The sequence below is a fragment of the Camelus dromedarius genome, chromosome 31 (genome assembly GCF_036321535.1).
Source record: "Camelus dromedarius isolate mCamDro1 chromosome 31, mCamDro1.pat, whole genome shotgun sequence".
Taxonomy (NCBI): domain Eukaryota; kingdom Metazoa; phylum Chordata; class Mammalia; order Artiodactyla; family Camelidae; genus Camelus; species Camelus dromedarius.
In genome coordinates, this window is record NC_087466.1 from 15689762 (window position 1) to 15814929 (window position 125168).

Consider the following 125168-nt stretch of genomic DNA (forward strand, 5'->3'; position numbering starts at 1 on the left):
TGCCCATTCCCTTCCAGCCAGATGATGCTCCCCTTCAGGGCTCTTGTACTAGCTACTCCCTCTTTTCGGAAGGCTTTTTGCCGATATCCACAATTCCATCAAGTCTTGACTCAAATATCACCTGCTCGAAGCCTACCCTGCTTGCCCCATTCAAAATTACCCCCAAAACCACTCCACTTCCCCCCTTACTGTTCTGTCTTTTCCGTAGCACTTACACCTTATTACACACTGTGTAATATGTTGCATTATCTCTCTCTGCAGAATTTTTTGCCTTGTGCCTGACACATTGTAGGCATATAATAAATATTTACTGAATGAATAGATGCAGGGTTTGCAGTCAGAGAACCTGGATCCATGTTCTTGTTCTGCCCCTTGCCATATCTGTCATCTTAGGAAATGATTTCACCCTGCTGACCCTCTGTTTCCCTTTCCTTATCTGTAAAGTGCAGATAATAGTATTCACATTCTCAAGTTATGAGGATTACATGAGAAATGTGCTAAGACAACACAGTTCCTGGGATCACTAGATGTCAGCTTATTTTATATACCTTTTTTCAACACTCAGACAACTGTGCTCTATCAGTAAATAAGGTTTTAATGAATGAGCTTAGATTCTAGGGCAGATTGGGGGTTTCTCCCTATCTCCACCCGTTTCGCTTGACCAAGTTAGAAATCTCAGCATTGTGCTTTCAAGCCTTCTAGTGCCTCCAGTGATGAGCCTGTTTAGAGACCTGCTGGAGTCCATTACTGCTAAGATCTCTTTTTAGTGACAATCTGTTACTGCATGCTCAGCATTGTGCTAAGTACTTTGTGCACATTACCGCTGTTAATCTTTACAACAGTCCCCTGAGGAGGTACAGTATTAGTATTTTGGTTTCATCGATAAAAAAAAATTCACAGAGGTTAAATAATTCACGTGAGTCTCTCAGCCAGTAAGTGATAGCTTCAGAACTGAAATCTAGGAGCAGGTTCAAAGCCCATGGGCATCACTCTGCTCTACAGTCCCTTCTAAACCCTGACGATGTCTCCCGCCAAATGCACTTTTCTGAGTATGTACATACTCATGTAGTAACTTCCCAAGGACATCCTGGCTCTGATGATATAAATATTGTCTGTAATTGTAGTACATCAATATAATGGAATACCATGAAGCCAGTAGAAAATGCTGCAGGTCTATATTTATTGACATGGGAGAATATTCACAAAGTGCAGTTGAGCTAAAAACAAAAAGACAAATGTACCACATTCATTTATATAAATAAATCAACATGGCTGGAAAAATTATCTCTGGATGAGGGGGTAAAGCTAATTTTCACTTCTGAGCTCACTGGGATACGGTCAGGGTTTAGACTTAAAAGTCAACATGCAGCCTTTGGAGGATCATCCCAGTAACAGGGAAACTGAAGCTACAAAGCTGTCCATGAAGTTCTTGAGGGCCCAGGACTGGAGTTCTGGCTGACATGAGTGAGGAAGCATGCAAATATGGACATGAACACCAGGGGGCAGCTGAGACTCATCCTCAACTGTAAGGACAACCACCTTGAACTGGGAAGGTTCTACGTCCAAGGTGTGGTGCACACGTGGCAGTGGTAGTGTCTGGTCAACCTAGGAACACAGGAAGAGACAAGCCCTGTGTTCACATCCTGTCTCTGCGCTCACTCAGAGGATTGCCTTGTGCGCATCAGCTTCCTTTTTGAAATTTGCCCCATCGGTGAGCGTAAGGCCATCCACAGGTCCCTATGAGGATGCACTCAGCACACCCACGGGAAAGTGCAAAGGGCCGGGCCTGACCCACACAGGGAGCCAGGAGGACCTGTGACCACAGACATCCCTGTGGGGCAGGGATCCCATTCCCAGGGCTTTTTGCTTCAAGTAAGAGAACTTCAATGATTTACCCTCAAACTGTGGTCCTTGTGAGTCTGGGGAGGGTTTAGTCTCTCTTCTAGAACTAAGCTGTTATCTTAGACCAGAAAGAAAAGGCACTACTAGCACAGGTGAAAATAATGGCAAACTTTATTGGCATAAATCACAGGAATTGAAATGGGGGGAAAGCCAGGTTATAAGTTTAAAGAGGAAAAAAAAAAAAAGAAAAAAAATCAAATCATCAAATAACCACTGACCCAGAGGGTGGACCTCTGAAACCCCACGCCCTCTAGGGGAGGGGTCTGGGGCGGGTCACTGTAAACAGAGCGGTAAGGCCTGTGGGTGGAAGTGGAGACATCAGACCTGGGGGGGGGGGTGCTGGCTGACCTTCCCAGACCCTGGCTGCTCCCCAGCCCGCACCAAGGAGGGACCCTCTTCGGGACCACAGCACACTCAGCCTCTGCTGTATCTGGAACCCGAGCCCTGCCTGTTTCATCCTCGGGGGAGAGCACTCTGGGGCTTTCCTGCTGTCTCAGCAGGATCCTGTCTCTCTGCCCAGAGTCCTATCAGGCCCCCTTGCAACAACCTGGGCTCTTTCCCCCAGGCCTCCAGTCTCCAGGGAGGGCAGGAAATTTGGGGACATGATGCACCCAGTGGAATCAACAAGGCTAATGGTCAAAATCAGATACCAGCTTCCTGAGAAGGCAGAAGAAAGAGCTCCAGAGAAGCAGTGAGGAGGCTGAGAATATTCTCTTTGTTGCCAGAAAGTTCACAAGGGAGTGGACACTCCTAATGGCTTACTTGGGAAGCAGTGCCCCGAAAGTATACTTCCCCCTTCTCCTCTCTCAGGAACAAGATGGATGAGGTTCAGAATTTTGGGCCCCAAAGGGCAAGACACCCTTAAGGCCAGTTTCAGTGAAGAGTTTGCTGGCCTGGGCAGTAAGGAAGGGTTTTTTTTTTCCCGGAATACAGCAGTTTATAAAAACAGTCCTGGTGAGCTGTGAAGTTAAGGAAGGGGAGTCACAGAACTGCTCCCAGTTCACCTGCTCGTGCTAAGAAAAAATAAAATACAAATTGCTTCCCCGCCCCAAGCCCTCAGTACAAGGCAAACCCCATATACCACAGCCACCATCACCCACAGGACCAGTGGCGGTGCACACTGGGGAAGAGTACAAAAGGGAACGTCTTTAAAATCTTCAAAATCATTTCTGTAGAGAGAAGTAAAAGCAACACAGACGATATGAATTCAAACCTCAGTGTAGAAATCTATCAAAGTCGGTACAGTGTCCAGGCACTGGGTGAAAGGCCCCGCCGCACGCCGTCCCCGGGGACGGAGGGAGTGACTATAAAACATTATTGCTGGAGAGAGGCCTTTCTCAGTAGAACCAGAGCAGGTATGGGGGGTGGGGGCAGTCGCCCAGGCCTGGAGAGGCTGGAAGGGCAGGAGCACAAGGTACCCTCCGTGGCCCCTGGGCCCTCCCACCCTTGGATGGATGGATGGATGGATGGATGGATGCTGGCATTGTTTGGAGGGAGCTTAGTCCCCCAGTATTCTCAGAACAAGGAGAATTAGGTTGAGCGGGGAGGATACGGATGAAAAGGGGCCCCCATCTGACCCTGCCTGCCCTCCCTGCTGGCTTCACTGCCAAAACATGAGGAAGGGATGGCTCCAGTGTGGGGTGCTGGCCTGGCCAGGTGGGTTGGTGGGGACACACGCAGGGTGGGGTGGGGCCCTCCAGCCTCTGCCTCTAGGGAGGGTGAAGAGCTGGCAGCCTGGGGAGAGCTGCAGGAGGAGGAGGGAGGCCCAGAGGCTCTGGCAGCGGGTGAGAAAAACAGGCAGGACCCCTCAGGGTCCTCGTGCCATCCTGCACCAGCCAAGGATGTGGTTCCAGTTTCGGTCGCATTTGCCCCTCCACCCCCGGGCCTCTGGGTCCCAGTAGCAGTTGGGAGGCTGGGCCGGGGAGGGGAGGGCAGGGCAGAGGAAGGGAGGGGGGCGCCTAGCAGAAGAGCTTGAGGAAGCAGTTCTGACAGTAAGGCTTGTCGTTCTGCTCCTTGAAGGTGCCCTTATTGAGCTGCTTGAGGCAGAAGGCACAGACGAAGTGCTCCGGGTGGAACTTCTTGGCCATGGCGGTGATGCAGCGGCCTGTGATGGGCTTCTGGCAGCCGGAGCACAGCGAGCCCCGCCGCTCGTGGTAGTGCACCTCGCAGTAGGGCTGCCCGTCGTGCTCGAAGAAGCTGCCGTTGACGAAAGGCGTGAAGCACTCCTGGAGGCAGAAGACGGGTGGGATTGGGGGGCAGGGGGCTCGGGCTGGGGCAGCTCCGGGTCATGGGCAGGAGACAGCCAGGGTCATCCCACTTGAAACGACTCCCACTCGCTAAGCATTCCCCACGCGCCAAGCGCTATGCCCAGCGCTTACTGAGTTCTCCCAGGAATGATCCTGACTCGCCACTGCTAACTTGCACGGCCTGGATTCAAACACAGGTAGGACTCCTGAGCACTTCAGCAGATGGCTGTAATGGTGTGCCCAGAAACCCTAAACCTGTGCTAAAAAAAGGGTTCCTCAGTCAAACTCTGCATCCTACATTCCCATTTGGAGATCTCCATGCACTCTTAGGTATAAAAGGCTCTGAGGAAGGAGGGGAGGGTATAGTTCAGTGGTAGAGTGCAGGCTTAGCATGCACAAGGTCCTGGGTTTAATCCCCAGTACATCCACTTAAAAAAAAAACACGGCTCTGAGAAGTTTTGCAATGAACACTGTTTCCCAAACTCATTGGATCAGAGGATCCTTGCTGGATCTTTAATAACATCTGTGGGCCATTACCTGCCAGAATGCAGCCTGGTAACCAGTGCCTATTCCCGCTGAGCTGCTAAATGCTCGCGTTGCCTCACTTCACCCTCAAACTCCCTTCTCCCGAACACGACCCGTCTCGGGGCGGCTGCACAGTACTACCTGCTCTTGGTTTCTTGCAGCCCCAGTATGAGCCCACACAGGACTTGAGGAAGTGGACCCCCTGCCTTCCCACCCCCTTAATAACCCCAAATGGGGCCCCCGAGTCGGATCCAGAAAGCACAGCAAGCTAGGCCCTCCTCTCCCTCCTGCCCGCTCCTGGCCCCCTCCAGAGGAGGGCGTGGGGGCCCCTTACCCGGCACACGAAGCACTCAGGATGCCAGAGGGTGTTGAGGGCCGAGATGTAGTTCTCCAGGATGGCCCGGGCGCAGCCGCCACACTTGGGCGCGAACATGTCAAAGTAATCCTTGCGGCAGTAGGCCTTGCCGTCCTTCTCATGGAACCCTGAGGAGCGAGGGGGAGTGAGGGCCTGCAAGGTGAGGCCACCCTGACTCCAACCTCCACCCCTGTCCCCACCTCCCTGATGCTCCCAGGGATAGCGAGTACCTTCAGGCCCGAAGAAGGCTCCACACTGGGCACAGAAGAAGTGCTCGGGGTGCCACGTCCGGTCAAGGGCTGTCACCACTTTCTGTGAGAGCAAAGGGTGGGATCAGCGCTGAGCTGCTGCCCCGTGGACATCCCACAGCTGAGACCTACAGGCAAGGCTGGCCTTCCCACCCCCACTCCCAAAGAGCAAAACACCCCAAGATGGGGACCTCTCCACATTGTGCTCTGAGTATCACTGAGAATTCCGACTGACTGAAGGATGTGACGTGCCAGACACACTCTGTCTCCTTTAATCCTCACATGTGCAATTGAGATCACAGGTTCTACTATGACTCCCATATTATAAGTGAAGAAACTTAGTCTCAGAGAGGCTAGACACTCCCTTAACACCACACAGCAGGAGAGCGAGGGAGCCGGCACTCCATTCTGTTTATCTGGGCAGGGCTCCTCATCTCTTGGAGTTCTGGCAGAAGAGAATCTGAGATGGGAGGTGGGTGGGAGGTGACGCTGCTTTATGTGCCTTAGGATGGGTCGGGGATCAGGCCTGAGTATGAAGCCGGGTTTCGTAGCTGTGTGGGATCCAGCATGTCACACGACCTCTCTGAGCCTCAGACGGCACCCCCTGCACCTGGGAACTCACATCCAGGATGGGCCCATTGCAGTAGTAGCAGCGCGGAGAGAAGAGGTTGTGATAGTCCTTTTCACAGTAGGGCTGGCCATCCCGCTCGAAGAAGTTCCGGGACCCGATCTCCTCCTGGCAGTGGGTGCAGACGAAGTGCTCTGGGTGCCACGTTTTCCCCATGGCAGTCACGACCTGAGGAGGGAGGCGGGATGTGGTTCAGGACCTGGGCCTGCCATGGAGCACCTGCCCCAGAGGAGCAACGGTCCTGTGCCCCTCTGCCGCTCCCTCCCTGCCCAACCCCAACCCTCATCATCACCTGCCCCGCAATGGGTTTCTTGCAGGCCCCGCAGACTCCCTTGGCAACTGTGGCGACTCCCAGTTTGTTCAGGTCAGACTGCAGGCTCCCCAGCATGCTGTCGAGCTGGCTCCCGGGCTTTGGGGGCCCCCCTGGGGGAGAGCTGCTCCCCGTCTTCCCCTGGGCCATGAACTGTGGAGGCAGGGAGAGAGGGCTGGTCAGGACATCCAGGGGGAGGGGGTCTCCCAGCACCAGGGGCTTTTCTCCCTCCCGGAGAGATGGGCTGATCAAAGCAGGGTGTGCAACCTCCTCCAGGGGCCTCGGGAGCCCTCAAGGTGGGAGTGGCATCTGTAAGACATCCTGGTGGTCAGAGGGCAGGGCACCCTGCAGGCCTGACAGAGCCCCGGAACACACGGCTAGCAGGACCCTAAGCCCCAGCCTCGGCACTGACCCCTCCCTCGTCCTGCCCTTCCGGGCTGCTCTGCCTGCCGTTTGGAGGCCAGCCAGCCGCCCAGCACAGCTCTCCATCCGCTCTTTGCTCCAGGCTCTGGATCTTAGATGGGGGAGGAAACAAGAATAAGAATTTCTTTTTTTTTAATTAAGGAAAAAAGAATATGAGAACTTGTCACTAAACCATTTTAAAAAAAGGAATTTAGGATGAGATAAAGGATGGATTTTTCTCCCTCCACTGGCAGGACCAAAATCAGGAGGAAAAGTCTAGAGAAAACCAACCAGGAGAGAGAGGCCCAGGGACAGATGAAGAGGGAGAGAGAGGCATGGGACTTAGGGAGGGGAGATGACTGGGGCCGGAGAGCAAGGAGAACCTGCAGGTACTGCACCGGGGGCCGGGGGGGGGAGCACGTTTTGGTTTCCCTTCTGGGAACGGCTTGCTCAGAGCCTGGGGCAGGGCTGAGGGGAAGCCCCACTGGGAAGAAAGAAGGCAACTGACATCTCCAGGGTGGGACCAGGGACATCAAGTTAAGGCCAGGTCTAAGGAAAGGCTGTGGTACCAGGCAAGGGCTTGTGGATGGAGGAACAGAGTGTGTGTGTGGTGTGTGTGTGCGGCGCGTGTGTGTGCACGTGTGTGTGCATGTGTGTGTGCGCACACGTGCACACAGAGTGAGGACACAGCTCAGGCATAAGGACAGGGACAGGGAGGGCCGGTGCCAGGGCCCCGAGGCCTGCCTGCATTGAGGGGAAGAGCGGGTCCTCGTCGGTCTGGCAGCCCACGGACCTCACAGAGTGGGGTGCAGGAGTGGGAGGGGTGAGGTCCTGCGCATCATCCTCCCGAGGCCCTGCCCCAGCACTCCGGACCCCGGGGGAGCCGCGGGGGAGAGCTGAGGGCCCCAGGGTGGAGGAGGCGGGCAGGCTGGGCGGGGGAGAAGAGCTCCTGGCAGAGGCGTCTTTGCGATGGTGAAGCAAAGGGCCGGTAGGAGAAGGAGAAGGCAGAACAGAGAAGGTTCTTCTCAGGGGAATGGGAGAGCCGGGAGGGAAGACAACCTGAGAGGAAGAAAGGAGGGAGAGAGATGAAGACAACAGAGGAAACACCAGCTCAACAAGCAGGGACATGAGAGGGGACGTCCCCCGGCTCCCCAGGGCCTTCCCACTCTGGCACCAAGAGTGAGGCCAGCCTCACAAGGTCACAGGATGCAGGACCCCCCACGCGCCAAACCTCCCCTCCAGCCAGGGCCAAGGAAGAACAAGAGAACCTCGCTGGCCCAGCTCTGGGCCGGCTACCTTCTCTACCAGTTGCCCCCCAGCCCGCCTCCCACGCGGCTGCACGGTGATGATGATGCCCTCAGCCAGCCAGTCCTCGGCAGAGGTCCCCAAGTCCCCCACATCCGCCTCCGCCTCCGGCTGGATGCCCAGCCGGCCCTGCAGCTCTGCGATGAGCCGCTCCTGGGACGGGGTCCTGCTCAGGGCGGCGGGGTCCAGCCGGCGGCGAGGGGAGGGCTCCCGGGACATGGGGTGCGCGTGGCCCGTCTCCCGGCTCCTCCTGATCACGGAGCGGATCTGAGGAGGGAGGGAGGCTGTCACAGGCCACTCTGGGCTCAGCCGCTGCTGCTCAGTCCACACTCAGGGGCCCCCAGGTCGGGAGGGCAGAACCAGAACCACCAGAGAAGGGCCAAGCTGAGCTGAGAGGCGGGGGGATGGGGGTGGGCAGAGCAGACTCCCTTCAAGTCAGCCCTGACCTTGGGCAAGACACGTCATATCCAGGGCCTCAGCTTCTCCATCCTTGAAATGGGATAATGGTATTTTCTCAGCTGCCTTAAAGGATTATTACAAGAATTATGCTTGTAAATGGACATTCTTATGAGAGCACAAGACTGCCCTTCCTTCCTTTTTTGATTTTTAATAGAAAAGTATGATCTTTCCTCCCAGTAAATCTTTCAGCCAGTTTTTTGTTGTTGTTGTTGTTATTATAACCTACTTGTTTCTAGCAGTTTGGGTTTTTTGTTTGTTTGCTTGTTTGTTTTTGTTTTTAACTTTTTTTTATTGAGTAATAGTCATTTTACAATGTTGTGTCAAGCAATTTGGTTTTTTGTTGTTGTTTTATTTTGTTTTGAAAAGGGCCTAAAATTTCAACCAAGCAAGAAGCAAATAATGACACTATCACCAGCCATGGCTTATTGGGGACCATGTGCTGTGTTCTTTTTAATCACTTTCCAGGCATTACTTCATTCAATCCTCTGGAGAACCTTGGGGGAAAATGCTCTATTACTCTCATTTTAAAGATGAGAAAACTGAGGCTGGTGCGGGGTTGCCCAGGGTCTCACAGGGAGCAAGGGCTGGAGGTGAGGCTTGTACTCAGTTCTGTCCGGTTCCAAAGCCCATGCTTTTAATATTCCACACACATCCCATCAGGATGTCAGGGGAAGCTCATCTAAAGGAAAAAGCCTCCATAAAGCAAGGGGCGGGGTGTCACTGAGAGAAACGCCAGGGCCCAGGGAGCCCCGCTGGCCCCACGGAGCCTGCTGCCCAGTGCTGGTCGCCCGGGTCTCAGGCCACAGCATCTGGGGATGGGCTGCCCAAGCAGACATGCGCAGAGGGGGAGGCCACATGCAGTCAGCCAGGGATGGCTGACGTGAGGATGGCCGGGGCCATGCCGAGCAGCCACAAGAGCTCACGCCTGCCTGGCCAGAGGTGGAAATCTTCTCAGTGGTGCTGGGCGTGTCCACGACCACGGCCTGTGGAAGCTCCGGCTGTTCCCTCCCGGCCTTGGCAGCAGCTTCGGCGGTGCCCTCTGGCCTCCTGGGGGTCTCAGGTCCCTGGGTTGGCCTGATCGGGCTGCCCACCGTGGGCGTCTCTCCACCTAACTGTTCCTTGTCAACTAGGGCCGGGCAGCCGCTCTCCGGCTCCCCTGGCTCTGGCCCTGCCCTCTCCTTCTGCCGTCCACGTTCCTTCGTGAGACTCCAGGTATCTGGGAAGATAGCCTGACGGTCTGTGGCCACGATGGCTGGCTCAGCTACTTCCTGGAAGCTGGGCAGAGCTCCCAGCGGGGTCTCAGGCCTGAGTGTCCCCAGGGCCCTGGGCTGCTCCCATGAGGCAGCCACAGCCTCCTCTGGGCACAAAGGGTTGGCCGATGGCACTCGGGGGTCCCCAGCCTCCTGGGGACCTGCACACCCAGCACTAAGTAGAGTATGGCTAGGGGGTGCCCTGGAGAGCTCAACCACCAGGTTTGGGTCCCCCAAGACACAAGCCTGGCTCTTTGCAGCCAATGGCCCCAGAGAACCCTCTGAAGGGGAAAAACTTGAGTTGGGGATGTCAGGCGTCACCCCGAGGCCAGCCGAATCAAGCCAGCTGGGGGCCACAGGAGGTAGTAGGCCCCGTGTGCTATCACTGTCCTCAGTGCCGAGGGCCTCCAGGGTGTGGCCAGGGCCTGCAGGGGAAGGTTTCTTAATGGGTGGCAGGAACACAGAGGGGCCAGCAGGAGGAGGAGGAGGGAACATTTGGTGTGGGGATGGAGCTGAGCCGTGCAGCCCCAGGGAGCTCAAGGCCACAGCAGAGGAGCTGGTCTGGAGGAGGAGAAAGACAAAAGGCAGAGGAGAAGGAGAGAGAGACAGAAGAGGTGAGGAAGGAAGCTCACTGCAAGGGACCAGCTCGGCCTCAGGACTCCGAGAGCCACCATCTACCCTGGCCAGACGTCTCATCCAGGTGGCAGGGAAGCCGAAGCATGAGGACTGGCCCTGGAAAAAGACCCAGGCCTCCTAGAGAAGCTTTCCTGGGCTCTACATCCTAGACCCCCGTCAAACCTCGGCAGCAGAATGCAGCCTCTGAGCCAGGCCTGTCAGAGTAGAGGGGAGGGAGGTGGACCACAGGGAGGTCAGCCCAGGCACCGACCAAGGGAGGGCCAGCAGCAGGCAGGACCCTGCCCGCTCCAGCCTTGGCCCAGCGCTTGGCTCTGTCTTGCCCAGACAACCCCAGCTCCCTGCACCCCGAGTCCTTGCTCAAGAGGCTACAACCTCTACAGCTAGAACGAGCGGAGCTTCTCCAGGGGCAGCGAGACACCGCAGTCTCAGAAAGCAGCACAGCCTAACGGGCACCGGGGCTAACACCCGAGCCTGACGGACTCGCTGCTGACCTGCCTTCTGACCCTGGCGCTCAGAGCCGCTGGGACACGGGGGTCACCAGCTCGGTCACTCCCATCCCTCCACCTCGCCTCCCCGAGCTCCACCCCACCGCTGAAAGCCCCGCTGAAGGGAGGCCAGAGGGGCCATCAGGGCCAAGAGCTGGCTTCCCTTCTCAGCTTCTCTAAGTCATGCCCCAAGGTCTGGCCGATCCATGTGGAAGGGCAGAGTCAGCAACCGTTGGAGAGCTCAGTCAATATCAGCCCCCGTGGACGCAATGCATCCTCTAAATAACACATCTTGGGCCTGGCAGGCCTGGGGAGGCCCAGGGGGAGGGGGGCGCCTCACACAGGACTGGCCCAGAAGCCTGATGGGTGAGGTCTCCCAGGCAACTTGGGGGACTCAGAGGACCACAGAGGATGGAAGGAGTCTGGCGAAGGAGGCCTGTGGATTCAGGAGCCAGAGGCAGAAAGGAAGAGGACGTGTTGAGGACAGCCAGTGTGGGAGACGAGGCTCAAGGGCTAAAGACCTCTCGGCACAGGATCCCAAGTCTCACATGCCCAGCAGGGAACACCCTCCCCCAAGAGCAGCATCAACACAGGGCCCTTTGTCCCAGCCTCCGATCCCTTGCTTGGGTGGCTGGGAGCTGGGAGCACCCAGGGAGGAAGGAATGTCCCTCCGAGCACTTTCTTGCCTTCACAGGCTGTGAGACAGCTCAGTCTCGGAGCAGCCCAGCTGGGCCCTCCCTTCCCCCTATCCTGATAAGGCCGGGGCACTGCCTGCGGGGTCCCGGGCTCAGGGAGAGGCACCCACACACTGAGGGGCTGAGTTCCAGTGGGAGGAGAAGAAGGGAGAGGAGCCTGAGGGAGCAGGGCAGGGAAGAGGAGGGGCCTCAGGGCACCTTAAAATCCGACAGTGAGGCCATCAGCTCGTCCAGCTCCCTGGTGGCAGAGGAGGCCGAGATGCGTGTCTGCTGCTGGCTGGAGGTGACGCGCTGGGGGCTGCCCATCTCGCCCTGGTTCACAGTGATGGCGGGGCTGCAGGCAGGCGTGGCATCAGCAGGGGCCCCAGCGTCCAGCCTGCCCTCCCCCAGCGTGGCCCTCCCCTCACAGGGGATCACCATCTCAGCTCTGACACTGAGGTCCCACCACCCCCAACACTGGAGAAGTCCATCAGCCCCCAGTCTCTCCTGGGGACTCATCCTTGGGAGGCAGCTGCTGTCAGCCAAGGGGCCAGAGTGCTGAGGTGAGCTGACAGGGGAGAAGAGAGGGCAGCTCAGGCGGCCCCTTTCCCAGAAAGACCAAGTTCAAGCCCGCCTGTTCAACAAGCCCAAGCGTCCTGCGCATCCCCCACCACACCGTATGTACGGGTGAGGCTATTTCAACAAGGTGGTAACACCGAGAAGAGCCGACGCCTGGTAGGCACTTGCCATGCGTATCATGTGCAGGCGCTTTACGTGTGTCCCATCATATCCCATATCCCTTCTCCCATTCTACAGATGGGAAAACAAAGGCTCAAGAGACGACATTCAGTAAGGGCAGAGCCAAGCTATGAACCCTATTGTGCTGCTCCAAAGCCCACACTGGCAGCCGCTGGCCACCGGTGCCCTCAGCCTGTACAGCGGCTGTCCTTTCTGAGGGCCATGGCTCGCTGAAGGCAGGCATGGTTTCTGTGTGATTCACCACCATCCCTCGGGGCCCGGCAAACAACGGGCACTTTCAGAGGGAACAGGTGATACCGGGGATGAGGACAGACACCGGAGCAGGGGATGGGCTGGGCGAGGCCTCCCTCTGCCTGGGAGGGCTCCGCAGACACTCACACGGGGCTGGGCACGGAGCTCTCCAGCTCGTCCAGCAGACTCTCCACGCTGGGCCGCACGTCCTCCAGGCCTCGGCCCCCGTTCCGCTTGGGCTTCTCTTTGGTCAGCGGCCCGGCTTTGCCCCCCAGCGGGCTGTTATTCTCTGGGATGCCATAGTGGGAGCTCAGAGCGCCGGGCAGGGGAGGGCTTGAGTTGGCCTCATCTTGGGAGGAGAGAGAAAAGCCGCTCATCCCTAATCCCTGGGGGAGCCCAGAGGCCGGCAGGCGGGCCTGGGGCGGGGTCTCACCTCGTCCTACCTGTGGGGAAGCCCGGGGGGTTATGCTGCACTGCATTCAGCTCCAGTAGCAGGCGGTCGAGTTCTGAAAGGTTGCTGCCCAAGGAGGAGCTCATGACAGTAGGTGATGGCTCGGCTGACTTCTGCTTGTTGGGAAAGCTTTGAGAGGCAGAGGGGAGACTGCGGTGAGCAATGCTCTGGTGGCCCCCAAGTCCTCAAGGAGAATAGGTGGGGGGCGGGGTGCAAGGTCTCTGCCAGCCAGAAGACGGAGAGTGGACAAGGGATGTGGTAAAGAGAGGGTAGGAAGGAAGTCTTGCTTCAGTTCCTGAACCTTCCTCAGTGCAGGGTGATGTGACAGCCACCCTGGCCACTGCAGGAGATGGCAGTGATAAGGCCACCGAGCCAATGGAGAGGCCTCAGGAGCTGGCCAGGCACCTCAGGCCTTCTGTAGTCTAACCCAATGACCCTGGAGGCAGAACGCCCACCTCCCCCCAACGCCGAGGGCCGTGGCCATGCCTGGTCCCTGGCCTCAGCTGCCCCCAGCCAGGCCGATGCGCTGGATTTCCAAATGGGGGGTAGGGGGTGGGGACTGGGCAATACCTGTACACGTGCTCTTCCTCACCGGCTCGGGAACACGGAGGGCCCACGCCGTCCTGGGGGATGGAGGCACTGGAAGTTTTGGCGCTGGAGCCGTACACTGGGGACGGAGACTGAGGCTGCAGGAAGGAATGTGTTCAGAGATTCCCCGAGGAGGAAAAGGAACCACCCAAGTCATCCCCGGGAGGCTCCTGCTCACAGCCAGTCTCACCAGGGAATTTCCACACTCGGCTGGGAGACAGGTGATTAACACTTGGTCACTGCCCTCACATGGTGGTGCAGGGTGGGGAGAGCCGGACATCCCCTGCCTCTTCTCCCCACTCCCCTGATCCCCGGCTCCCTGAGCCACTGCCAGACAAGTTCCTTTTGCCCCGAAGCTGACTTTCGAGCCCTGGTCCCCACTTTACCTGCTGGTGGACAAATCGGGAGGTGCCACTGGGCTGCCACTGGTCTAAGGGGTCAAGAATCGTGCCATTGAGGGCCTCGCTGGATGGGGGAGGCGGGACAGGGGGTGGCACAGCAATCTCCTGGTACGTGTGGTTTCCAGTTGGGTACGAGTAGGGGGTCTCCTCAGACAAAAACACGGGCCGTTTGGAGATGTGGGAGGTGGTGGATTCCAAGTCCGCCAGCAGGGCGTCTGCAGAGAGAAGGCTCAGGTAAGAAAAGGGATCCTGGGCACTAAGTCTCCAAAGGCAGCACCCTCCCTGCCTGTACTGAAAAGTTAATGACCTCTGAGTACTTGCCCCGCCCATGGGAGACACGGCCAGCCCCAGGTCAGGAAGGGACCAGCGCAGACCAGCCTGGCTAAGAGCATCTCCCACAGCTCTTCTCTGCAGCCCAGAAAGGCGCTCTGGATGCTCCTGGGGCCGCCCTGGGGGCTCTCCTACCTCTGGGAGTCGGGCACCTGTGTTCCCTCCAGACAGGGCTGCGCGGCTGGCTGGCTTGGCAGTCAGAAATGCCTGCCTGGAACCGGGCACTCCGACTCCCCGCAGGGCCAGGCGGAGAGGAGGGGCGGGAAGGAGGGGCCCCACGCCACAGGGAGGGGCCCGGGCACTGCCAGGTCCCACTTAATTTCCAAGAGCTTAAGCCTTCTCAGCCCCTAAACTGGAGGGGTCCTTGGGGTGGTACCTGCCCTTTCTGACCTGGTAGAAGCCAAACCTCAGGCTCCAGACTCCTCTGGAGTCTCTGGGCTCCGGAGGAGGTGTATGGAGAGGTGGGGGCTGGGACGAGGCTGGTGCAGCATTCCCCCCTCTTCGGCAGAGGGGGCCAGACTGCTCCGTAGGCTGTTTCTGCAGAAGCCTGGCAAGCAGCCTGGCCCCAGAAGCTCCAGGGCCCCACCATTCTGCTTTTAACAGCAGCAAGGGAGCCGAATCCGCCCTCTAGTGCAAGCTTCCATCACCCCAGCAATGGGCGGCCAACAGGAGGCCCTGCGTCTCCTCAGCCCCCAGACAAGAAGGGTACAGCCGAGGGCGGCACAGGAACTGCTGATCCTCCCCTCCTGGGACCCTCAACAGCCCCACAGCCTACAGAGCCCGGCCCCACATGCCATGCCCTCATTCCTGCCATGCTCTGAGCTAGCTCTCACCTGCCTGCTGTTCTGCTGGGGTGGGGGGGTGCCTGGTCCCTGGCCCCCCTGATAATAATCACCAGAGTGCAATGGCTGGCTAGGGTCGGGACGGTATAGCTCAGTGGTAGAGTGAGTGCTTAACATGCACGAGGTCCTGGGTTCTATCTAAAAATCTAATAACACCCTACCCACAAAAAAATAAATAAAACAAATTTAAAAAAAATAATAAAAATATAATTTATTAAATAAATAAATAAACCTAATTACCTCTCCCTTCAAAAAGAAAAAAAAGCGATAGCTGGCTCTACGGTCATTTGTTTACCCGTAACAGGCACTGTGCTGGGCACATTTCATATATGGTCTCAGTTAACCCTCCCAACGTCCCATGACGTTGGAACTCTCACCCTCCCTTTACAGATGGGAAACAAGCTTCGAGAGGTGGTGGGACTAGCCCCAGATAACACAGATGGAAAGTGACAGGACTGCCTGACTCCTCAGAGGCCCCAAACCCCAATAATCTGCCCTGAAGGGGGCTGCTGGGATCACAAGATGACACCAGATTTAAACGGCACAACTTCCTGAGTGATGGGGCCCCAGCTTTGAGGGCTGCCAGTCTGATCCTTCCTGGTGGCCCTGTCCCCAACCCCACCCCTGCTCAGAGGAAGGAAGAAGGAAGCAAGGGCCCCCACCCCACCCCGGGGCCTGGGCCTGCGGGCCCACACCTCCTCAGCTGCCTGCCCTGATCTTCTACCCCTGAGGCTGGTGACTCCCGCCCCAGGCTCCTACCCAGCTGATCAGAAGCTTGTTCCCAGGCCCAGGATGCCTCCCGACTTCCAAGGAAGGTCAGTTCTTACAGCCCCTCCTGCTCCGGGGCCTTTGGAAGAGGTCTGACTTCCTGTCTCCAGCAAACCGGAACTAGAGGGAGTCAGCGTGTGTCTAGGTAACAGGAGAAAAGGAACTAGCGTCCGGAGCCAATCCCAGTGGCCTCTCCACGGCCAGACCTGCTGCCTTGGCTTCACACGGTGTCACTGTCTCCTCTGGGCCCAGGACAGCAGGGGCGGGTCCCTCCTCCGCCATAGGCAGAGCCAGCCCCCCAGAGCAGGCAACAAGCGCAAGCCTGGTGGGTACCGGGGGCAGCTGCCATGCTGGCTCTTCCCCCACGAGCCAGGAGCTTCACCTGTGTCACCTGCCTCCCCCTCGCACCACCACCAGCACAGGGGGCAGGACTGAGGCTCAGAGAGGCAGAAGCACGTCCCCACACTGCCTGAGCCAGCTAAAGTGACAGCTGGGACCCGGGCTCCAAACATGCAGCAGAAGACAGACGGTTAACCTTCCCCATCAAACCTTCTGAGCCAGGGCATCAAACACCTTGGCCCACTCCACTCACGGCCTGACTCTAAGCCTTGCTTATTGGTTTAAGGACTAGACTCTGATTTATGACTTCAACAGACTCTTTTCACCAGGGGTACATCTGTTGGTCAGAAGGAGCAGTCCCGGGGACGGAGACAAAAGATCGCAGGCCGTGGAGCCGAGCCAAACCTGAGCTTGGTCCCAGCTCCACTGTCCGCCCCTCCAACGGCCACAAAGCAAACCATGCAGCTCCCTCGAGCCTCAGTCTCCTCCTGAAGCTGGGGTTCCTACTCCCCCACTCACAAGCACTTGTGTGAGGTGTCTATGGGACTGCAGATGCCACAACACAGAAAGCTGCAAACACATCTTATTTGCTTTATGAAATTCAGAAAAAGATTTTCCTCCAGGGAGGTCAGGTTGGGGTACAAGGTGCTGACTTCTCAGTCCTCTGTGGGTAGGACCCAGGCAGGACAAGAGAAGGGCAACCTTGAAGAGAAAAGCAAAGTAATAAAGTAACGTTCAAAGGGAAACACGTGCGGATGTGAGGGAGAGAAGGGGTACCATTGTCCAAACTCTCATCCGAGTGAGAAGGGGTGTGCACAGCTGCGGGGTCTGTGGTGTAGCTCCTCCTCCCTCTCTGTCCTCAGTCTTTGCTCAGTGATGGACAGGACTTGGTGCCACCATCCCCCAAAACCTCCCACAAGCACCGCAGAGGAGAGCCAGGAACCCAGGAGGCACGGAGGGGTACCACTGGCCTCAACTTTGGGTTCTGTGGGCACAGAAGCCTGCAGTGTCCCGCAGGCTGCAAAGTGGTGACAGGCCAAAGTCTCCTTGCAATCTCAGCAAACGCCTCCCCTGCCTGAGTACACAGAGGTGCCAGACGGAGGACTGGAAAGGAAGTCCACTTACAGGCAGCGCCCCACGCTGGGTGGGGGTGGGGGGCTAGTTTTCAGCTACAGCTACTTCCTGGCTCCAGCTCTGAATACCCTAGGGACAGGCTCAGAGATTCATTCTACATAGACCTCAAAGAAGGTCTCAAAGACAATAGTAGCACTGGAACACACCCTCCCTCCCACACGTGGGGAGAGCGCCTTCCATACACACAGAAGCAGTATCTGAAGCAGCAGGGCTCACTTGTTCAGGATAAGGAAGGCCTCAAACTTCCTCAGCGTCGTTCCATCAAGCTTCTGGGTGCAGGCCTGAGGCCTTGGAGACAATTCAGAGCCACTGGGACTCTGGAGAAGGAGCTCTCTCTCTGGGGCTTTTCAGCCCCTTTCTGGAGGAAACCACCCTAGATTCTGCAGGCTTTTTGCCTCTGCCGTCCAAGTGATGCAGGCTCTGGCACTTCCATCCGGGAAGAGGGAAAGCCCCGGTCTCTGGGTGAATCCATTCAACGTATGTGTGGAGGGGAAGGGCTCTCTTCTTGGAGCTGGGTGCCGGGGAGTTAATGCGAAGTCTCCAGCCCAGCGGGGGCAAAGGCCACCCAGCTGCGCCCTGGTGGCGAAGGGGTGCGGACCGTCCGCCGCTGTCCGCCAGAGGGCGCAATCGGCCCATCGCTCCCGGCCTGGGTAGTAACCGAAGGTAACCTCGCGCAATCACGGAATTTTCGAGCCAGGGAAGACCGGGAGCCCCCGGCCATGGGCGCACCGGGGAAGTTTCAGTACCTGGAATGCCTGACTGAGCTAGAGGGACGGAACAGATTGAGGAGGAGCGCAAGGAGGTCTGGATGTCAAGCCTCTGGACCATGTCTGAAGGACACTATCATTTGAAGGTGTGACCCAAGAGTGACGCAGCCCATCGGGCTCCAGAGACCCAGAGACAGATGTACGCCCTCGCTTTCACTGCCCCCTCTGCAGACACTGCGGCGCGGGTGGTGCCCCTGTCCCCACCTCGTGTCCACATCTGAGCAGGCGCTCAAGAGCCTCTGTGGCTTTGGATCCAAAGGCTGCCCTGGGACTGGCAGCTGGGTGGGCACAGTGCACCGCGGCCAGGCAAAGCAAAAGGCCCTTTCCTGGGCCCCAGGAGCCACCAGCTGAGCATAATCCTGAGGGCCAGGTGGGAGCCGCTGGGTCCGCAGCCCAGAGGCGGTTAAGACTCAGGTGTCCTGGCTCTCTGCCCGTGGAGGGAGGGGACCTAGGGGCCAATCTGCCTGCATTCCAGGGCAAATGCCACAGCTGCGCCTCTCACATTCCCAAAACAGCCCAGGAGCACAGAACAGAGGGAGCCCCTGGCCCCCTAGTGTAGGGGATCTCTCCCAGACTGCAGCTCCCAGACCTGGGCTAACCCAGAGACACATGACACCCAATAATAAGTAAAAGGAAATCAATGAACCCCTTCCACCTCCACCCTCAACTGGATAATAAAAACAGGCCAGGCTTCTCTCACAAGCCTGGCTTTCCCTACCCAAGCCAGGCTACTTCTAGTATGGGATAAAGACTTAAGATCAGAGGCTGGAGCTGGACGGATGCCAAAGAGAATGAGATAAAGGGCCATCCAAGATCCCTCAAAGGCGTGGCAGGGAGGGGGGCACAAACCAGAGCTATTCCGTTCTCTCCCCCAGGCTCGGAGGACACTAGCTGTTAGAACTCGCACGGGGGGATTCTGAGTCCCACAGAAAGGGGTTGAGTTGCTTCACCAGGCTGCTAATCTGCTCTTGTGTCTTGGTTTTCTTGTGTGTCCGATGGGAATTCCACCATCTTACAGGAGGAAGGATTGCATGAGCAAATATAAAGTGGTTTTTTAGCACAGTCCCTGGAGTTAGCACAACTCTGTAAAGGGAAGTTGCTAAGCACACGGGAGTTCCCTCCCAGAGAGATGGTTAGCCCTGGATGGGAAGGAGGAAAGTGCCTCCCCATCCCACCCCAGTCCTGAAGGCAGAGGATGCCGAAATCCTGGATCAGCAGTTGGGGGCACCATTCTGGGGAAGACAAAGTCGCCCCGGAGAAGCCTCCCCACTGGGTCTTCATGATGGAGTGTCATCCCATCCCAGGGTTTACAGGCTCCTCTGCCACACCAGCCCCAGGCTACGCTAGAAGAGGTGGGGTCCTGTGGCCATCAGGAAGCTCCCAACTCAACATGCCCTGTATGCTCGAGGCCTGGCCTAGGCGAGGTCCACAATAAGAATAAGATCTTACTGCAGGCCACTTTAATTCAGCTTTCATTCCCCCATGCAGGTGCTGGCGTGGTTTCCTCAGGAGCTAAGGAGCAGAAGGAAAGTGTGGCAAACACCACCCAGAGTTTGAGCACAGGCCTTAAGGGGCTGCCCCTGCACAAGGGCCCTCCCAACAGCCCAGGGCCAACCGTCCATCCCCGACATTTAATATGAGACTCAGGCTCTCATAGAAATAGCACCGGGTCGGCAAGTCCCCTGCCCTCAGGTCCTGAAGAGGCCCACCTTCTGGCCTGCCTATCCTGCTGGACTCGGAACTCTGGGCAAGGGAGTTCGGCCCTGCTGCTGACCACCTGTGCAGCCTTGGCCTCAAGGGTCAGAGGAGAAGCTGCCCGGCCTCCTTAAGGCTGCACGCACTCAGGGACATAAGCAGTGAGTGGGGCTCGGCCCTTCCTAAGGAAGGAGCTATGTAAACAGCAGAACCAGCTCCTCTCCGCAAGGATGGTCTCTTCTGGGCCCCTTTGCTGAGACTCTTCCAGATTAGGAAGGAGAGCAGGAGGAGGAGGCGGGTCTCCCCTCCCCCAGCCCTGAGCACAGGAGCAGAGGTAATCTAATCCACGGCGGGGCACTTTTACTCTGTGAGTAACTCCCCAGGAATGGGGAGCTGGGTATATTTATCCTGATAACTGTCCTGGGGGGAAAGGCAGATCTGTGACCAGAAAGGGCCGATCTACAATCAGGCCAGATCTGCTCGGCACCAGCCAGCCCTCAGACCCAGGGCCTGGACACTGACTAGGAACTCAACCTCCCGGAGGGGCTTCCCTGCCAATGTGGGTGCTTGTCAGTTGCCTGCCTCCTCTCCAAGAATTAAGTTCTCGAGAGTAGAGGTTTTGTCTATCTTGCTCGATGCCACATCCCCAGCAGCTAGAATGAATGGCTGAATGACAGAGGGAGGGAAAGATGGGGAAGGAACCGGAAGCAGAGAACACAGCCAGGTCGGGATGCCAGAGCCCATCATCGGGTCAAACCGCCTCTCTGGGTGGTCTTCTGTCTGTAAAACAGGCAGACCCCAATCTGTTCCTATGCCCGGGAGCAAGCTCTGAGGAGGAGATTATACAATTTCGAGTGAGATTTATACACAACCTTTTGGAGCTCTTAGGAGTTTGTCTAAATTCAAGATACTGCTATTATCTGAATCCCAGACAGGAACTGCTCTCCCTAAGGTGATGGATGAGAAACAACCAATACTGTACTGTCATTTAAATATTTAATAACCGTGCCTGGAGGTTATGAAGACTCAGCCAGTGTCTCCTTCGCTGACTCATGCCTCACTCAGCAGGAACTGCCATTTTACTCTCAGCCCTGAAGGAAGTGTGAGCAGGGGCTGACACACAGGAAATCAGGGAGAAGGCCGGAGTCTTCCAATCTTCTGTTGGGAGAGGTGGGAGGTGGCCCTTCGGAGAAGGCTTTTCTTCCCGGGCTTCCCACATGCCTTACGAGGGCGGTTTCCTGTCTGCCAAGCCCTTCCCTGCAAGGCAGACAATGTGCGTTTGCCGGCAGGTTGGCTCTTTGTTGGGTGCCTGGCTGGCATCCAAGGTCACAGAGCACAGGTAACCAGAGACTCAAGAGAATAAAGGCGGAAAGGTAACTCCGGAGGTCACCCTGAGCTCCAGGCAGAAGCCCAACTGTACCAGGCCTGTCTGCACTGGACACCCCCTCTGATCAAACCCCGCCGGCCGCACCTTCCCCGTCTGATGGGGCTCCGGCAGGCAAGGCAGCAACAGGTGGGAGACGCCGCCGGGTGTGCTCAGCACACCTCCACCCCCCACAACACGCACAGCAGCAGGTCCAGGCTGGCAGGACAGTGCAGTCTCCTTTCTGTTGTAAATAATTCACCTCTCAGTGCAGGCTCGGGGCCCCGCCCTCAGCCAGAGGGCCCAGAACACTGTGGACACATTTCATTGGTCAGATTTCATCCACCTCTTCAGGTCACCCAGAGACTTTGGACTTTTTAAGGTCACGTCTCAGGTCCAACTCCAGGCCCACCTCACGGTTCCTTCAATGGGTAAATGTGAATTTACATACCAAAAAAACCCTACAGCCTCGAACCCAGGAGGCTTCGGGGGCTGGAGTTTTTCTCAGCCGTTCCAAGGCCACTCCTGCAGTCTGGGCTCTTTGAGGCAAGTGTCTGTTAAAGAGCAGGGCGCCCCGGGGGCCTCTCACCCCCGCTAACCATCAACAGAGGTTAGGAGGGGCTCAGAAGTGAGTCATCCGCCCCCTAGAGAACCGAACAGAAGGTTCAAAAGTTTGCCTGTTCCAAGAATGAGCTGTATTCTTTTCCCAATGTTTGGGAATTTCATAGCACTAGTTACCCACTCTGGGCCAGTCAAGTTCTGACTACTGAACACAGCTCAAGACGGCCATGGAACAGGCCAGCACGTCCCTGCCCCAGGCAGCTGGGCCGTTTCCCCACTTGGCTCTCTTTTGCCACCTTCCTGGGTTCTACAGTACCTGTGACACGAGACCCTCTCCCAGCTCCCCAAATTTCACTGTCACCGAGGATCATCAGTTCTTCCTTCACAGGCCCCTCCCCCTTTACCTGCCTCCCTTTCTTTTCATCAAAGGTAGCCGACAATTTAGACTGGCATCCAAATCCACGCTCACCCCTTCTCCAACTCGCCGGCAGCCCCCTGCCCTGGGTTCCCCCACTCAAACCCTTGCAACAGACACCAGCAGCTCGAACTTCTCGAAACCTCACTGCTTCTGTGTGTGTGCACATCATTCTTGCCTCGCCCACTGGACTGCTTAGCCTCTGAGGGCAGGGACCCCTTCCCCCTCCCTAGATCCACAGCACGAGCACGTGTGCCGAGCACGGGGGGCATCACAGTACTCAGCCACTGACAGCCCTCCCTGCTCACAGGACGAGATCAGAACCCCTGGGGTTGGCATCCTAGTCTGGAGCCTCTCACAAGACTCACTGCAACTCACCTCTCTGGCCAAACTGGGCCCCCTCTTCCTTTACCCCAGCAGCGTGGCTTCATTCACAATAACTGAACGTGCCCTGCCCCCACCACCTCCACCAGCTACAGGGACAGCCACACCCCCAGGGGGCAGATGGGGGCCGGGGGGCATGGGAAACACCTCAGAGTAAACCAGAACACCTTCTAAGGATCAGACTGACTCAGGAGCAAGAAACTGAAACCACTGCTTCTTAAATTAAAAGGAGCAAGGCTACTTCATGGACTCAAATGCAAAATGCAGGCGAATTGTAAGACAAGAAGTGAGGCTTCAAAGAGCTTTCTGCACACGGAGGGGGCTCAGGTGACGTGCAGGCAGCACCACAGAGCCACTTCACCCACACCAGAGACTTGGCTGCTATGGTGGCCGTGGGAGCTGGGACGGTCACATGGCTCTCTGTATATATATATACTCTTCTGGCATCCCAGCCCGCATGGCTGTGTGGCCGAGCAGAAAGCATGGGTTCAAATCCACCACTCACCAGCTGGGGTGGCAATTTACCAGACATTCTGGGCTTGAGTTGCTCAGACACCTCAGAGAGCACAGGATGAGTAATCAATCAAAAAGTATGTGAAAGCCACCACGATGGCTGATGGCTGATAGCTGGGGAGAGCCTCCTCCCCTCCCACTGTGACACAATCACCCGGCGGAGGAGGCAGAGCCAGGGACTGCAGCCAGGAATCTTGGGAGCTGTGACAGGTCTGTCACTAACTCGGGCCTCCTTGCTGGGCAAATCACTGACCTCATCCCTCTGTTCCTGGGGTTTATTCCAAGTCCTCCTCGGAGAACATCAACTGAGCCCAGAAGCCTCTGACTCGCTCCCTAGCAGGGACAGAGGCCAGAGAGAAGCTGCAGGGCGCCTCCCACCCCCATGCCAGCTCCACCGCCTGCCTGCCTGCCGGAAGGTCTCCACCAGGAAATCACCGCCTCTGAGAGCCCTGCGGCTTTGAACCTGGAACTGCGACAACAGAGGAGCTACCCAAGCTCCCTGGGAGCTCTCAGCCCGACCTCCCAGAGAAGCAAGGCCAGGGGAGAGCAGCTCCTGCTGCCGAGACTCCGAGCCCTGCAGAGTGCCACAAAGGAACCCACAGACAGAACTGAGTGGCCAGAAAGAAGCTCAGACACCAGGACACGGGGAGAGATGTAAAATAAGCCTTACTGAGCATCTACTTGGGGGCTGGCCTCGCAACCCCACTTCACAGATCAGGACAAAGAAGTTCAGGGGTGTCCGACGAGCGCACTCTGCAGGCCGGTGCAGTCCCCACCCTTGCGAGGACAGCTCTGCCTGACCACAGAGCCCACCCCACGGGGAGAGAACATGACTGCCAGCAGCTGTCCCTCGTTCGGCCTGTCACCACTCTCCACACTCTCCGCTTCCAAAGCACCAGTCTCCGGAGCCCCTGAGCAACCCAAGAAGGCTGGTCATCGGGGTGCTGCTCCACCCCCGCCTCACCCCCCCACCTCTGCCAGGGCCCTTGCTCTGGGCCTCCCTTCTTCTTGGTCCCCCTCACGCAGTGTCCTGAGCTACAGGAGAGCCCCTAGTGGTGGCACAGGGAGCTCCATGTTCGAGGCTAACTCCCTGCCTGGTGGGTCACCTCGCAAGAGTGTTTCCCCACAGCGCCACCCTGCAGGGGCCCCAGCATGGTGCTCAAGGAGCTGCCCCAGGCGCTGACTTCTGCCCTGGCTTACTGCCCCGTAGATTTCTTATCTGGACAGAGAAAAGGGCGTGGGCCACTGTTCCACAGCACAGACGTATCAGTGGCCTCCCCGCCCCCACCAGAATCAGGCAGAGGGGGCATGAAAATCATCATGAGAAAGGCAGTCAGGACTCCACTAAGGGCATCAAACAGCCAACTGAAGGAGGGACAAGGAATCTCCTGCCTGATAGGCTACTGATCAGCCTGAGGTGTGCCACCAACTATCCTTAGCTAAGGATCACGACATCTGCGATTTATTTGCTTTTTACTTTTCAAAAATAAACTGAAGTGGGTTCAAGATGACTCCATGACCCTCGACCCCACCTATAGGTGTTCCAATCTGCTTTCTTGAGAAAGAGCTGGGAGGTGCTCAGAACCCCAGGCAGCAACTCCGGAAGAGAGATGGGGAGCTCATGATCCTTATCTGCCTCGAGTGTCAGCAGGAGGGTATGACACTGCAGAACACAGCTGGAACCACTCTCTGAGACAGTCAAGAGCAGAGAAAGGGCAGATGGGGCAGGAAAGAGCCAGGCAGCGGCCCCAGGTGACCCTCAACGACACTTTTGCTTCCCTACAAGTATCTACGCCATCCATCCAGTCTCACAAGTTGGGAAGCCATCTGCTTCGTTCTGAGAAAGACAAAAATTCTCAGGCCACTTGAATGACTGTCAGCACCTCCTGGTAAGGGAGTGCCCATCGCACACACAGGAGCCCCAGGTCTTGTCCCAGTCCATCCCGAGCGCCCTACACTGGCCCTGGTGGGATGGTGTCGCTGATCCACAATGGAAAGATGCCTCCAGCCATCGTCCAGAGGAGGGCCAGACAGCTTTCTCTGGAAGTGCAGATCCTAACCAACTACGCACTGGGAAACTGGCTTCTCCCTGGACAGGGAGGGAGCAGATGGAGGCCACAGTCCTCACAGCTTTGGCTAACCAGAGTCACACTCAGAAACCACAACAGAAAAAAAAGGAAGGAAAGAGAACTTCCTGAAACAAAAAGCATCCAGGGAGACCTCTGGGCTGTCAGGGCTCACATGTGGGGACATCAAGGTGCAGAGGAGGAGGATAGGGTGGGAACAGAAGCAAAACAAGACCCTGTAGTCCACCTGCAAGAAGCCCACCAGCCCCAGAGCTGAGGCATTAGGCCCAGCAGATACCAAGCACCATGGGAGAACTAACCAGGATGGTCTGTGCCCTGGCGCTGATGTGGCAGAGAGGGTCCCAGGGCTCAGCTTGGCTTGGTAGAGCTGGCCTTCCTCCACCATGCCCAGCTGGTTACACGAGAAGATTGATGGCAGGGCGGGGAGGGTATCCATCTCAGCCCTGATTTGAATTTTATCAGACGAGACATCTGGGGCTCTGGGAATCCAACCCAGCGCAGCCAGGACGGATGGCAAGAGCACTACCCGAGCGTAACGCCCCACAACATCAGGCAGGAAGTCCCCAAGGCCCACACACAGAGCATCCACAGGTTTCTTTGGAAGTTGGAGTTTTGAACTGGAGGGGCTGTCTTCTTTCGGGTGATGGTTCAGGGAGACCATTTCTATCACTCATGCCACTGGAAGCTAGACTCTGCAGCCTGCAGAGAATGCTTTCTCACTCTGAGGGGCCAAGGAGAAGGGCCGCCTATGGCGGGGGGCAGGCCAGCAGAAGTCAGGAGCACTGAATCCCCTCGTTCTGCACTCACAGCACCTGCTCTGTGCCCGGCGGTGTGCTATGCACCAGAGGATACAGCTGCCCTGGCCACTCCTGGTCTAAACTTCCCAAGGACACACAGGACAAGAAATCCTGTACTTCTGCCCCTGAAGAACTGTATGGAAAATCAGGGAACCTTGTGGTTAACGAGACAACCTCTGATCTGAACAAAACTGCCAGCTGGGGCTGCTGCCTCGCCTCCTGTCTTTCTCTACATCCAGAAAGGAAGTGGTCACCAAGGAGGTCAGCGAGCTGATCAAGCACCACCTGCTACTGCCCTCTCCAAGCGCCACCCGCTACCACTTGTTCCTCCTTTTGAAAAGTGCTGAGTCTCTCATAAATGAATTTACTTACAGAACAGAAACAGGCTCACAAACATAGAAAACAAACATGCTTACCAAAGGGGAAAGGGGCAGAAGAGATAAATTAGGAGTTTGGGATTAGCAGAAACCAACTACTATGTACAAAACAGACAAACAACAAGGTCCTACTGTATGGCACAAGGAACTATATTCACTATCTTGTAGCGGGGAGGGTGTAGCTCAGTGGTAGAGCACGTGCGTAACATGCATGAGGTCCTGGGTTCAATCCCCAGTACCGCCATTAAAATAAATAAATAAACCTAGTTATCACCTCCCCCCAAAAATAATGGCCTTTAATGAAAAAGAATATGTATATATATGTATAACTGAATCACTATGCTCTACTGTACACCAGAAACTAACACAACATTATAAATCAACTACATTTCAATTAAAAAAAGGAAAGAAAAGAGTGCAAGTCTCTGTCTCCATCCACCCCTCCCTGTTGTGCCCCGAGCTGTGATGTCTTCCTCCATGGGCACCGTCCCTTGCAGGGAGTAGGGGGGCTTGCCTGCAAGCAAAAGGGGTGGGTACCTGGCCCCACCCACGGTCCTGGCCCACATCTCGCTGAGGGAGGAGCTGGGGTGAGAGGGTTAGGTGTCACTGGCTAAGAACAAGGATTCCTGTTTCCACAGGAGAGGGAAAAACTTCACAACCCAGGCACAAACAGCAAACACGGTGCTCTCAACAGGCATCCGGGTCCCCTGAGGGAAGGTCAGGGAGCTGTGTCAACTTGAGAGGCGAGGGCAGTTCACGTGTGGGGGCTGACAGCAGGAAGTGCCCAGAGTCTCGGGGGCAGCATTACAGGGCCAAGCTGGATGCTCAGGCCCAGAAGCACAGATTCCTGAGTGTAGATTTTACAGTTCCTTGCTTGGCCACACCTACCTATCCTTTTGGTGAAACAAGAATCATAAGTGGCTATGGGTTGGCCCAGATAATCTTCCAAGATCTCTTTCAAGCAATGAACTCTGACTCTTTGCCTTCCAGAGGGGATTCTAGGGGCAGCAGGACCAGGGGGAAGAGGTAGGGGAAGGGAGGCAACAGAGAATATGGCAGAGGCTACCAGCCCGAGGCCTGCTGGCCACATCCCACCACACAACAGCCCCTCACATTGTGTTTGTGCTTTTTAAAGAAATCTGAATTAGTCTTAAGAAATCAAGAGACTCCACATGAAAGCCAGAATGTCTGGCTTCCCAGGAGAAGTCAGAAGAGCTAGCAATCCTGGTCTACTCTTCTGCAGGGCCACCACTGGCTGGAGCAGGAAATCTGCTCCATTCCATCCATTCACAACACCTGCCCTGCGTACCTAAACATGAGTTTGCAACATAGTGTAGCGTGGGTTTTACAGCTGAACAACTTAGGTCTAAGCCCCAGCTCTGCCATTTGCTAGCACTGCATGTTTTTGAGCCCAGTTGCCACATCTGTAGGATGCGTGTGACGACAGCCTCTTACATCATGAGGGTAAAGGAACCCCAGCCCTGCCTCCTCCGGTCCCTCCATCCTTGTCCCTTGGATGCTGCCTTACCTTTACCCGTGGTGGTCCTGCAGTGTCCACAAACACCACGCTGGGCACAGGGGAGACAAAAATCCAGTGTGCGTCTCCAGGGAGTGCTAACTAATGGGAAATGGTCATAACTGGGGCCAGTGGGAAAGAGCAGGAGGGGTCTTCCACTCACAGGAAGGCACAGCCTCGTGGGCAGAGGGGGCTGGAGCTCAGAATGCAAGTCCCAGCTTGGGGGAAGAGGAGCAGAGAAGAGGAGTCTGGACTTACAAGGGCAAGCCACGGAAGGCTGCCGGCAGGGAACGGCAGGACCAGGCTTGTGTTTTACATCAGTGTGTGCAGGAGAGTTGGGAGGGGGGCGGGGCTCGACTGGAGGCAGACCAAGAGTCTCAGTGCTCTAAATAAAACTCGGTGAAATCAAGGAGACCTGGTAATTGAGTGGCTATGGAGAAGGAGGAGTACAGGATGCCTCCCACGTTTGTTTCCTGCGGGAGGACACATCCACCAGATGAGACAGGGAAGGCAGGCAGAGGAGCAGGGCCAAAGGGGAGAAGGCTTACGGGAGGGTCAGGGCGGCGAGGGCAGTGAGCCATGATGGGCAGAGCCACGGGGCTGCCTAAGCCCGAGGGCCTTTCTTTTCCCCTGGCCAAGCCACCCATGAATCTCTCAGAGGCCCAGAAAGCAGAGGTCTAGGGAATGACACAGTCTTGCCACTCCTGTTTGCTCCGGCCCGGGTGTGGGGAAGCTGTAAGCTGCATGCAGCCAGCTCCGGGAACTCTGAGTGCCCAGCCCTCCCACAGCCCACTCCCGCGAAGTCCGGCCCTGAAATCCAAACACAGAGCAGGCTCCGCCCCCTGACAGCACCACTCCGGAAGAGGGGCAAGGTCAAGCTCGTTATCACAGGAACCAGGTTCTTCCTGCCACACAAGCATACGGGGTCACCAGTGGGGCCAGCAGGCCCAGGACACAATCTCAGGCCCCAAACTCTTGTGGAAATGCCCTTCAGAACTGTCCTGGGCTCCACCCCAACTGCGCCTGCGAAGAATTTGCATCCACCGAGCTCAACATCTGACCAGAGGATAAGAAACGCCCCAGAGGGTGGCCCCACAACTGCTACAGCAAGACAACCCCAAAAGGAAGCAAAGGCTAGCTACTGTCCTTGGCCTCATGGCTCAGGCTTAGTTTGGTGAGTTTACCAAATTCAATTGGGACAACAGACGGTGCCAAATCACAGCCAGTGAACTTAGCACATACACACAAAAGTCTCCACCCTCCAGGCCTTTGCACGTGCCTAGACCACCTTCCTGCCCTCTTTACAAGCTAAACTCTTTCTTATCCCTTGAGACTCACCACAGTTCAGTTTACTCTTCTGCAACCCCAGGATTAAAAGGATCTGCCCTGTCTACCTAAAGAAAAAGGAATGTGCACTTTTTATGCTGGAACCCTCTTCTATAAGAGATTCCCAAATCTTACTATGGAAAAATCTTATTTTGGGAGGCAGGGTATTCTGTATGTTTTATTTTTCCCCTTTTACACAAAACAAAGTAGAAGAAATAATACAGGATTAGAATTGCAAAGGTAGTTAATTCATAGAACCCATATACACACAAAAAAAAATTCAGATAGGAAGACAAGCCTATTTATAATGAGGAACCACATATAAATTAAGGTAGTTTGTAGTTTTCATATAAAACATTAAAAAAAAGTCAAACCTATGCTACATGGGTGCCACTATTTACAGCAATACTTAAAGGGAGAAAAAAACACTTATTTAGGGATAGACATACCATAAGGTGCACATTTTACAGCATCTTCTATAAATCTTATTATGGAAATCCTTATAATTTATATAAAGGATGAAGGTTTGAGGCCTTCCTAAATGTCAAGACTCCAATTAAAATAAGCACACATCAAAGAGTCATCTTAGTACCACTTCCTCCAGGAAGCCCTCTGTGACCACATTCCCTGCACAGGGTTCGAAACCCCTTCCTTTTGAGTTTCCAAAGCATCCTGCACATCCCCTAGGAGAGCACATATCAAACCAGAAGGAACTATGCCTGAGTGCCTATGTCCCAGCCTGTGACAGTTAATCAAGGGCAGGGAGCTGTCTTCATCCATCTTTACCTCCCTGCATCGAGCACAGCCTGGCCCCACCAAGCCCATCTGTCTCAGAGACCTGTCTCACCACTGCAGTCCACGCCACGCTGGGCATCTGTGAGCACTCAGTGGACGCAACGCACGACGGGGTCGAGCAACACATAATCACTATCCTGGGAAACTTCCCTCTACTGTGATCTAGTTACCACCACCCCTCCCCAACCAGCACCACTCCTACCCTTAAAGGAGGAAAAAAAAAATCAAAGGAACACCGCACAAGACTCTGTGGCCTGAGGATAGCAGCCCCTTGTGGGTACTTAAGGTTTTAACTCACTGTGTGGCCTGTCTGGCTTCCTCTGTGGGTGGGGAGGGCAAGTCAGGGATGGGGGCGGGCTCACAGGAGTGAGGTAGCTGGCAGGAATCTGGTACTCGGGCAGCCAGGCCCTGGGACTGGTGGCACTTTCCCTTGGTGCTGGAGGGAGAGGCCAGAAGGAACAGGCAGAAACACAGCCCCAGTGTCCTGCTGATGGGTCGTGTCACACCTCGCCCGCTGGGGCACAGGAGGCAGGGGACAGGAGCTGGAATGTGCGGATTTTCTGAAACGTGGGCCACTGGAATGTGTTAGCAACACCAGCCATGAGGCTCTGTAGCGGCGAGGCTGATAGCATCACTGATTATCACGACGGAGCTGCAGATGAGACAGCCAAAAAGCACGCAAAGATTAGGGACGCTGAGGGAAGTTGCATGGGCAGGGAAAACTAGCCAGAGGAAGGAAGAGGATGACGAGGTTTTGGAAGAGAAACTGAAAGAGAGAGGAAGGGGAAAAAATGTTTCGCAAACACTCTTGTTAATTTCTTTAGATGTTAAAAGGCCCTTTTTACAAAGGAACAAAGAGTATCAGAAATAGTAAATTTGTGGATCAATATAATGGGCTAACAACATAGTGTGGGTTTTATAAGTAGAAGTACAATTTATGACAACAATGACACAGAGGACAAGAAGCGAAATTGGAAATACCTGTATTGTTGCAAGGTTCTTACACTGCAAGTGAAGTGGTTGTAACATGACGTGGAGGTAGACTGTGTTAAGTTAATCCCACAAACCATTCAGCAACCACTAAAAAAAGTAAACCAATGAAGTACAGCCAAATAAGTGGAGATAAAACAGAATCTTAAAATGTATTCAATGAATCCAAAAGAAGGCAGGAAAAGAAGAATAAAGGACCAACGGCAGGAACAGAAAAAAAATAGCAAGACAGCAGACTTAAAGCCAGTCGTGTTGATAACTACTTTAAACGTTAGATGGTCTACACACTCCAATTAAAAGGTAGAGATTGTCAGACACGAGAAAAATGCAAGATTCAAAATATGCTGTCTATAAGAAACACTTTAAATATAAAGACACAGATAAAGAGTTGCTACCAGTTTGATAGGTATAAAACGATGGAGAAAAATATACCACACTCACACTAATATCAAGAAAGTTGGAGTGGTTTCCATTAACATCAGATGAGGTAGACTTCCAGACAGAAATATTACTAGAGATAAAGAGGGACATATCATAATGACAAAAAAGTCAATTCGTCATGAACAGGTAACAGTCCCAAATGTACATACATCCAATAAGAGAGCTTCAAACTAGATGAACCAAAAATCGACAGAAATGAAAGGGAAAAGAGACAAATCCATAATTGCAGCTGGAGAGTTCAACTCTCTAATTGAGAAAGCTCAGTAATTGAGAGAAAAACCTTTCAAAAGGAAGCCAGAGGAAGATATAAGCAAATGAGCAGAGGGTTGGGGAGCAGCAGGACCGAGGGCCAAACAGAGGGCTGAAGTAGAGGTGGGGACCCCCCACCCCCACAGGGCAGGACAGGCTCCCTTCCTGTTGCTGCCCCCCCCCGCCCCCCGCAGACCTCCGGAGAGGCAAGGGAGGCCTGTCAGCTCACACTGCACTTCACGGTGGTTTTCACCCCCTGACAGATCTGGGAGGGCAGTGTTTAACATCCCCACCACCACCACCTGGCATCTGGTTGGCCATTTCCTCAGTCACTGCACCCCCAAGCACACTGTGATCCACACACAAAATGCACACACACCAGCCCCGTCACCTCCTCCCTCCGCAGTGGCATCTCTGAGTGGGAGTCAGTCAGCACAGGGTCCACAGGGTCAAAGGGGGCTGAATGGGACAGCGGGCTAAAGCAGTCGCTGGGCTCCAATCCCCGCTCAGTCGCTCACCAGCAGTCACGCCAGGCAAGCCAGGTACCCTCTCTTCCATGTCTGCATCTAGAAGAATACCTACTCCCCAGGGCTGTTGTGAGGGAAAAATACGGCAACGCAAGTCGGGCACTTAGATCAGTGTCCGGCACAGAGTAAATGTTATATTGATGCTGGCAATTATTATTCCAATTATGTAAATAGACATGCACTGAAGAGATGACACAAACATGCATAAAAATAGTAATGGTGGTTATCTCTGGACGATTATCTCCCTCAGTTTTCAATATTTCCTTCTTTGTGCATCCCATACTTTTCAAATTTATCTACAGTGAATGTGTATAACACTGGTAATCAGTTAAAACCAGTTAAATTATTTTTTTGAAATTTCCTGTACTTTCTCCTCAAGTTTTATGTAAAACTGAACCCACTCTTTACCAAAAAAAGAAATCTAATTAAAAAAAATCTTTAAAAACTCTACCACTTTTACCCAGCCCTTTCACCTGGCCAATTCCTACCCATTTTTCAGAATATTGGTTTAAACATAGAGCCTTTTTCTCTGTTCCTTTAATGAAAACCAGTTAAATATTAAAGGAACATGACTAGTCCCTTAAATAGACATTTACAACAATATAGAAAAATAAACTTTAAAAACAATGAGGAGAACTACTATACATAAAATAGATAAGTAACAAGGATTTACTGTGTAGCACAGGGAATTATATCAAGTATCTTGTAATAACCTGTAACGGAATGTAATCTGCAAAACAAAACAAAAAAATGAATCATAATGCTGTATACCTAAAACCAACACAACATTGTAAATAAACTATACTTCAACTTAGAAAAAAAAGGGGAGAGAGAGATAAAAACAACAAAGTATAAACACAAAAGACTTGAAAATGGGTATTCAAATAAGTACTGGAATGAGTTATGTTCATAGCAGTGCTATTCACAATAACCAAAAGGTGGAAATAACTGAAACGTTCATCAACATATGAATGGATAAACAAAATGTGGTCTATCCACACAATGGAATATTATTCAGCCATAAAAAAGAAATGCAATACTGATACACGTTAGGACATGGATGAACCTCAAAAACATTTATGCTAAGAAGCCAATCACAGAAGACCATGCATTGTTATGATTTCACTTATATGAAACGTCCAGAACAGGCAAATCCATAGTGTCTCTAAAGCAGATCAGTAGTTGCCAGGGGGCTGCAGGGAGGGAGTAAAGGGAAGAGACTGCTTAATGGGTATGGGGACTCCTTTGGTGGTGATGAAAATGTTCCAGAACTAGAAAGAGGTGATGGTTGCACAAATTGTCAATGTACTAAATGTCACTGAATTCTATACTTTATTTCTTTACGTACTTTAAAGTGGTTAATTTTATGTTATGTGAATTCATCTTAGTTTTTTTTTTTAAAATGATGGGTGTATATATCACATGCATGCTTATATATTTATAAATGTATAGAAGATGGTTGGGTAAGATACACATTCAACTATTAGCAAGTTACCCCTGGTGGGGGAAGGATGGAGGACTTTCATTTTGGTACTTCTTTCTTTTTTCTTCTTACAGTAAGCATGTATCTTCTTTGACTTAAAAAACTTTACAAAGTAACAATATTAGATACAAAAATGATCTGAGAAGGGTCTCTAGAAGAAAACAAGGCTTGAGATCACACTGTAGCAAGTGTGTGGTTCTAGAAATGAAGAACACTAGGACCCTAGATATTCCCCAAAAAGGGCTAGAAAGAGGGAAAAAAGCAGAGGCTTGCTCTGCCACTAAGTGTCCTGGGCATGTGCTTTCTCCTCAGAGGGCCTCAGCTTGTCCCTCTGTAAAACAGGTGGGTTGAACCTCAAAAATGATTTTCCAGTGTTGTTATATTTTTATTTTCAAATTTTTTAAAAGCCACAAAACCCCTTTTGCAATTGCAGTCTTCGATGGGAGCCCAATAGATCAACAGATAAAAAGTGAGCAGCTCTGACAAAGGAAGTGATGGGCAGAGATCCCGACCACAGGAGTGGGTGGTACCCTAAGGCTCCCTCCACTCTGGCAGTACAGGAGTCTGAGAAAGGCTGAATTGGCCCAGAACCACCGAGATGGGAGCGTCGGCCACACTCAATAGAACATTCGGAGGAAAAACCTCACAGGCGGTAGAAGGCAGCGAGGAGAGAAAGGGCAGGGCCGGGATGAAGCCCAAGCCAGCGGCGAAGAGGCGAAGACGGGAGCTGCTACCAGCAATGCTATCGACAGCCAGTGACCAGCAAGCCAAGGGCCTCCTGCGAGCAGATGGGCTGTGACACCCCCAGCCCCCGTGCCTCTGTCCGAGGTCAGGCAGATCAGATGACAGCTGTCTCCAGGTCAGAATTCCTGCCGCTGTAAGGGTGCAAACAGGATGTTTGGGAACAGATGACCACAAGCAACCACGGGAAGCATGACAACCACCTCCAGGTGACACCCCTCTTCTTCCCCAGCTGGTTTCTGGCATGGCTGCCTCAGGACAGGCAAAAAGACTTCCAGTGCGCCTCTCCAAAGACAGAGAAGGGGCGGGAACTCTTGGAAAGCTGAGGACACAGCAGAAGAGGCCATTTGCGGGGTGGAGACAGAGAGGAAACAGGGCCACGGAGCTCTCCCATCTCCCTCGCCCCAGAGATGCAGCTGGGCAGACACTCCTAAGGAAACGGCACAACCACTCGTGGGGACACAGGACTCCCCATGACAGGAAAGTGACCACACGAGCCCAGGAGGGCACCGGGTCAGGGCTCCAAGGCATGAGGGCAGTGTTCCCGGTGCCACGGCCACTCCTTCATGCCCACCCCTGAGGAGCATCCTGACGCAGCCGTCTTGCAGCTCACCAGTGATCAGAACCCACCCCAGCTGGCCAGCCAAGCCACACAGCAAGTGGTAAACCCGCAGGAAACCAAGTGCAGGCTGTGGGACACTCCTATTTCCACCTAAGAGGAATACTCCTGGAAACAGAGAGCAAGGGAAAGCCTGGCCAGGACGCTGAGCCACTTAAACCCCCAAACGGGGCTCAGGGCTGACCCAACGGATTGGCTGCCCCTAAACCAGTGCAGAGGCAGGCAGGGCACAGCCCAATCACTGGGCCGCTTTCTAGCAATGTCTGTGCCCGTGCAATGCACACAAATCACAGTTCATGGCCCAGAAAAATCAAGCTCTCCCTTCTTCTACTGCTACCAGGACTGGCCTAGATCCACCCCAGAGGCTTTATAGATGTCACAGAGCATCCTTGATGGGCTACTTTGACCAGAGGAAGGCCCACGAAGCCTGGGAGGAGCCCAGTGCAGAACGGGACGCAGATCCCAGAGCCGCTCTCTGGCTGCTCTTAAATGTGGACATTAAGATGAGTGACTGGCATAAACCAAGCCACCAAAGAATCTCCTTCCCACACCGCTTTCTCCTCAAAGGAACCAAAGAGGCTCAGGGGAAATGGGATGTCATATAACCAAACCCCAGCTCTACACCACCAGCACTAGGGTCTGACCGTTTCACCTGCAGAGCCGAGCCCCTCTCTACCCTGCAGGGCCAAGAAGGGTCCCAAGTCACACTCTTGAGGGAGATAACGGAAGTCAAGATTCCTTGAACGGCCATCCAGGTACACTTGCCCTAAATGCCCACCACCAAGGCCACAGCAAACACAGGCAGCAGACGGGTGAGGTGAGGAGGTGACAGAGAAAGCCGAACCCTCTGAGCAATGTCTAGACCATGCCAGTGATGAATAATAAGGATCATCGTGACCGTTTCTTGAGCATTTCAAAGCATTTCAGGAAATGCACCTGTTTCACAGATGACGGGACCGAGGCTCAGGGTGTAAGGTGACCTGCCGAGATCACCCAGTTGGCGAGTGGCAGCCTGGATACAGACCCAGGAGAGGAGGGGCTGAGGGGGCAGCCTGTGTTCTGCCTCTGGCACTCTGCTGCCTCCTCGCCTGCCTGGAGCCCAGAGCTTCTCGCTCAGATTCTCCTATGGAGGAAGTGGTGGCTGGAAGTTCAGCACCACGGTGGGTGTCCACAGTTCATACTCATTTAATCATCAACCAACATCAAATATTTAACAAGCAACCACAGAGTGAATTGAGCCCTGCTTAGTGGTTAGAGACGTTTGAAAGGCAGGTGAGATCCCTGTCTTCAAGGGGCTTACAGGGCAGAGGGACAGACAGAAGGGAAGCAGCCCACGTGCGCAGATCTGTGAAGTTGTAGTGAAGTGGGCGGGTCGAGAGGTTGGCTGGTTTTAACCAGGAAAAAGCCTTCTCAAGAAGGGGGCTGCGGCTGAGATCTCAAAGGTGGAGAGTGAGGGCAGGTGACATGTCTGGAGGCTGTTCTCTGCAACGTGGACAAAGGTCCAGACTCCAGGCAGAGCTAAATGCTTGGAGGGGACAAAAGTCAGATCTAACTCAGAGAATGCAGCTCAAGAAACCCCCCAGACTTGGCAACTGTGTGTTTGCCATAAATAGAAGGCAGAAAGGGAGCATTCTTGGAACCTTCCAAAGAGGGCCCACTGCAGGCAGCAGAGAGGGCCACTGGGAGGGCTGGCGCTGTTGAGTTCAACCAACTGGTGCCACAGAGGATGGGCATCCGGTGTAGCCAACTCTGATTTTTCAAAAGAAACGACGCATGGATTTTTAGGTGCAATCTCCTGATACTTTAAATGTCGGCAACCAATCTGGAATATTTTTCAATACCACGAAGTCCAAGTAACACGGCTCTGAGGCCAAATCCAACCTGTGAGCTCCCATCTCTGCCTGAAGGTTCCCAGTACGAAGAACCAAAAAGGGAAACGGTTGGACATCCGAGGACCTAAGATCAAGATCTTGCAACATTATCTGTGGTGACACTGGGTGTGTCCCCTTCCTCTAACTCTCCCCAGCTGCAGTTTAGCTTCCTCAACTGTAAAACGGGGGAGACTACCACCGACCCCACAGAGCTGTGGTCAGAATGATCAGAAATGATGCAGTCCATGAACATGTCTCCTAACCCTTAAGGTGTTGCAGAAAGGATTTAAGACGGGCCAAGAGAAGGGAGAGGGGATAACAGAGCAGACAAGAGACGAGGCCTCGAAGAGAGAATGAGAAGGAAACGGGGTGGGTCTTTGCTGGCGTGCAGACCGGAAGAATCTGGACAATAGAATCCACGTCAGGGTGGAAACATAAATTTAGGAGTTACCAAGAGACGAGTGATAAAAAGAGGTCACGCAAGTAGATAAACTGACCTGGACACCTAGGAGAGAAGCAGGGAGCCCAGGAAAAGCCTTTGGGAAAACACAATGGTGTGCACCCCACAAAGGGATCAGAGAAGGAGGTGGGGGAGGGAGTGGGGGGGGGTTCTGCGGAGGAGATCTTGAGGAAGGGAGGGGAAATACGGCCACTACAGAGTGAGATGCATTCTTAGCAAAAGAGAAAACACGGAAGAATGGCCCAGGCTGCATAAAAAACAGAAAAAGGAAAGAAGTAGAGATGTTAGGAAGAGCAGACAGGAAAAAGGGAACCAGAAGGGAAGGGGGTCCAGGTATATCTGCAGATGGAGAATGAGCGGTCACTCTAAGCCTCAGATGTTGGCACCGATGGGAGATGCTGCGGGAGGTACAGGAGGTGCTGAGGTGGAAAGAAGGGGACATGGCAAATAACAAACAGGCCATGGTGGAGGGTCTGTCTGCTATGTCCCGAGCACCCCCTCATCCCTCGACTCAGGCAGCTTCAGGCTCAGTGTACAGCCTGCTTGCAATAGGGCTTTTCTGTTGTTGCAGGAGGCCCGAGGGTCCATGGCTCACTGAAAAAGACTCCCAGACTGGCATCCAGAGGACCCACCCGAGGATCCTCATGCTAAACTGGGAGGAGGTCCCTGGGGGCCTCTGCCCACCTTGCTCGTGCTCCCCGCGGGCTCTACTCTTCCCAAATGCTGGAAGTGTGTGACTTGCTCTCCCCAAAAAGAAAACAGAACAGAACATGGCTGTTTCTGCCAAGCAAGTTCTGAATAAGCTGCATTCCATTTCATTAAAACAATTACCTGAGTCCCAGCCAAGAATTACATAAAGCTTCCTCCCGGCACCACCCCTCCCCCCCAATAAAACACACATCATCCTGCTCCTCAGACAGGCAGAGTCAGGCCGGACACGCGGCTCTGAGCCCTCGCTAGGACGACCCCATGATCACGACCAAGGACGACCCCATGATCACGACCAAGTGGCCAGCCTCCGCGTCCTTGCACACAAACAGACGGGAGGCTCCAAGACCTTTACACGAAAAGCTCCCCTTACGAGGGAGGGCTGGCTGCCCAAAGTGCTTCCAGTAGGCACCAGGGCCCTCAAAGCCAAGGGGGCCACTGGGGCCAGAATCCAGCTATTTATCCCGAACAGATGAGAGGCCAGGCTTTGAGTCAGCACAAACCAAGACAAGAGGGACCTGGGCATGGAGATTCTGAGAGGGAGCCTCAAGTCTGGGGAACTGGACAGCCAGATCAGAGCTGCAGGCAAGAGCCTGGGGGCTACTCCGGCCTCCCCTGCCACAGGCTAATGGTGTTCCTTTGGCCACAGATAAGAGGCTCATGATGTGAAGCGAAAGGCATTTCATCCCCTCCCCCAAGCTCCAGCTGCCCAGAGGCTGCTCTCTGCCTCTAGTAAAGCCTTGTTCTGCATCCCACCCAGGCAACCCCTTCCAAACTCCAACCAGAGCCCAGTATCACCCTTGCCCTGACCCTGGTTAATGTTACCACACCCACGATAACCCCAGAGGCCCCTGCCACACTTGAGCAGCTCACTCTCTGCCAGGCCCTGTCCTTTTTTTCTGCACAGGTCACGATGTGCCCCCATGCCCAGCTAAGAGTCACCAGCCACTATCACTGTGGGCCCGTGTGGGTGTGGCTCTGCCACACAGTCTTTCCACCACCCGCACAGTCACAGGAGGTGTAGACACTTGGGGCTCCCCTGGTCGAATAACTCTGAGCGAAAGCAAGATTTTCTTACTTTGTTCCAATTTTTTATCATGAAAACATCTAAACATACAGAAAGGTTGAAAGACCATTGCAATGAGCCCCCATATGCCCTCTACTTAGATTCAGCCACAGTTAACATTTTGCCATTTTGTCTAAACACATGCACGAATTTTCTCTCTCCCTCCCTCTCTCTAGATATGTGCACAGCATATACACATCTCCCTTTTTTTAATCACTTAAAACTAAGCTGCAGATGTCATGACATTTCACTCCCAAATATTTTTGCATGCACCTAACAATAACAATGTTCTCCCATAAAACCACAATACCACAATCACACAAGAAATAAGCATTAAAAGGCCATCTTTAAGGGAAAACTTGGCCACCAGGGGTCTGCTGGGCCTGGCCAACCACACGTTTCGCCTGCCACTGGCCCAGCATCTAAGGCCTCCCTGGAGAGGCCAGCCCTGAACCCCACTGGTTAAGCAATCAATTCTGTTAGCTGGAAGACTATTCTGGACGTGAATGGTCGCTTAAGGCCAGATGTGAGACTCCCAACAAGACTCCAACGGAAAAGGCAAAGCAGGACTGCGGAGGTTCCAAGCCCACCCTAGGCCAGAAGACAACCTCTGGACACCCCTTTTAATCCGCTGGTTTGTCAAAGAGTTCTGGGAAAACTCAGCTTCCCAACGCTTTCTCTCCCTCAGTTCAGGACATCCTCAATTCTCCATGTTAAACGTTTTCAAGGACTCCCTCCTCTGGAAATGGGCTGGCTCCAGATGGCAGCAACAAGCAAACACCTGAACAAAGACAGGAGAGTGTACGGGGTAGGGGCACAGAGCCCGCCCCAGGTTTTCCTCGGCAGCCGTACTATAAGCTCACAGCTCTGTCTTGAAGGTTAACAGGTAAGGGAGGACTGAGGTCCTTCACTGAGCAGGAGACACTGCCACAAGCACCCAGGGTCCCATCCTGAGCATGGCATCCCCAAGGAAGAACAAAGGAGAGGGAAAAAGCCGTAGAGAACCAGAAAAGGAGAGATGCGAGAGCCTGAACAGGGAACTGGGGGGTGAAGGAAGGGGCCAGAAAAGACTTGTTGCATCCTAACAGTGGAAAGCAATCAAACCAACAGGCAACCCAGATCCAATCCAGTATCATGAACAGATGTGTAAAAATGGTTACAAGCCTAAACTGCGTTTAAATCCCAGCCCCACCACTCACTGGTTATAGAACTTGGGCAAGTGGGCTCACCCTCTCGGTCCCTCTCCATTTCATCATCTATAAAATGGGTAGCAGTAAAAGTGTTCTACAGATGGCTATCATCACTAATGAAGGCAATGAGACCAGGACAACCCAGGGGAGGCTGGAATGAGAGTGAGGCTGGGAGGAAGTTTTTTTTGGACATCTCTGGCCTTGGAACGAGGTAAGAGCCCAAGGGACGCTTTGGAAGGTCAGCATAAATGGGGGAGGAGGGCTGGTCAGCCTTCCACTGGCCAGTGCACAGCCATCACTGGGGAAACTAGAAAGGAATACCGGGATGGTCCCTTGGGGGACCTCAAACCCACAGTGGCAGGGCTCTGGCCCCTGAACCTCTCCACACTAAGCAGTGGATGCCCAGTAGAAAGGGTACCTGCTTAGGAATCAAACACACCAGGGTGTGGATCCCAGCTCTGCACCCCACCAGTGCACGGCCCAGGGGGAGACGTAGCACTGACGCAGTGCCCCACAAGGAGCACACCAACACTCCAAGGGCCAGCAGCTGGGTGCCCTGACCCTGGCTGAACACACAGAGGCACCACAGACTGGCAAGCCCAAAGTCCAGACTTTCCATGGAAACAGAGCGACTCCGTAGCCTGGAATGCCCCCAGGCAACTCCCCTGCCACCCAGCACTCCCCCCAAGGACAATGAGGCACTGTTTTCCAGAGGGTCAAGACTGCTCAGAAGCTGAAAGAAGACAGGTCCAGATTCCAGTCGCAACAGGGCACTGCTAACAGCTGGCTGTTCCCCTGAGAGAGATGAGAAAAGCGAAGCTCTCCGGGCCTGCACTCGACCACCCTTTGCCACACAGGCCATATGGGATGGCCCCTAGGCCAGAAATTTTAAAAGGTACCTAGCTAGCAATTACTCAGCAGGCCCCATGGCTCATCCCCCTGGTTAATTACTGAGCACTTACTAACATATTATGATGTTGCACGGATCAATCTGGGTTCCAATCCCAGCTCCCCCGCTGAACTTTTCCTGACTCAGATTTCCGCGTCTGTAAAACAGAGATGAAACACCTCCCTCTCGGAACGGCTGTGATGATACCACGGAGTGCTGAGTAGGCTGCCTGGCTCCCATCAAGAACGCACGATCACTATTAGCTCCCAGCTGTGGTCACTGCCCCCACCCCCACCCCAAATCACACGAGGAATTTAGGGGAGAGTCAGGTCAGAAAACGTAATCAGAGTGCATCTCAGTGTTGTGGGAACTCTGTCCAGGAAACTCCAGCCAGAACTCGAACAGGGAGAACTCCCGGCCAAACCAGCATCTAAACAGTAATGAGAAAAGCCACCAGCAGCCACCCTGCAGCACAAAGCAGAGAGAACACACAGGCAAGGGCAGGACACGCTGTGTTTATGTTTTTCTGCCCAAAGAGCTATAAATTTGTAACTTATTAAACAGCACATGGTGCGTTTGTCACTAACAGCTATAGGGAGGGGAAGAGTTCTCCCTTTTTTTTTTTTCAGACCTAAAAAACAAAGTCACAGCAGCGACTGACCCCTCCAGACTTGCCATGGGACAGACCGTGAACTCCCCTGTTTCAGGGGCTGAGAGGCTCACAGCTGAGAGTACTCTCAGGAGAAAAATAAAAACGAGAGGCCTGGCCTTTGTGTCCACCCTAACTAAGGAAAACAGCTGACGAGCAGGGTGCTGAGCAGCCACCCAGACAGCTGATGGAGCCTGAGCGCAGAGGCAAATTCCTCTCCCCTCCTGCACGCCCCATTCCTCCCACCCCAGGCTCCAGTCAGACAGGCGTGGCTGGCCCCTGGGAGCTTAGGCCAAGGAAGCCGGGCAGCTCAGATCCAGACAACTGGGGGGCCTAAGGTGGAAGGCAGCATTAGTTACAGGTGGCAGGCATCGCCCCACTGCAATCCCTCCTCAGGAAGAAAGGCCTCATGGTCCCCAGAGCTGCAGATATGAGCGCTAGAGATTGGGCTTCTAGCTATGATATTGTCATTCTGTGGCTGTGCAGCCTTGGGCAAGTGAATCAACCTCTCTTAGCCTCACTTTTCTCAATTTGTAAAAGGCACGTAGTAATGTTAACAGTGGCCCTGAGGGGCTCTTATAAAGGGCTGCTGTGAGGATGGGGTGAGTTGGGGAAGTACTCCAGGAACAGCAAATGTAAATTCCTACAATACGCTCGGCCAGGGCACTCTCTTTCCTTTCAGAGATGAACTCAGCTTCCTGGCCCTAAATGGAAGACTGTCAGAGGACAGGAATTCCAGGCTTCAACTGCAAACTCTACAAAGACTTTCTCAGTCCTTCAAACAGCATGGGGACTGTCTAGAAGCAAGGGAACCCACATCAGCTTTCAGAAACTGTAACTCTGCTCCCGAGTTCCCCACTGGGAAAGCACTGAGACTTTCAGATACTGATTCAAAAAATATCCCTCAGCCTCCTTTCAGCTCAGTTATTTTTACATGAAAAAAATACCTGCCCGGAAGCCATGCCAACCTTGAGTGTGTTAGAAAAATGGGTGCCAAGCCTGACCCAAAGGCAGAACTATGCTTGGCAGCTGCTGCGCTCTGCAAGACACACAGGGCTGTACATCTTCTCCAGCTCCAGGATCCCGGGGGTCAGGGGAGTGGGGAGGCACCCTGATCCCAAAAGGAAGATTCTGGGGAGCAGTCAAGTCCCAGTCCTCCTCCCTGTCCCCTTGAAAGTCCAGTGCCTACAAATAGCCAGTCTTAATTTAGTGCCCTGTGCGCTTGGGGGGGCCCCATCAGTCCTGTCTGATGAATCCACTCCTCAGAGCCTGAGGCAGAGAAAGCATGAGTGGACACACAAGCCACCCACAGTCCATAGAGGGAAGACAAGGCTCCTACAGAGAAAGAACTTTCCCCCCCTCCTCAACTGCCCGGCTCAGAGGCCCTTCAGCTACAGGCGTGAAGGGGAGGTTGGGAGGGAGAGTGAATCCTCCCACCCCAGGGTTCACACCACTCAAGGCATTCCTAGAACCCTGGCACCAACCCGCCTGGGTTTAGTGTCTGGTTCCAGGAGATAATTTCCCCTGCCCTAACACCAGATCGGGACTGGACTGAAAAGAGCATTTTGGGAGCTCCGGTAACATGAAAACAGTAAAACTCTGTTCTGGGCATCCTGTTCTCCTTACCTGTGTGGCCTCCAGTAAGGTTTGATGGGGTGGGGGGAACTCTACCAGCCTGGACACGTTCAGAGATAGCCGCACCGTGGGGCCCACTTCCCACCTCATTCCCCTGGCATTTCACCAGAGTCTGGGGTAAGAGTCCTGTCTCCCCAGCTTACTCTTTCAGGATTAGGCTGGTCTGTGATATGAAAGGGGAGGGGTTGGTCCATGGAATGGCCAGAGCAGTCAGGGAAATGGGAGAGGGGGATCAGTGGGGTGGCTGGGAAATTTGTCTGTGGGGACGTGGTTCCTGGAGGCTCATCTCTAACTTGTGAAATGAAAGGGGTCGGCCCGGAGGGGTATCCCTGAAGTGGGGGTGTCAGTCTGTGAGCTGGGGGCGTTCCTAGAGGGGGGGGAGCAGGTCCTGGAATGGAGGACCCAGCCTGTGAGATTAGGCAGCTGGGTGTTTCATCTGTGCGATGGGGGTGGGGGAGCGGTCTGTAAAGTGAGGGGGTCTCATGGCTGGGGAGGTGGTCAGGTCCAGGTAGTAGGGGGCCTGTCCTTGAGGCAGACGGGGCGAGTCCTTGACGAGCAAGCTGGTCCCTGGAGCTGCTCTGGGAGATGGGGGTCCCCGAGGTTGGGGGTCCGGAGGTGGGGCTGTCCTCAAGACGGGGGGGGGGGGGGGCGGTGACTGCCGTGAGGACGGCGGCGGGGCTGGTCTGGCCTGGGACTCAGGCCCAGCCCAGGATCCTGGCCCCGCGGAGCCGGAACCAGAGCCGGGACCCGGGCCGCCGGGGGTGGGATTCCGCCCGCCGCTTGCTCGCTCCCGCCCGGCCCAGGGCCGCGCGCCCCTAGCTGCCTCCTTCCTCGGCCTCCTGCTCACTCACCCAGGTCGTCCATGGCCGTGCCGGGGTCGCGGGGAACCGGCTCGGCGTCGCGCTCGCTGCCCGTCCCGGGGCCGCTCCTCTCCGCCGCGCAACTTTTCCGCCGCGAGCTTCGGCCCGGAACGGTACGCGCCGCCGCCGCGCGCGCCCGCGCCCGCCGCGCGCCCCGCCCCCGGCTGCCCCCTCGAGCACGCGCGCTCCGCCCCGGCCGCGGCAGACCCTCCGCGCGCTCCTCCCGTGGTCGCCCCGCCAGCAAGCTGGCCCCGCCCCATGCGCACGCTAGCCCCGCCCCCGCCGCCAGCCCGCGAGCGCGCGCCCAGCGCGGACGGTGGGCACCTCTGGGCGGGGCGGCAGCGCCCCCTCGCGGCCGAGCCGGCAGGTGGGAGGCTCCCAGGCCTTCAAGCCCTCCGTCAGTCTGTCTCAGAGTTACATGCCTCACTGTCTGGCCTTCGGACCCATCCTCCTGTCTTGACATCTCACAATCTGACCTGTGTCTGTCCATCCATCGTCACTCGCTCACCACATGTCTGTCCACTGGAGAGTCAGATTTGTCCACCTTTGTATCTCCCAGTAATTCACCTCCCAAGAGGATCCTCAATCAGTACCAAGCGAGGCTGTGAACCTTTGGAATAGCTTTTCTGGGGCCGCCAGTGGAGCTCGCAGCCCAGCCTGTGGGGCCAGATTCAATACTTTCTAGGTGATATATCCCTTAATCTTCCACATGTGCACCCTCCCTAGAGGAAGACTTTTCCAAAACTGCAAGAAGCAGAAGAGATCCCACCTAGACATTAAAGGAAAAACTACAGGGAGGTTACACCCAGTACTGGGCACAATTTCCTGAAACAACCCACTGCCAACCCAGACCCCAGAGAGGCTCTGCTCAGACAGACAGAAATTAGGTAACAGCAACAACCGCCATTTATCGAGTGCCTGATACTATATAGCTATTGTTTAAATTAATTCTCATAGAGGTGATCATTACTATCCACACTTCTGCACACTTTGGAATGTGCAATAGTAGTTTGTTGATTTTACATGAAAATGCTCTGTATGCACAGTTTCAAGCTCCCCTTCCCACAAGAATCCAGCCCCCAAGACCCTCTTTGTTAAGTCAGGTCTTCCAGAAAGCAGATGTTGAAATTGATTTAGAGGAACATCTGTGAAAGAGGAAGAAGCAGAACTGGCAAGGAAAGACTCAGATCTGACAAAAGATAAGCCATCACAACTGGGAGTCCCGGACAAAAATTCATTAGTGGGCAGAAATGTCCGGGCCCCAATTCCCCCAACGTATTCAGCTGTCAGCTGGTAATGCCCAGAGAGCATGTGGCCTTGCTCTGAAGGCCCTGTATCTTTTACATTATTATCGCATTTAATCTTTACAAAGGTCCAGTGGGGGTTTTATGCCTATTTTCCAAGCCGGGAAACTGAGGCCCATAAGTGAAGTCACCTGCCCAAGGCCACGCAGGTACAAAGTGGCCAAGACGGGATTCAAACCCAGGACTGTCTGATTTTAGCATCTAGGGTATGGTTCCTGAAGGAGAGCTTGGGGATTGGGTCACATCCCTTGGCAAGTTCAAGCTCTCAAGCTAGCTTGGACAAAAGTGACTTGAGGAGGTCCTGCTGTTTCTGAATTTGGGGGGAGGCCACCATCTGGGTCACTTAATGTCCTGCTTAAAACCCTCCTGATATCAGAATAAAGCCCAGTGATTTTCCAAGAGGCCACATCCTCCTGGCTCCAGACCGTTGTGGGTACTGATATCCCAACTGCAATGCATCCTGTCCTCTTCCTCCTGATTAACTTCTCTCCTCCTTCACTTGACAGCTCAACTACCCTCTCCTCCAGGAAGCCTTCCCTGACCCCAACCAAAGCATATAACTCTGTGTCAGGCATCACAGGGAGCACTTTTCCTATAGTATCTCATTTAATACCACAAAATCTCTACAGCAGTGGCACATCGGAATAACATGGAAAGCTTTAAAATATATTTTTTTTGCCCAGAACTAATGCTCAGAAATTCAGATTTAATTGGCCCGGAATGCAGCCTGGGCATCAGGGTTTTTAAAAAGCTTCCCAGATGATTGCAGTACACAGCCAGGGTAGAGACTCACTGATCTCAGAGATAGATGTGATCCTGATACTCCTTTAACAGCCAGAGATACTGAGGCACAGAGAAGTTAAGTAAGTGGCCTAGGCTCACACAGCTAGTGAACTGTGGATCGAGAATGTGAATCTAGAAAGTCTGGCTTCAAAGCTTCATGGAAGAAAAATCAATTGGTCTCAGTTAATTTCCCCAGCGATATGGAGCTGTGAGCCAGCTCTCTTCTGAGACAGACACTAGGACCCTTCAGGCATGGAATATTTTTAACCTAGAGAAGCCAGTGATTCTTGCAGACAGCCTGCAGTGACTTGAACACTGGGGAGATTGTTTGGAGGCTGGTGAATCCTTTCCTTGCTGAGTTAGTCCTCGGAGCCCAGCTTTCCCGTCCCCCATAGCCGGCAGGTCCAGGCTGGCTCAGGCGACAGGGTGGGAGGGGAACGGGTGGTGGTTGGCTCCATCAGGAACTGATATTTCCAAGGATATTTCCTTACATGGTGGAAGGGGAGAAGGTCAGGATTACCTCACCCAACCCAGCCCCTACTCCCTGCTCTCTGCCTGGAAAGGAGCTAGAGAACAAACAAGTGTTGGAACTGGAGATGAATTCACCTTCTTCCCCTCCCTGCCCCAGACAGTGCTGTGAAAGTTATAGAGCAAGTCCATACATACATATCAAACACTCTCCAGATGCTCTCTTGTGTGGCTTTGGGGGAGAAAACACTGGTAAGTCTTGGGGGACCCAACTGGGAGGCATTTCTGGTTTTTGTTGAAGTAGACTTAGCATGCTATGTTAATTTCTGGTGTACAGCAGAGTCATATATATGTATATATTCCTTTTCATATTCTTTTTCATCATAGGCTATTACAAGCTATCGAATATAGTTCCCTGTGCTATAGAGTAAGATCTTGTTGTTTGGGGGGCACCTCTTAAAATAGAAAATATGAGTGGCTTTTGTGCAAGCCATCTCACCTATAGACATCTCCCACAGGGGACTGGTTAGCTGAAGTGGGATGTACCCATATGGGAAGAGGGGAGACATGCGCTGACGTCATGTATTAGTTTAGCAGAAAGAAAAAGGAAATAGTAGAACTCTGTAGAGTATAATCCAATGTTTGTTCATAACTGTATTGACATATAAATAGAATAATCTGGAGGCAAAATCTCACCTCCCTGTGGCCATCTCTTCTAGCTGTGGAGGTAGGGTTATGGTTGGGATCTTTGACTGTCACTGCTGCATATATATAAAATTATAGATTTTATATACAAACATGCAGTAATTTTAGAACTGGAAAAAAATTAGGCTGTGGAACAGAAAAGAATAATAGGTAAAAATCACATGGATCCACTTGAAAATGGTTAATTTTACATTCTGTGATTTTACTTCAGTTAAAAAAAAGAAAAGTCACTGTAACTCAAAGTTCCCAGACAAAGTGTTCAGGAGAGCTGAGAGTGAAATATCACATGTATGTTCTATAAATTTCCTTTTTTTTTTTAAGCATTGTTTTGCTTTCCTTAAGCTTTTTGTTCAATTTTTGGTGGTTTCCCCATGTTTTCCTTTCTTGTATTTGCTTACAAATGAGTCATTATTTTTACTTACCTGATTTTAGAATTTCTAAGTAAATCACACCCACCCACACACAATCACATGGGTGTTTGCCAGAGCATCACCAGACTTTCTGATCAATATGAAATTTGCCATGGAAGGGAGCATTCATTTTCTATTTCCTCCAGGACTGTTTTGACATCCCGATTAGCCATCTTGGCAAGTGGCTAAGGCAAAAAGAAATGGTTGGGGTGCATTTTCAGACTACACTGTCAAGGATATTTTTAGCTCCTTGAAATTTCAGCCTCTGGGTGACACACATTAGCTCCTCTTGTAGTTCCCATAATCATTGTGGGATCCTCAGGATGTCCCTTTGGGTAGTTACCACTGACCCCCTCTTTCGATCACATTTACTCAATTCTGATACATTGGCTCTTCAGGGAACTCTTTATCCCTTTCCTGGGACCACAAGTCTTGAATAAAAGGTATTCCCTGGACCTAGCAAACTTACTCTGGGTTCCAGAGAAGTGACATTAATTTATCTTAATTAGCCATATTTTGATGACTGATCTGGAAGTGGTTTAAGGGAGTGGTTGTGGGAAACAAATGGCTTTTACTACCAAATCCTTTGTCAAGGACTGTTCATTCCACAGATAACTGATTACGTAAGGGGAAATACACTTTCACGGTAGAGATAGAGAGCAGTTACTACTCTAATTTGGCATGGATTATAGTGGCAGACGCAGTACAAAGTTCACAATGACATCTCTGAAGTTCTCTTGACTCCAAGGAAGCCACAGTCTTGGTTACAGGAGATAAAGGGGACAGAAGAACATGTTAACCAACACTGGGGGAACACAGCCAGTGAAGTCAGAACAGGAGATTTCTACAAGATACCTGCCTGGGACTCCTCAAAAAATCAATGTCAGGAAGGAAAGAAAACAGGCAGAGGAACTTGCCTAAATTTTAAAAACTGTGGATGGAAAGTAAAATGGTACAGCCACTGTGGAAGATAATTTGGCTGCTTCTTATAAAACTTAACAGGCAACTTAACTATAGAGTCCAAAGAATTAAAAACTTGTGCTCACACAAAAACTTGTACAGGAATGTTCCTAGCAGCTTTATTTGTGATAGCAAAATACTGGGAATTACCCAAATGTCCTTCAATGGGTGAATGGTTGAACAAACCCTGGTACTTCCATATAATGGGATACCACTCAGCAAGGAAAAAGAATGAGCTATTGATACAGGCAACAACCTGGATGGACCTCAAGGATATATTTTTTGATTAAAAAAAAAAAACAAAAAAAATCACATATCGTATGATTCTATTTATATAAAATTCTAGAAAATGCAAACTAATCTATAGTGACAGTAGTGGGGGTAGCAGGAGAGATGGGAGGGATGGATGGCTGCAAAGGAACACTAGGACACTGGGGAGTGATGGGTATGTTCACCATCTGGATTGCAGTAATGGTTTCATGAATATATGCTTTCAAAACTTACCAAATTACATGCTTTAAATATGTGCAGTTTATCAAATGTCAATTATGCTTCAATAGAGTTGCTTGTTAAAAAATAAAGGAATGGGGAGAGGGGAATAGGGAGAATAGTTTCTGTGAGAATTGAATGAAGTAAAGCATACTAAGCACTTTGCATGGAATCTGGCACACAGTGAGTGCTCAATAATTGTTAGAATTTGGCTGGTCTCCTGGATGGCTCCATCACATCCTCCTGTTTATGTATTTATTTTTATAACATTACAACAATCTGTAATTATCTAGTTTACCTGTTTACTTGTGGTCTATCTCAAGACTGTGAGCTCCCTGAAGCATGAACTGGGTGTCATTTGCCGCAGGGGCGGTTTTCTCCAGCGTGCTGCTGTAACTGAGCAGGACCCTATGGGGTCTTCCTGGGACAGACCCCTCCACTATATATATCCTCAGCTGTAGGTCCTCCTTGATAATAGTAACTTGTGTATATTTCCTGAGTTTTTCATATGCTTAAAACCACCACCAAAGGGAAGAAATTAACTACTTGACGATGGAAAGCAAGTAGTCCCCTGTTCCCTCAGCATCAACCAGAGAATTGTGCAGGAGCTGATCAAGTACCTGCAACGCCCCCTACCCTCCTTACCTGGTCTTTAAATATGCTTTGCTGAAACCCTTCCAGAAGTTCAGGGTTTTCTTGGGGATGAGCCACTATGTCCTTCTTGCTCAGCCCTGCAGTAACTTTCTCTGCTCTAAACTTCGATGTTTGTTCTCATGTTGGGCACACAAACTTGCCTTCCAAAACACTACTTTTAACCAGTAGATGCCCTCTTGCCTTCTTTGCCCTTAGAAGCCAGCCCACATCCTTTTGCTAGAGATGATAAAGAAGACGGATCTGCCATGCCCCAGGGACACTCCTGGCCTTCCTGACAGGACAAGTCTAGGGGCAGCTGGCCCAGTGGAAACCAACACACCATTAGGAATAAAGGAACTCGGTTCCAAACATAGCCACGCCCCGCGCTCTACAATGAGACCTGTATGAATTTGTCGTGCCTACCTCCCTTCCCGGCCGTTTTAAGAGAAAGTATTTGGGTGAATTGCTTTCAGGTTCTTTCCCATTCCTGCTAAGCTGCGAGATGCTTCACTCACGTCAATCAGTAAAAAAGGATGACCACAATGATAAAGTAACTACGCTACAGGATGAAGAAAGACTGGTACTTCAACAATCGTTGTTGTTTTTACGAGTTAAATAATTACCATAACTTACTTAAAAACAATTGTTGGTTTACTCCACAAAAACCAAGAACCATAAGAACCCTCTCTTAATCTCCTTTTTTAAAACCACTAAAATTCAGTCTCCGTAGAGACTGTCAAAAATTGCCAATGCCGACTATATTTCAAGTCGTCATGGCGGGGTATTGGGAAAAGTTTTCAATTAGCAATAATCGCGCCTCGGATAAACCTCATTGGCTACGATACTGCCACTGCGCAAAGCTGAAGAAAATAGCTACGCACCCCGCTCCACCATGGACGACAACTGTCTTTTTAGTGAGGGTGAGCGACCGCCAGCAAGTTCGTGAATACCACGTGTTTCCCGGCGAGCGGTTAGATTTAAGGCCGGTCTGCATAAGGGGCTTCTTGCTGTTGGGTCATCTCGAGTTGAACATTTAGATTTTGGAAACAAGAGCGCTTTCGCTGAGGATGCTGGGAAGTTTTATGCAAATTATGACGTCACAGAGGCCATCGGGTTGACTTGAACTCTTAAGCAAGAAACCGAGCGGCGGGCAGACCGGGAAATGAAGGTAAGAGGAAGAGAGACGAGAAGCTGGAGGCGGGTGTGCCTGGGACCGGAGAGATATTTTTCAGAAAGAGTTAAATCTCCAACGTAACCGTGGAGAAAACGCTCGGAAGACAGGAATCAACAAGCAACATTCATAAAAAAAAAATTTTTTTAATTGATGCGGTGCTGTAGTTGGCCACGCTCAAGTTTCTGATGAACACGCCCACAGCCTCAACACGCCTGTGATCATCCGCGATCTGATGCTATCAGAGATTACCAACTCTATTTCAAAGCTTCAAACGAACTGTTAAGTACTGGGGAAAACCCACAGCATTTTTGGAATACCTGCCTGTGCTTGGCTTTTAAAAAAAAAAAAAAAAAAAAAAAAAAAAAGCCTTGTAACACAACTTAAAACATCTCAATAGCACTAACCAGAAAAAGCTTAATACCACGAGTTATTAAATTACACCACTAGCAACCATGTTTCTGACTTTTATCAAAACAAAATATTCAGTCTCCGTAGAGACTGTCAAAAATTGCCAATGCCGACTATATTTCAAGTCGTCACGGCGGGGTATTGGGAAAAGTTTTCAATTAGCAATAATCGCGCCTCGGATAAACCTCATTGGCTACGATACTGCCACTGCGCAAAGCTAACTAGCACCACCCCCTACTCATCACTCCCAATAAGCAAGGTTCCTATTTCAGAAAGGTGAGTTGGCGTCTCATGGAAAAACCTTCAATTTTTGATTGGCTGAAAATTGTACAACTATATGGAGATCTCTCTGAAATGGATAGGCTGTTTCTGAAGATTAGTTGCTTGATATAACTCAGTTTTTGGTGTAGAATGAAGCAAAGCATCATGGGAGGGAATATGCTAACAAACAATTTAGAGTAGAAACTGGGGAGGATGAGAAATGTGATCTGTGTTAAGGGTACTTGGCTCCTGATTCACGGTATAACTATCCTCTCCGAAAGAGGTTTGCTTTTTAAAAAAATTGTGTTAAAATATACATAACAAAATTTACCATTTGAGCCATTTTAAAGTATATAGTTCAGGAGTGTCAAGTATATTTACATTGTTTGCAACCATCACCACTGCACATCTCCAGAACTTTTTCATCATCCCAAACTGAAACTGTACCCATTAAACAATAACTCTCTATTCCTCCCTCCCCCAACCCCTGGCAACCTCTATTTCACAATTCTATTACTTTGATCCCTCTAAATACCTCATACAAGCAGAATCATGCAATTACTTGAACTTTTGTGTCTGGCTTATTTTACAGCATAAAGTTTTTAAGGTCCTTGTATGTTTTAGTATATGTCAGAATTTCATTCCTTTTTATGGCTGATTCTATTGTATGGAATTTTGTTATCCATTTAGTCTTTGATTGACAGGAGGACAGGAGGTTGCTTCCACCTTTTGGCTATTGTGAATATTGCTTTCATGAACATTGGCATACAGTATCAGTTTGAGTCCTTATTTTCAATTATTTTAAGTGTATATACCTAGAAGACTTTCCAGATCATATCAAACCGTAATTCTCCATTTAATATGAAAGGGTTTTCTGTGCACATCTTTATTCAGAGGTGAGAGGCTGAGAGAAAAAGGCTATTTCCACAGAAATGTCCACAGTTCATGAAGTCTGAAGTAACTTTCACTCTCATTGCCTGTTTTTCCTCAGCAGATGGAAAGCGGTTAGAAACCTGTATCTGGACCTGTTTCCTCTTTGATCTGTTTTCTCCAAAAGCCTTTTGGTTTCTGCTACACATTAAAATGCAAATAGTAGTCTCTGAGATGACATTTCCCCCAACATTTTATTATGAAAAATTTCAAACATGAAATGTTCAAAGTACTGCTCAGTGAACAATTTATGTCATCATCAAGGACTTCATCATTAATTTCTGGTGTGGTGTAGTTGTGAGAAATAAAGACTAGGGTTATCCAAAGAACTCAGCTCTTGAGAATGTCTTGGTTGGGTGGCTCATTACACCCTGTCAGTAGCTATCAAGGGAAATTTGTGTGTTTCACCAGCTTTTGTGGATGACTTCATCCTCCAGGGATTACTTCAAGCACTAAGAAAAATGGAAAACTCAGCTAACTTCTCCACAAAATATAAGATTTTGGGGGGCTTAAAAGCACAATAGTCCTGTGTTCCTGGCCAGTCTCTTAATGATGCTTATTCCACTTGGAGAACTGAAAAAATACTGTGGGTTTAAAGTTTTTCATTAGTAGTTTGTCAAGGGGAGTGGTGGTGTCATTGTTTTGGCATTTCTGTAGGTTTTGATCTTATTCCATAGGTGTCATTGTTTTGGCATACCATAGGTGCAGAAAATATTCTGGATTACAATTGTTTGATTTATTGAAAGTTTCCAGTATGCATTTCGATCCTTTTTTTTTTTTTTTTCCAGCCAATATGGTCATGTTAACGAAGGCACAAAAGACCTCAGGTAATTCGACTAGCCCAGTGACCTATTTGAGGTGTGGCTGGAGATACTGCTCCCAAACTATTAAACCGAGTTCCTTTGCCAATATTTCCCTCCATGCCTCCAACGAGAGGACCAGGAGTCAAACTCCAGCTTACATACTACTACTTTAGTCTTCAGTTCATTTGAAAATGGGGGAAGTGATTCCTTAGAGTGGTCTTCAAGGTCAATGCTAGCTACCCTTTGATATGTTTTAAAACCCTTACAAAATGATGTCTTATTTAGGAGATGCTGTAGATCATTGGTCCTCATTGGCTACACATTAGAAATAACAGGGAAGTTTATAAACTGATTGGTGCCCATGCACCTCTCCAGACCAATTAAATCAGAATTTCCGGGAGTAAGATCTAGACATTGTGTTGGTTAATTTAATAAAAACACAAGCTGAGAAATAAAACTGCAGAAGCCACGTGGGTACACACATTAGTCCCCGTATATTAGATTTGCAGTTTTTCAGATATTTGTGAATGTATTTCTTCACAACTCACTGCAAGGTGGGTACCTGATTCCGTTTTGGTGAGTGGAAAGGATCATACACACTGAAGTTCAGGATGAATTAAATGTAGATCCACTATTAAAGCTTCTATTTTATAGACAATGAATTTCTAAGTTAGCGCTGTTTGGATGTCCATTCAGAACGTTGGCACTCTAACCACTTCTCTGGTACAGAGACCACGATAGAGGCACATGGCAAATCAAGGTTGGAAACCTCTGACCAGGAAATGCCGACAGGGGGCGCTACCGGACAAACTGGGTCCTTCAACTGTGAAAGCCAGGGGATTGTGGGGCTTGTAGTTTTCTTGCATTATTTCGGTTTCATGAACTACACTTCCCAAAATGCAAAAATAGACAGTCAGTCCTAACGTCGGGCGTGAAGTGTCTCTTAAGCTGTGAAAGGTATGTTCTTTGCGGGCTGCAGGTTTCTAGAAATTGTGGATTTCTTGTAAGGGATTCCATTTCTCCTCTTTGCTCTTTGGTGGGACCTGGGAGAGAGCAGCTGTTCCAATAGTGTTTTCAGCGGGGTTCCCCGAGCCCTTTGGTCTCAGGAATCCGGATTATGTATTTGTTTAGCTGTTCACGTGTTGCTGTGGAATGTCAGGGCGCAGTCAGGGTCCTGATCTCAGATCGAGAAAGCCCAGCATAAAATAATATTTACATATGGGATGAGTGTCACTGGAGAATTTCCGCATTTTATCAAATAATATGTCAAAGCCTTGTTTTTACAGCTAGAAAAGCTGAGGTAGAAAACCTTGTCAGGTCTCACTACTCTTTACTGTGTCCAAGCAGTTGAGGGTAAACTAACAGAATATAGAAAAAAATAGAATAAAAGGTGGGCATGTGCTTAATTACGTTAATAAAATTAAAATCCTGAAAAATCAGAGCAACAACTTAATCAACTAAACTGGAACTCAAATGTGCTTCTTTAGTTTATGAAGAAATAAGGTAATTTTAATTTATAAAATGGGAAGTAGGTTTCTGGGACTGTGTAGTCCCCTAAGGGATGGCATTAACTAAAAATATAAATGGATTCCTCTGATAGAGACATCTTTAATTATAGTCATAGATAAACAATGAGCTGGTAAGGGACTTAAAAGATACTGGGATAAACCGTTAACATTTTGAAGTTTCCAAGAAATTCAGTTCTGACCAGCCAGCTATTACTGGGAGAGACAGAATAAGCCTTAGTAGTGCTAGAATTCTGCTTTATCCTCCCTCCTTTTGAAAATAGACTTTATTTTTTAGATTCCCCCCCCCCTTTTTTTAAAGAAACCAAAATATACCACTTCCCTTGGATGCAGAAAGCCTTGTCAGATTTACTAGCCATTTTAAGGTAATCTCCATGTGATGTCCAGAGCATAGGAGAGCTCTGGCTATAGGTTCTTAAGAGATTCGGGAAGATAGGATTGGCTTGGGCTGTTATGAAACAGTCTAGCTTGGAGACAAGGTTTTATTTTGTGGAGGGTATTAGAAATTCTTGACCAAAACAATTATTAAAAAGATAATAAACAGGTAGACTTGTTGTTTCAGATTGGACTTCACAGGACCCAGGAGGGTGTGCTGGAATCAGTTTGTACCAGTGAGAGCCAGTTGTTAAATATTCAGCAATTTACCAGCCAATTGTTAAATAAACCATTTGTAGCCTCAAAATAGCCATGATTGGATCATTTTCTTTTATCCTTTTCTGAGGGGGAGGGGAGGGAGGAAGCCAGCTTACCAGCACATCCTTGGCAAAGGCAATGTTTTCTCTAAGCCTGGACCCCCAGTGTTTAATACATCCTTGAGTTATTAGCTCCTGAGTTAGCTCACACCCTTCCACATTTTACCAAAGATGGATTTGGATTACAAAGCAAGAGTATAAATACACTCTAGGTGTATGTGTGTGAAGGGGAAGGCGGCTGTGCCTTTCCAGTTAAACATACTCTTGTTAATCTTGGGGCCATCCTTCAAGGAACTGAAGTCATGGATTAATGCATTATTAGTAGATTGTTCTGATAAGCATGGAATCTGCCACTGGAAGTAGTATGGTTTGGATGGATAACTTTCTTGTTAGATCAAAACCTGTACTCCTCTCCAAGACATTTTTCTAAAACCTAGATATTATCTTCCAGAGGACAGTATTGAATGCAATGCCAGCAAATTCCTACTCCCCAGCCATTTCTTAGTTTCACAGTTTTGGCTCTCATCACCCTTCTCATAAAATATTTCAATGTACCAGTTTGCTGATTATTAGATACCTTTTGGGTTGGCAGCTTCCAGATATAAGTTGAAATCTCATCAGTAACCTGATCCCTAATACAATTTAGGGTGGGCTGATTTGGAAAAATAAGGATGCTACCCAAGTATGCTGCTTTTAGGTTACCTGTCCTAGTTCACTTTGTACATTTGATTTCAAATACGTTTTCTCCAAATACTATATGACTGCTGATGTGGTCTAGATACTGGAGTTTTGTCTACCTTTAAAGTAAAACATTTCACATTTTAGCTTCTCTTCAAACTTCTCTATTCTTTTTTTCTTCTCATTTTTCTGAGCGTATCTCTTAAGCTTACAGAATATTCAAAAGATAGAAGCATTTTCCTTCACCTCATGGCTTTGGGCATTTCTGCACTGCCACTGTCCTGGGTACACTAGGGCATCTGCCATCCAAACATTCCTCTAAGGAATTACTTTTTAAAATTTTTTATTGCGGACATAGAATAATACAATGAACCGCCATCCATGGACCCATCATCCAGCTTCAACAATGACACCCGTTGGCTAATCTTGTTCCATCTATTTACTCCTGCCTACTTCCACCCCGACCCCAGTATTATTTTGACACAAATCCTCCGAGATATATCATTTCATCCAAATATTTCTGTGTATAGCTCTGCAGCATGAAAACTTAAAAAAAATCACAATACCATTTTTCATACATTAGAAAATTAACAGTAACTTTTAAATATCAAACATCCAATTAATGTTCAACTTTCCAATTGTTTTATAAATGTCATATTTTTAAAGTTTACTTGAATCAGGATCCAAATAAGACCCACAGTATTACAATTGGTTGGTATGTCTTGAAACCTCTTTTAGTGTAGAATCCCCCTTTTGTGGCTCTCTATCTCTGGTTTGTCTAGCCTGTTGACTTTCCCTTAGTCTGGACTTTGCTATTGGCAAATAGTATCATCTAACACATTGCTTTGGCCTCTGTATTTCCTATAAATTGTTTTTTAAATCCATTTTTTAAACTTTACTTTTATTGTTTTTTTGTTTATTGTTGTTTCAGGGGGAGGTAATTAGGTTTATTTGCTTATTCTTTGTTTTTAATGGAGGTACTGGGGATAGAATCCAGGACCTCTTGCCTACTAAGCATGCGCTCTACCGCTGAGCTATTACTCAACCCCACTCCTATAAATCGTTAATTACCTCTAGAGACTTGATCAGAATCCAGTTCAGTTTTTGTGTGTGTGTGTGTGTTTTTTTTGCCAAGACCACATCTTGTGTGGTGGGTATACTCTTCCATTGAAACCCTCACAGTTCTGGTTTTCTCTCTTTTTGTAATGTTAGTAGCTGTTGATGCTCAGAGCCGAGATCCTACCTTTGTTTTTCAGTTATAAAAATGAATGAAGTTCTGATATATTCTCCCTTCCCGCCCCTGGCAACCTAGTAATCTACTTTCTATCTCTATAGATTTGCCTGGTCTGGACGTTTCATGTAAGTGGAATCATATTTGTCCTTTTGTGACTGGCATCTTACACCCAGCATAATGTTTTCAATATTTATCTATGTTGTAGCATATATTAGAACTTCCTTCGTTTTTATGGCTGAATAATATGCCACTGTATGAACAGAACACATTTTATTTATCCATTCATCAGTTGATGGTTACTTTTGTTGTTTTGTTTTTATTAAATTTATTTGTACTGAGGTATAGTTGATGTACAATATTGTATAAGTTATAGGTGTATGACATAGTGATTAACAATTTTTAAAGGTTATATCCCATTTATAGTTATTTTAAGACATTGGCTATATTCCCTGTGTTATATTGTATATCCTTGTAGTTTATGTGTTTTATGCATAGCAGTTTGTACTTCTTCGTCCCCTCCGTTGCCCCTCCCCCCTTCCCTTGGTTACCTCCGTTTTTAAACCTAGTTTCTCACTTGCTGTTCTTTTCTCTCTAGAATGAGGATGAGCTTTGGGTTAACATTCAGGACGGCGAAAGGCCGCTGGATGGCGAACCTCAGCCGGCAGAGCTCAGGTGGATCAATTGGATTATTTGTGCCACCGAGTCCTCCTCTGGACCCTGAGAAGGTCAAAGAGTTACAGCGCTTCATCACCCTTTCCAGGAGACTCCTAGTGATGACCGGGGCGGGAGTCTCCACCGAGTCGGGGATCCCAGACTACAGGTCAGAAAAGGTGGGGCTGTACGCCCGCACGAACCGGAAGCCCATCCAGCATGGGGATTTTGTGCGGAGTGCTCCAGTCCGCCAGCGGTACTGGGCGAGAAACTTTGTGGGCTGGCCTTGGTTCTCCTCCCACCAGCCCAACCCTGCACACTGGGCTTTGAGCAACTGGGAGAGACTGGGAAAGCTGTACTGGTTGGTGACCCAAAATGTGGATGCCTTGCACACCAAGGCGGGGAGTCGGCGCCTGACAGAACTCCACGGATGCATGCACAGGTGCCCGAAAGTCTGAACAGTGTGAATGCGGAAATGGGGGCTCCATCAGAGCAGGGACCTCGGCCGCCCTGATCACTGTTATCTTTGTTAGACCACTAGAAAATGAACTGGGAGGAAGTTGTTTCCTTTGGAGTGGATCCCAGCAAACTCTGTGAGGGAGTGGGGAAGGTAGGAAAGCCACGGAAAGGTTATGTTAATAAGTGGCTTACTGTTTTGGACAACTGGGGTTCAGCCCCGTCAGAGGCCCTCCGACTGTCTAGAGCTGCTTCAGAATTGTCTCACTGAAAATCAAGGGAGCTGGGGCGTTTATTGACCATCACCCATCCCTCACTGGTCGAGGGTCACTCTTGGGGGAATTAACTCCCTAACACTGACTCCTCCAGAGAAAGCTTCCGTGGCCAGAGAACTCCTGAAGCAGGAGAGACACAGGAGGATGCTTATAAGAGAACCGTGGCAGGTGGCCTTTGCGTGTCTTGAGTGAACTCAGCAGAGCACCAACAGTATATGTTACAAACTGCCAGGTCTGCAGGGCTTAAACACACAGAACACAGGATATGCTGGACCAGTTAATAGCTATCTAGCCAGAACCCAATAAATATTGATGAAAGGAACACATGTAGCCCTGGAAGTAACTTGTAGTTCATTGGAATCCACTTCCTTATCGTTAAGCCCCGGAGATCCTCCTCTGAGGACTGAAATCACTCTGCCACTGGTAAAATATTTATTGGGTGCCAGTGAAATATTTACTGGTGTGCAACTTGCTGGTGTGGAGGGGTCCGAACCAAAGCCTAAAACATGATCTGCTTTATAGGCAAGAACTTTGTAATCTTTGGTGGGGGGACCCAAAAATAACAGGTTTAATGACCAAAAAAAAAAAAAAAAAAAAACCAAACTCCATGTGTGATTGTTAAATTGTATGGTCTCTGATAAACGTATTTCACAGGTTCATAGAAACAGTGTTAGTAAAGGTTGGAGTAATCAGGAAAGCTTTTATGGGTAAATTGGGGTTGAGCACAGTTCAGGTTTGACTAGGCGAAGGGGAGGGGATGGAGGGCTTTCTAAATGAAGGGAACTTGTAGAGTCTGGGCTGGCCTCCTTGGAGACTAGTATGAAATCAGATTGTCTGGGAAGGCTAGACTCCAATCCTGGATGCATTTGAAAATCATGCAGTGCAATTTGGGTCTGTTGTGACCGACCAAAGGGGACTGTTAGTGGTTTCTGAGCAAGAAAGCAATATGACAAAAATAGCATTTGAGGAAGGCTAGACAGGATTAGAGAGAGTGGCTCAGAGAGGTCAGCCAGGACTCAGACTAAGGTGGTGTCAGGGAATGAGGGATGGCTATGAGCCCATTAAAAAAAAAATTTTTTTCATGATGGAAATTTCAAACATCCACAAAAGTAAAGAAAGTAGTATAATGAACTCCCACATACCATCACCCAGATTCAGAGTTGTCTCAAGATTTTATCATGTCTACTTTATGCTTTTTCATCCTGTCTCTTTTTAAGTATTTTAAAACAAATCCAAGGCTTCTTACCATTTCATTAGGAGCCCTTTTAAGTCAAAAAAAAAAAAGTCAACACAGTCTGATTGTAGAACAGATAAAGAGTAAAAGGAGACAGGGTGCGTACAGCTCAGTGGTAGAGTGTGTGCTTAGCATGCACAAGGTCCTGGGTTCAATCCCCAGTACCTCCATTAAGAAAATAAATAAATTTTAAAATTAATAATAAATAAATAATTTTAAATATTTATTAAAAAGATAAATACATAAAAACCTAGTCCCCCCCCCCCCAAAGAGTAAAATAAAATGAATAACAAGTTTTTTTCCTGAGGGTTTCAGCCCAGGTAACTGGAGGACTGACAGTGATGGAGAACTTGGGGAGGGCTGGTTGAAGATGGAAGTTAAGTTTGGCAGGACTGTCACAGAGACTTGGACTAGAGTTTGAGGAGACTTGAGGAGCAGAGGAGGAATCAACTTCCATTCTTTCTTCCAGCAGCTACTGAGTGCCTGCTGTGTGCAGGCACTGTTCTGGGTGGTGGGCACAGAGCAGTGGGCAAAGGACTCCAAGGTCTTGCCCTGACAGAGCCTGTGTTCTGGTGGCGAGGGAGGTGACAAGAGAAGCAGAAGACACTGTCACAGACACCAAGGGAGCGAAAGCGTTTTAAAGAGAAGATGGTGGTGAACAGTGATAATTTACAGCAGATGAATGGAGAGCAAGGGATGGAAGGGAAAAAACCCTGGTCTCAGCAGGAAGGAAATTGGTAAAGCCTTTGCAGTTGTGTTAAGGATAAAAGTGAGCAAGCAGATCTGAGCAGGGAGTGTGTAGTAAGGAAACAGATGTTTGTTGTTCTAGTAGATTGTCAGTGGAAGGAAGGTGGCAGCTAAAGAGGTCACAGGAAGGTATTTTGAACATGGGGAAGACACAGGTGTCAGGAAAAGAAAGTGATGGTGGAGGGGCTGGAAGTGGTTGGGGATGAAATGTCTTCGGCAGCCTGGTGCCTCCCCAGGACAGACTGTTCAGTCGGCCTCTTCTTGGGTTTCAGGGTCCTCTGCTTGGACTGTGGTGAGCAGACGCCCCGCACGGCGCTGCAGGAGCGTTTTGAAGTCCTGAACCCCACCTGGAGTGCCGAGGCCCACGGCCTGGCTCCCGACGGGGATGTCTTCCTCACCGACGAGCAGGTACAGAGCTTCCAGGTCCCGTGCTGCTCTCGCTGTGGAGGCCCCCTGAAACCAGACGTCGTCTTCTTCGGGGGCACGGTGAACCCTGACAAGGTTGATTTTGTGCACAAGCGTGTAAAAGAAGCCGACTCCCTCCTGGTGGTGGGATCCTCCTTGCAGGTAACTTGGGGAGGGGGAGTGGGGAAATGCCCGTTTGGGGAGCCCTGGAGAGCCTCCCCATTTGCTTTCTCTCTTCCTGTGCCTAGAGAGTTCTTACCGGCGCCTTCCTCTCGGACAGGTGTACTCTGGTTACAGGTTTATCCTCACTGCCTGGGAGAAGAAGCTACCGATCGCAATCCTGAACATCGGGCCCACGCGGTCGGATGACTTGGCGTGTTTGAAACTGGATTCTCCATGCGGAGAGTTGCTGCCTTTAATAGACCCGCACTGACCACAGCCGGATATTCTCGAGCAAGAACCTGGGATGTTCCCTTGAATTCCGCTGCTAATGGTAAAATGCCTTCTCAGGTATCAGACTCCAGTTCCCACTCAACTGGGAGCACCGACGAGAGAGGTTCTAGGCTTCTTAACATATGGGCATTCTTAATCAAAACTAATTTTTTAATGTACATTAAGTTATATTGTTCGAAAGACTGTGATTTTCCAGATTCTAGGCACATAGCTATTTAAGACAATGTTCCAAAATCTGCCATTGTCTTTTTTTCCCCATTTTTAAAAAAACAGCTTTATTGAGAGATAATTCACAGACCATAAAGTTCATCCTTTAAAAGCATACAATCAACATGTTTTAGTACACTCAGGAAGGCACAGGTTAATCACCACTGTCTAATTCCACAACGTTTTCATCATCCCAAGAAGAAACCTTGGACCCATTAGCAATTCCCCATTCCCCACTCCCCTAGTCCCAGGCAACAACTAATCTTTCTGTTTTTGCCTATTCTGGACATTTCATACAATATATAGCCTTTTATGTCTGGCTTCTCCACTTAGCATAATGTTTTCCAGGTTCATCCATAGTGTAGCATGTCAGTACTTTGTATCTGTTTTAACCTATGAATACAACTACTTTAAAAAAAAATAACAGCTTTGAGATATAGTTCACATATCATATAGTTCACTCACTTATTACGTACAATTCAACAGTCTTTAATATATTCCCAGAGGCGTACAGCCACTTTTTTTAAATTAGACTTTATTTTTTTAGAGCAGTCTGAGGTTCACAGCAGAACTGTGAGCAGAAAGTGCAGAGAATTCCCAAATACAGTTGCTGCATACACTCACTCAGTATTTATCATTTATCTACTAAAGGACATCGTGGTTGCTTCCAACTTTTTGGCAGTTACGAATAAAGCCGCTATAAACATCCATGTGTAGGTTTTTGTGTGGATGTAAGTTTTCAACTCATCTGGGTCAGTATCAAGGAGTGAGACTGCTGGATCATATGTCTAAAGTATGTTTAGTTTTGTAAGAAACAGCCAAAGTGCCTTCCAAAGTGGCTGTACCATTCTGCATTCCCACCAGCAATGAATGAGAGTTCCCAGAAAACCACTGTTTGAAAACCATTTTAACTGAAGTACACTATACATACAGAGAATTGCTCGTATCATGAGTGGACAACTTCTAGATCAAGGAACAGAATGTGGCCAGCCCCCAAGAAGTCCCCTTGGTACAATCACTTTTTATGTAGCTTCTTATTACTAGAATAATACATATTTATTGTAGAGAGTTTAGATGATACAGATAAGAAGGATTTGAATACAAATTACCCATGATCCCACCACTGAGATAACCAAAATTTAATATTCTGGTATAACTAAATCTGTTCTTACAAAAGTTGAATCAGGGTTGGGGTACAGCTCAGTGGTAGAGCGCACGCTTAGCATGCATAAGATGCTGGGTACATTCCCCATGACCTCCATTCAAACAAAAAAACCCCCCACAAAAGTAGAATCAAGCTGTGTTTTATTACATCCTGTAATAACAATACATAATGGCCACCTTTACGTATCCTAAAAGCAGTGGTTTTTTAATTGGTAGGCTGACATAGGCAATCATTCCCCTATCCCACTGTCAGCTTATTTTGGCATTAATTTGTTTTATTTCTTTTCAGATCGCTAAGGATTCATCCCTGCCTCCTCTAACTGATCCAGGCTCACCGAGTGTAGCCCGCAGAAGGCAGCGAACTCTGCCAGCCCATCTCTGAACCCGGCAGGCTCAGAGCTAAGGAGTTAAGATCTTTAGGCTGATAAGATTTGCTGCTCCCTCCCCAGGAAGGACTTTTTCAAAGCTGCAGCTTTTCTTGATAGGAAAACTGCTTTCACTCCCTTTTTTAACTCACCAGGCAGAAGAAATAGCACGGGATATATGTAGGCCAGAATGCTGTCTGGAGTGCTAACCTAGGGATCTCAGTAATGGGGAGTGGGGAGGGGAGGGGAGAAGGCGGGTGGCTGGGAAGTGAGGGAAGGAAATGACTTCATTTATAATTTCGAATGGTTAAATGTCTTTAACTGAACTACTTCGATATATTTTTTGAAAAGATGAGCAATGGTATGAATGAATTTTTTTTTAATTAACCAAGGAATAAAGGAATCTTTTTTTAAAATAGCATACTAGGTATGTGGGCTCTGTTTTTACATTTTCAATCAGCTAAAAGTGAATGGGGCTTTATGACACGGTTCTCCAAGGATTTCTGCTTGATTTCAGCTGCTAGAATGAGATGGCCTTGAACCTGGTCTGTACAGAGGAAACAGTAAATTCCCATGTGGGTTTCTAAATTGATTTGTTTCTGCTGAGGAGAGCAGCAAGACTTGTTTGATTACTGCATTAGCCAGAAAGAATCACTGTCCCAGGCTAAAGCTTTCTGCACAATCTCATCAAAAAATGAAGCAAATGAAAGAATCATAGTCTATTCTTGGTAGCCTTTTGTCTAAAGTTAGGGTAAGCAATACATGCTCACCCTGCACCCGCCTAGGAAGCAAATTTCAGTTAACAGATAACCCAAGGTCTTGAACACACACAGAGTTCTTTTCATCTGCACAACTGTAGGTTCACTCATAGCGATTCATTCATTCCGGAGAGGTGTAAGGTTGTTATAAATCTCACTCCAGCTTTTTTGCAGACAGGGATGCTAAGGTGCTCTGAACCAGATTTGCTCAGTCACCCAAAGTCAGTACCACCAATATGTGCATTCAAATCTGGGGTTTTTGAATCTCAAGGCATTCTCATCCACAAGTCTCCTGAACGGTTACTGACCCCCACTGTATTAAGGTGCTAAGGCTACAAAGATACAACCTCTTGCTCTCAAGTGGCTCACAGAGGCTGCGTTACCTCCCCCACCCTCATTCTTTACCAGAAAATGTCAGAGAGTCATGCATGGAATGACAAGAAAGAAAATTCAGTCCATTCTCCCTTTATTTTATTTCTGAGGAAACTAAGATCCAGACTTACCTAAGAGCCAGGACTAGAATCCAAGTAGATCTTCCTCCAAGTTCTTTTAGACAGCAATTCTTATTTGTCTGAAGATTCGAATTAGAAGGAAGTCAACCTGAAGCAGAAGGAGAAGCCAACAGTATACCTGCCTGGAAACAGTTAAAACATGGGCAGTGGGAGCAGGTGAGGCTGCCAGGGAGGGAAGGCAGGCTAATGCTGGCATGATTCTTGAGGACCGAGCTCGAGGGCCTTAGGAATGTTCACTTTATTCATATTTCCTCCTGAGATGGAATTCTTTGCAAAAAATTTGTCTCAAGAGGAACCTGGTATTTCCGGAAGCTGATACCTCTCACATCTCCTTACTTGACATCTTTTGCTTTCTACCAGCATGGCAGTTCCTAACTCACTTTAAGTACTCTCGGTTGGAATGACATCCAGTAGTGGGGGCTACTGGTTTGTCACTGCCCTAGTTACATGGTTCTGACTGCGTAAGCCCAGCTTTGGCCATGACTTTTCGGTCATATCCTTCCTAGTTGTTTCCGTAACTACCCTGCTATCACAGTTTTAGTACATAGAGTCATAAAGGCAAACACGAACAGAGAACGCGGAATCTCCTTCCCACTAACTCATATTCCTTCTTTTATGCTGGCATAAATGGAATATCCTCTCACCTGTCCCTTAAATGACAGCATCTGTTGAACACTCTCTGTCCCAAGCATTCTGCAAGGTATTTTACAATATGTCAGCTCACTTAATAAGAGTTAATCCCACACGAGATGCTTGGGCATGCATAAAGGTTGGTCTTCAGTGAATGTCAAACTTTTCCTAAGAGGATCAAAGGCAAGATGGATAGGAGATTCAACACTTGTAGGTAGGGTGACCAGCTGTCCCAGATTGCCCATTTCTGAGGGGGTTTCTTGACGCAGGACTTACAGTGTTAAAATCAAGGTAAGCTGGTCACCCTGCTCTTAGGAATAGCAAAAGTTGCCACCAGATATGATAATTAATTCCAGATATATTATTCTCGTTGAGATTTAAGATAATGCTCTGAGATTCAGACTGTTTCCTTAATTCTTAAGTCACAAAACAGATAAATTCTACTTTGCGGGGGGGGACTTTTTTTTTTTACTTTCTTTTTGCAGGGAGGTAATTAGGCTTATTCGTTTAATTTTTAGAGGAGGTACTGGGGATTGAACCCAGGACCTAGTGCATGCTAAGCATACACACTGCTACTTGAGCTATACCCTCCCCCTGATAAATTCTACTTCATGAAGAAAAAAAAATTAAATTCATCCAAGAAAGCAGTGTTGTTTTTTTCCCCCCTCTATTCATTAGAAAAGGAATATAGCATGGCATTGAAACTGGATAGTTAGGTGAATGTGGGCAAGTCGCTTTATCTAAATCTTCAGTCTCTTTATAAATGAGGATAGTAGTAGCTACCTCATAGGGTGGTCATGAAGATTAAACAAGATAATGATGTATGTGTAGCTCATAGCACAGACCCTGACACATAGGAAGCAGATGTCTGTCATTATCACTAGGATATGGGAGGAGGGCACTATGGTAGGAGGGGAAGTCAACATTCCTGCCAAACCTTTGTCTCCTATAGAGTACTCTCTTGAGTAGACTCACTTCCCCAGTGCCACTTTCTTTTTACGTACCTGTTTGTCTTTTAAAAAAAAAAATCACAAAAGCCAAGTCTTGCTTGCTGTAATAAAGCCCTTCTAAAGAAAATAATATTCTTCCTTCTTCTTGGGCAGTATTCACAGAACATTTACTGTACAATAAGCACTGTAGAAAGCATTTTACAACGCATCGACTCACCTAACTCCCACAACCCTGTAATCTGCGCACTATTATTTCTTTTGAAAGATGAGGCTCCTGAAGCTTGGAGTCCTTATGTAACTTGCCCAAGGTCACCTAGGCCAGCAATCAAACCCAGTCTGTCCAGTTCTAAATTTGCTCTCTTTTTTGAATGTTTACGAAATCCGGTGGGGTAACTGAGCAACTGTACTTCGGGAAGAAGGGCAAGGCTCAAGAAACTTCCAGAAGTAACCCCAGCTAGGTCCCAAAAGATGAAGAAGCAATCAGCAAGCGGGAAAAGGGAGATCACTCCAAACGGAGGCAACAAAACATGCAAAAGCATGTTAATCAGAACTGCAAATCCCTTCACTTTCTTTTTCTCTCTTGTAGGTGGGGGTAGGGATTCAAGTGAGGACTTCCGACGCCCCAGGAGCCCTTGGCTTGTCCAAAATTCATTCGCCCCTCTCCTTGGCCATTCCGGCCATTCCTCTTTCTCGCCTCATTCTGATTGCCTGCACCCCACTTTCCTGGCTCCCTCAGTTCCTCCCCAAGATACATGCACTGGAGGAGTTACCAACAAGAAACAGGCAGAAGAGCTGGGGGAGAAGGGACTGGGGTGGGGGTAGTGAGAGACCCAGAAAGGGACACGAATGGCCGTAAAGATGGCCCCAACGTCACGCGGACATAAGTTCACCCTCTTTCCACACTCGGCTCGCCCACTCCGTTCTTCCTGCTGGATTCCGGAGAAGGGCGCACAGGAACCCACCTTCGGAGGACACCAACTAACTGCGCCTGCGCTGGCTCTCCTCCAATCCTAGCGAGAGAAGGGCGGGGCCTGCACCTGGGAGGTGTAGAGGTAGGCTGGGGCGCTGGCTACCAATAGGAAAGAGGAACCCTGAGCCACGTGCCCAAAAGATACCCAATCACATCTCGCCCTCTTAAATCCTCCATTTCTGGAGTGTGGCCAGCGGACTGACAGGTTTGGGAGCGCAGGCCCACGTGATCCGGAAAGGTAAATATGGCCACGTGGTTTTTCCTCGACTGCAGCAAATCCGTGCGCCATGCCGTACCTTCGTTGAACAATTATTTAATGAGTGTATGTATGATGTGCTAAGCACTATGAAGATACTGAAGCTGCTAGGATATATGTAATCCCACCATCACATTACTCTCGGTCCAGTTTATTTACTTATTCATTTAAATCATCCCAGCCACTGTATTTATCAGTGTTTCCTGTATTCTGAGTCCTGTAATGAGCACCCTGCAGATGTTCATTAAAAGATTGTTAGAGGAATTTTTTTCTCTCTCCCTCAACCCTTGGGATAACGAAAAGAGGTAGGTTTTTATGTCAGAGGATATTTCTAGATCCAGCTTGAGTACTCTGGTGACTCTCTCTTGTTTATCATCTGAAAAAAATGGTAGTAAGCAACAGTCCCCTAAAATCTTAGCTTTCTTCCATCCGAACAGGGGCTTTAAGTTTCTTTCCATTGAAGAAAGAAGTTTATGATCTTTACAGTTCCTTAAAGGCTGAGGCTAGGTCTAACTTGATTTTGTATCCCTTGCAATCCTACCGTAGCACAGTATAAATGGCCAATCTAAGTCTGATGAATTTGAATTTGAAAATAGCCACGTTCTTGCCTGCCAAAAGATCCCCAGCACTAATGACCAACACTTCATTCAGCTTTCAGCAATTATTTATTGAGTACCCCGTGGGTCAAGAACAGTGCCAGGCAGATAGGGATACAAAAGTGATTAAGACTCCTTGCTCTGCCTTCAGCAAGTTCATGGTATGATGGCACTTTTCCTCTAAATTATCCAAATTTGCGTTCCAATCTCAGCTATGCCACCTATGAGTGGGTGACCTTTGACAAATCACTTGCCTCTTTGAGCCAGTTTCCTCATCTGTAAAATGGGAGGTAATAATACCTTCACTATAGAGCTGTTGTGAGGATCATGAGATATCTATGCAAAATGTTTGGCACAGTCTGGAGCGCAGAGCAAAGCATGGCATATACTAATTTGGAGAGCAAGAAAAAAAAAAGTCTCAGAGAAGACAAACTGAAGGCAGCTACTTACAATAAATCATTGTCTTCAGTCCAGTTCCAAATACATTGTATTCTCAGCATTTTGAATGGTGTTTAGCCCAGAGTGAGTATTCAATAAATATTCATTGAATGGATGAATAAAATGAAGGAGAAATTGGGCCAAAAGACAAATCCACACATACCCCTTTGCTTCCTAACATACACCCAGCATGAGTGTCAGCCTCCAGTGGTTTAAAACCATGCAGTGATGGCTTCTCATAGTCCTCATTGTCCTTTCTCATCTTTGCTTTTCCAATTCAGTTCCATTCTGTGCTCCTCCCCACTCTCTCTGGTGAATTTCAGTGTTAGCGTAGTCATAAACTCTTGCAGAGAAATTTGGCTGAGTGACTTAATAAGAGCTCAGGCATTGCCAATCAGACAGATCTGGTCAAATCCTGACTCTGCCATTTGAGTGATTTCAGGCAAGTGACTTAACTTCTCTGAATTTTTAGTTCCTCATCCATAAAATGGGGACAGTAATAGTGATCTCATAACACTGGTTTGAACACTTAATGAGCTGCAGAAAGCCCTTAGCACAGTGATATGTGGTTAAGTGCCAAAGAAGTAGAAGTTGTTATTGTTAATTATTTTTGATGGTTACAGTGTACAAATCAGCTTGCAGAGTATGGTGAAAGCTTTGAAGGGTTTAGAAAAAAGTTACAGAAAAAATGATTTCACACAGTTGGAAATGGAGGCAGAGAAATAAGGGGGCAAAATCTGGTTCAAATTGAAGAGCACACCGCTTCAGACAGGGCAGGGTTCTGGTTAAGTGTGTTCTATTGGACTCACTGGGTTCACATCCCTTCTTTGGTACTTACCAGATGCATCGCAGTGGGCAAGTGACCTCTCCAATTGAGGCTCAGCTTAGAAAAATAGGATTTGCTAATAGTGTCTAAATCCTATAGGGCTGCCCAGAGAATTTAGAGACACAGAGTTCTGGCACAGAGTAAATCATCAGTGGTACTCACTTCCTGGAAATATCCCTCTAATTCAGCTCCCAGGGCTGGAAGGAATGATGCTCACAATGAACTAGGAAGAGATTTCATCACGTTCAGTAGGCAGAGAATAAAACAATCTCCAAATGTGAGGCCTTTCAACAAAGTGCTTTATTGGAAGACACAGTGTAAGGTTAAGGCCATGAAGCAGGTAGGGATGACACTTTCCAGGGGCAATACTCAGCTCTAACAGTACTTAGCATCCAGATCCTTGTGCTGCTCGTTGTATGGGGCCTTTGAGAAGCAGATGGCAGCATTGCGGTCACAGTTGCAGATGAAGGCCTCACAGGCATTGTTTTTGCCTGGAAAAGAGGAAGAGCAGAGAACTGAGCCAGGGTGGATCATGCTTTGTACAGTCTAGAGGCAGGAAGAATTAACTGAAATGATCTGGTGGCCATTCCACTGGTGCAAATTTAGGGTTGACAGATAAAGCAAATAAAAATAATGGCATTTCAGATAAACAATATTTGGGACACAGACTAAACAATCACTCCTTGCCTATCTGAAAATCAAATTTAACTGGACAGCCTGTTTTAATCTGATGATCCTAGGTGTGACAGCTGCTTTTTGAAAAGTCCTGTCTATTTCACACCTCTCAGTGAACTCACTGCTTTTAAAACTTGTATAGCCACAGAGCTCTGATAACATTGGCAAGCAGTTGCAAATCATATGGAAAACACTAAAACATATACTCGAGGCAGCAAAGTGTTGTACATTTCAACTTAGCGAAGTTTCATAAGCCAATCTCTCTACTTAAAAGCACATATTTTTAAAATTACAGACCATCCTTACAATAGAATATTATACAGACATTTCAAACAATTAAGTATGTCTATATGTGGAAATGTTTCTAAGCTATTTTATTAAAGGAAAAAATAGGTTATATATACCTAAAAATTTGAAGGGTGATACATCTAACTGGTTATCTTGGCTATTAGGATTATAAGTGCTTTCTACTTTTCCATGGCATATATTTCTGTAGAATTTGAAATTACATTACTTTGGCCTTGTTTATTTTTAGAGCCAAAAGAAGCAACAAAGATAACATTTAAAATGCATTTCAGCTTTTAATTATGTATATCTGCTTACCTTCAATAGTCTCATTGAAGTTTTATCTCTCTCGGATCCCTTCTTTTAAAAATCACAAACGTTTTCCTTGCTTACTCCATTAAAGCATAAATTAGCACTTAACTAGATTACGAAGTATGCACAATGAGATAATTAGTTAGCAAGTTGTTGTTAATCATGTGAATAAACACCTTCTGATGCAGGCTCCTTGACCTGCTTTTGAGGGGAGAAGCCAGCTGCATTAAAAAGAAATTATTTGCAAAAATGTGTGGGTGGGTGTGTGTTTTTCCCCTCGGGAGAGGGTCTATAGCTTTTATCAGATTTGTAAAGGAGCCTAGAATTCATAGAGGGGAGCTCTTGCTGATCAAGTTGTAGTGAAAAAAAAATCTGATTTCCCACACATTTGGCTTTCTAAAACGGAGCACAACTGAAATCCCTGTTACCAGGGGACCAGGTAAGCAAATTAAGCCATCTGATGCAGCGATTAAAGAAGTAACAATGAAGACTATGAGGCAGTATAGAAACATGGTCATAAGAGGGTGATGAGTGAGAGAAAGCAGAATGCAAGATTGTATCTAGACTGTGCATTCATCAAACATTTACTGAACATCTACTGGATGCCAGGTACTGCTCTGGATTCTGGGGATACAGCAGTGAATTAAACAATGACCCCCGTTTCTGTAGATCCTACTTTCTATTGGAGAGATAACAAGTGAAGAAATAACATAAATATATCAGCTGTTGAGAAATTCTGTGGAGAAAATAAAGCCAAGAAAAAAGAATGCTGGAAAGATGGAGGGAGTATGTATGTGATTTAAATGAACGTGTTGAGGGAAGACATCTCTGAAAAAGAGACATCTGAAGAAAGACCTGGAAGAGGGAGTGACTCAAGCAGACATCTGGTGGGAAGGGTTTCAGGCAGAAGGAGCAAAGGGCTGGAAATGGGCATGTGCCTAGCCACGATTAAAATGATATAAGCCTTATTCCAAAAATCAGGGCAGAAAGGAGCAGAGAGGCATGAAACAGTTTATTTGTTAGGGTGATGGGGTGCCAGGTAGTTTTTTTTCTTAGCACTTTGGGAGTTGGATTATGGTCATTCCACTGTTGTTTGTACAGTTTTTAAAAAGTGGGACCTGTCTGTGAGTGCAAAAGGAAGGGCAATGAAAATCCTGAATGCTGGTCTCACACGACCGTACCCTGCACCTCTCCAAATTGTCTGCTCTTCAGAACCACCTCCATGGAGGGACACATTTCACTCTGAGTGCTGCATAAGCTAGTGGTTAAGACTGGAGCCTTTAAAATCAAAAGCGACTGAGTTCAAAATGCCAGCCCCTACTCATAAGTTGTGTGATCTGGGGGCAAGTGACTTTTCTTTTTTGCAAGTGACTATTTTTGAGCCTCAGCTTCCTAACCTGTAAAATGGGTTTAATAAAACCCATCTCATATACCCACCTAGCCTAGTCCCTGGCATATAATGAGAGCCTAGTACATGCTAGTTCTAAGATCTTTCGATGAAATAACAAAGCAGTATGGCATGCAGAAGCAGAAGCTCTGGAGTCGTATAGACCTGTGTTCAAAAATCAGATACCACCATTTGTGAGCTGTGTGTCCTTGGAGAATTGGAAAGGGGACAATAATAGTACCTATCCCATAGGGTTGTTGTGAGGATTAAAGGAGGCACTGTGGGGCACCAAGGGAAAGATTGAACAATGATGGCCATCATTACTGTTATTTCCCCCCATGCCTGCTGAGGGCCTTTGAGCCAACAAGGTGGGTAAACCTACTGTTGCAGGTGATCTCAGTGTTAGAACATGAGAATGAGTAGCTGTTGGTGTACGGGTTGTCCACGATTACTGCACAGCTGTCCAGTTTCTTGGCTTCTGTGTAGCAGTTGTCATGTGTCTGGCAGCACCTGGAGAAGAAGATGGACAGAGCTGAGGCAGGAGCAGGAGTAGGGCAGCTGGTCAGCCTGTATCCGCTCCTTCAGGAACAGGTGGGGATGTTTTAGCTGACATGCTCTGAGACGTGCTGGTCCTGTGGCTTGAAAAAAATTAAGTCATTTTCTCATGTTTACTGAAGGTGATTTACAAAATGGTTGCAGGAATACAGTACAAGCTTGTATTCTGAAGATGCTGTGATCGGTTTGACCACTGGTAGGAGATTGAATCCTAGCAGCGATGTTTTGTGTTGTAAAGTTCTGCCACTAGAGGGCAGCAGCATCCACTACTTTACATCTCTGACCTGCTTTCTGTCGCTAATAGGGAGCACACGATTCGGGTTCTTCTTGGAATATATTTGTTTATATGACAGGGTGTGATAGTGTGTTATCCTTAGCAAATAGGCAAATCTTCTTTCTGTGCCTCGAGAGATCCTTGGCTGGTGCCTTTCCCCCATCCCAGGGACATTTTGCTCCCCTGGCAGATCCATCACTCACCTGTCCAGTTCATCCACTGGGGTGCCTGATCCACCCAGGCCACAGTAGCAGCCGTAGTTGTTGAAATCCAACAAGGGGCTACTGTCGGGTATTTTGCACTTGATCATGTCGCGGAACTGCCACAATGCCCGCGGGCTGACACCGCTCCCGGCAGCGCCCACTGCAAGAGGACACAGCCAGAGTTCCAATCCGTCCTAGTTGGCTACAGCGCCCCAGGTGCCCCACTGCCTGCCTGCTCTCTCAGGCCCACGCTGGTCCCCTGACCCCAGCCAGCTGCCTCCCCTGAAAAGAGCTGGACACAGGAATCTGGTAAAGTGAGTATGGATTTTTTAAAACCAAGACCTTAAAATACATATATACATTAAAAAAAGTATACATATAAAATATATATTTGAGATAAAATTCACATAACATAAAACTCATTATTAACCAAAGCGTACAACTCAGTGGTTTTTAGCATATTCATGGGATTGTGCAACCATCACTACTAATTCCAGAACATTTACATCACCCCCAAAAGAACACCCCATTAACAATTCCTCCCCTTGCCCCACTCTCCTCTGACAAACACTAATCTGCTTTGTGTTTCTATGTATTTGCCTATTCTGAACACTTCATATAGATGGAATTGTACAGTACGTGGCCTATTGTGACTGGCTTCTTTCACTTAGCTTCATGTTTCTGAGGTGCATCCTTGTTATAAAATGTATCAGTACCTTATCCTTTTTATGGCTGCATAATATTCCACTGTACAGAGAGACCACATTTTGTTTATCCCTTCATCACGTGATGGACATTTGCATTGTGTCTACTTTTTACCTATTTTAAATAGTGCTGTTATGAACATCTGTTTACTAGATTTTGTGTGAACACACGCTCGTTTAAAACTATCCCCATTATTTATCCAGCAACTATGTATTGAGCACCTACTATGTGCCAGTCACTGCCCTGAGAGCTGGAGCTACATCCATGAGCAAATAAAAAAATCTGTCACCTCAATGAGCTTACATCCTTGTAGGGGAGAAAACCAATAAGCAGTAAATGTAATAAATAAGGAAATCAGACATTAGAAGGGAGAAAAATTGAAGCAGGGTAAGGGAATCTCAATGAGGGTTTGGCTGGCAAATGGTAGGGGTGAGGGGGCAGGAGTGTAAGGAATAGTGAGGAGGCCTGTGTGACCTCTGTCCTCAACAGGACAACCTCTTTTCTGCCTCAAAGCCCACGTGCCTTACCTTCCCTCTGCCCCACACGTTGGTCAGCTTACTTTTCAAAAGGCTGGAACATCTTGGTTTCAAAGCTGCTTCTTTAAAAAGGCTCTTCCTGACCTGCCCCCCACCCCGCCAAGCTAAGTGGCTCCTCTGTTACCACTTTCCTTAGGTTTTTTGCTTCATCATATCCCTAACAACCTGTGTCCGTCTAGGTATTTAATGTGTCCCTCTCACAGGACCATAAAGTCCTCAAGGACAGGCCTCATGGATTTTGTAACCTAGGGCTTGACCTTCAGTCTGACACAAAGAGAGCCCTCAATAAATATATGATGAATTAAATAAATAAAATCATCAATACATGAATTAAAGAAAGTGCCTGGCGGGGGAGGGTATAGCTCAAGTGGTAAAGCACATGCCTAGCATGCACGAGGTCCTGGGTTCAATCCCCAGTACCTCCACTGAAAAAGAATTTCTCTATGAAATAAGTTTTAAAAGTCTGCCTCTAGTTAAGTGCCCAAATCAAGCACAAGGCTTGGCACAGCAGACTCGGGGAAGCAAGCCCCTTTTACCCCATGTGCAGAGCCCTACCCTGTGAGATTTGGTGCCCTAAAGAGAGGACGGCATTAAGTGATTTTAGGATCCTGTCCAATCAGCCGTGAGTGTCGTCTCTTCGCCCCATGCCTGGCCCTTCCTTTCCTTGATCTGCTGTGGACACTGGAGCTGCTCCACGTGCTTAAGCTTCAGGGTGAAGGAAGGGTGGCAGCTAGTTGCTCTCCCCAATGCAGCCTCCCCGGTGGCAGCCGACAGAGGCTGTGTCCAGGAGCCTGCTCAGACAGGAGTGGCCTGGCTACCTTGGCCCCCCTCCAGGACCCCCTCCTGTTTCCCTCCGTGTTCTTTCTCTCTGATCCAGCCAGCTGTGCTCTTTGCAGAGGCCAGACCTGCACAAGTCCCTGCTCATGCGTGTGTGCATGTGTGTGCTCCTCAGAAGGGGAGCAGGGCTCGTTCCTCTCTGAGTCCCCAGTCTCAACCCAGAACCTTGGAGGCTCTGATACCATCAATGTTGAATGAACAAATGAACCATGGATCAACGAGGTAGGATTTGAATTCTGGGGAATTCTGATTCCATTAATTCATTCAATAAATGGTGCAAACAATACTCTCCCTGCTCTCACGGAGCCCATGCTTTGGTGTGGGTGGAGGGTAAAAGGGGAAATGAATCAATAAGATGCAAATTGCTGGCAAAGGCAGGGACAGAGAAGACCTTGTACCCAGGCCAGATGGTAGAGAAAAAGGAGGGGGGCTGTCTTAGCTTGGGTGGACGGGGTAAGCCTTTCTGAGAGGAGGGTCACCTGAGTTCGAACTTGAGGTTGAAAAGGTCAGCTTTGGGGGGATTTGAAGAAACCCCAATATGGGAGCTCTTAAGCCCCATAGTGAGCCCTGAAAAAGACCCCAAATCTGGCCAGCCCAGGGGCCTGTGGCCCCCATTGCAGAGGAGAGAGGTCTCAGCCCAGGAAGGGGTGGAGCTGGGGGCACTCGCCTACCCGTGAGCAGAGCAGCCAACACGAGGAGTCTCATCTTGCTGTCAGGCTGGCGAGTGAGGAAAAAGACTGATGTCACCGAAGGCTTCCCTGCTTATAGCTGCCCCACCGCCCAAGATAAGGCTGCAGTGTTTGCTTTGCTCCCTGCTGACTCTGGGTTGGCCTTGAGCCTGCCTGTCATGTAAACAATCCTGAACAACAAGCAAGCCCTGCCAGCCGGGGGGCCCTTGGAAGCAGTGTATGTATTTGACATCAGTGCTTTTGAATGAAAGGGATTATTTCTGGAGTCACATGTCTTGGAATCTTGACCCTCACACCCATCCCTCTGCACTCAGCACAGCTTCATCATTGCCTCTGTGTGTGTGTGTGTCGGGGGGGTGTATGGGGGGGGTGGCAAACTGTCAACCCTGTTGAACAGCTGGCAGCAGGGGGTCGGGAAGGAACTGACTGCTGCCTCTATGTCTTTTCATGTGCCTGAGTCGTGGGTCTCATTGAATGGTCCTATCACTCATGCACTTTGCAGGTGAGAAAACAGGTTCAGAGAGGTGAAGCAACTTGCCTCAGGCCACACAGCTAACAAATGACAAAGCAGGGGCTCAAACTTAATGTAAGCATGTCTGATTCTAAGGCACACATTTTATTTTTTTTCCCACTCCATCAATACCACTTTCCCCTCCCTATTTCCCACTGTGGGTTGGTAAGAAAACCCTGGGCTTTGGAGTTCCAAAGGCTTGGATGTAACTTGTAGAATAAAAAAGGTTTTTGAAGGGGAGGGTATACCTCAAGTGGTAGAGTGCATGCTTAGCATGCATGAGGTCCTGGGTTCAATCCCCAGTACCTCCTTTAAAAATAAAGAAATAAGTAAATCTAATTACCCCCCCCCCAAATTTTATCGATCTCTATAGATTTACCTAGTTTAGATATTTCACATTATATATAATATTTTATAATTGGTTTGCGTGGTGCTTTCCCATTTGGTTCTGATCTCTGCAATAACCCTGTGAGTTAGGGAGGCTGTATTGTTTTTATTTACCTATTCAGTTATTTTTTTTCTTGAGCAGAGGGTCCCCGCATACCCTCCTGCTACCCCCCCAACCTCTCCTATCATTTCACCTATGACTAATATCTTCTGTTAGTATCGTGCACTTATTATGATTAGTGAACCAATATTGAGATCTTTTTCTTATCAAAAATAATATTAATAAACTCAGGCCCATAGTTTATTCAGACTTGCTTAGTTTTTATCAAACATCCTTTTTCTGTTCCAGGATCCAATCATATTAACTTCTTGTGTGTGTGTGTGTGTCCATATTAACTTCTCATGTCTCTTTTGGCCCCTCCCAGCTGTGGCGATTTCTCTGCGTCCCTGTTGTTGGGGCCCTGTTTTGAGGGATACTGATCAGGTGTGTCATAGGATGCCCCTCCACTGCAATTTGTATGATGTTTTTCTCACGTGTAGACTGGGGATTGGTTATGGACTTGGGGGAGGAAGATCACAGAGGTAAAGTGTCATTTTCATCCCATGGCCATGGTAGGTTTCATCATCTCTTGTCTTGGGAGGCATATCGCACAGTGCTCTTTTCAGATAAGAACTTCCAGGTGAGGCTCAGCCTGAAGTAGAGCTGGAAATGGCTGTGCCAAGACTTGAACCCACACCTGCCTCTTCCCATTAAACCCTCCCCTCGCCTTGGGCGAGGCTGTGGTGTGTGTGAGTCAGAGCAGAATCGACTGGCCTAAGTCTGTGACCTCTGCTCATGCACTCCAGGATTTTAGCTCTCTGGACTTTTCCCTTGAGCATCTGCTGGGGCCAAGAAAGAAGAAATCAACTTGGAAGGGCTTCCCTGTTTCACCCCAAATCCAGGAGTCCCAGGAAAGCTCCTTCAGCTAAGGAGATAACACCGAAACAGCGTTTAGAAAGCAGATGGGGAAACCGAGGCCCAGAGAGGGGAAGTGATTTATTTGCTTTGGCCTGACTCTGCCCCTGTCTGACCTGGGGTTCAGGCCACCCGTGTCTCCATAATTGCCTGTAGACGTTCTGTATCTGTGCAATATGTTAGCCATTAGTCACATGTGGCTATTTAAATTCATTACAGTTAAATACTATTGAAAATCAGTTTCTCAGTCCCACTAGCCACATTTCAACTGTTCTATAGCTACATGCGGCTAAGGGCTGTTGTACTGGGCAGTGCAGATACAGAACATTTCCGTCATCACAGAAGGTTCTATAGGGCAGCAGTGCTCAGGGTGTCATGGCAGTGCTGGTCTCAGTGCTGGCCCAGAGGTGAGGGAGGCCTGCGGGAGCTACTGGACGGAGAATAGGGTTAGCTCAGGACCCCGCACCAACCCGATGAATGGTTCTGCCTTTGCATCCCTCAGAATGAGTGAAGGCTGCCCAAGGAAAGGGGAGACGTGGCCAGAAAAATGCTACGTCCCTCTTACCTCTGTTCTTTGGGGTGAGAAAACAGAAGAACAGACACTGCTCCTGTTGGGGGTGGTCTGAGGAAGGAGAGATAGCTGGTACTTCAGCATCTCCTAAGGCTAATGGTATTAACTACCATTTACTGGCTGCTAACTAGTCCAAATTTCACGTTAAGAACCTGGCACAGACTCTGAAGCAGGTCCAGTTACAAACTCCACTTTACAGAGGAGATGATTGAGGCTCAGAGAGGTTAAGGGACTGCCCCAAGGTCACACAGCAGGACCAAGATGTTAGTTGGATCTGCTGCTTATGATACCACAGTATCACCTCGTGACAGGGAACTGTAGCAGCAGGTGGGAGTGCCGAAAGCCCTTTGAAGCCAGGAGGAAGTTTAGTGCTGCCGGATTCCCTCCTTGCCCCGCCCTTCCCCAGCCAGCTGGAGGCCTTCCCCAAGGGCGGGCTGGACAAATTCCCACATGTAATTCATTCTAGGACTCAGGCAGAGCACCTGGTAGGAGGGGGGTCAGGCTGTTCCTGGAACCCTCTCCCCCTGGGAAGAGACATGCTCAATGTGACAATCCAAACCTCTGCAGGGGACACAGAGGTGGCAGAGGAATGGACCTGGTGAGTCCCTTGGCAGCCCACCAGGCCCCTACGCTTTGTACCGTGGCCAGGTGCTGCTGCCCCACGCGCAGGTGTGCACAGCACAGCTTCTCCCAGCCTGAGAAAAATACACTCTCCAGTGGAAAGAACAGCTAAGTATAGCTTCTCGGCTCCTTCAGGTGATGACATACCCACACTCCAGCAAGGTCACATCTGCCGGGCCCCTGGAGGACAAGGCTCCACCTTCCAGGAAATGCTTAAAAGCAGCTACCAGCTACCATTTGCTGAGTGCTTCTACATGCTCGGCCCTGTGCTAAGAGTGCTTCGTTTTATTTTAGCCTAACAACCATGTTCTGACATAGTTATGATTGTTGTCATCAGCTGGAAAGTAGTGGAGAGAGGATTTGAACCTGTGTACCTGCCTTAGTCCAGCACTGAGCCCAGTATGTGGCTGTTGGGAGACTGGGTTTAATTTGGCTAGTGTCACCCTAAGGTGCTGATTCCCATCCCTCCTCTTATCACTCTCCAGTTGCATCGAGCTCCGCTGAGAATATTTCTCAAACTGAGCACAACCACCAAGGAAGCTGACCTTCCTCAGAGCCCAGGTCTTCAGAAACCCAGGAACTCGCCCCAGCTCTCCGCTCCCTCTCCTTCCCCCACCCCCCACCCCCACCGCCGTCCCCATCCAGTCCCAGCCTATGTCTAGCTCTCCAGCCACACCCTTCTTTTAACCTCCAGTACCTTGGTCCACACCCCAGCATCTCTTGCCCGGATGGTTGCAGCAGCCTCCTCAGTGTCTCTCTGCTCCCCTCCACGATGGCAGCCCTCAAGGCTGTTCCCCACTGTGGAGAATCACGACCTTTTCAAATGCAAACCTGATTACATTACATCATCACTCTCCCACCCCACTGCCTCAAACCCTCCACATCTTCCCAGTGGCTCTTATATAAGCAACAAAACCAGCCTAGAGGCCCGGTCTAATCTGCCCCTCCCTCCCTTTCAACCTGGAGCTGGGTGGAATACCCTCTCCTCCAGCCACAACGAGCCCTCTCTCAGCTCCTTGATTAAAGGCCTCAAGCTTCCTCCCATTTCAAAGCCTTTGCACCTGCTGGTCTCTTCTCCTGGTACGCTCCTCCCCTCCAGCCTTACCTAGTTAATTCTTACCCTCTTTCATATCTTAGTTGAAATGACCCCCCCCCCCCGCATTTCCAGGCACCTGAGGAAGCCTGGTATTAATAGCAGTTACTATTTTTTTTAAATTTATTTTATTCTTTCTTGGGTGGGGAGATCATTAGGTCCATTTATTTGTTAATAGTTTTTATTTTTAATGGAGGTACCGGGGATTGAACCCAGGACCTAGTGCATGCTAAGCACATGCTCTGCCACTTGAGCTATACCCTCCCTCCAATAGCAGCTCCTGTTTAGCAAGCACTTAGTTTGTGCCTTGCCTGGTGGCGTGTCCTCCGTACCTGCCTTCCCATGTAACTAACAACCACCTGAGTTACTGCCAGCATTTTCTTTTCAGATTTTCCTGTAACATAAAGCTGATACTCCCGTAACATTAAAATTAACCACTTAAAAGTGAGCAATTCAGTGGCATTTAGTACATTTACAATGTGTCACCACCAGCCTCTAATTTCAAAACATTTTCATCACCCCAGAGGAAACCCCTTAACCATTAAACATTTACTCCCCATCACCGCCCCCAACTCCAGCCCCTGTCTCTATGGATTTACCTCTTCTGGATTTTTCATGTAAGTGGAATCTTACCATATGTGGCTTTTTACGTGTGGCTTCTTAATAATTCCTGTTAATAGATGAGAAAATTGAGGCTTAGAAAGGTTGAGGAACCTCTTCAACGTCCCTCATCTAGGAAGGGGAGGAGCTGGGTGTTGGAACCCACACATCTAACCATTTGGTGATACCCACCCCAACCTGAGCTGAATTTCCCGTCTTACCCTCTCAGGATTCTCTTTGAGTTAAAGGCAAACCAGAGCAAGAGGTCCAATGCTGAGCTTAAAAAAAAGGGAGGGGGTAGAATATACATAACAAAATTTACCATTTTTAAGTGTACAATTCAGCAGCATTAATTATATTCACAATGTTGTACAATTATCACCACTATCTATTTCTGAAATGTTTTCATTACCCCAAACAGAAATTCTGAAAACACGAAAAAGTTAACTCCCCATTTCCTCTTCCCAGCCCCTGGGAACCTCTAGTCTACATTGTTTCTGAGTTCACTTATTCTAGGTACCTCTAATGTGTGGAATCACACACTATTTGTCCTTTTACGTTTGGCTTCTTTCATTTAGCATCATGTCTTCAAGGTTCATCCACATTGTAGCAAGTCTCAGTACTTCATTCCTTTTTCTGGCTGAATAATAGTCCACTGTATGGGTACACTATACTTATCCATTCATCTGTTGATGGATACTTGGATTGTTTCCACCTTTTGGCTATCGTGAATAATGCTGCTATTAACATTGGTGTACAAGTGTCTGTTTGAGTCTCTACTTTCAATTTCTTTGGGTATATACCTAGGAGTGGAATTGTTGGACCACGTGATAATTCAATATTTAGCTTTCTGAAGAACTACCAAACTCTCTTCCACAGTAGCTGCACCATTTTACACTCCTACCAGCAATGCACAGGGGTTCCAGTTTCCCTACGTCCTCACCAGCACTTGTTGGCTTCCGGCTTTTTGATGATGGCCATTCTAATGGGTGTCAAGTGGTATCTCACCGTCAACTTGAAGCTTTGAGGCTGGTTACGGAGTTGGAGACGGAAGCTGGGCCAAGTGCAAACCGAGGACTGTTCCAGGAGGAAAACAGAGTACTGTCGGGGTACCTAGACCCGAACGCACAGAGATGCAAGACACGAACTCAGCCCCATTTTCAAATAATTTATTAGGAATTTAAAACTGAAAATAAAACCTGGAAAAAGAAGTTACAGATGTGGAGAGAAGAGACACCGGAGGGTGGTAACTTGCTGGCTTCGAAACACCATGTAACATCTTTTTAAAAAAATTCCCCAAACAAATCAGAAAACGGAATTCCAGGGCCCTGAGCCCATGGGTGGGCCCAGTGGGGTGGGGGGGATCACAGGAAGTGGGGAGAGGGAAGCTAAGTCTCTTGTGACTCAGCTCAAACATGTAGAAAATTAATTAAAAATAAAAACCAATAAAATGCAGCTTCTCTTTTATTAGGAAACATTAAAAAAAAAAAAAACCCACGAACAGCCGCGCATCTCAGTAACAAAGATTATTGCTTTGTGATCTCGGGGCTGATAGGTTAAGCACCTCACACAGACAATTAACTCTCCAAAGGGGGTTTTAAAGTGGGGGGATTATGATGGGGAAGGAAGCTTAGGTCCCCAGCCTCAGACCTGGGGGAGAAGGACACAGAGGGGGACAATGACAGGTGGGCCTCAGCCCTGCCACACTGGCCTGGTCACTTACTGTTCATGAACAGGCAGGACCTGAGCCTTGTTTTCCTTTGAAGGGGACTCGGGGGCTCGGGGCTGCCAAGGGGCTCTGGTCACGGGACCATCCTGGTGCGGAACTTCAGTGAGAGAAATGTGGGGGTTCCCTGAGAAGCCCTTTGCTTTCCCCTGGGGTCTGCCCCTTCCCAAAGTGCCCCCTGATGCCCACTCACTGGGGGCTCAGGGCAGAAACCATGAAGGCCCGACTAGGTAGGGGGCGGGGGGAGACCTTTGGAGAGTTAATTCCTTTCCAGCAGTGGCTCCGGGCGAGCCCTTCTCTTCCCTTGCCCCAACACTGGGTTTTCGGGGTGAGTGGGCCCAAGGCCTTGACCCCTAGGGCCTGAGAGAGAGGGCCTGCCTCGGCCACAGTTGAGGCCTGCAAGCTTACAGTAACGGTGTCTGAGGAAGGGACAGAAACACAGGGGAGACCTTTGCTGGGTAGGGCGAGGCAATGCCCTCACACCCAAGGGGTCTGAGAGAGGGGTGGGGGCCTCATCTCACAGTATTTACATATGATACAGGACGGGGTGGTCCAGGGGCTCGGCCTGGCCTGCGCAGCCCTGTCCTCTCCAGGGCTGGAGGGAGGTGGCCAGGGGCCCACACCCACATAGACATTTTGTTCTCAGCTGGTGGGGGGGCACCTGGCCCCTTGCCCCCTGTGGCCTGGGGCTTCACATTCACAAACCTAGAAATAGTTTTTAAAAAAACAGTTTCTTTAAAAAAAAAAAAAAGGAAGAGAGAAAAGGAGGGAAAATCAAAATAAAAAAAACCAGGGTTGTGGCTGCGGCCTGCAGCAGGCCCCCTCTGCCCTCACTCTAGCTATGCACAAATACAAAAGCCTTCTTGGGGATGTCCTATGGGGCGCGGCAGGGAGACCGGGGGCGCAGAGCCGAGAGGAGAGGGGAGAACCGGGGGAGGGTGGGGGCAACCGGCTAATCCAAAATAAATAAAAGCGGGCAGGACAGGGGGGGTGGGGAAAGTGGGCCAGGGGCGGCAGAGAGGGAGGTTAGTAGGGGAGCCAGACGACGGGACATCCACACATCCATCGAGGGCAGCAGGGCAGGGGCCGGGGCCCAGGGAGTGGGGGGCAGGCAGTAGCGGTCCGAGTCGCTGCGGGGGAGGGGGCGGCGGCGGCGGCTGCGGCTGAGGTGTCCCCGCCCCCTCGCTGGCTCACTCGTGGTCCTCAGTCAGCTGCAGGCTGGGGTGCTGGAACACAGGGGGAGATCATGGGCGTCCTACCGCCGCCCCTCTGCGACCCCCAGAAACCTATCCTCGGGCGTAAGGCCTCTTCCCTTACTCCCCTCCTAGACAGGCGTTGTTCCTACGCCTCGCATTTTCTGTTCCCTGTTTGGAACTCTCACTCGATTTTGAACGGCTGGATTTGTTCAAACCTCACCTTCTCAGAGAAGCCCCCTGAACCCCTAAAGCAGGTAGACCCCTCATACTCAGTTTGGAATGATCTCACTTGATTTTTGTCTGTAGGGTGAGGCAGGGACCTTGTTTGTCTCACGCATCCCTCTTGCCTGGAATAGTGCCCTAGTTGTCTGGACCAATGAAGGAATGAACAAAGGCAACGGCCAGTTCACGCAGAACCCCACCAGGTCACCATCGGCTGCATGATGACCCTGTGTGTGGGGTTCTCCCTGCCCCTTGATCTTGGTATATAAGTTGACAGGATCCTGTTTCACCAGTTGGGTAATACTCCGTTGTAGGCATAGGCTGTTTAACCACTCTCCTGTTAATGGGCATTTCAGTTATTTGCAGTTTTAAAAATAAATGCCTAGAAGTAGAATCATTATTTTAAGGGCATGAATGTTTAGTTGGAATAAACCCTGCCCTTTGGGGGGGGGCAGATTAGGTTTATTTACTTATTTACTTTAAAAAAAAGTTGTTTAATGGAGGTACTGGGGATTGAACGCAGGACCTCGTGCATACTAAGTACATGCTCTGCCACTGAGCTGTACCCTCCCCCAGAACCCTACCCTTTGGAAAACCTGAGCCAGTTTACACAGATTGCCTTCCCCCCTCATCAATGCTGGATATCATCAATCTCAAACAATCTTCTCCTGAGAGGCAGCATGTGCTGCCTTACTGTTTTGTTGTTTGTTTGTTTTTATTTACAATCTTTATGTAGCAGTTTGAGCAGCTTTTCCCACCTTTCAACTATTGCTGGGATGAAAGTCTGTCTCCCCACTGGACTGTGGGTTCCGTGAAGGCAGGGACGAGGTCAGTGTCCCAGACTGGGCTGCCCAGGACCAGTCTCTCCAGTGCCACCCCCACCCCCAAGGCCCCTGTCCATCTCCTCACCTCCTGCCACCTGTCTCCTGCTTCAGTGGTACCCATTGGTGAAAGCTGTGGCAATCAAGGGGCCCTAGAAAGAAAAGCATTTGATGCCTAGATTCGTGAGAGAAGCAAAGAAAGCCCAGGGGTTCCTTCTCTCTCCCGCAGGAGCCCCAGGGGAGGCAAAGACCTTCTCTAGCCCTGCCCATATCACCCCTGCTAGAAGATTCTCCAGGGCAGGATCAGGGAATCTGTATATAACCAGCACCCTGGAAAAGCAGGGCACCCCTGAGCTTGAATCTAGCTCCCATGCAGGCAGAGGTGGTGAGTCTTACTTGCACAGTATCCCCAGAGCCCACCTAATGCCTGGCAAACAGAGGGTGCTTATTAAATGCCCACTCAATGACTGAATGATAACCCTCACTGATCCCCCACAGGTGACACTTTCTCCACCCATCATCCCTCACCTCCCTTCTGCACCCACAGTCAAGGACTCTCCCGCCTTCAACTTCAGGGTTCTCCAGGTCTGGCCACTCACCCCAAGACTGTGGCCGAAGCCAGTGCTGGGGGCGGGGCTGGCAGCACTGATGTAACTGCTGACCCCTGAGTCCTGGTTGGCTGCCCCATAGAGCTCGGCCATGGGGCCAGGGCTGGTGGTTCCCAGGAAGCCCCCCGTGCGGCTGGGAGTCGAACCTGGAGGGGGAGCCATCGTCCAGGGGTGAGAGCCTGGCAACCCAGAAAGAAGACGGTGATAGCCCCGGCGACCACTGTCACCCCACAGCACCCCTCCGACCCGTTCCACCCGCTCTGACCTTGACCCCTCCCTCTCTGCCTCACCCCCACACCCCAGCGGGGCATGTGGGTCCACCGGCCGAGATCGCTCCAAGTCCATCCACCCCCGGCTGCCCTAGCCCAGGCCCCCATCACCTCTTGTCTGGCCACTCAGCAGCCTCCTCGCTGACCTCCCCTCCCCTTTGCAGCCCCTTCACACCTGTTCCCACCCTGCGGCTGTGCTCATTTCCTACAGTGGACATCACTCCACTGCTTAAAATGTTCAGTGTCTCCCCAGGACCTGGTTCCTCTTGCCTCCTCCCCAAGCTCCACTCCTGCGCACCACTCATGCTAACTGGCCTCCAAGCCTCTGCACCTGCTATTCCCTCTGCTGGGAATACTCTTCCCTTTTCTTTGCCTTCAAATGGGAAGTTAAGAGGTCCATCCTCCTGAAAGCCTTCCAGAGAGGCCTGTGAGCTCCTCTGCCCTGACCTCCCCCAGCAGGGCGGCAGCGTCCTTCAGGATGAATGCCTTTTTAGTACCTGACGCCCCCACTAGTCTGTAAGCTCTGAGGGCAGAGACCACATCAGTCTCCTTCCTGGCTGGCCTGCCAGGTGCTCCGTTCATATTTGTCGAGTGAAAGAGTAAGTGAGTCCCTCTGGAAAGGAGTGGCAGTGGCCGCGTCTCCTTCCCCCTGGGCTTCTCTGCCGCCTGCACCCCTCCCTCACTTCCTGCACCCCAGCAGACCTCACCTGTCCCTCGAACCACAGCCGCTGCTGCCGCCGCTGCTGCCATGGGTCCGTAAGCGGTGAGGGGAATGGCTAGAAGGAAAAGAGGGCAGGTAAGCATGCCGGGCAGGCGAGGGGCAGAGGTGGAGGAGGGCAGAGCCTCTCAGGCCTCACCCCACCTCACAGGGGTCAGCGCAGCCCCAGGGTCAAGGCAGAAGGAGCTCCCTTGGAGACAGGTAGGAGGGAGGATGGCTTCCCAGAGAAGCGCTAAGCCTCAGCTTCTTCCCTGGACTTGAGGGACGCACTTGAACCACCCACATCTCCTGGAGGGTGGGGGCAGGGCAGCTCGCTCTGAGTGGCTCTAAGCGTGGCCCACAGTTGCCCTCTTCAGGGAAGGCCCTTGGCCGAACCAGGGCCCACTTAGCCCAGGGATACCCAGAGGTTATGTCTCTCTTCCCAACCCCGGGCCACTGGAGCCAGCGACCGACTGACACGGGTACAAAAAGCTGGGCCTGTTTCCCCAAGGGATGGACTGGGAGTCCTGCCCTGGAGCTCCCTGTGGGATCTAGTCTAGGCCACAATCCTGTCTGGCCCCTTCTGCTGCCTGGCCGGCTTCCCCACTCCCATTCTGCCGAGGACACGTCCTCCATAAAGTGTGTGCACCCAGTTCCCTGCCTCAGGGCCCCCTGACCACCACTTGGGCAGAAAAGACCACTCCCTCCCTAAGCCCCCCAGCCCCATTTCTCCGATCTGTCTTCAGACACAGGGATCTTGCTATTCCCTGGTTTGCTGTCTACTGCCACCCCTGCCTCTGCAGCGCCTAGCACCTTGCACAGTACTAGAAGGGACCTCTGCCGAAATAACCGGTTGGCGGGAGCCTGCAGCTCCCTCCCGTCTGGCGGCTGAGCGCCCCCTACTGCTTGGCTCTGCCACTGCAGCCCGAGAGGCTGCAATCCCACCCAGCCAGGGGCTGGGGTGTTTGCATTGCCCTCTCTCATCCCAAGATGCACCCCTCGGGGCCGTTTTGGTGACCATGGCCCTGAAATGGAACTGGATCTGGGGTAGGGACCTCGGAAAAAAAAACCCTGAAAGTCTCTGCCAAGGCCCTTGGGCCAGGGAATTAAAGTCTAGGACAGCGTTCCTGCACTGTTAGGAGACACTTTGCCTAAGATAATCAGGTGTCACCTCCTCTGAGAAGCCTTTCCTGAACACCCCCGCTAAGGCAGCCCCTTGCCCCCGACCCTAACACCTTAGCACATCTCCCTGTTTTATTTTTCTTGTGCAACGTCTCACCCTGTGAAAGTATCTGATTTCCTTGTTTGTTTACTTGTTTATTGCTGGCTCCCTCCACTAGAATGTCAGCTCCAGGAGGGCAGGGATTTTGTCTGTCTCATTCCCTGCTGTATCCCCACTGCCTGGAACAGTGTTTGGCACAACAAATATTGATTAAATGCATGAAGGAAACATCCTCATCTCTTGAAGGGGAGGGAAAAGTTCAGAACCCAGACCTCCAAGAGTTGCTGATCCTTGAACCCACGTCCTCCCCTGCCAAGATGTCTGCAGAGGGGATATTTCTTCTCTCAGTTCTTTAAGGGCAGGGCTGGGCTCTGAGGTCTGGTTTGGGGCCCAGTTAGGCATTTCCCCAAAGCAAAATCAGCATGCTCTTATCACAACTGTAAAGCATTCCTCATTTGTATAATAAATATTCATCATCCTCTCTAGAGGACAAGTTCTGTGGATCGGGGCTTGGCTTTGTCGGGTCCCTGCTTTGCTTCCAGGGCTTGGCAAAGTGTCCCATGCTAGGTCCTCAACACAGAGTTCTGAAATGAGTAGAAAAGACCCCCTTTCGCCTCCCCTCTCTCTGCTCAGGGAAGATCCTCTATCGCCCCAACTGCCAGGACCCTCTACTCCCTCCTGGTCCTTCACCCTCTGTTCCTCGTTCCCCTCCCCCATTTTGGGGGCCCCCTGAGCATCCCTTGGAAGGAAGGTCTCATCTAAAGCAGCATCCACGCTCACATCCTCCACACACGGCCAAGTTGAGGGGGGAGTCTGGGGATGGGGTGGGGGGAGAAGCAGGTTGAACAGAGAAACCCCTTGCAGCCCACCTCACCTGCACCCCCCACCCCACCCCTTGGCCTTGGCCTTGGCCTCAGCCCCAGCTCCAGAGCTGAGCTGACTGGCCCAGGTGAGAACTCCAGCTCAAGAAATGGCTCAGGGTGGCCAAGCACATCATCCCACTTGCCCAGAAGTTGCAAACGGGCACCCCAAGGGCTGGATTCGGCTCTCAAAAAAGTTTCATTTGGCTCATGGTGGTTTAAAAATGTTGGACTCATTGCCTACATTGGAAAATAATTGAAAAATTCATTTGAAAGTGAAAGCTGGGTTTTTGGCTTCCCTTGGAAAATGAGATCTCAGAGTGTTGGGTCCACACCCCCTCCTGGCAGGGTTGGTTGGCACCGGGGAAAGCCATGCCCACTGCTATTCCCTGAAGTCTCCTACCCGGCCCACTCTGCTTAGGGTCTGAGACCCTGGCTGGTTCACCACTGGATCCCAGCACCTACATGGTGCCTGGCACATGGGAGGCGCTAGATAAATATTTGTCAGATGGATGAATGAGTGACTTAGCCTCCATCTGCTGGGCTTGGCCCCATGCCCCACCCTTAAGGGCCGTGTAGCTACACAGACTGGCCAGTGCCGCAGCAGAGTCTGCTGCATCTCCACAGCCGGAGGGCTGGCGGGCAAGAGAAAACGTCCCGCTCGCTTTCCCCAGGAAGGTCCCTGGGCCCTTTTTTCTCCCCATGTGGCCTGTGAGGTGTACGAAATCCGAGCAACTGACCTGTAAGCTCGGGGAGGACTGGGGCGCTCGGGAGAGGGGTCCGCTCTACACGGAATTCTAAAATGAAACGTAAAACAGCTTAGGAAGATGCAGGGAGGCCCCTTGGGCGTGGCCCAGGGAGGACAATTGTACCCATGGGGACACTGGGTCAGGGGGACAGGCCATGCATAGGACCCAAGAGCTGGGGATGGGGAGAGCATGGTCCCCAGCAGGGAAGGGTGCGGAAAGAGACACAGACACCAAGAGGAGACAGACAGAGAGAAAGTGCGGGCAGAGTTGCCACCATACCCTGGGCACAGGGCGATGCTGGAGCTATTTCCAGTATTTTCCTTAAAGGGCTTGAAAATGCCCTAAAACATCTCCCAGAATCCACCTCTTCTTTTTTTGGTGGGGGGAGGAGCTGGGGGGGGTGGCACTGATGAGAAGCAATGACTCGAGAGCAGGTCGGGCTCCGGGTGGGCTCCACGCTCCACCACTTTATAGCTGAGTCACCTGAGCGAGTCACTTTGCCCCTCTGAGCCCATTTCCTCACCTATAAAATGGGGATCGTCATGCCCCCCCCCCAGGAGGCTACTGTCAGGGTTAGACAACATTATGTGGACAGAGGATTCCAAGCTGGACAGCCTAAGAGGCAAATGGTACAAGTGCTGAGGGGGAGCCCTCTAAAAAAATAAGAACAAAAAAGCAAACAAACAAAAGTTTTGCAAAAATATGATATTTGATATTAAAACAAAAAACAATGAATAGTCATCGTGAAAGTACAGAATTTTGCTGGGATTCCTGCCACTTATTTGAATTACAAATGATGGTGGTGATCATCATGCTTTTACACTGTTTTCCAGCATTTGGGGTCTCAAAAGGTCTTGTCGGCCTTGAAAGGGGCTCAGTGTAGCAAGTGGTCATTAGAAGTGCGTCCATAGAGACACCACCACGTTGGCCCTTGGGCACGCCCCCCACCACAAGCCCGATGCCCTCTTTGGTGGAAGTGGCAACCTCAGAGTGGGGTAGGGAGGAGAGAAAGGCAAGAGGCGGGCAGAGATCAGCCTGGAAGGGAGGGTGCCATGCAAGGCCACGCTGGGAGCCCCGCCCCCAGCTTCTGGGGATGGGGTGGGGAGGGGGAAGGTGGGGAGAGGCGCTCCTTCCTCAGACATGCCCTTCCTTCCAAGCCTCCAGCAGGCAGACCTCCCCCAGCCATGCACCCCCAGACACCGCCCTGAGGAGTCAGACTGCCCGGGAACCAGGGACATGCTGGAAGCAGAGGGATACCAGGCAGGACTTACCGGGAAACTGGTAGGTGTAGCCAGGGGCAAGGCCTGTATAACTCCGGCTGGCATAGGTCGTGGCTTGGAAACCGGGGTAACCTGATCAGGCAAGGGGACCAGTGTCAGATGCCTCACCTACAGCTCAGCGGGGAAGAATGTGAGCCCCTCATGTCCCTCCCCACCTTGTATCACAAATAATAATCAGTCATATTTACCAAACACCTGCTGCATGCCAAGCCCCGTGCAAAGCCCGTGGCACACTTTACTCTCTCCTTAAACCTCACAAGAGTCCTAAGAGGTACTATTAGGAGCCCCACTTTACAGATCAAGAAATTGAGGCCCATAGAGGTGACACTTATTAGCTGAGAATAATTCAGACTCGTATCAAGGCCTTTCATGCTCCAGCTTCTTCCTCCATCCTGTCCTCATCTATACCCTGACTCTCACTCTGCTCCAGTCACACTGGCCTCCCCACTGCTTCTCAAATTTAACAAGCTCCTCCCCATCCCAGGGCCTTTGCACATGCTGTTTCAATTGCCTAGAACTCTTCCCCCATGTTTTCCCACGACTGTGTCCTTCTCATTGTGCAAGTCTCAGCTCCAAATGTCACCTCCTCAGAGAGGTCATCCCCCAAGAGTCCTCCTTCTCATCAGTTACAATATTTATCATGTCACCCTGGGTCTTTCCTTTCAGAGCACTGATGACTATTATCTGAATTTAGCCCACCATTTCTTTAAGTGCTGATTTTCTGTCTTCTCTATCTTTTACCTCTGTATCTCCAGCACCAGCATGGTGCCTGCTAGTTAGTATGCATATATTATAATAAATATTTGCAGCTTTGAAAGGAAAATCATACAGTGAGTAATCATAGTGTAACTGGGATTCCAGTTCAGATGTGATCGGCTCCAAGTCTCTTAGCCACAATTCTCTCTATGGATTAGAGGTTTCCTTTTTCTTTTTTTCCCCCTCCCACTTTTTAAATGGGGTGAAACTAGCTAATGATTGTTGTGAAAGAAAATTTTATCAATATTCCAAAAGAGGCTAAAGAGACAGAACAACTAAATTCAATACCTGATTCTAGCCTGGATCTTGTTCTGGAGGACAAAAATAGCTATAAAGAACATTATTGGATCAAAGAAAACCTGGTAGATTAGATTAAAATACCATCCCAATATAAATGTATGAAGTTGATGACCATGCTGTGGCTTCATGAAAGAATATCCATAATCTTAGGAAATACACACCAAAACATTTCATGGTAAAGGGCCACAATGCATGTAACTTACCCTGAAATGATTCAGAGAAAAATCACAAGTGTATTGTGTGTGTCTGTGTGTACACACATGTATGTGCATATATAATACATATACATACACATACAGAGGAAATGATAAGCAACTGGGATATGGTGTTAACAAGAGGTGAATTTGGGAAAGGGTAAATTGATGTTCTTTGTGCCTCTTTATCTTTTCAACTCTTCTGAAAGTTTGAAATTACTTCCAAATAAAAAGTTTACAAAAAACTTCAGGAGAAGACAGTGTTCCATTCCTCCTTCTCACTCCCCCATCTGCAATCCCAATCCTGGCCATCTACCCCACACCATGCCCTCCTCCTCTGAATCCCCAGAGCACCCCTCCCCCATCCCCGGCATAAAGACCCCCTTGTACTGTGCTCTTACTGTGTAGACACATTTCGTCTCTCCAGGGAGACTGTGACCTTCCTGGAGGCCCAGCCCAGATTTTTTTCACCCTCATTCGTGGGCACCAAGCACTGCTGATTCCTGCTCATCTTCCAAGGCTCACAGTAACCTTTACCTCCTTCAGGGAGTCTCCCCAACCCCCAAGTGGGTTTAAGTGCCTCCCTGACAGCCTCCCATCACTCTGTGGTGACCCTGCCCATTCACCCCTGTCTCCCACTTTGATGGGGAACCCCATGAAGGCAGGTCCTGTCTCAGAAGCTGACCAAGAAGAAGCAGCTATCTTTCTACTTTCCCAAAGGCCTTTGGGTCTGTAAATGCTGTTCCATCTGCCTGACCATTTTTCCCCTTCCCTGCTCCCTGCCCTACCATAACTAGCTCCTACTCAACCCACAGACTCAGTTTAAGTGTAACTTCTAGCTTCTCCAAGTCTTGGTCAAATTTGCTCTGACCATGCTCCCTTGGCACCCTATACTTCTCCGTCCTAAACCTCTTTATTTATGTTCTTACTTATTTGTTTTCCCTGCCAGACTGTAAAGCTCCAAGGAAAGTCACTGTTGTACTTCTTGGCATAGGGCTTGGCATTTATAGTTGCTCAATAACTATTCACTGGATGGATGGGTGGACAAATGAATGGAATGGATGGAGGAACAGAAGGACCAATTAATGAGCAGCTGGATCATTCTCTTGGCTACCACCAGAGGGCAGCACCCCACAACCAAATCGCCCCACTTTCATGAGAACTGCCAGATCCGAGATACTCCGTTCACACTGGAGCCCAATGACTCAGACAGGAGGGCTGACCACAGAGGAGGTGCAACACCCACCCAGCCCCTGGAGCCCTAGGCGCAGTTCCGAGCGGGAAGAAGCCGCAGGTGCAGGCCTAGCACATACCCAGCATGCCGATGCCCAGCATGAAGGCGTCCATTCCATAGGGCATGACTCGAGACCTCCCCCGGGCCGAGCCCGTCGGTGACATCACCTCTTTTGGCTGAGCTTTCTTACATTCCACCTGCAACAAGACCTGGTGGTCAGTCCCTCCTATAGACCAAGGGTCACTGACCCTCCTATTCCCTAGCAGGGCTCTTTATTGGTAATTTCATAGTTAGCATTTCTGGAGCGCTTGCTATGTGCCAGAGATCGACTTTGCGAGCAATAAATCATGGAATGCTTATACGAACTATGGTAGATGTATTGCTCCCCCTCTCATTTTACAGATGAAGAACTGAGGCTTAGAGAGAAGACATCTGCCCAAAGACTACACTAGTGAGTGGTGGAGTATGGATTTCAACCTAGGTCTCTATGAACCCACCAACCATGCTTTTTAAGAGCCACGGGACACCACCTTCCTGTCCAGATTTTTAGGGGGTGGGAGAATTGGCTCTGCCCCACGAACTGTGAGGCCGTTTGCCTGCCTCCAGAACCTCCAAGCATCCCTGGCTGGCTCAGGCTGGAGCCCCAGCCTCCCTCTGCATCTCCACCCCTCCAATCCTTGCTCACCATTTTGTTGTTGATTTCATGGAAGTGGATTTCACACACTTTCTCCACGATGTCCTCGCTCTCAAATGTGACAAAGCCGAACCCTAGAGGGCAGAGGAATGGTCAGAACCAGGCTCGTGGTCAAAACCCAGCCCCAAGTCATACCAACACCACCACTCCACTCTCACAAGTGAGTGTCTAAGAGTTAAGGAGATACTCTGACCACCGTCTAGCAACTTCTCAACTACCCACTGAGACAGAGTTTCAACTCCAAATCACAGTTGTGAAAACCAAGGCTCAGCGAAGTGACTTGCCCAAGGTCACACAGCCAGTTAGAAAGAGGCAGAGTTGTGACGAAAATCCACTCAACATGACTTTTCTCTTCTTTAGATGCCTTCCAAAGAGGGGAAAAGAGCACACATACTTTTTTAAACTTACACAAAGGTGTACACACCCAAATATATTTTTGTATACACACACACACCCTTCCTAGGTATCCATATGTCATAGAGACACTCACCAGTGCTCACAAAGGCATAAAGGCCCCTGTGTACATGTACGGTTTACCATGACACACTAGAAACATGCAACTATTCAGACACAGACACGCTCACATGCACAGATACACACACACAGACTAGCACATACTCTACTCCCCAAACAGGCTAAAAGGCCCAAAGCTCTGAAGGCACAGGAGAAACAACCCCGCCTCCTCCTGGGTGTGCCCCAGGGGCTGGAATGGGATTTCTCAGAAGGCAAGGCCCTTGGGAGAAAAACAACCAGGCAATATGCACACGGTGGCCCAGATGCTCACAGGTTCAGGGGCAAGGGGGCTGGGGGCTGGGCTCAGCCCATGGGTGGGGCGAGGAGGTGGTGGCGGGAGCAGACTGCCTGTGGCTGTGGAGTCAGCCTGACCCTGGGGCGGCCTGAGCTCTGGTTACCAGGGACAAGGTAAACCCAGGCAGACACTGGCTGGGCGGACACCGGCCGGGGCGGGGGCGGAGGGCTCAGTTGCAGGGGGAGGAGAGGTCTGCTCCTCTGCTCCTCTGCTCCTCTCGGGTGTCTGCAATTCGGCAAGTTTCTAGCACAGGAAACGGCGGGACAAAAGCCTTCTGTAAGGCCAGGCCCGGGAGAGGATGCAGATCCTCGGGGATAGGATGTCAGGAGGCAAGATGAAAGGGCAGCTGTGACCTGCAGCCCCCTGGCTGACCACAGGCCCCTCAGCCCGGCCTGGGAAGGGGGAGGGGGCCATGCTCACCTCGGTGCCGGTTGGTGGTTTTGTCGAACATCAGCATGGCATCGTCCACCTGAAACAGAGCTGCAATGGAGGACCCACCAGACCCCAGGGGACTCTACCACAACCCAGGAGCAAGGGTTCCGACACCCCCTCCTTGCTTGCCTATTCCAGGCTTTATCTTAAATCTGCTCCCTGTGCAGGGGACAACTTTCCATCTATAACCCCAGCTGGATGCCACCGCACCCCCATTCAACCACCAGATTCTCAGTGGACCAGCCTGCAAATATTAAGTACCAACTGTATGCCTGGCACTTTGCCCCACTAGCCTCTCCTCTACATTCCATTCCTTGCATGGTAAGATCCTCATTTGGTAGCTCAGGAGATGGGCTCAGAGAGGTGAAGTCACCTGCCCAAGGTCACACAGCAAATCCCAGATCGAGCCTAGGAGAAGGCACAGAGTGGGTGCTAGGGGAGGAAATATAAGAGCGAGATATGAGACGGGGAAATGAAAGCCTCTTTCCTTTTTGCAAAAGGCCAGGAGGACAGCAACTGCTCCAGCCAGACCCAACTCCCCTCTCCTGGTACAGATCTTTTCCTCTAATTGAGGTTTCCTTTTGCTAGAGGCTGTAATTAAAGCAAGTAGAGTTCAGTGCCTGGGCTGCTAGCCTCCCACTGACTGGGGGAGGGAAAAAGGGTAGAGGAAGGGGGAGCGTCCGCATTATCCCCCATCCCTTGGACCCCAGCCTTCTCTTCTTGCTACTCCCTCAAGGCATCCTCTTGGATACGTGGACAGCCAAAGGCCTTGGCTTTCCTTCTGCAGTCCCTTCCCTTCCTTTTGCCTACATCTGCTGCTTCCTGCTTGCCCTCTTAATTCTTCAGCCAATGTCAGCTGTCTCATGGGGTTAAGCTAAGGTCTGATTCATCCTTGGTGGAAATCAAGGGCTGCCTCTGATACTGCCTCCCCCTCCCACATCTCACTCCAGCTGCTGACCCTCCCCCAAATGGTCAGACCCTCAAGGGATAAAGGAAAACTTCTTGAGGCCTTGGGGCACAGCCTCTTCCCCATTCTCCTTTGCTCTCTTTCCAGGCCCATCCACTGCCTTGTTAAAGTGGAAAGAGCAGCCCCTGAACAGGGTGGTCCTCCAGCTCTTGTTAGTCACCAAGCTGCACCAGGCCCCTGACTTTCCCCTGGGAGAACCAGGAGGCAGCTAGGTCCCTGGAGAATCTCAGAGGGAAATGGTATGTCCCTTCCCAAGGAGGCTCCTGCCCCAGGGCCCTGCAGCGTGGTGCCACCCTCACTCCCATCCTTATGGACCCATTCTGAGTCCCAATCCCAAATCAACCAGACTGTCCAAACCAGATGGACCTTTCACACTGAGCACATGGGAAAGAGAAACCCAGAAAGGAGGGTCGTGACAAAAGTACAGGCTTTGAGTATGACAGGCCGGAATTGGATTCCTAGATTCTGCATTTGCTCATTAAATTTGGACAAGTGGCTTTATGTCTCCATGATTCAACTTCTTCATCTATAAAATGGGTGTAACAGTGTCTTATAGGGAGGAGTTAAATGAAATAGTACATGTAACACGCCTAATTCACAGTAGCTGGGATATAGTAAGTGCTTAGTTAATAATAGCTATTATTATTATTATCACCTTTATTATAGGGGGGCTTGACCGCAGTCATATGGGGGAGGGTGGCAAAGCTAGGCAGAAAACAGCCCAACACCAATGGCTTTGAAGTTTCCATGAGGAATACAGTGCCTGTGTCAGTTATGATCATGACCATCCTATTGAGGACCTTGACCTGTGCTCAATGACTTTTTGAACGAACGAATAGAAGAACCAGCCTCTTCCAGGATCCTGCAGCTTTGGGTAGCTGTGGGACCTGTAAGAGATTCAGCCCAAATCCATGGCCTTTTCTCCACCCAACCTTTCAACTTCACCACCTATGTCCACTAGACCCTTCCACATGGGCCTTGTCTGGAGACCCATAGTAGGGCAGTGGGGTTGAGGCCAGGGCACAGAGCAACGAAAGTGGTTGGGGGTCCAGGGGACCCCCAACGGTGTCCCCTCGTGGGGCCAGCTGAGGGGAGGGAGGCTCCCAGCCCAGTGTCCTTAATAGGCTTTGGTCTCCATGGGAACTCGAGGGCAGGGGGGCTCGGGCGGGGGAGGGGAGGCGGCCGAGGCCTGCTGACCAGTGGGAGCCGCCAAGTTCGTCGGCCGCTAAGCCTGAGTGGCAGCCATGGCGGCTGACCATTGTTCCCCTCTCGGTGGCGGCCCCTCGATCCGGGCGGGGGGCCCCCCGCCGCGGGGCCCTTGGCATTCCCGGCTGTCCCCCTCGCTCCCTGGCAGTCTATTCTCCGGCTCCCCCTGGCCTCCCCGGGCCGGTTTCACATGCCAACGCCGATTTAGGCCCGAACAAAAGACGCGGCCGCTGACGGCTTCTCCTGGGGCCCGGTTGCCATGGCAACGCCGGCCCCGGGGGCAGGCGGCCTCCAATCACAGCTGCTGGATCAGATTAGTGCGAGCTCTAATGCTCGGCGCTCAGACACAAAGACACCCCACCGGAGCCGAGCGGGGCCTGCTGCTTCCCAGGAGCGCCCTTCCCTCTGGGGCCCAGGCCGCCGACCTGCTCTCGGTCCTGTACCCGGGTCCCCGCGGAGGCGCCTAAGCCTAGGCCTCTGGCCCCTACATCGCCAGCATCCGCTGGCCAGGGGACCTCCCACCCTCTCCCCTTTTGCCCTAGAGACAGGGGCCTGGAAACCCACCCAGTCCCCAGCTCACATCCCATTCTCAAGCCACGTTCTCCTGTGCCCTCTGCGTAACAGGGAACTAATGAGCCTCGGGAAAGGAGAGACCCAGCCTGTCTCCCGTCAGAAAAGACCAGGGACCCCAGGCCTAAGCACAGCAGCCTTACTTCACCCCCAGGCTTAAAATTTGACCCCCTCTTTCCCATCTCTCCCTGGGGCCTTGATGTTCACATCACTCACCGTTCTGAGGACACCCTATTGTCTGATGTCACCCCATCTACTTATTTGTGGACTAAATGGCCCAGAAATTTAACCTCCGTGCACCTCAGAGCTGAAAGCCAGTCCTCTGGGACTGATCAGCAATTTGGGGTGGTCTCTTCAGCCCCTCTCCACTAGCTAAGAGATCAGTGCTTCCCACCCCAGCTCCCACCTGTGCAAGCAGGGTCCTGAGTACAACTGGGAGTCATATTTATTGCTTCCTTATCATCCTGACCAGGAAGGGGAGGGGGAAGGTACAACCGCAGGTGGACTGGACAGGTGCAAACTCTCAGGAGGCCAAGGGGTGACTGGATTGAACTGGCTTCGGGAGCAAAGCCTCCTTCAGGAGAACGAAGATAAGCAGAAGGGCAACAACAGGGACAGCTACTGTGTGGCTTCTCTCCCCAGGGATATGCCCAGAGCCTGAGGTCCACAGATAGGCCAGGAGCACGAACGGTAGGTTGGCCCGGCCTCACCCGCAGAAGGACCCAGCCCCCTTTTCCACCCCTGCAGGGATTGGAATGGTCGTGCTGGACTCTGGCTTGCCTCTGACCAAAATTCTCCAGGGCTCCCAGCCAGCACCCCCAGTTTTGACCCACCTTCCCGAACTGCTCAAAATACTGCTTCACGTCCTCCACCGTGGTGTTTACTGATAGCCCCCCAACAAAGATCTTCTTCGTTCGAGTCACCATCTGTTAGGGGGAGGGAATGAGAAAGTGGGCATCTGAGTTCTGTGGCCTACCGCCACCAGCAGGGGCTCCAGCCCTCCTGCCAGGGCGCCAGCTGACAAGCTGTCTGTGGCCCCAGCTACTCGGAAGGCACCCCCCCCAGCTCCCCCTTGGATCCTCGCCTCTAGGCCTGTCACGGGCAGCTGTGCACCCCACATCATGGCTGGCTCACTCCCTGGGGTCTGTGTCGGGAAGAGGATGGCTTGGTGACCCAGACCTACAGCCTACCTCAAAGACCCCACCAGCCCCTCCTGGGAGAGGCCCAGGTCCATCCCACGGTCCCCAGGGTCCATCCCAGGGTCCCCTCAATGCCGACATTTTCCCCATCAACCTCCTTCCAACCCAACCTCTGGCAGCCTGGTGGCCCCAGCCCTGTTTTAGGAAGAACACATGGTCCTAATTACCCCAGGAGCGCATGGCTAATCCACGGCAATTCCCAGCCCCATCCTAACACTAAAGCACCTTCTGTCACCAAACTGCTTAATGGAATTAACCCAATTCTGACCATGTGCTCCCTGGTGCGGCCTCCTTCGAATACCTGCCTCATAATTGCTTTCAGGCCCTCTGCTGGACCCTTCCAGTGATGCCCTTTTCCTGTCTCCCAAAACCTGCCCCTCTCCCTTTGCCATGGCAGGAGCTGGGCACCTTGACTCCAAATCTTAAAGCATCTTAGTTCCCATCAACCCCCTTGCAAAGGGGGAAACTGAGTTCTCCTGGAGAGGGACTGAGTCCCAGGACACATGGTAAGTCAGCAGACTCAGGGGTCCTGCTCCCTGGATAGTAACCAGGCTTCCGCCTGTCTCCTGTTTTTGACCGCCTAAACATAAAGATGTGGCTAGTAGTCCTGGGGCCTGGAATAAACTCTTAGGCCCCTGTCCTGCACCAAAAGTTTTGAATTCTGTATACCTCAACTGCTCAGAAATCTGTTTTTGGTACACCCAGAAAAACTCGCCACAGTGCCAGGGAAAAAGAATACTTGGGAGGGAAGCCACCTTCACCCAAGCTGCAAGACAACACGTAACAGACTCCACTCCCTTCCTGCTCTGCAAGCTCAATACACCTGACCTCAGAGGTAGTGGGGAGCCTGGGGGGGTGGTCAGGGGTAGCTCCCTGGCCTGACTCTAGCTCAGCCTCACAGGGGTAAGTCTGTGTTTGACCCCCAGAGGGGCTGGGCAGAGAGATTGTGATCTCTGAGGTCAGAATTCAACTCAGGATCCAAAGTGTACTGGCTTCAAATACAGGACAATGAATCCCCTGAGGGGTTCCTCCTTCTCTCAACACATGCAGCCCCTCTTACTAGTCCACCCAAGAGCACAGCTGGAAAAATGCATGGTGTCTGCAGTCCACAGAGCGAGGACATAAAGAATCCTCCCTCCCCCATCCCAGTCCATTCCATTAACACTCCAAGCAAAAGCATCTTCCATAGAAGGGAATGCTGGGAAAATCACTGCCGGCAGTACAAAGCTGCTCCCGGACACAGACACACCTACCTTAGGCTGTGCTCGCCGGGGAAAGGCCACCTTGGGATCAATCTAAAAGAGAAGAGAGAGGTAGAGGGGCCTTGGTTATCACACTTCAGATGGGTGACCACACCACATAGCCTGCAGACTGAGGACCTTTCTCATCCCAGGATACAGAGGTGACACAGAGGTGACTGAAACCGCCACAGCCCCTGGCAGGAAAGTGTAACAGTTGAGCTTTTAGGGCCTAGAGCCAGACTATTGGGTTCAAATCCCATTTACATTACTTCCCAGCTATGAAATCCTGCACAAATGACTTAACCTCTCTGAGCCTCAGGCTTGAGCTCACCCACAAAACAGGCAAATAATAACATCCACCTCAAAGGGTCGTCTGCAGATTTTTTCTTTTTTACTTTTTTGTAAATTGAAGCATAGTCAGTTTACAGTGTTGTGTCTGCAGATTTTCTGAGATAATGCTTACAAAGCACTTGGTGTCTAGCCCTCAGCAAGAACCCCAATAAAGTAAGCCAAGTGTTATTCCTTCTAGCACCAGGTATATCCAGGGCCTCCGTGCCTGACGTCACACAGATACCTGCCCAGGTGAGGCATGCAATCTAGACTTCGGAAGCCTTGTGAATGGAAACACTCTTTGCTGAAAAAGGCTTCGAGATAAGAGTTCATAAACCACCAAGAGTAGATGCAGTTCTGTTTTCCCAATACTGTTGACATCTAGCAGCCCTTCTGGAGGCTGCAAGCAAACAGTTCCCTGATAATGCAGCTAGGCCTAGGGTTAAGCAGAGCACAGGCTTTGGTGACTTGCACAGGATTTGGACTCAGAAACTAGGAGCCCCTGGCTAAGCTTGTGATCTTGGTAACTTGCCTGCGCCTCAGTTCCCTCATCTGCAAAGTGGGGACGATAACACCCACTTTTCCCAGGGGCAGCTGTAGGGAATCAAATGAGATAACGCAAGTGAAAGCATTCCTTTGTGAACTGCCCTTCACTGCACAAACAAAGGTGCTATTACCAGTGGGCCACCTTTGCCCTTGGCTGTGAACAACCAGAGAGGAAAAGCAAGATGCACCTGGGTACTCCCAGGTACTGAATTCGTACTGACAAACAGCAAAAGCCAGGGCATGAGACACTGTGATCAATGCAGGACCTATGAGGCCTGGGCATTTCAGAGTTTCTGGCCACTCACATGGGTGGACACCACTCAGAAGTTCACCAGCCAATCGCCAGGGAGATCTCTCTTTTCCCAAAGTTCCTTCTGTTCAAAACTCAGCCTCGTTCTAGGCAACGGGCTCTGGCTCCTCACTGCCTGAATGGGACAGATGAGGGACCAGCCTCCTACAGGCTCCCCCACTGAAAAACACTCACAGAGAACGAACATCCAAAATCCATACTGGACAATGCCGCCTCTCTCCCAGAATCCCAAGGGGCTCATAGAGCTGCCCATTCCCCTGTCTGAAGGCATGATTTCATACCTCTGTGGCCATGTTCATCCTTCTATTTCTCCTGGAAGCCACCAGAGCACACCTCAGACAGTTACCCTGCTCAGACCCTGAGGGGAGGTGGTACCAAAGCCATGTCCTGCAGACCCACGCACACCAATCCCTGACACACCCTACCTCCACTCTGACTCACAGCTGGCAACATAAATAAAACCCAACAAGTAAATAAAAGGTGAAAGTCAGAACCCAAAATAGACTCCCCACAATAAGCCTCCCTTCCACCCCCCCTTTCCCAGGCTGGAGAACGCCAAACACAAAGCCCTTGCCCTTTTCACATCCCAAATCTCAGAAGGATGCCCATCTCATCCTCCTCCCTCCCTTCTCTTCCCCTTATCAATCTCCCACACCCCCACCCCCGGCCCCCAAATCTCGGCTTCCTGAGCGCTGCAGAAGCCATCGGTGCATTCTGAGGACAGGGGATGGTAGGAGAACAGGCAGCTTGATGGCAGATAATCACCAAAAACAATAGGCCACTGTCTTTCCATTCCCAGCTTGGGTCACTCAGTCAGCGCCAAGAAGATCCTTTCAGAGCCGGCAAAGTTGAGGCCTGGCCTCATTTGCTCATTCATCACTGCGGGCAGGAGTGGGAGCCACTGGGCAGAGATAACAGGAGCTGGGGACAGGCGGTAATTTGACAAATTCTTGGGCACAACCAGCTATTGTTGCAGGTAAACAGGAGCCAGTGACTGACCCAAGCAGGGAGGCCCAGGGCTGGGCCGGAGGAGAGTGGGGGAGTACAGAGAGAGATCGCGCTGTCCCAGCCCACTGGCAGACAGTTACCCCATCACGAAGGAACCCCTCCTCTGCTTTCTCCTTTCCCCTCTCCCCCTGAGCTGGGGCCTGGGCCAGCGCCCCCTGCAGGGCCCAAGACACTGGGGAGCAGTGGGACAGCAGCAAAATGTTCCAGGAGTTTGAATGCCAAACAAGCAGTTTCTCCTCGGATCTAGCCGGGAAGAGCTGTTTCCAGGCAAGCTAGCTCCCTTCTCATAAATCCCTTCATGGGCAAAGCAGGTTCATGTCTTCCACACAAAGCAAGGAGCTCATTGACCAAAAGTCAGGGGAGGGAGGGCAGAAGGGAGGGGGATTCAATGAGCTTTGCCATTGGTCTGGAATGGGGTGGGTGGGGGGAGCTAAATACTAGTTAGAGTTCAGAGAAGCCACGGATGGGTCACTGCAGCCCTGACTCACCCAATTTGGGCTCGGGAAGGGACCTAGCTCCACCCCAGGCTCCTCCTTGAGGCATCAAGATTAGTACGCACTGGGAGAGGGTGGTGGCTGCGTCTTCCCTCACCAGTACCGGAGGGGTTAGGGGGATGTAACACCTCATAGCAGGCCTGGGATTTTTCTGCTAGGTCTCCCCTCAACTCTGGCGACAAAGTTTCAGAGCGTGGCAGACCTTCTATTCAGAAAACTCCCTCCTTCCTTCAGGATCCCATACAACTGTCCCCTGGGGAAAGTCCTGACCCTCTCCTCCGGCGACCTCCCTCTCCCGAAGGGCCCCCAAAGCCCTGAGGGCCACTCACTGTTTTGGAGTCGAGCTCGTGTCGCGATTGCGCCAGTACTTTATCCACCCCCGCCTGGTCCATGAAAGTGACGAAGCCGAAACCCCTGCGCGCCGTAGTGAGGGAGAGGCAGATGGTTACACGGCAGTGAGTGGCGGTGGAGGGGGGCGAGCCAGGAGCAGGAGGAGGGGGTGAGGGGCTCACCTGGATCTCTTGGTCAGGGGGTCCCGCATCACCAGACACTCCTTCACCTCCCCGAACTGGCCGAAGTATTCGCGCAGCCCTTCTGTAACCACACACCCGCCTTCGGACCAGCCCGCGCCCTGCGCCCTTCCCCCCTTCCCCCGTCCTTTGCCCCTAGTGACCCCGGCGCGGCCCGGCCGCCCCCGCGCCCAGCAGCCTGCACGCTCTCCACCGCCTCCCCCTCCCCAGCCCTCACCCGGCTCCCGTGGAGCCTCCTGGCGCCCACGGGGGCCCCAGGAAGCCGAGGGCCGAGCTGGGCTGGAGGGGGGACGGCTCCGGCCGGGTTCCCGCCGCTCCGGGAGCCGCCTCACAAAAGTTTGAGCCGCAGGTGCGAGCGGAGTTGGCGCTGCCGCCGGCGGGTCTCGGGGGCCCAGCCCACCCCCCCGATGGCCCCTGAAACCCTCATCTCCTCCCCTCCACCCGCTGGGCCGTGCGCGCTCGCCGATCGCCCTGCGCTCTCCGGGTCCCCGGGCGGGGCGCGAAACAGGGCGCGGGGGCGCCCGGGGTCAGCGGGGCACAGGGCCGGGCTGAGGTGTCCGGTTCCGGGGCGCCGGGGGGTCCCGGGTGCCCAGCCGGGCCGGCTGGCGCTCCCGAGCTCGCTCACCCTGCGTAGTCTGCCAACTGAGTCCCCCGATGAACATCTTGCTGCGGGAGGAGGAGAGACACAAAGGGCCCGCGTGAGCGCCGGGCGCCCGGGCGCAGGGGGCGCGGGCCCGGGCCCCGGGGAGGCCCGGCCCGACCCAGATCGGCCATGTTGGCGGGGCCGGGGAGGGCGCGGGCCATCAAGGCCGGGCCGGGCCGGGCCGTGCCGTACCAGGGGTCGTGCGGCGAGTCCGGGGAGGCGAGGCCGGGCTGGGGCGCGTCAGTCTCCATCGGGAGCCGCGGGCGGCGCGGGCAGCGGAGCGGCGGCGGCGGCGGCGGCGGCAGCGCTCGGCGCGGGGCAGATGAGGAGCGCGGCGAAGGGGGCCGGACGGACAGGCCATGCTGCCCCCTCCCCCGACCCCGCTCGGGCGGGCGGGCGGGGACGGCCGAGGGGAGGGCCCGCCGGGGGCCGACCTGCCGGCTCCTCCCCCCGCCGCCCTGCGAGCATAAAGCCCCGCGCTCGCCCGCGCGCCTGGGCGCCCGCGGAGGCGGCGGCGCCCGAACCCTAATCCCGCCGGGATCCCGGGTCCCCGAGGGGGAGAGAGACCCCGAATCCCGAGACGGGCCGGGACCTGGGCGCGGCCGCACCCCTCACCCACCCCGGCACGGGGGCCGGGCCGCGGGAACGCCCTCCCGGAATGAAGCGCTTCCCGGTGCCTTCAAGGTAGCTCGGTTCCGGATCGGGGACCCCCTAGTCCTCCCTCTTAGGTCCCCGCTATCCAGAATCTAAGAGATCCCCAATCTCCTTGGGTCGGGAGGGAGATAGCCCCCAAATCCCCTCACGTATTCCCCCAGTCGGAACGAGAACAGTTCTCGGAGCTCCCAGTTCCCCCGAACCTAATTTAGGGTTCACCCTCAGCGGCCCTCAGTCCACTCCCACTGTCCCACTTCCCCCATATCTTCTTTGGGGACCTCTCTCAGTGCCTCGCTTCCCGAGTGGGGAGCCTCCATAGCACCCCTGTGGAAACCGTGTCAGTTTCCCCAATCCCTCTTCAACCCTTGTTGTCTCCGAGTGAGAATCCCTCTCAGGTCGCCCAGATCCCTTCCGTACACACTCGGGGACTCTACAGTCTGTCGAGAAAACCCTTGCCCCGAGCCCGGGTTTCTAGTTTGCCGACCCCCATTCCACCCCGCAGTGTGAGGAGTCGCCACTGTTTCCCTCACTCCCTGGCTCACTCTTGTCAGCCCTACTCGAACTTCTGTCTGGATTCGGGAAAGCCGGTTCCAGACGCTCACCGCCCACTCCCCACAGAGGCTGGTGGAAAGGTCAGCGACTCTACAGCCTCCCGTTTCCAGTTTAGGAGACCGATGGCTCAGCTGTGCACCTTCCCCTCTGAATGACCCCCTCTTTGGGGGCAGGATTCTAAGCCCCACCCCATCGAATTGGAAGAACCTAAACTGCCTGCCTACTGCGTTAGGAGTTACTTCTCAGTCCGTCTGAATTTGCCCATGGAGGCAAACGCCTTCATTTCCCCCCTCCCCATCTTCTGGGTCTCTGAGATCCTCCAGGGCTTTGCCCCAGGCTTCTGGGAGCCCTCTCACCCACCCCCTTAAACTCCCTCCCTCTAGCCGGGGAACCCTGAGAAAGTCCATCCTGGATCGCCCCAGGATCCAGGGCCACTCTCTCTATCCCCACCTTTCCAAATACAAATCCTCTCCTCAATTCCCTGGTTGAAACCAGGCAAGAAAGGGTCAAAGCAGGAGAATGAGGCAGCCACTCCTCTCCAAAGCCCCAACCCTGCTGAGGGTCTCAGTGCCACTCACAGCCCCTCCCTCCCAATTCGCCTCCCACGCCTTCCCCCACCCACTTTTAGTCCACCCTGCGTAGGTCAGTGACAATCCTTGATGACAAGCCCCTTCCCCACCTTGACCTCCATCCTCAAGTCAGCCACCTTTTATTAAGGTGTGCAGGAGCTCTGGGCAACGTAACCGTGACCTCTAGAAGTGTGCCCATCCCCCTCCTCTCAGGATCCCTTTCCTGTCCCCACTGCACCCACCTCTCCGGTAAGAACGTGAGAGAGTCAAGTTAATGGTTTCCTCAGGGACCTTCTGGGAACACTCAGCGGGTATATCCTGCCACCCTGTGTGCATAACACTAGGAACAAACTTGCTTTTTCCTGTTTTTATGACTTGTCCCATCATTTCTCAGAATACCCTGGACTGCGGGTGGGGGGCACCCCACACAGGGCATTTCTCACCATCTTAATACAAACTGGAATGTCAGGTGTGTCCTGGAAGAGATACAGATGAGGATCAGCAGGGAGTAACACTGGTGTTAGGGAACTATTCCTAGGTCTAAACTTCAGGTTTCCTGTGTGCAAAATGGGGCCAATGGGGAGGTGCAGGGAGGAGGGAGCCCCAAGCGCCCATGAACATTAATTTCAGTGCTGGGCAGGTGGCTGGGAGCGTAGGAAATGGGTAGGGGTCATTTGTTCAGAGCCAGCCAAGCCCACGGGAGAGAGGATCCATTTATTAGAGTCTTCATGCAGGACCTCAGAGGAGGAAGCTTCTCCCTGTCACTACCTGTCACGTGTAGGGTAAACTTACAGAAGTCCCCTCCTACTGCAGGTTCCTCCCAGGCTCTGCCTCCTTCCACTTTGTTCACAGTAGGGGCAAGGAGTCCTTCTAGGGGTAGCCCTCACAGGACAGTGCAGCTGTAAATGGATGATCCTCATAGTAAATTGAGGATCTCAGCGGTATTAAGAAAAAACGATCTTTAAGAGCAACGGGCCCAGACCGCCAGAATTAGGAGATTAGAGGATGTGGTTCCAGTTCTTTCTCTCCAGTATGACATACCCTGAACATCACTCAGAGAATCAAAACAGAAATTGCTCTATACTTAAAAAAAAAAAATCCTTTTGAGAAATACAGTGGGTGAGTGACATTTCACCCAAGCACCAAGATGCAATTTGGCACATTCATTCATTCATTCCACAAATATCTATTGAACACCTGCTACCTACCAGACACTGTCTTAGGTGCTATATTCCTACCACCTACATTGGTGAAACTTGCTTACTAGAGACAGGAGTCAAATAATAAATAAATAGATAGATAAACTAGTGATGTGTCGCTTAGATGTTGGTAAGTGCTTAGGAGAAGGAAGGAGACTAGAGACGGTGGGAGGCATGGGGGAGAGGGTGATATGCTATTTTATTTTATTTATTTTTAAAAACTTTTTTTGGGGTAGGTAATTTGGTTTACTTATATATTTATTTTTAAGGGAGGTACTGGGGAATGAACCCAGGACCTTGTGTATGCTTAGCATGTGCTCTACCACTTGAGCTATAACCTCCCCCTCTGCAATTTTCAATCAGGGAAGTTCTCACAGGGAGAGTGATGTTTTAGCAAAGGCTAGAAGGAAATTAGGTACATTAATCTGTTATCCAGAATTCTCATTTAAGCAGAGTCTCTACATCTCTAACGTGCAATGATAATTGATATTCATAGTTTGATTTTTCACTGCTCTAAAGCAGTGGTTCCCAAACTTTAATGTGCATAAAAAAAACCACCCAGTGATTTTCAGTAGACGCAGGATAGGTGGGGGCTCTGAAAGCTGTATTTTTTAGCAAACACTTCTATCTGATGATGCTGATAGCTGAGGTTTTCCTTGGACCACTCTTGAAGAAACACTGATTAAAAATATACTAAAGAGTCTTCTAGAATGACAACAACAACAAAATTAAAGATTAAATTATAGTCTGTGTGGTTTTAGTGTTGAGAGTATTTCACTGTGTTCTCATTCTTTGAAAATGCAAGACTCAAGCAAAACCCCAGATTACCCAGAACATCCCATTTTTTGTCCACACAGGAGAAGGGAAAATTTATTGTAAGCTGATTAGGAGCCAAACATTTATAATCAGTCTGTTTTACACTCTTCCCCCCATTTTTGCCCTAATTTCTCTCTCTACTTTTTACTTTTCCCAAATTTCTGAACTCAATCAGCAGGTGATTGGCCGGTGTCACGAAAACACTTGACTGAGAGTCAAAAGATCCACAGCTTGGCCCTGGAACCCCCACTGTTTCTGGTTGGGTGAGTCTGAGGATATGCCGCTCAGTCTTCTGAGCTTCCATTTACTCTCAGAGTTGCTGCAAGACTTAAGTGAGATCAGGTACATGAAAACACCTTAAAAATTCTGAAGCACTCTAGAAAGGTAAGGAGGCTCTGTGACTGTGTATTCCTGGGTCTAGTTAACTTGGTCCAGCTGAAATTCAGTTACCTTCAGGACAGTGTGGAACTAGCATAAAGATATACGTATAGATCAATAGAACAGAATTGAGAGTCCAGAAATAAACCCTCTCACTTATAATCAACTGATTTTTCATAAGGGAATGAACACAATTCAATGGGGGAAAGAACAGTCTCTTCAACTGGATTGTCCACATGAAAAGAATTCAGTGGCACCTCTACCTTATATCATATACAAACATCAACTCAAAAATCAAAATGGTTCAAAGACCTAAATCTAAGAGCTAAACTATAAAAAGAAAGATAGATCAATCAGACATCATTAAAATCAAAATCTTTGCGCTTCAAAGGACACCATCAGGAAAGTGAAAAAAAAAAACCCATAGAAAAGGAGAAAATTTTTGCAAGTCATAAATTTGATAAGGGACTTGTATCTTGAATATATAAAGAAGTCATACAACACAATAATGAAAAGATAAACAACTCAGTTAAAAATGAGCAAAGGCTCTGAATAGACACTTCTCCAGAAAAGATATATAAATGGCTAATAAGCACGTGAAAAGATGCTCAACATCATTAGCCATCAGGGAAGTACAGATCAAAGCTACAATGAGGTACTACTTCACACCCACTAAGATAGCTGTAATCAGAAAACCAGATAATACCAAGCGTCGGTGAGGATGTGGAGAAACTGGATCCTTCATACATTGCTGGTGGGAATGTAAAATGGTACAGCACTGTGGAAAACAGCCTGGAAAAGCAGGTCCTCAAAAAATAACCGTATAACCCAGGAATTCTACCCCTAGGTATATATCCCCAGAGAAATGGAAACATAATCCACACAAAAACTTGTCCATAACAATTCGTAGAAGCCTCATTCATAATAGCCAAAAAGTGGAAACAACCCAAATATCTATTAACTCTATGCAATGGAATGTTATTTGACCATAAAAAGGAATGCAGTACTGAGAGCAGCTATAATATAACATGGATGAATGTTGAGGACGTGATGCTAAGAGAAAGAAGCCAGAAACAAAAGGCCATGTAGTATGATTCCGTTTACATGAGATGTCCACTGTAGGCAGATCCACAGAGACGGAAGTAAACTGGTGGTTGCCTAGAGTTTGGGAGGGCGGGGGGAGCTCTAGGGAGAGGGAGGTGACTGCTAATGGGTAGAGGTCTCTATTTGGAGAGACAGTATTCTAAAATTGATTATGGTGATAGCTGCAAAATTTTGAGAATATACTAAAAACTATTCAATTATACACTTTAAATGGGTATATTATACTGTATGTGAATTACATCTCAATAAAATTGTTACTAAAAAAATTACTTATTATAATAGCCTTTCTCTTAGCCCAGTGTCTATCCATCAAAATGAATTTACTCTCTTTTCCCCCATAGCACCTTGTTTAATCATTATTATTATTATCATCATCATCTAGAAATTATTAAGTACTTTCCATATACCAGACCTTGTGCTAAGCAGTTTTCAGGGATTTTCCTATTTCATTCTCCCAGCAGTTCTTCAAGGTGGTAACTATTGTATTTTTATTTTACTGACCAGGAAAACAAGACTCAGAAAAGTTAAGTAATCTGTCCAAAGTCACATAGTAACTGGGAAAAGTAATAGCTAAGATTTATTGAACAAGTTTTATGTTCCAGGCACTGTACTAAGCACCTTGCTTCAGGAAGCTCATGCAATCCTTATAATAGCTCTATGAGGCAGGCCCCTACTTTACAGATCTGGAAACGGAAGCATCAAGAGGTAACCTTGCTAATAAGGATCAGAATGGTAGCAAGTGGGGAGCTGAGATTTGAACTCACATCTGATGCCAGAATCTCCACCATAAACCACTACATTATATTATCTTCCCCTTTAATGCATAATGATTCACTTATTATTATAGAGGTTCTGGACTGTCTGTTTGGCTGGTATGAGAACTATTTAAGGGCAGGGTTCCAGTGCTAAGCCTCTTTGCGGTCTCTTCCACCATCATTCCCATCCTCAGGATCATACTTTACAGTAAGCATTCAACAGTTGCATTAAGTACCTGCCCTAGAACTAGTCACTGTGCTGGGGCCGGAGGATGTGATGGTCCGTGAGACAGACAGCTATCCCTACTCTTTCAGAGCTTACAATCTAAAGCCAGATGCTCACAAGCGTTTTATTTAACAGCTTTTTAAGCAAGGCATTTGAATCACTGCAATCATCTAATGTAGTAAGTTCTATTAACATGCCTGTTTTATAGGCGAAGAAACTGAGATTCAGATACCAGAAGTGACATGCCCAGGTCACGTGGCTAGCAAGTGTGCAGTGCCAAGTCTAAACCCAGCTCGACCTGACTCAAACATTAGGCTACATTCTGTACCTATTTTTCACTCCCTGACTTTTCCCCCTTGTCCGGGCAGGGGGAGAATTAAATAAACTATTCTGCTTGCCCAGCTGAGAACACCCACAGTCTGTCCAGACCTGCTGACTCTCTCACTTTCTCACTGTCGCTTCCAATGACAGCCAGGGTCGGTTTGATGTGATGGTGAAAGGGGGATGCTTTTGGAGTTTCACCGTTTCAGCATCTGAAGTCACCACTCTGCTGTAATTAACAATTTGATTTAGTCTGGTCAATTAATAATTCCACAATTCTGGGGCTGACGACAAAGATGCTAAGAGCATGCCTCCTTTATTTTTTATTTTTTTAAGTGTTTATTTTGGGAAACTGAAACTGCAGACCTGGAGAACAGAAACCGCAGGTCTGTCGGTGGTGACTGTGGGGGAAGGGATGCCAGTCTGTTGGCAGGGGCTTCCGGTTACACTTAGGGAGGACATAAAGGAGCTGGCGAGAGGAGAGGGTCCCATCTATGTGCCCTGTCTGGGGAACAAATTGCCCTTTCCCTAGAGACCAGGTTTTCAGGTATCCCAGGGAAATTGTTTCTGGAGTCAGTGAATGTAATAGTAAAAGCATTAGACAGGAAGTCAGGAGCCCTGGGGCTCCATCTCTGACCTTGAAGCAGGCTCTTCCCTTCTCTGAGCCCTAGTTTATTCATCAGCAAAATGGAAGGTGGCCAGATTATTTCAGACATGGGAAATTGGTTTCAGTTTTTCTATTGATTAGTAGTGGCTGGGGCAGGGCAAGGATAGAAAGCTGTGATTGATTAGTGATGTCTGACATGGATACAGGTAATCAGGGAATATGGAAGGAGTGCCAATATATTTGTCTTCCCTAGACTACCCCTATGTCTTTTCCAGTTTTGGTCTTCTAGAGACTTTAAAACAAGAAGGGCAAATATCGAGAGCTATGCAGCCATCTCCAGGGATCAGGTAGCCAAGGAAGGAACCACCAAAGTGACAATTTTATTAATAATGACAATACTTGATTCTATATATGGAGGAAAGTGTCTGAAAGGATTTATATCAAAACATAAGCCATTAACATCAAACAGTACGGGGAGGGGGGAACATATTGTGTGTTAGCATGCGAATGGATTTTTCCTGTGAGCATGGATTCATCTCAACAATCAAAAAGCATGGTAAAAATGATTTGGACAAGACTATTTAGAGACTTTTTCGAGAACGGTCATGGCAGCATTATTCATAATAGTCAGAAATTGGAAGCAATCCAACGGTCCATCTATAGGAGAACGAATAAACTATGATATAGTCATACAATGGAATACTATGCAAAAATAAAAAGGAACAAATGACTGATACCTGGATGAATTTCAAAAACATTATGTTGAGCAAAAGAAGTCAGACACCAAAAAATACATACTGTATGGTTCCATTTATATGAAGTTCTAAAATAGGCAAAAAGAAACTATGGGGAGAGAAGTCAGAACAGTGTTTGTCTTGGGGGAAAAGGTGCAGATATTGACTGGGAGGCAAAGAATTTTCTGGAGGATGAAAATGTTCTTCTGTATCAGTACTGTCCAATAGAAGTAAGATGTAATCCAGAGTTGTGAACCATGTAAACTTGTTAAGATACATCTTACATTCATTTTTTATATTCATCAGTATCCAATGTATATTTTGTTCTTACGGCACTTCTTAGGTTGGACCAGCCTCATTTCTAAGCTCAGCGGCCACATGTGGTGAGAGGTCACCGTAGGAGACAACTCAAGCCTACATCTTACTTAATCTGGGTTGTCATTATATGTAAAAATTTATCATGCTGTATACTTAAAAGTTGTGCATTTCACTTTATGTGAATTATAGCTCAATAAGAAAATGATACTTTACCAAAAAGGCAAAAAAAAAAAAAAAATTAAAGGGGGGTTAAGAAGAGACAGGAAAGTAACCAGGCAAACAAAGAATGAGCTACATCCATAATTCTATTTCCCATCTTAGCACGGAAATCCACCTACACTCAGGACCCTCAAGACTGGGTCAGAAAACCACAAAAGATTAACTCTGGCATAAACTAATCAAGAGCTTAAGTTTTCAGTCTTCAGCATTGTATCCTAATTTTCTAGGTGTTACATGTAACTAATAACAGTAAAACTGGATATAGACAATTTTCCTGAGCTTTTGACATTTGCTTAGGATGGTGCTAAGAACTTGCCTGCATGACTCCTCGCCACAGCCCTCTGAGGCTGGTTCTACTATGATCCTCCCATTTTGCAGTCCCGGAAACCCATGCTCATCCAATGTCACTCCACTCAGAAGTGGCAAAGAGGGGATTTCTATGGAGGCATCCTGGCTCCTGGCCTGGTAGTGTTAACTGCTACCTCTACCGAAGTTTGAGATGCTTTACTTGCTTGAAAGAAAGAAAGAGAGAAAAGAAGAGAGAAAGACAGAGAGAAAGAAAGAGATAAAAAGAGAGAAAGAAAGAAAGAAAGAAAGAAAGAAAGAAAGAAAGAAAGAAAGAGAGAAAGGAAGAGAGAAAGAGGGAAAGAAAGAAAGAAAGAAAGGAAGGAAAGAAAGAAAGGAAGAAAGAAAAAGAAAGGAAGGAAGGAAGAAAGAGGAAGGAAGGAAGGGAGGGAAGGGAAGGAAGGAAGGAAAGAAAGGAAGGAAAGACAGGAAGGAAAGAAAGGAAGAAGAAATAAACAAATGTGGAAGAGTGGGCTCAAGGTTATGTCTGTAAATAACGTCACACTTGCTCCCTGACCTTCAGACACACCCTCCCGGCAGGCAGAGGAAGAGCTGGGGTTATATAGTGCGTAGGGCTATCTTATCTGAATGCCCATGGAATTGTGTGTCACATGGGAATGTCATTCCATCAGGAGTGTCCCAATTTCAGAAAGGTTGAGAATCAGCTGCCACGAAGAGCCTCTGATGCCCACGTCTTTCTTTGCATTTGGAGAAACTTAGAGCTCCAGAAAGAAGCATCTTGCCCAAGTACTCAGTGGCTCCATCTTTGTCTCTTCCCTTTCCACTGAATGAATGCAATATGACTTTTCCATGGTGTCAGGTACTTCGGAGGAATCTAAACCTGAATGAAACTTGCTGCCAGTTCTTAAGGCGTTTATGCTCCAGTAAAGGGACAAATTACTGTATATCAAGCAAAGTATGAGGACCTTAAGAGAGCTTTGGAGGCTCAAGGGAGGGAGGGAGAGTACAGCAGGTTGGAGAGGAAAGGGAAGATTGACATTTGAGCTGGATTAGAAAGTGGAAATAGAGGAGCCGGTGGGCACCAGCGTTGACTGAACTGTGTCCGTTTTTCCCATCTGCCCAATTACTGTCGTACATCCACTGCCTGGCATGATGCTGGCTCTACATTAAGGCTCAACCAGTGTTAATTGACTGATGCAGGATGGAACTCATTCACCTGAAATGGAGAGAGAAGGGGGAGGGTACAGCTCAAGCGGTAGAGGAAGTGCTTAGCGTGTGCATGAGGTCATGGGTTCAATCCCCAGTACCTCCTCTAAAAAACATAAAAGTAAGTAAAACTAATTACCTCCCCCCAATAACAACAACAACAACAACAAAAGTTTAAAAACAGGAAATGGAGAGAGAAATGTGTATTTATTCATTCATTCGTTCAGCAAATACTTCCTAAATGTCTACTGTGTTCCAAGCATAGTGCTAAGTGTTTCACCTCGGACCTGAGTGAACTATACCATCACCAGGACCTCCTCTCCACAACGGAACAACAGTAAGTGTAGGAGCTACAATTACCATTTATCATATGCGTACAATGTGCCAGGTGCTTTGCTAAGCAATTGACATTAATTGTCTCCTTTCATCCTCCTCTCCAAACTGAGGTAGGTATATTTATTATCTTACTTGATGGAAGAGGAAACCCAGACACTGAGAGGGCATGCAACATCCTAAGGCCACACAGCAAAGAAATAGGGAGCTGGGATTTTAACACAGGCAGGTTCTAAGCCTCCCCAGTATCCATCACTTCTATCCATCTTCTCATCCAACACCAAGTCCAGGTACCACCCCCTCAGCAAGATACAAGAGCATATGTGATATTCTGCAGGTGACTGTTGCCCCCTGCCCTGGCTGAAAACCCTCCGATTGCTTCCCTGCACTGGGAGAACAAAATTCAAATCCTTACAGTGGACAAGAAAACTCTGGCTAAATTGGCTTCTGCCTCCCTCTCCAGCCTCCTCTCCCCCACACTCAATGCCACAGTGTGCCTATTGCTTGGTTAATGCCTGTGTACCCCTAGGTCATAAGCTTCTTGAAAGTAAGGACTGTTTTCTTTTGGTCCCTGTTGTATGGCTGGCCCATAGTAGGCATCCTATAAATCTTATTAGAATGAACAAAGAGGCGAGTAGAGGGACAGACACATTACCCTCTTTGGATGTCAAGTAATAATAATAATCACTGTTGTGTTTCAAGCTGTTACTGCAAGGCAAACACCCTCATGTGGTTTCATTTACTCATTAGGTAACGCTATGATGCAAGTGTAATTATTATTATCTCCATTTTACAGATGAAGACTCTGAGGGTCAGAGAAGTATCACCACCTGGCCAAGGTCACAAGGCTGGGAAGAGGGAGTGCAGGCAACCCAGGCCTCTCCCCTCGAGGTACATGTCACCCATCACACCGCACTGCCTCTCAGAGCATGGGCCGCCCCTTCCAGGAGTGCCTCTCCGTGCTTCCCTCCTCTGTCCCTTCCTTTAGTTCCTCCAACGAGAGGGGGTACCTGCCTTGAATTCTTTAGCAAGCAGAAGAGGATCAGAAGGTCTGGCAGGACTTGGCTCCTTCATATAGCAGTAATGATCATTGTTACTGTTTACTGAGGCATTACCAGGAGCCAGGCCCTGCACTCACTCATTTCACAACCACCCTCCGAAGTAAGGACTGTATTATCTGAGGCTCAGAAAAGCAAAGCCATTTGCCTGAGTTTTCACAACTAGGAAATAGAGCCAGGGTTTAAGTACCTGTCCTTCTGACTTCAGACTTTGTGACCCAGATGAGGGAATTCAGATCCAGCCCGGAGCGCTCTCTCCCGGGCCTTGCCACAGCAATCCCAGCTGTCCCTTTAGAAGGACTGCTGACCTTGCCCCGTCATCAGGACCAGCAGGCCCCAGAGAGGGGCGAGAGCCCTGGGGACACTCGAGATGATCCACCAAAAAAAGACCAGGACTTCTAGATGTATTTTGTTCTATTTCATCTTTTAAAATATTGTTTTTTGGGGGAGGGTATAGCTTAAGTGTTAGAGCACATGCTTAGCATGCGCAAGATCCTGGGTTCACTCCCCAGTACCTCCTCTAAAAATAAATAAGTAAACCTAATTACCTCCCCCCCAAAATATTTTTTAAATTAAAATTTCTTTTGTGTACATTTTATAACATAGATATTATAACAGTATAAACACACATATAATTATACAATACACTCTATAAATAAGTACATCTCCGTACACCAGTGATAAGGGCTCAAAGATGATTTCCTCTTAGGGATGTATGAGCACCAAAATTTGGAGATCATTGGTTAAGACAGCAAGGACAAGGATTAAGAACAATTATAGTATGTACAGTCAAACTGTAATAATTCTATCTAATAAAACTGAAAAGGGAGGAGAAAAAAAAAACAATTATGATAGAATATCTACAAGCCAAAGAATGAAGTTAGGTCCCTACCTCATACTATACTTAAAAACTTACTCAAAATACATCAAAGACCTAAAACTATAAAACTCTTAGAAGAAAACATAGGATTGACTCTTCATGATTTTGGATTTGGTAATGGATTCTTAGTTACGTCACCAAAGCACAAACAACAAAGAAAAAACGGATAAATAGATTTCATCAAAATCATCAAAAACTTTTGTACATCAAAGGACACTATCAAGAAAGTGAAAAGAAACTGACAGAATGGGAGAAAACATTTGAAAATTATATATGATCAGGGTCTAGTATCCAGAACATATATAGAACTCTTACAACTCAATAGTAAAAGGATAAACAACCCAATTAAAAATGGGCAAAAGACTTGACTAGGTATTTCTGTAAAGAAGATACACAAATGGCCAACAAGCACATGAAAAGACACTCAACATCATTACCCACAGCGAAAACGCGAATCAAAGCTGCAAGAAGCTAGATACCACCTCACACCCACTAGGAAGGCTACAACAACAACAATAAAATGTTTAAGAGGGAAATTACAAGTGTTGGTAAGAATGTGGAGAAATTACAATCTTCCATACATTGTGGTGGGTATGTAAAATGGTGCGGTGCTGTGGAAGCCACTTTGGTGGTTCTTCAAAAAGTTAAACATAGAATTACTGTATGACCCAGCCCCTAGGTATGTACCCAAAAGAATTGAAAAGAGGTATTCAAACAAAACTTGTACACAAATGACTATAGCAGTGCCATTCCCAGTCACTAAAGATGTGAACAACCCGAATGTCCGTCAAAGGATGGATGGATAAACAAATAGTGGTGTAGCCATACAGCGGAATATAATTCAGGCACGAAAAGGAACGAAGCACTGATACTTGCTACAACATGATGAATTTCAAAAACATTAGGCTAAGTGAAAGAAACCAGACGTAAAAGGTCACAAATTTTTTGATTCCATTTATATGAATCAGAGTAGGCAAATCCATAGAGACAGAAAGCAGGTTAGTAGTTGCTAGGGGCCAAGGGAGGGAGGAATGGGGAGTAACTGCTTAACAGGTATGGGGTTTGCCTTAGAGTGATGAAAATATGTTGGAACTAGATAGAAGCGATGGTTGCACAACATTGTGAATGTACTAAATGCAACTGAATTGTCCGTTTAAAGGGCTAAGTTAACCTCAATAAAACAAAATTAATTATTACAAAAGAAATACATGATTGTGGTATGAAAATATTTTTTGCAACAGCACAGGATGGTACTAAGATCTCTTCCCACTCCCCATTTCTACTCCCCAAAGGAAATAAACACAGATACAATTTATTGTGTATTCTTCTTCAAATGTTTTCCACACATATAGAAATGTGCAATACGTGTATGTGTGTCTTTATGTGTAGCTATTTCCTTTTTCTCTTACACAAATGGGATTATATTATACTCAGTATATTGCCCTTTTTCGCTTGGCAATATATCAATGACCGTTCCATTTCAATACAATCTTCTTAATGGCTCCATTATATGAAAGTACCCTCCCGTCTCTCCATCCTCAGAGTCCAGAATTCCAACCCTAACTCCTGTTCTGCCACAGACTTGTCCATGACTTTGACCTCCGTTGTGGCTTCTTCACATGGCATTGTGAGGAGTCTCTAATACCCAGCAGGTGCTTGGCCCCATGGGCTTTGTGAAAATGACAGCTCCCTTCTCCCTGACCTTGTCCCACTCAAAAATCAGCTGAGGGTACTGAAACGTAATGCTCATGCTCTAGAGTCTAGACTCCCCCTCTTACTAGCTGTGTGACCTCAGGCAAGTTCCCTAACCCCTCTGAGCCTCAGTTTCATCGGTTGCATTGAGAATAGTAAGAGTCCTACAGGAGGATGCACATGAAGCACTGAGCACAGCTCAGAGGCTGGCGTCACAGGACCTTTCAGGAAGAAAAGGTGGGTCGCACCCCGGGTCTGTGGCCACCTGCGTTTGAGTAGGGCTCTAATGCGGGTGCTGAGGCAGGAAGGTGAGGCCAAGCTGGGCGGCCCTGGGAACCCGGGAAGGAGGCGAGGCTGGAGTGGAAACGATTAGAATGAGAACAAACTGGCTCCTGAATAGAAGCTTTTATTCCTGCCGGAGAGGGCTTTGTTCCCCAAACACGTGACACACAAAAGCCTCTACTTGAATTCGGGAACCCTAATTGGTTCTCAGGTGGGGGAGGAGAGGGGTGTCCGGATTTAGGGATTCCTTAAAGGGACAATACAAGGGAGAGCTGGGCTCAGGGTTCGTTCTCATTGTCAGGGGGAGGGGATAGGATGGGGTAGAGGGGGAAGAACTGGACCAGTGGGGGTGGGGCAGCAGTTCAGAAGAGGAGGGGGAGGGGAGATGAGAAGAGAGGGAGAAGCATGGAGAAACCCACAGGAGTCCTTGGCCCAGTGCCTGGAAAGTAGTAGGCACGGAGGGAAGAAAAGAACGGAAGGAAGGAGGAAGGAAAGAGGAAGGAAGAAAGGAAGGCTGGAAGGAAAAGCACGCTTCTTAACATGTCCCATAAGCCCTGCCTGGTTAGAGCCCTTCCTCCCTCCCCAGCCTCTTCCCATCCCACTCTCTTCCCATCCCTCTCTCACCCTCTCCAGGTACAAGGCTGTCTTCCAGCTCCTGGGATACTGCAAGCTCCACCCTGCCCCAGGATCTTTGCACTTGCTCTGCTTGCAACCTGGTATGCTCTCCTGCTTCCCTTCCCATCTTCCCAAATATCACTTCTCGAACCCCCATAACTCCAGCCCATCATCTTGTTTTACTGTCTTTAAGGCCCTTATAACTCACAGAAATTACTTGCCTATTGTCAGATTCCAACCTAGGAGAGCGGAACGACGGAGTATGTCCATCTCGTGCCCCACTCTATCCCTAGCGCTCAGCACAAAGCTTAACACACAGCAGGTGATCAAGAGACTGGAGGCTCGCTGGCTGGCTGGCTGGCTGGCTGAGTGGGAAAGGGGTCGTGGCTGCAGTAACTGCTATCACTTCCCACCATACCCCCCCAGCCATTGTTTTCAGGGTCAAGTGGCCTTGGTCAAGTCACTCTCTGATTTCATTTTCCTCTTCTTCAAACAGTACAGAACACACCTCGCAGGGATGTTTCAAGGGTTGAAGAGAGAATTTAAGCACTGAGCACAGATTGGCACATAATGGGCGCCTGATAAACAAGAGCCACATTTGTAATAAGACAATAGATGTTTCTATGGAAGGCGGAGAGAGGATTCCCATTCGCTTGTCCCCATCCATGTGGCAGGCACTCCCATACAGTATTTTAGGGGACACTTATAAGTAATGTTGGAAGTAGGTGTTGATTGTCCCTGTTTTACAGATGAGAAGACTGAGCCTCAGAGAGGTTAAGAGACTTGTCCAAGGTCACACAGGTAATCAGCAGCAGAGTTAGGATTCGAGCCCAGCTCTGTCATTGTGTTCTGCCCATTCTAACTCAAAGTCTCTCTTTGACTTCCGATGTTAGGAGGCTGGAGGGGCTAGGAGAGGTTCCGGCCCCTGAAGGTGGAAATGGGCAAAAGGAAGACCCCAAGGGGCCTGCAAAGATGAGGCTGCCTTAATGCCCTCCATCAGCATCAGCCGGGGCCTCATGCTATTGGTCGGCAGAGTCCTGGGTACTGGAGCCATGCGCTCTGTGCTTCAGCTACTCATCAGAGCACCTACTCTGTGCCAAGCACCAGGATACAGCTGTGTACAGGATATATCCCCCAGCTGTGCACTAATGGAGCCAAGGATTAAAACAGGAAGCACTTTGAAATCCCTAGCGAGGGCAGTCATTTACCCTATAGCCTGGGGTGATGGTACCCACCGTTTGCCAGAGCAAAAGGTATTATTGAGGCCCTTTCCTGCTCCCAGCTCCAGCCTGGGCCCTGGGTGCAGGGGCCCTTTAAGAAGATCGTTTCCCCCTCCCTCTCTGTGCCTCCCCCCCCCCCCCGCGCCCCGTAATTAGCCAGCTAAAGAAAGAGCTGGCTTGAAATGGGATTGTGCAGACCCAGCTTTGGGCCCCGAGGACACAGGATCGGGGATTGTTATGCTAATCGCCTGAGATCAGCAGTTCGCGTGCCCTTCAGATGGCAGGTAGTGATGCCGGGCTCTGCCCAGAGCCTGTGGCTGCAGCTCTGTAAGACAGCCGGCCTTTTCCTCCTGCTCCCTGCTTCCTCTACCCTCCCTTCGACCGACCCTGTTAGACACGCCCTGTCTGTCCTCCCACCTGTCTGGTGGCTAGGAGCCTTGGTTTCTCCTAGAAATGTCCAGCCCAGCTCTTTCCACTCTCCAAAGGAAGATGGGTCCCACCTTCACCTGCGAGTCTTTGGAGTAGGTGCTAATGGGAGAAACAGAGGCAGGAGGAGAAGGTACCCAGTTCCTTCTTATAGCCCACTCTCATTTCCGGCATCGAGCCTCATCCTTCCTGGGTCCTTCCTGCCCCTCAGATCTGTAAACCACACTTGGTGTTGGCTTTGCCACTTATTAACTAGGCCATCATGAGCCAGTGACTTTGCCTCCCAGAGCCTCAGTTTCCTCATCTATAAAATAGGTTGATAATAATAGTACCTATCACAAAGGATTGAAATGCGGATGGAATGAGAGCTGGCATCTAATACACCTAACTCATCAGTCACTACTGGCAATCCAGACCTTGACATCAGCCCTAGGGGAGAGCACCCTCTATGTATCAGCCTAATGCTGAGTCCTTTTATACGGCATTAGCCCATTTTGCCTTTCAGCTGTCCCAGGAGATAATGATCACTATCACTCCCATTTTACAGATGAAGAAACTAAGGCTAAAAGGAGCTAAACTATTTGCCCAGGATCCACCCCTAGCTGGCCTGTTCCCTTAACTGGTATTCTGCACTTTGGCATGTGGCCACTGACCATGCAGAAGGTGAGCTTGGTCGGTACAAAAATGTTCACATAAACATAAACATGTGATAGTTATATATTTAATGTGCAGGAGAAAAAAAAACCCTAGCATTTCAAGTCTATACATTCACAAATACTATTGCTTAGGTTAAATATATTTAAGTCCATGCAATGACTAGTACAAGTCTGGTCCTAGCAACTTGATTCGTAGTAGCCCCAAACTAGAAACAGCTGAGACATCCATCAATGGGAGACTGGATGAAAAAACCGTGGTATAGCCACATGATGGAATAAATTCTAATCCAAGCCATGACGTGGTCGATGCACACAGTCAGAATATTGGATGAAAGAGGCCAGGCTCAAGAGAGTACATAGTCTACAATTCCATTTATATGAAGTTCAAGAATAACTAAAATGAATCTATGTTGACAGAAGTCAGATTGGAGGCTGCCAACTGGGGAGGGCCTTAAAAGGGAAGCGATCCAAGAGAACCCTAGAAGGTGAAGGAAATACATGATATCTTGGGCTGGTGTGGTCACATGGGTGTCTATGTAGGTAAATATGCATCTGGAGGTACATTTAGTATTTATTCAAGTTGAAATATGCAATGTATGCATCAGTAAGTCATTGTTAACAATTTAACTTTAAAATAAATTCATTGAAAGAAAAATAATGAATAAATAGTAGTTCGGGGAATATACAGATATGGCAAAAAAAAAAAAAAAAAAAAAAAGCAAAAAAACTTCAGTGACTGAAGTTGGGAGAAGTATCAGCCTGAGTGCTGCGCGATAGAGTTTTATTCCACTTGCTTCTCTCATATGGTGCCAGATAAACATACAGGATGTCTTGTTATATTTGAATTTCAGATTTTAAAAAACCCAAATACTTCTAAAGTATTAATATGTCCCGTGCAGTATTTGGGGCATACACTGATTTGTTTTTTTCTGGGCTTTTATTTGTTTTTGTTTTTTTTTATCAGGAATTCGCATTTAACTGGGCATCCTGTATTTTTATTTGCTAAATCTGGCAACCCTACTGTCTCGGGACCCCGCCCGGTCTCGCAGCCCCGGTGCCCACCGCAGGCGGGAGCGCCCTGCGCGGTGCAGTCACGCCGGGCGCAGCCTGGCAACGCGGCCACAAAGGGAGCCCGGGAGGCGGAATCTTTCCACATGCCTGATCAATGGGGGCGCGGAGACGGCGGCGCAAACAGGCCTGAGACAGCCGCACAAAGAGGAGGCCCCTCGGCTGCTCCCGCCTTCCATTGATTTCGGCCCTTTGTGGCTCGGACAACGGGGGCGCGGGAGGCGCCTCGCGGGGACGTGGCCCATTCTCATTATGGGGAGAAGGCCGGCGAGAACCCCCGCCCCGCCAGCCCGCCCCACCGGTCCCCCTCCTGTGGGCTCCAGGCCTCAGGTCTGGGGGGGTCCGGGTCCCTTCAGGGGCACTGGGCAGGGCACAGGCTGGGGTCGGGCCAGGCCAAGGAAGGCCCTGTAGTCCAGAAAGATCTGCAGCTGGCTAGTGGGGCCTGCCACCCGGATCCAGCCTCCTGAGGACCCCCCTAGTCTGCGCCGGCAGGCCTTCTCTGTCCCCCTGGTTACAGGCAGGCCTTGCGGTCTTTATTTTTTTCTATTTATTGAACAAATATTTCTTGAGCTTTTGCTTCAAGCTGTTCCCACTCTCCTGCCCCCAGGGCCACTTAAACTGGCCAACTCCTCCAAGTACCACCTCTCTGGGAAAGCATCCCTGACCCCTCTCCCAGCCCCAGGTTCAGTCCGGAGTCTCCCTCTCTCTGTGTGTGCCGCCCAGCTCTCTGACTCTTCAATCATGATAGGAACAGCTAACAATTATTGAACACTTATTATGCTCGCTGTGCTAAGCATGTGACAATGCCCGTCTTCTTTCATCCTCACAGCAGCCATCTAGGTTGGAGCTGCTGTGACCTTCATTTTCCAGAAGTGGAAACTGGAGCTTGGAATGGTAAGGTGGCCACAGAAGGTCACACAGCTAGCAAGGAGCAGAGTGAAGATTTGAACCCAAGCAGTAGATTCCAGAGCTGCTGCATCCTCACCACTATGCAAGCTCCAGGCTCTGTATGGGATTCATGACCGTGAACCAGCAGGCATATCTCCGGTGTCTCCCTTACCTCATCCGGACATTGACCGCACTGTCTTACTGTGTCTGTTTTCCCCACTAGACTGCCTGTGACCTCAGCACTCAACACAAATAAAGGTGCCCAAGGTATATTTGTTGATCTGCACTATTGGGTTTGAGAATATTTTGCTAGGCTCTGCGGGTGGGAAGTGGGAGGAAAACCTAAAGATGAATCTGATACAGTTTCTGCCCACAAAAGAGCTTGAAATCAGACACTATATAAGAAGGGTTGCAGGGCTCTGGAGTCTGGCGCATAGTTTTTTCCCCTTGTTTAAAAAAAAAAATCTAGTTCATTGAGATACAATTTACATGCAATAAAATGCATCCGTCTTAAGTGTCCAGTTCAATGAGCATTGGCAAGTGCACATACCCATATAACTAGCATCCCTGTCAGATGTAAAACATTTCCATCTCCCCAAAAAGTTCCCCTGTGCCCCTTTGCAGTCAATGCCCGCCCTCCCCTGCTGGTTCCCAGGCAACCACTGATCTGCTTTCTGTCACTATAGGTTAGTTTGCATTTCCTAGAATTTCATATAAATGAAATCATACAATGTGTACTCTTTTGTGTCTGTTTTTTTTTTTTTTTTTTTACTCAAATGCTAGTTTGAAGATTCAGCCACGCTGTGGAACAACCCCTCAGTTTCAAACCCCCTTTCTCCTGACCTCTCTGATCTTTTCTCTTCATCTATAATATGGGAGTGGATGCTGTCAGGGTTCGTTGGGAAACTATCTGCACAGTGCCCAGGACCTACGCATAGTAGGCGTACAATAAATGTTCTAGATTAGCATAGCTTTTCTGGTAGACGGCAAGCTCCGTGGCGCTGTAGGCACGGGACCTGCACACAGTAGGCATTCAATAAATGAATTCATTTCATTTCATTCATTCTTGATTCAATAAATGCTCTTGATCATAAACTTTCTCCTAGACTGTAAGCTCAATGAGGTCAGGGACCTTGTTACAGATGGCGAATCCAGAGTTTCAGAGAGGTATAGCAACTTGCCTAAGATCACACAGCTAGTAAGAGGCAGAGTTGGAATTGAACCCAGGCAGCCTGGTCCTGGGGTTCTTACTCCTTACTATTATTGTTGTTGTTGTAAAATATATGGGGTCTTTACTCTTAATTACTGTACAAAATCCCCTCATATTTTTCTCCTCTCCTCCCATCTCTCTGAACCTTTTTGTCACCCCTCTCTTTACTGACCTCCCATGGAGGCAGCATGTCAAAAAGAACAACTGAACTACTCCTAATATATTTTTTTAAGTTTCTGTGCCAGGCAGTATTCTGAGCCCTTCACATGTATTGAACTCATGTATTTCTCCAACCATGCTGTCAGGTCAGTTCAGTGTTTCTCCCCATTTTACAGGTGAGGAAACTGTAAGCTGACTGTGATGCTGCAGTTTTGGAGTCAGGATGTCCTCCTTTTGAAGCCCAGCAGGGCCCCCCTCTCTGTGGAACTTGGGCAAGTCTCTTCCCTCACCAGCCTGTGTGTTCCCCCAGCCAGGCCTTCCCCAGAGCGCATCCCTGGCCTGCCATCTTTCTGGACACTTCTCCTTTCTGACCCCGCCGAACACTTTTCTCTTCCTGCCGATTCTAAGTGTCTTCCCCCAGTCCCTCCCTGGGCCTTGGCAAGCCCAGGCTACAATTTCAAAAGGAGTTGAGTTCCTTCTGGAAAGGGGCTGGGACTGAGGCCCCCCTCCCTCCTGTCTCTTCCTATAAATACCCCCTGTGTGCAGCACCCAGGGGCCTTGGGGAGCCAGGCTGCTGACCTGTAATTAGAAACTTTTCTCCCTTCCCCAGCTGACAGGAGGGAAGGCCCTGGTCTGGGCCAGCCATTTTGTTTGTCATGAATTATTCAGGAGATGGGAGTGGAGCTGAGAGGGCCCCTCTGCTGACCGGACATCAGACTAACCCCCTAGCTCTGCCCTTTCTCTGGTTCAGACCCAGAGAATAAACAACTTATGTACCAGTGCCTTTACAGAGGGGGTTTTCATCAGACCTCGTGA

At 49.9% G+C, this 125168-nt stretch overlaps 4 protein-coding genes, 1 long non-coding RNA gene and 2 other non-coding genes across 18 annotated transcripts; 1 reads left to right on the forward strand and 6 right to left on the reverse strand.

Annotated features, from left to right (window-relative positions):
* Positions 1-1995: 1995 nt before the first annotated feature.
* Positions 1996-44400, reverse strand: PXN (paxillin). 3 transcript variants are annotated; one of them, XM_031442787.2, is made up of 15 exons: positions 44234-44391; positions 13841-14070; positions 13437-13552; positions 12859-12995; positions 12563-12764; positions 11645-11780; positions 9310-10191; positions 7913-8188; positions 7361-7675; positions 6627-6728; positions 6197-6367; positions 5899-6072; positions 5259-5340; positions 5008-5156; positions 1996-4127 (listed from the first exon to the last, which is right to left on the reverse strand). In XM_031442787.2, exons 1-15 carry the CDS (start codon positions 44244-44246, stop codon positions 3861-3863), a joined length of 3252 nt encoding a protein of 1083 aa, XP_031298647.2. In that variant the 5' UTR covers positions 44247-44391; the 3' UTR covers positions 1996-3860. The 3 variants fall into 3 exon arrangements, with proteins under 3 accessions (XP_031298647.2, XP_031298652.1, XP_031298653.1); XM_031442792.2 differs by lacking the exons at positions 7361-7675; positions 7913-8188; positions 9310-10191 and having other exon boundaries at positions 44234-44400; XM_031442793.2 differs by lacking the exons at positions 6627-6728; positions 7361-7675; positions 7913-8188; positions 9310-10191 and having other exon boundaries at positions 44234-44400.
* A 6315-nt stretch (positions 44401-50715) lies between these two features.
* Positions 50716-50856, reverse strand: LOC116150091 (U4 spliceosomal RNA). The gene has a single exon (XR_004133764.1). It is a non-coding gene; the product is annotated as a U4 spliceosomal RNA (small nuclear RNA).
* Positions 50857-51654: 798 nt separating this feature from the next.
* LOC116150095 (U4 spliceosomal RNA) lies at positions 51655-51795 on the reverse strand. Its single transcript, XR_004133768.1, has one exon. It is a non-coding gene; the product is annotated as a U4 spliceosomal RNA (small nuclear RNA).
* Positions 51796-54473: 2678 nt separating this feature from the next.
* Positions 54474-64078, forward strand: SIRT4 (sirtuin 4). 6 transcript variants are annotated; one of them, XR_838335.3, is made up of 5 exons: positions 54474-54527; positions 58296-58793; positions 61336-61630; positions 61749-61978; positions 63582-64078. XR_838335.3 is itself a non-coding variant. In XM_010995269.3 (4 exons), exons 2-4 carry the CDS (start codon positions 58297-58299, stop codon positions 61899-61901), a joined length of 945 nt encoding a protein of 314 aa, XP_010993571.1. In that variant the 5' UTR covers positions 54474-54527; position 58296; the 3' UTR covers positions 61902-64078. The 6 variants fall into 6 exon arrangements, 2 of the variants coding, with proteins under 2 accessions (XP_010993571.1, XP_064337260.1); XR_838334.3 differs by having other exon boundaries at positions 61749-61961; XR_010378584.1 differs by having other exon boundaries at positions 58296-58520; positions 61749-61961.
* On the reverse strand, positions 60512-67511 carry LOC135319743 (uncharacterized). The gene is made up of 2 exons (XR_010378585.1): positions 67470-67511; positions 60512-65015 (listed from the first exon to the last, which is right to left on the reverse strand). It is a non-coding gene; the product is annotated as an uncharacterized LOC135319743 (long non-coding RNA).
* Positions 67512-69871: 2360 nt separating this feature from the next.
* Positions 69872-76144, reverse strand: PLA2G1B (phospholipase A2 group IB). The gene is made up of 4 exons (XM_010995268.3): positions 76034-76144; positions 73285-73444; positions 72635-72762; positions 69872-70084 (listed from the first exon to the last, which is right to left on the reverse strand). The coding sequence occupies exons 1-4, from the start codon at positions 76065-76067 to the stop codon at positions 69969-69971; spliced, it is 438 nt and encodes a 145-aa protein (XP_010993570.1). The 5' UTR covers positions 76068-76144; the 3' UTR covers positions 69872-69968.
* Positions 76145-81955: 5811 nt separating this feature from the next.
* MSI1 (musashi RNA binding protein 1) lies at positions 81956-104176 on the reverse strand. 5 transcript variants are annotated; one of them, XM_031442785.2, is made up of 15 exons: positions 104094-104176; positions 103884-103924; positions 103241-103322; positions 103058-103142; positions 100053-100094; positions 98434-98526; positions 94846-94894; positions 93609-93691; positions 93003-93120; positions 90431-90511; positions 89151-89207; positions 86339-86407; positions 85354-85541; positions 84843-84906; positions 81957-83741 (listed from the first exon to the last, which is right to left on the reverse strand). In XM_031442785.2, the coding sequence occupies exons 1-14, from the start codon at positions 104150-104152 to the stop codon at positions 84865-84867; spliced, it is 1089 nt and encodes a 362-aa protein (XP_031298645.2). In that variant the 5' UTR covers positions 104153-104176; the 3' UTR covers positions 81957-83741; positions 84843-84864. The 5 variants fall into 5 exon arrangements, with proteins under 5 accessions (XP_064337263.1, XP_031298645.2, XP_064337264.1 ...); XM_064481192.1 differs by having other exon boundaries at positions 81958-83741; positions 85354-85508; XM_064481193.1 differs by lacking the exon at positions 89151-89207 and having other exon boundaries at positions 81956-83741.
* Between the last annotated feature and the right edge of the window lie 20992 nt (positions 104177-125168).

Bases quoted from the DNA above. Each gene is read 5' to 3' on its own strand.
- PXN (XM_031442787.2), bottom strand. The intron at 11,781-12,562 runs GTGAGTGTCTGC...GCCTGCCTGCAG, and splicing joins AGCTCCGTGCCCAGCCCCGT to CCCCGCCATCACTGTGAACC. The intron at 6,368-6,626 runs GTCAGTGCCGAG...CTGCCTCCACAG, and splicing joins AAGGGCAGGACGAGGGAGGG to TTCATGGCCCAGGGGAAGAC.
- SIRT4 (XM_064481190.1), top strand. From the start codon at position 58,297: ATGAGGATGAGCTTTGGGTTAACATTCAGGACGGCGAAAGGCCGCTGG. The intron at 58,794-61,335 runs GTGCCCGAAAGT...CTTGGGTTTCAG, and splicing joins CTCCACGGATGCATGCACAG to GGTCCTCTGCTTGGACTGTG.
- PLA2G1B (XM_010995268.3), bottom strand. From the start codon at position 76,067: ATGAGACTCCTCGTGTTGGCTGCTCTGCTCACGG. The intron at 73,445-76,033 runs GTAGGCGAGTGC...GTCCTCTTGCAG, and splicing joins GTTGGCTGCTCTGCTCACGG to TGGGCGCTGCCGGGAGCGGT. The intron at 70,085-72,634 runs GTAGGTTTACCC...CCTCTTTTCCAG, and splicing joins CACTGAGATCACCTGCAACA to GCAAAAACAATGCCTGTGAG.
- MSI1 (XM_031442785.2), bottom strand. From the start codon at position 104,152: ATGGAGACTGACGCGCCCCAGCCCGGCCTCGCCTCCCCGGACTCGCCG. The intron at 89,208-90,430 runs GTAAGTCCTGCC...GTTTCATTTTAG, and splicing joins CTACACCTACCAGTTTCCCG to AATTCCGTGTAGAGCGGACC. The intron at 85,542-86,338 runs GTGAGGTCTGCT...CTGGGTTGCCAG, and splicing joins GGCTGTGGTTCGAGGGACAG to GCTCTCACCCCTGGACGATG.